The sequence below is a fragment of the Maylandia zebra genome, linkage group LG12 (genome assembly GCF_041146795.1).
Source record: "Maylandia zebra isolate NMK-2024a linkage group LG12, Mzebra_GT3a, whole genome shotgun sequence".
NCBI classification, from domain to species: domain Eukaryota; kingdom Metazoa; phylum Chordata; class Actinopteri; order Cichliformes; family Cichlidae; genus Maylandia; species Maylandia zebra.
The window spans coordinates 6,341,780-6,485,958 of record NC_135178.1 but is presented as its reverse complement, the minus strand read 5'-3'; the positions used below and the strand labels follow the sequence as shown (position 1 = coordinate 6,485,958).

Sequence of the window (144,179 nt, the reverse complement as noted above, 5' to 3'; positions counted from 1 at the left end):
AGTTTAGTTATTTTCCAGTCTAGTTTAGTTCGTGCTCCGTTTGCTGTTTGTCCATATTTATTTCGTGCTCAATAAACCACCTTCACACCCTCACGACTGCCTGCGCTTGGATCCTCCCTCATTTATTATTTTCACACGGCTTATCCCACTCGCCGTGACAGAGAGGGACGTTGCTAGCTGGCAGTTTTTTCAAGCGATGTTAAAATTTCCACATTCTGACACGCAGTGTGCGCAGCATCAGCACAACATAAATACATGGATACATCCGAACACTCGAGTCAGAATTCACAATGTGTTTTCGGGACTTTCAGGTCTATGGACCAATGTTTTCTTTTCTGATCAAACCAGAAAGCTTTAATGAGCAGCTGGATTTGTCTCACATTAACTGGCTGAGTTAATGCAACATCGAAATGCAGTGGATTGAAATAAAAACCTTGACTCTGTGGGGGTCAAAGTTTGCAGAACTACAAACGCAGCTGGAATCCATAGCTGTGCGTGTTCATGGAGCTTGCATTTTTGCCTGCTGGACATCACTACCTGACAAGTTTAACTGCAGAGGCCTTATTGACAGTATTTGGCTCTACATATCTGTGTGAGCAGATTTTCTCTCACATGAGTGTCCTCAGGTAACCGTCTGAATGCTGGACACTTGCCTCTGTCAGTGCGCCACAGGGTGGCTGTGGCTACAATGTAGCTGCCATCACCAGTGTGTGAATGTGTGTGTGAATGGGTGGATGACTGGATATGTAAAGCGCTTTGGGGTCCTTAGGGACTAGTAAAGCGCTATATAAATACAGGCCATTTACAGGCCATGTAAGTGTGTCTCTGAGTGGGAGACCAGAGATCACATTAACATGTATCTCTGTATTAACAAACATGCCATATTGGCCCAGTTCATTTTTCTTATCATTGTTGTGAGGAGAACGTCAATAGCATTTGCATTTTCTGTTGTACAGTTCATTTGCTGTTATGGATAAAAAGTGTTTTTTCTTTTGTTTCAAAATAGCTGATAACTATTCGCTGATAGCTGCCAACATCTGCGAACAAATATAATTCTATAAAGTTGTTCTATATAGTGTGTAACTGTTAATATAGAGTGTTATTAAATTTATTGCTAATGCAGTCATATGGTACACTGACTTCTGAGGAAATTTTAGATTGTACTCATCAACAGAAAGGTTGCCTACCCCTGCTCTATGGGCTCTAAAACTTGCCGTCTCTTTTTTACTTGTGCTCTGTGAGCTGACACCTGACTGCAAGCAAACAAACTGCTCATGTTGCCTTTTGAGCACCTTAAGAAAAAACCTTCAGCACAGGTCTGATGTGTAGTGCTCTTTTCATGCTCCTCTGTGCACAGATGTACATGTCGCCAGTCAATCATGCCTGTTATAAATGTGCTGGTGTCAGTCTGCCTTGCAAATCCCAGACACACAAAGCAGAACAACAAATGGCGTTCTTTGCCATTTGTTGGTGCCATCTTGGTGCCATCTTTACAGCTATACACCCTCATCACAACTGCACTGCTGGTGTTCAGCTTCGGGTGGTAATAGATAAAATAAATAGACAGGCTGCAGTTCATAACTTGTTACCTGAAGTTCAGTTTCTCCTCCCCACGGGAACAGCGGCCATCTCAGGTCTCTCCTCCTGCCTCCCTTCTCCCTCATCCACACGCTGGCCTCCACCACTTGCTAATCTTACTGAATCTGTGGACGCTCCACCATAACCACACATTTAGCAGCCTCTGTCTGAAGGGCTTGTTTCTTTTTGGCCCTAAATTTTTCTGCACCTCCTTTCCGTTATTTGTTTTCCATTTTCTTCTTCATTTTCTTTCAGAGCCATTGCCCAAGCAAAGGGGAGGGTACATCCGACCTCCTCAGCTGTAATTGGTCAAGCCCAGAGTCGATCATGACCAATTGGCCAATCCACCACCTTTCATTGTTTATACCGTTACAAAAAAAAGAGAGGGGAAAAACAACATCAGACCATAAAAACGAAAAATCACTATCAGCCGATGGCCACTCCAGCTGTGGTGTCTGCACAGTATTATACTTTAAGGCTGGCATATTTTGTAATATTAAAGTGGTGGGGCACAAAGTGATTTATTTCTCATGGGGCCCTAAATCCCTGGTAACCTTAACTCTTGTTTTGTGCGATTTCATCCAGGTAGCATTGCGCCTACATTCTGGTTCAGTCTAGTCCTTCAGTCTGCTCAATAAGAATACAGATGTGTCTGACAAAGAGATTGGGATAGCACTTTCCTAGACAGATCACAAGATCTTACAGTCAAACATCTCTACCCCTGCCAAGCACCTCAGGTTCTCTTCTCTGGTCAGTTCAGCTTCATCTGCACTATCTTCTAAAAACATTTAACCTGATGATCTCTTCTGCCAGCATGATTTAGTGTAGTCGCCCTTTCACTCTGACCCCATTTTTCAGCCTTCTTGCACCATAGCAGCGTTTTCTTTGAAGACAGAATCAGGTCAGCAGGAGATTAACCCATTTTTGTGCTGACAGAAAAGCTTTATGTGCTTTGATGTTGGTGAAAGTCCCCAGGACTGTACTGAGGGGTTTAAATATTACTCTTACAAAATATGTTTCTCATTTTTTTAATAATGACTGTAAAGGGTGCTTGCTAATGTGTTAGCCCAGCAGAGTTGCAATATTGTCATTGTACAAGTCATGTTAACATGTTACTGACATGCTTACTGACACCTTGTATCATATGAGTGAAAACATTGTTATATCAGAAGAGACGACTCCCATTATGACAGAAGTCTTTGTTCTAAATTGATGTTATTTTGGGACTTTAAGATAAGATAAGATAAGATAAGATAAGATAAGATAAGATAAGATAGAACTTTATTAATCTCTCGGGTGGATTTCTCTGGGAAATTCGGTTTCCAAATAGCACAGCACCAACAGAAGTTACAGAATGTGAGCAGAATACCATATATACACATATATAAATATAGAGACATATATAAATAAAAAGTATACAAAAGGGATAAATAGAATAAATAGGAATAAGAACACAAGGGAATTGCATATTTCAAGTATTGAAGTCTATTGCACCGTTGGTTATTAACAAAAAGTATTGCACAGTGAAGAGGCACTACAGCTTAGTTGTTCCCCCCTCCTTTGTCCTCCTGTCTCCCCTCCCTCTCCCCTCCAGAGAGGAGTTAAACAGTTTGATGGCGTGTGGGACAAAGGAGTTTTTAAGTCTGTTAGTTCTTGTCTTGGGGAGAAGCAACCTGTCACTGAACAGACTCCTCTGGTTGTTCATGGCCGTGTGCAGAGGAAAGCCCAGCATTGTCCATAATGTCCAGCAGTTTTTTAGTGTCCTTTTCTCTGCCACTGTCACCAGAGTGTCCAGCTTCATGCCGACCACAGAGCTAGCCTTCCTGATCAGTTTTTCCAGCCTGGATGAGTCCTTCTTTGCTGGGGATGTCCTGCTTTTGAGAGAGGGGTTGGAGGAGAGTGGTGTCATGGTGTCAGGAAGGGGGGGAAGCAAGGGAGGTAGGAGAGTGGGAAGAGAGCTCTGTAGTAAAGGTGAGGGTGGGGGGGTTGTGGGCTGGTCAAACCTGTTGAAGAAGTTGAGTTCGTTTGTCTTCTCCACAGTCCCCCCCCCCACTGTGCTGTTCTTGGTGTTGTGGCCTGTGATGCTTTTCACACCATTCCAGACCTCCCTCATATTGTTCCTCTCCAACTTCTGCTCCACCTTCCTCCTGTAGGTGTCCTTTGCTTCCCTCAGGCAGCGTTTCACCTCCCGCTGTGCTGCTTTCATCTCCTCCTTCACTTTGCTCCTGAAAGCCTTCTTCTTCATGTTGAGGACAGCTTTGACTTCCTGTGTTACCCACGGTTTGTTATTAGGATAACACCGTACCGTCTTAGCAGGGGCGACCGTGTCCACACAAAAGTTGAGGTAGTCTGTCAGACAGTGTGTCGCCCCCTCTATGTCCTCACCATGTGGGCTCAGGAGCACATCCCAGTCTGTGGTGTCATAACAGTCCCTCAGAGCATCCTCCTTTTCTCAGGTCCATCTCCTGATGGAGCGTGTTGTGACAGGCTGCCTTTGGACGAGGGCTGTGTATTGTGGCTGTAGGTAAACCAGGTTGTGGTCTGACTTCCCCGGTGGGGGGAGGGGGGTGGCTCTGTATGCATCTCTCACATTAGCATACAGTAGGTCAATTGTCCTGTTGCTCCGTGTGGGACAATTCACAAACTGGTGCAAAGCAGCCAGAATAGAATCCAGTGTGGCATGATTAAAGTCTCCAGATATAATAATGAAAGCCTCGGGGTGTTGTGTCTGCAGTCTTGCTGTAACTGTGTGTATTTCCTCACAGGCAGCTGCTGCGTCAGCCCTCGGAGGGCTGTAAACACACACACAGATCACATGACTGAACTCTCGAGGTAGATAGTATGGCCGCAAGCTAACGGCTAGCAGCTCCAGGTCCGGACATCATACTGATACTTTAACGGAGACGTGTCCAGGGTTACAGTATCTCTTGTTAATGTAGACAGTGAGTCCCCCACATCTGCTTTTTCCGCTGGCCTGTGTGTCCCTATCGGCTTTCATGGATGTGAAACCACATAGGTCTACGTTAGCCTGTGGCGTTAGCTAGGTTAGCCACGTCTCCGTGAAGATAAACAAACTGCATTCACGGTGTAGTTGGTGGTTGTTCAGAGCACACAGTTCATCCATTTTATTCTGTAGCGAGTTCACGTTGCCCATTATCACTGTCGGGATTGATGGTTTGAATCACCTCCGGTGATCCGCTTTCTTCGCTCCAGCCTTGCAGCCTCTTGATCTCGGTCGGGATGTTGTGTCGCATGCCGGTCTGTGCCTTTGTTCTTAGTGCCAGCAGCTCCACTCTCGAATAGATGAAGGAGCTGGTTTCAGAAGTTTTAAAAAGTGCATTATCCAGAATTAGAATACTGCACGATGACCTTTTCCCTGCTTAGAACTGATTGTCCTTTTCAGAACTGATTGTTCTTTATAAAACGTGTTCTGATATTTCTATCTGAATCTTCCCACAGCGATAGTAAGAAGTTGAACAAGCAGTTCTGACCTCGCACACGCACAATCACATACGCACATGCTCACGTATCAACATTCCACTGAACAAATGTTTTCATTTTCCTTCTGTATAAATAAAAGACAAGTGCACAGGGCGCTGATCACAGGGCCCCACTCCCTGATGTGAGCGCTCTGTGAAACGCCCTTGCAAGTTAAAACTGCAGCGTCTGTGTGTGTCTTCACTCTTAGACTCTCAGCTGAAGAAGTGTCATTTAGAATAAATCTCTTGACATTGGGCGATTTGATTTTTTGTGTATGAGTCATCAGATTAATTTATTAATCCCAGAGGAAATTATTCCAGAGGTTAGGTGTTATTAATTCCACTGCATTTGTAAAGTCAGAGCTCTGGAAATTCAAGTCCGGTCTTGTGCTTTATTTCATCTCCATACACTTCAAGCTATGTGGTCGCTGTCCTGAAAATATTTTGTTTTCACCTAAAACCCTGCAGACACATACGAAGCAATGTTGGTGTAACCAAAGAGCTCTCCATAAATGAAATCACAACATTATAGGAAGAGTGTAGGCGTTTGTTGATGTTCATGTTAGATTGTAATTGGAACTTGTAACAGCCACTATGGTGTGGTGTCCCTTTAAGACACCCAGTGGCACAAACTGATGGTGTCATCAGTTTGTGCCACTGCTCTCTCTGGATTTATGAGGACACGTGCCTGCACGCTTGTGCTTAACGAGGGACAGATTTATGTTTTCTTCTCCAGACCTTTTTTTGTTTTGTTTTAATTGTTTGCAACGCTTGGGTTGTATGTACGCTGGGCGTTATGTTGTTGAGCCGCAGCCGTTCAGCCGGGCTTTTATATGGTTGTTGAAGAAGGCGTATTAAAGAACCACCGTGGATTATCGATACCAGCGTGGGTGTGTGTTCTTCCGACTAGCTAGGTGTTTTGCCGCCTCCTCTCAACCACGCAACACAACCCAACGTTACAAAATGGTGCCCGAACATCTTCTTTTGGGCCTCAGTGTGCAGTATCTTCGAGCAGTTGATGATTGGTACATAAAAAGGTACGACGCGGTGAAGTGGCTGTCCGCCATGTTTCGCGGGAACGGACCAGGCTGGCCTGGACGAGGACGTCGGGAGGATCAAAGGGTCGCGGCGGTGCATTTCCATGGCAACGACAGGAGCTGCTCCAGCGTGGTTTGTGGACTGTGGCGCCGTTCTCTGTTTGGCCTCTTCGTCGTGGCTCCATTGGATGTGCATGGACCTGCGTTTCCTGGGCGTGGGTTCGATGCAGCTTTGCCATAGTTACTGAATTTGCATTTTTTTCTTATGTATTTCGTGTTGGTTACTGTTGTAACATGACTGTTGTTTAGGTTTTCTACAGTACTTTCTGGTACTGTTTTCACATATTATGCTGTCTGTTGCAAGTTTGTGAAATAGAAGAAACGCAATGAAAGAAAAAGGGAATTTCATTCTGTAATTGTCCTGGCTATCCTAAGTTTATTTTATTTCTATAACATTAATTTAAATGGACATTCACCATGTGGGACACTGTCATGTATGCCAGTTTGTCGATTTTGCACTGTACATTTCCCTGTTTTGGTTTCAACATCTTATCCTGCTGACCATGTATGGAGGCTGGTTAAGTCTGGACTGTACCAGTGCTGTACGGGTGTGTAACAATTCCTCCGCAACCTGCTTACTACCTAAAGTAGCTACGTGTAGTGAAAGGGGGTAGCGGGAGGAGGGTCACCTGGGTCCGGCTGAGGACAGCCTTTGTTTAACCCGGGGGGAATATGTAACAGCCACTATGGTGTGGTGTCCCTTTAAGACACCCAAGTCGAGGGTTGATGGTGTCATCAGTTTGTGCCACTGCTCTCTCTGGATTTATGAGGACACGTGCCTGCACGCTTGTGCTTAACGAGGGACAGATTTATGTTTTCTTCTCCAGACCTTTTTTTGTTTTGTTTTAATTGTTTGCAACGCTTGGGTTGTATGTACGCTGGGCGTTATGTTGTTGAGCCGCAGCCGTTCAGCCGGGCTTTTATATGGTTGTTGAAGAAGGCGTATTAAAGAACCACCGTGGATTATCGATACCAGCGTGGGTGTGTGTTCTTCCGACTAGCTAGGTGTTTTGCCGCCTCCTCTCAACACAACCCAACGTTACAAAATGGTGCCCGAACATCTTCTTTTGGGCCTCAGTGTGCAGTATCTTCGAGCAGTTGATGATTGGTACATAAAAAGGTACGACGTGGCAAAGTGTGTTTTTTTGTGCCAAAAAAACCCCACAAAAAAGACAAAACCAAAACTTAGCTGAGCTATTACCCTAGAAAAACAAAAACAGGGGGAAAAGACCCTAAACCTCAACTCAAAACAAGCTCAAAATTACATGGGTGGCACCAACTTACCTAGTGTTTCTAACAAAAAGACTACGTGAGTAAGTGTATGGGGTCCCCAAACTTACCTACTCCACTTTACTCCCACCACAACCATCAAACAAAAGAAATACAGCAGAGGCGCTTTACACATGTGCCAAACAATTCGAAGGAGGGAAGAGAGCCATGCCCAGCCACAGGTGAGCCTCCTTATCAAGGGGTGCATTCCTGGTTTGTCCAATCAGAGCCTCCTTCCTCCAATTAGCTGGAGATCCCCAAATTGACACCAGCCTGCAATCTGCGTACCTGAGGGAATGGCAAATAAAGGAGAGGGAAAGAAAACATGCAACCTGCAGACACGTAACAGTTATATATCTATAACCTAGCTATAGTCTAAATTAGGGCTGCCACAAACAATTATTTTGATAGTCGACTAGTCACCGATTATTTTCGCGATTAGTCGACCAATCAGATCATGCATCCATTGGACGTAAAACGTACAGCTTATTGTACCAGCATGCATCTGCTCTTATTTAACTATCATTAGCTTACAGCTTTAAGTGTTTAAGGTATGTGCTAACTAAAAATAAAGACAAGATGATAGTTTATTAAATTTTAATGAAATTTGCAGATTGTTTCGGTGAAGTTTAATAAACTCAGCCGTCTGCTCCTTACTATCTAAAATATAACGGGACACTGGAGTATATTCTCGAGCATCTCACACTTCTGATGATCAGTTGTCTGCTTGACTTTTATTTAGCTGTGTAAAAACTATAACTTTAATCTCAGCCAAACCGATTTACTCAGGAACAAATAAAATACTGAAAAAAGCCAAACAATAACATTTTTAAGTTATCTAAGTGACTTATATATGTTTAACCTAAGTAGCGAAAGACGGCGGTGGGTTTGAAAATGATTTACTGGGAGTCCGCTGTTCTCACCGGCTCTAGTGAGCCTTAAACCCCGGCTAGCTATCAAGCTGGTGGTTAACAGACGTCTCCGAAAACATCGGAGCGCTTTTGAAAATGTGATGTCTTGATAAACTGAGCAGATATTTGAAGTTTACACAGCTACATTCTCGCCTGAAAATGTGTTAACGTTTATTTTGTGACCCAGAAAGAATAATAAGAGTAATATTAAAACTAACTAGCTGCCGCCATTGTTGGAAACTTAGCAGGGCCGCACTATAAATTATGGGATAGGTTGGGCCACGAAGCAACCCATCCTTCAAATCTGGGGAAATGAAGGGCGCATTTGTCGGCCGCATTTGTCGGACAGTCTTCGTCGTGTTGCTATAACGTAAACGGCCTACAAATGCTGGCACAGGAGGATGCGGTTTCTGAATTTGGACACAGCTACGATACCGGACACTGCATCTTCTTCTTCGGGGTTTAACGGCAGCTGGCATCCTTGTACATGCAGTGCTGCCCTCTTCTGTTTCAGTCCGTTGTTACACTCTTAAATCCTACTACTTATTCCTGCGTCTTTTGGGATCTTACAAAGCTTCAAACGACTATTAAATTATTCGTCGACGATTTTGATAGTCAACGTAGTTGTGACTAGTCGACTAATCGTGGCAGTCCTAGTCTGAATAAATGTCATTTTGGGGCACTATAAATTAAAATGCAGTGTTGACAAGAAGCAAATCTCCCTCCCTTTAGTTGCAGGTCTCCCCCTCCCTCATCCGGTGCAATGTCACTGACAGCGGAGGGGGGGTGGGCGTGGTGGAGCGGTGTGGATGCAGTATTGCAGGCCTGATCATTTTCCACTGCTTGCACTCTTTTGTAGTGGACCAGTGTTTTCAGTGTATGATGAGTCTCAAGTTGCCCAAATGCTCTGGTCCTTGCTTTACTGCACCATGATACACTCTCACCACTTCTGCCTTCTGTGCTCAGTGGACTGCTGACTGTATAATAGCTGTAGTTACCTTTTTAGTCATTGCCTCCACATCTTTTGAGTACCCAATAACTCTGAAAAATTTGCTTCACTTACAGTTTAGAACGTATGCTGGTCCATCTACGAGCTATATTTGTAGCAAAACAGTTTGTGCATTTCAATCCGTGTGTCATGTTTACATATCTTTGTGGGGACCAAAAATTGGAAATTTACTCTACTTGTGGGGAGAAAAATGCGTTCGAAGACATTTTTGAGACTCAAAATGTGGTTTTAGTGTCAGGGTTACAATTAGGTTATGGTTAGGCATTCATTCATTTGGTGGTTAGAGTTGGGGTAAGCGGCTAAAGGAAAGTATTATATTGGTTAGATGTCCCCAGAAAGATATGAAAACAACTGTAGGTGTTTGTTGTTTTATTACAGTAATATTCCCACACCGCTCCACTTCGCCTAACTTCCATCATGGTCAATGTGACCGTCAAGTTCTGTTTATTCTAAACCATTACTGTCATGTACTGTGAGACAAGTAGGAATAAAAATGCAGACTCTCAGACAAAAACTAAACTCAAAAGGCAGCTTTATTGCTGGACTTAAGAATTACAACAACCAGACAAGGTTGGACTGGACACTAAGGAAAGAGCAGAACACACAGTCAAGGAACGAGGGAGACGCAGGCACCAAATACACGAGGGAATCAGGGCAAAGAGGAAACACCTGGTGAACACGGCTGGCAACAGACAGATGGGACAGTGGCAAGCAAAACTGAACATGACGCACAAAACACAGGAGACTGTCACAGTAAAACTAGATATGAAGGAACTGAGACGCAGACTGATAGAACCCAGGGAAGACAGCATGGGAGGAGAGAGAGGACGAGAGAGCACACAGGGATATGACTGTTAGGTATCAAAATACTTTATTAATCCCTAAGGAAATATTTGAGTTACAGTTGGATTAAATCATAAAATATTACAATGTTTACAAGTTTAAGAAATAGCACTAATATTTACAAATATCCAGAATATTACAGAGGTGAAATATATATGATTCACATTTAACTTTGTCATTATTGCACTGTGTACCGTGCATTAGATGGAGGAGGTGTACAGGGAAATGGTGGAGTGTAAGCAAACTAAACTAGGAAATATAAGATACACAGAGAACATAACGGACTCCAAAACACTAAAACCATTACAAACTCAGTTCTAAAAAATCAGGGACACTTCAACTAAAAGCAGAATGCAATTATTTTCCAATCTTGTAAAACTTTATTCAATTCACAGTAGAAAATAGAGCACATATGAAATGTTTAAACTGAGAAAATATACAACTGAGATGAGAATTCTCATATTAGACAATAGAACATTAAATAATAGAGCATCGATGTTTTCTGTCCAGTCCATATCAGTATCCAGCATAGATCCAGCATGATTTTCTGATGTGTTTTCCTTTCATTTATTTGAGCTGTATAATCTTTCCACCTGCATGTCTGACTCTCGTTAAACAAGGATAAAACTAAAATGCTCACTGCTGAACAACACAAACAAAACTATTTCATTGACATAGGGCTCACTTTTTTTGAGAAAGTATTTCTTGGCTTCAGTAATAAATTCTTAACTAACACTTTATTATCTGATTTCCCTGTGCCAGCTTATCTACATCGTAATACCCACCATTCTGACTAGTGATGTGTCGGTCGAGAACTTCAGTGAATGACGCGCGCCGGCTCGGTACCAGCGACCAGATTTGGTGTGTGGTAGTAACAGGTAAATGAACTTTTTTTTTTAATTATTTGAATATATATGAGTGCTTGTGTATAAAATACACAAACAATACACATATGCTTTCAATTGTGTAATTTAAGTGATCTAGGTAGCTCTGTTTTGGAAGTTCAGTTAATGCTAGAAATGTGCTTTGGAGTTTGTACGTGTTTTGTCTCTAGGGGCCACCACATATATTTATATATAGGATAGACAATATAAACATATTTAAAATTAAAGGAATTGAAATGTACATTGTGCCTTGGTTTAGAGTGTCTGGAAGAGAGTCCTGTCTCAGTCAATTATAGATGATGTGAGCGGGCGGGTGTGTGTGTTTAGGGCACGGATGGCTTGGGGATAGAAGCTCCTCTTGAGTCTCTCTGTCCTTGCCCGGAAGATGCGGAACCTTCTACCAGATTGCAGAAGTTAGAACAGTTTGTTGCCAGGATGGGACGGGTCCTTCAGTATCTGCGCTGCTCTAGTCCGGCATCTCCTGGTGTAGGTGTCCTGAAGCGGGGGGAGAGCAATCCTGCAGCAGCGTTCTGCTGTACGGATCACTCTCTGGAGAGCTTTTTGGTCCTTCACACAGCTGTTCCCGAACCACGATGTCATGTTCTGTGTGAGGATGCTCTCCACAGCACCTGTATAGAAAATCCTGAGGATCTTTGGAGAGACCCTGAACTTCCTCAGTTGTCGTAGGTGATACAGGCGCTGCCTAGCCTTTTTGGTCTGGACCTGAATGTGGGCAGCCCATGTCAGGTCTGAGGAGATGTGGACACCAAGATACTTGAAGGACTGCACCCTCTCCACTGGCGCTCCATTGATGATGATGGGCTTGTAGTCTCTGTGCTGACCCCTTCTGAAGTCCACCACCAGCTCCTTGGTCTTGCTGACGTTCAGCTGGAGGTGGTTGTCCTGGCACCACAATGCCAGATTCTTCACTTCATCCATGTAGGCCGCCTCATCGTTGTTGGAGATGGCACCCAACACCACTGTGTCGTCAGCAAACTTCACAATGGTGTTGGAGCCATGGGTGGCCACACAGTCTGAAGTGTAGAGGGAGTAGAGCAGTGGCGAGAGGACACATCCCTGAGGTGCTCCTGTGTTGATGGCGATGCTGTTGGAGAAGCACCTGCCCACCCTCACCACCTGAGTTCTGCCAGTGAGGAAGTCCAACACCCATGCACACAGACGGCTGTTAAGTCCCAGATCCCTCAGCTTTGTGAACAGTCTGCAGGGCACTATTGTGTTAAACGCTGAACTGTAATCAACAAACAGCATTCGCACATAGTTACCCTGTTTCTTGTCCACGTGGCTGAGAGTGGTGTGTAGGACGTGGGCGATGGCATCCTCTGTGGATCTGTTGGATCTGTAGGCGAACTGCAGCGGATCTGTGGTGTCTGGGATGGAGGAAGAGATGGTGTTCTTCAGCAGCCTCTCAAACACCTTCATTACTACCGAGGTCAGTGCAACTGGCCGGTAATCGTTCAGGGATGAGGGTTTGCTGTTCTTGGGCACAGGGATGATGCTGGATCTTTTGAAGCATGTGGGGACCACAGACTTCGCCAGGGACTCGTTGAAGATGTAAGTGAACACACCTGCTAGCTGGTCAGCACAGCAGCGCAGCAGACGGCCGGTGATGCCGTCTGGCCCCGCCGCTTTCCTTGTGTTCACTCTCCTCAGTGCCGCTCGGACGTCATGCTCCGCGATGCTGGTCACCGGTCTCTCGCTGATGACGTCACTGTCCTCGGTAGTCAGGCGGTAGATAGCATTAGCCGCCTGGCTAACCTCGAAACGGGCGTAGAACCGATTCAGCTCGTTGGTGAATGCAGAGTCGGCGTTGATCGGCGCAGTGTCCCTGGCTTTGTAGTCCGTAATGGTGCGTAGTCCGTGCCACATACTCCGTGTGTCGCCCTGGTGGAAGCGGGACTCCACACGTTCCCGGTACCTGCGTTTGGCATCTCTCACCGCGCGCCGCACGCCGTATGAGGCCGCTTTGTAGGCGCTCATATCGCCAGTGGCGAGACCCGCGTTGTAGGAGGCGGTCCTGGCGTTTACTGCAGTGCGGATCGATCTGTCCATCCACGGTTTCTGGTTTGGGAATGTGGTGACTCTCGCAAATCTCTCTCAAATCCTGTAAAATAGTCAGATTTCTATTCATATTAATGTACAGAATTCACCTGCTTGCTGCTACTACTGCACATTCACCCAGTGTATATACTGTGTGTGTGTGTGTGTGTATATATATATATATATATATATATATATATATATATATAATGTTCTTCCTCTACACCCCCCCCCCCCCCCCCCCCCAATTTTTGCACATGTCGAGGAGCGTGTCAGGCTACATTTCACTGTGTGTTATACTTGTATAACTATGCATGTGACAAATAAAGAACCTTGAACTTGAACTATATATAGACATATATAAATAAAACCACAGGTTTTTTTTACATTAGTAATTCCTTCTGTGCATAATTTTATATTATTGTTAATAATAAATTATTTAAAGCAACAAAACAACCTGAAGAGCCGGTTGGGGGCCAAAAGAGCCGGCTCTTTTTAGTGAGCTGAGCTGCAAGAGCCGGAAATCCCATCAGTAATTCTGACCCTCGGGACCTTCTGAGATTCATGCACGTACAGACAACAGCTAAATCCTCCTGGCTCGTGTCCAGGAACCAGAAGCATGATGCTGATAAACCAGTAGTTCATGAATAAAATTAGCTCCTGGGACATCATATAGGAGAAGAGAGAAGTCTTCTTGTCTCCAGAACTTTATCTGAATGAAGGAAGTTCAGATTTTGTTGTGGATGTTGGCACTTGTCAAGCACAACTTTGGAGGAATTATTTTACAATTTTGAGAAATGTCTTTATTTTTTACCTTGACTACCTGTTTCTGTTTTTGCTAAGTTATACTAATGCCTCAATATGCTGCCAATATATAGCCAATTGGAAGAAATGTGTATTCTCTGACCAGCTGGGGAGTGGTTCCTGATGGTTTGTGTCTATTGCTTTTGTTGATATCGTAAAGAGGGTTCTGCACCCAAATAAACCTCCTTCTGATCTTATGGTCACTAGCAGATTGCTGCAGTTTGCATGGAAGACGCAGACTTGTCTAGAAACACTTGTTAACTAACCACCGAACGCAAGCTGACATAATTGTCAAAATATGATGTAAATTGGAAATGAAGAATTTTCCTCCTTAGAGTAAAAGTTGTGCCTTACGACTGAAACCAGCGCCGTTCAAAAGGTGAAACTTTTGCACTCCTAATGGATTCAATAATGTTTAGCAAGTAGTTGGCATACCATTTCCTCTCCTGATGTTTTCAAGTGCACATGGATATGATGGTAGAGTTGAGAAGAGAAAGCGCACTGGACCCAGATAATTTTTAAGGTTTTACTTTTTTTAAATCTCGTTGTTTAAATCTAAACTTAAAAGATAATTTAAGTTATCAAAAGTGGGAGTAAAAGAAACACAAATCCCAACACACACATCATACCAAAAGTTAAAGTCTAACAAAATAAGAAGAAAACCTAAATGAAAAGAAAAAAATGCATTGAAAAGAAATTAAAAAACAGAAATAACATTGATTTTTTTAAAGACCTTAAAAAAATCAAAAATGTAATGAATCACATATGTAAGTTTAATTTATTGTGAAAGATTTATTTGGTTTAACTTCTTTTTTTTAACAACAGCATCCCATATTTGTGTGAATGCTTGTAAAGCATTTCTCTTTATTCTTTATCCTTCATTATTCTAGTTGCTTCCGTACGTTATTTGGACTTTAACAACTTCCACAATTTTTGTGCTATTTTCACCATTCAAATGTCACAATATTCTGCTATTTCTGCCTCTCTTTTTTTAAAACTATTCTTCTTTAAACAAGAATTTCACTTTAACATGAAACATTAAGCTCTTATTAATCCATTTTTAGGTTGCTACAAACTTTACCTCAAATGTAATCGGTATAACTGCACGTCCCATATACTCAACATATTTTGAAGTTTTTGTACATATAAAGATCTCACACTGCAGTACAGTCTATCTATGAACATAGGATAAATACATTTACATGTTAATATACTGAGAGCTCAGTCTACTGGTATGTAATTACCATAGCAACCTCAGGTGTAGGTAAACCTAACACCCCTTCAGTCCCATGAATCTTCTGTGCACATTCCAAGAGACCACTGCCTTCTCTTTTTCTTTACTCCAAACTATTGTGGTCTGAATAAGAGTGATTTATAAATGCAGACAGATTGCTGAGGCAGAGCATCTCTTTGCAACAGAGGAATGACTCAGCAGGTTGTATTCTATGAACAGCCTATAAACAGATTGCATGTAAATGCAACAGGCAGCAACAGATTCCTCGCTTTAAAGTGTTTGCATGTCATCCCGGTGCTACACACAATATCTCTGGGAGCTCTGGTTTCTCCTGCCTCTTTTAGAACTATTATGCACAGCTTCTATAACAATAATAGCAAATGGTTGGGAATAATATCAGAAACGCAACGAGCTGAAACAGCATGAATTTGAGTTCCACACAAATTAACTTTTTCTTTTCACAGTTAAACTTAATGAAATCTGTTATAAAAATAGATCTTTATCAAGCTGGTGTTGCATGTAACATGGATCTTTTTTATGAAAGTTTTACACGTTATATATTATTGTGAATAAAATATAGCATAAAACATGGCTGCCAGTAAAAATCTGGAGATCAGGCATTTTTCTTTCCTCATAGTTGTGTGTAATAAAATATATGTAATAACTGTCCTTTCCCATCTCTCTAATATTGTTTGGTATGAAGTGCCAAAAGGTTTTTGGGGCTTTTAAATGATCCTTTTATCAATTTAATGTAAATCTACGCTTCATAACGGTAACATCCAGCATCATTATGCTACCTTGGCCTTTCTGGGTCGAGTTATAGAGTCCTGTTTTTCGCTCTAGTGTTTTGTTTACAGTGTGACTGACGAATAAAAAAAAAGAGGTGAGTTAGAAATTTAAATCTTGAGATAGCATTTGCCTAGCAAGGACACATCTTGTAAAAGCCACATGTTAAAATTTTTGTTTTGTTTTGGAGTTTTTTGTCAGATTGAAAATTTTCTGTTATTATGTTCTGCTTTTAAGTAATGTAATGCTTTTGTTCACTGGTATATTGCATCTTAATGGCGCCCCAGTGTTACAATCTAAAAGTCTGATTTATGAATAAAATGCCATAGAGAAGGATTGCATCTCAATGATTGCTTTTGAAATTCTGTTCTCTCTCTTTTTCATGGTAACTCTTTAACTTGAAAATGATAAAAATATGTTTTGAAACTAAATTCTGAACTGATAAAAAAGGCTGTTAGAAAACTAAGAACCTTGATGGACAAATAAGTTTTTTTTCTGGTACTTGAAAAAGCATGACACAGCTTTTGATATCCTTATGAATCTTACTGTTAATGGAAGAGAACAAAGGACAAAGATTGTGAACTTGCTTCAAGTTTCATCTGTAGTTTGACTTTTACATAACCATTAGTGTGACAATTCTCTAGTTATCAATTATCATGTGAGACTCCTTCATGGTCTTAATCATTTATTTCTCATTATTTAATGTTATTTAATTTAACATACTGAAAATAGATGAGAAAAATGCCATTTATGCTCTGAAAAAAGGTCAAATTCAGTGTGAAGCCACTTTGTGCCTTCTTTTTTTAACTGTGCCAAGAATGTAATACCATTCTTGGTATTACAGAGATTCATCACATCACATCTTCTCAAGCTCTTCTCTGAGCCCTTGGTGCTTCTCCACCTTTGTGTTCCTTCCTCCTGATGTAACCTCCTTATGTTTTTTCTAAAATTATAGCTTATTCTTCTATTGTAAACTGACTTTCAGCTGGCAGTACACCAATCAATGTGATTGGCCAAATGTTGCCAGTGCCAACCCTTTCATGTGTTAATTGGGAAACCCTTCATCCAGATCCCTGTTGATTTAAAGATGGCTAAACTACAAGACTTTACTGATGGTGGAGTAATATATAACTGGAGGTAGATTGTAAGTGGAGACTTAAGTAACATTTCACCAGGTGATGCTTGCTCGGGTTTTGATTTACAGTGGTTGCTGCTGAGCTCATTGCTGACATCACTAGTCTAGTTCAGTTAACTTTCTGCTCACTTTATTCACACTGTAAAATCTAATTAGTTCACAGAACTCAAAAAAAACTATGCAAACTCGTTGCCTCAAAAAAATTGAGTAAAGTTTACTTAAGATGACTAAGTCAAGGCAACTTATTCACGTTGAGTACAGAGTAAAAAAAAAATTTACTTTCCAAAACTCAAAAAAAAAAAAAAAAGCAAACTCGTTGCCTCAAAAACACTAAGTAAAGCTTACTTAAGATGACTGTTAGGACAACTTATTCATTGCAAGTATGCAGTATTACGCTAATGCTAGGTTGGCCATGAAAGAACTTTCTGCAGCCATTAACAAACACCAGAATAAACACCCCGAGGCTGCTTTTATTGTTGCTGGCGACTTCAACCACACCAACTTAAAGACAGTCCTCCCCAGATTCCACCAACATGTCTCCTGCCACACCAGAGGGGACAAGACTTTAGACCATGTTTATTCCAACCTGGCTGGAGCCTACAAACCAACACCCCTCCCCCACATTGGACAATTGGGCCATCTCTCCCTGTTCCTCACACCTTGGTATTCACCACTCATCCAATGTGTGAAACCTGCTGTGAGGACAATTAAAGTGTGAGGAGGAGATGCACACGCCTACAGTACAGCCAGGACTAATCTAAAGAAGGGTATCAAAAAAGCCAAACACCATTACAAAAAGAAGGTAGAAGAACACTTCTCCAACTCCAACCCCCAACGCATATGGCAAGGACTCCAGACCATTACAGACTAGAGGACCACCGACCCCTCCCCCGCATCCTCTGATGTCTCCTTCCTCAACGAGCTTAACAACTTTTATGCTTGTTTTGAGTGAGGGAACCCCACAACCACAACCAAAGCAGACATGACGCCAGACCACCAACCTCTGACTCTCTCCCTGACCGATGTAGGAGCGGTGCTGAGGAGGATCAATGTCCACGAGGCTGCAGGTCCTGATGGCATCCCCGGGCGTGTTCTCAGAGCGTGTTCTGACGAGCTTGCAGGAGTGCTGAAAGACATATTCAACCTGTCCTTGGCCCACGCTGTGGTACCGGCCTGCTTCAAATCCACCTCCATCCTCCCAATACCCAAAAACTCCAACCAATCTAGCCTCAATGGTCCTAGCCAGGGGGTGGATCTAGAGAAATTTTCTTAGGGTGGCATGAGGGTGGCAAAGAAATCAAATGGGGTGGCAAAATCAAAGCCTTTTTTTCAAACACATATGCAGGTGGTTACATATGGTTAAAATGATTCAAATGCAGTAAGTATACAAGTTTTTCATATAAATATAGTCTATAACTTAATTATTGTCTGTAGCCCACATAATTACACACTTTAGTTACCTAAAACATGAGAGTTTTGATCTAATGTACTGTATAGCCTGTATAATAAATAAATATGTAGCCCAATAAGTGTAAAATCCAGAAACCTACATGTAACACTCATGTGCGTGTTTCGAATACTCCCAGATCAAAAACGGCATGTCACCCAAATTTGACACCAAAGAGCTCAATGATTTGGACCAGTAGGTTCGGCTACGTACAGGAGAGGCGAACTGAATGAGACTCAGACAACCGCGAGTTTTGAAAAGTTACCGGAGTTGTATTTTTCTTTTCATTTAGAAACAACAGAACATTATGATAAACATACAAAACATTTACAAATTAAATTATTCCCTTTCGGTATCAGTACTCTATCAATGATACCTTTTGGCAAAATCACAGTAATCACTCGATGAGAGAGAAATCTTACCTGGGTGCACCCTTTCTAGAAGTACAGTTCACATCCAACAATGAACCACAATTTCAATCATCAGCATATAAATGTTAACACTTACTTGCATTTTCACAGATTTCATTACAATTAGCAACAGTTAATCAGCTGGAGGGTTATTTCCAACCGCTCACACTCACTTTTGTTCACATTTATGGAATGTACAGAGTCCGTGAACCCAAGTTCTTATAACAACCCACCCGCGAGTCCAGAGGGATGTATGTGAAGAAGGGGGACTACTAGTACAAAATGGCGTGATGTGTTTCTGTTTTGTTGCATCTGGCCTACCACACTCTGATGTGCAGGACAGAACAAAGTCAATTGGTCCTTCAACGCCATCAATTTCAGGATCCGTTGGAATGCACCAGGAAGATACAAACCAAAGAAACAAAAAAACAAAACCAAACAACAAAAAAAAACCTGACCTGTCAACGACAGTGTCATGGGACATATTAAGTTCCTCATAAAATCACAATTCACACATTCGCTTCAACTACTGGGTTTCAGTAAATTGAACAAAGTTTCCTACAGAACATTCCTAAACAATTATCATTAAACACTGGAAAAATTTTACTTGCAAGGCATTCATGAAACACCGATAAATAATGAACAAGTAAAATACTTTGCTCACCGATCTCAGAATTAGAAAGACGGAGCAGCGCGAGATGGCGCACGACCGATGAAATGGCGTCGTCTCTAACTCCCGACCTTTCTCGACTAAGCAATGTAAAAAGAACCAGCTAATTACTCGTCTTAGCAATATACAAACAATAAAATAGTTTTAGTAAACGGTGAATGCTAACTCTCCGCTTATATTACTCTTTTTCATACCTTGTCTCAATAATTCGCCGTGTCTCGTTTCCTCACTAGCTTGCTCATGGAAGGTTTGCGAGCGAAAAAGAGAGAAGAGAAAAATCTGTGTCCTCCTAGGCAGGGGCGGCAGGCAGAGCCTGTACCACGTTTCAGCAGCTCATTGGCCTAGAGTAACACGTGTCTAAACCAGAACAGTTAACTCCTTAACTGCTGCACCTATGGTTTATTCATTATAAATGAAGTGTGCTGCTTAGATTAATGATTCTTTTCTCATTCTGGCATATTTTATCTAAGCCATACTCAAATGTGGGTTACACCCTCCCCACTTGATGGTATGCACGTCCCTGTGCATCTAAATGGCTAGACTGCATAGAGCTTGAAATGGCTTCGTTTAGGCTATTAAATACTGCATTAACAACATACAGTAAGGGGTTACCTAAGGTAGAATACTGCAACCTTTCTGGTGCTTGACATGACCTTTGAGATCGACGAAGAAAGTCATGTTCTTCCTGAGAGCTGTTCTGTGAACCAAGCGAACTAGGCTGCTCAGTTATGACTCCTTCTTGGTCATTAGGACGCTCTAGCATCATCTCATCCACATTGGGCAGGACTTGCTCGCTAGGTTGCTGGGTTCTCTCCACAGGATCTTCAACTTGAATGTTGGTCTCCAGCAAGCTAGGCTCAGGTAAGTCCACATGTTCGGGTAAGTTTTCACTTGCAGTTTCAGGTAAGTTCACAACTTCCGTTTCGGGTAAGTTCACAACTTCCGTTTCCTCAATTTCCTCTGATTGTCTGTCACGTCCAATGGGATTGTCACATTCGGTGGGGTTGTCACATTCGGTGGGATTGTCACATTCGGCTTCATCATAAGCTGGAAAGTGTCTTTGCACACTTTCAGTGCGGGGCACAACGAGAGTTGGCTTGACAGAGCTGGTAATGGAGATTGGTATCCAGGTAGGTACTGATAAATACTCGGAGTCAAGGTCGTCGTCGTCTTCCTGAACAACAGTTTGCCTTGTGTTCCGCCGAGCTCGGGGCTTTTTGGGACTGTTTTCAGTTGACTCCGTGACCGGTATGAAGCTACAAGGAAGGAGCAGGTCTCTGTGCAATGTTCGGACTGGTCTTTCTTTCGCTTCCGGTTTAACCGTATAGACTGGTAGTTCGCCTGCTCTTCTCAGAACTACGTACACATCATCTTCCCATCTGTCTGCCAACTTATGCTTTCCCCTCAGTTTAACATTACGCACGAGAACCCTGTCACCCACATTGAGAGTTGAGTCAACCACTTGCTTGTCAAAGCGAGTTTTATTGCGCTCAGCATTCTTTTGTGCGTTTGAGGTTGCGATCTTAAAACTCTCCTCCAACCTATGTTTTAGATCACTGACGAACTGGGAGTGTGACTTCTTCTGGGCATTCACAGGCAACCCAAATACTAGATCAATGGGAAGCCTTGGTTGTCTCCCAAACATCAGCACATAAGGCGAATAGCCCGTCACATCATTCTTGGTACAATTATATGCATGTACTAGAGGTTTCACATAGTCTTTCCAATGCAACTTCTCATTGTCATTCAAGATACCAAGCATTTGGAGAAGTGTTCTGTTGAACCTCTCAACTGGATTGGCTCTGGGGTGGTACGGCGTTGTGTGTATCTTTTTCATGCCGATAATTTCGCAGAGTTCATTTATTGTTTTCGATTCGAAATCGGGGCCTTGATCACTTAAAAGTCTCTCTGGGACACCATAATGAACAATGAAGTTCTCCCAGAGGGCCTTTGCAACAGTGCGCGCTCGTTGGTTGGGTGTAGGGACAGCTACTGCGAACTTAGTAAAGTGATCAGTTATAACTAATACATCCTTACTGTTAGACTGATCTGGCTCAATAGATAGATAATCTATACAGACCAGTTCAAGGGGCCTGCTTGTCTTGATGTTCATGAGGGGAGCTGCCCTCTCCGGCCTACACTTCCGGCGAACACACCGTTTACACGTGTTGATCATTTTTTCAACTGACGTCTGCATTTTTGGCCAGTAAAACCGAGTTCTGACCAGGTCAATAGTGCGGTCAGTTCCTAGGTGGCCCATGTTACTGTGGAGGTGTTGGAAGACTACTGGCCTCAACTCCTCGGGTAACACGAGTTGAAAGGAGATGTCTGGACTGGTTTGCCTCTTTTGGTAAAGAACTCCATTCTGCAGTTCAAGACGACTGAGCTCACGCAGTAACAAGGGAAGCTCAGGTAGTTCTGCTCTAAGACTGGGAGGTGGGGTCTGACCAGTTTCTAACAGAGTGACTATAGCATCGAGAGCTGGGTCTAGCCTCTGTTTCTGTCTGAGCTCATCCTCTGCCATAGGCGGGGGAAGAGGAGAACCATTCAACAGCTCTTCTGCAAAGCTATCAGGGACAGCTGTAGCATGTAAGGCTAAGGACTCAACTAAAGCCAAACCTGGGCAAGTGAATGACTCTGAATCCAGGCCTGCAGAATTAACTGAATGCCTTTCACAGATGGCCTGTACAACCTCCCTAGAAACCATTTCTTTGTCATCGCCACTGAGGTGAGTGAGGGCGAATTGCCGGATCCTTTCACTTTCCTTCTGTGAGACAGGATCATCACCTGGGCTACCATGGGGACGACGACACAGTGCATCCGCGTCTACGTTTTGTTTACCAGCCCTGTACTGGAGTTGGAATGAAAAAATAGACAAGGCTGAGAGCCAACGGTAACTCGTTGCATCCAGCTTCGCTGATGTTAGGATGTACGTTAACGGATTACTGTCTGTCACTACTGTGAATTCCGTACCATACAGGTAGTCGGAGAACTTTTCGGTGACAGCCCACTTAAGACCCAAGAACTCCAGCTTGTGGGCTGGATATCTCATCTCACTTCTTGAAAGTCCTCTGCTAGCAAAGGCTATGGCCCTCAACTGTCCATCCTGGAGTTGGTACAGAGCGGCACCAAGGCCAATGGTACTAGCATCCATGTGGAGGATATATGGGAGTCTGGGGTCGGCAAAACCCAACACTGGGGCTGAGGTTAGCCTACCAATGACTTGTTCAAAAGCCTCTTGACACTTTTGAGTCCACCTGTCCCCAAATAGCTCTTTCGGGCTATGGTACATGGAGCTTTGTTGCTTCGTGGGTCTTTTCTTTCCTTTTCTCAATGGTGGGTAACCAGCGGTTAACTCATTCAACGGCCTTACAATATTAGAAAAACCCTGGATGAATCGCCGGTAGTACCCAGCAAAGCCCAAAAATGACCTTAACTCTTTAAGGTTGGTGGGGACGGGCCAACTTGTGAGGGCTTTGATCTTCTCTGCATCAGTCTCGACTCCACGCTCTGACACCACGTGGCCGAGATACTTAACAGAGGTTTGGAAAAATTTACACTTCTCGGGTGCTAATTTTAACCCAAACTCTTTCAACCGCAACAGGACCTTCTTCAGGCGTTGCTCGTGTTCTTCAAGAGATGATGAAAAGATGATGAGATCATCAATAAAGACAAGGACCTCCTTAAGATTCATCGGACCCATACACTGCTCCATGAGCCTTTGAAAAGTGGAGGGTGCGTTGGTGATCCCTTGGGGCATCCTATTGAATTCCCAAAATCCTAAGGGACATACGAAGGCTGTTTTCTGCTTGTCTGACTCTGACATTTCAATCTGATAATATCCCGACTTGAGATCCAGGACCGAGAACCATTTCGACCCTGCTAGAGCGGAAAAAGCTTCTTCCAGATTCGGGAGTGCATATGCGTCTTTGATGGTTTGGAGGTTGTTGAAATCTCCCAATTCTTTTGATCTTTGGGCTGAAGGAAGGACAATACTCGGTGTATAAATGCTCAATCAACAATCATTTATTTCCATACAATTCAACACAAAGAGCATTAAGACGTCCGGACGGGAGAAATGCTGCCAGAGGGTCAGGCACATTTTTCTCAACATGGTGGCGATTTTCACAGACTTTTATAGCTTCTGACAGCCCCCACCTAGTCATAAAAGCTACATCTTCACATGTTTTTCTACTTCTTAGCGAGACTGGCTCCTGACTTTGGCTCCCTGTCTTCCTGCAAAGGTGGGGGTATAGAATGTAGTTTATCTCCTGTGCCCTAGACTCAGAGTCTCCTTTCTCTTCATGATTCAGCAATAAAACATGTCAAGAACACAGTGTGAGACATTCACAGCCGATCAAGGATACAGAGTGATGCACATTTATCTAATAAACTAATATGTGAATATGTTCTGTTAACTCAAGAGTATAATGAGAACTAGACTACATACACAGCACACCATCTAAACTAAAGGATAATATATGTCCTACAGCTGTTAACATAATTCAACTACATTGACTAGGATCATAAAATAACATATGTTTTACTCATAATCTTCACAAGGTTTAACCTCCGGTAGTCAATGCACAAGCGAACTGAACCATCTTTCTTTTTGACTACTACGATTGGGGAAGCGAATGGTGATTCAGATTCCCGTATCATTCCCGCGTCGAGCAGTTCCTGCAGGTGCTTCCTCACGGCCTCCACATCGTGTGGATGTATTGGTCGGGGTCTGGACTTGAATGGGGTTTCATCACTAAGCTTGATGTGATGTTGCACCTTCTCTGTGTGTCCAAAATCCAATGCATGCTGCGAAAACACTTCAGGCATTGAATTTAGCAACTTTGTGACACGATTTCTCCATTCATCAGGTAAGTCATTTCCAAAGTTGAAACTGATTTCTTCAGGTTGAGAAGAATTTCCTGAGTGGTCTGAAGAGTTTGACATCTTCTCTGTCTGTTCTTTACATATGACTCTGGTCACGGCATTAATGTCGGCTAGCACACGGCCTGACAGGACAACAATGTCGTGATCGGTTTCATTTTTCACTACAACCGGCAGTTTACAAGGCCGCTTGGCTGGCAGGTTGACAAGACCAGTTAACACAACGTTAGCTTCATAGCATAAGTGCCTAAGTCATTTTTTGGTCAAATTGAGATTTTTGCCTAACTTTACTCCCCTACCACTGCTGCATCATCCTGTCCGTCTGCCTATGTCATTGGCCAATCACAACACTCATAAGAGTCAAAAAACATACTTGCCTAAGTCATTCATTTGACTTAGGCAGTTTTACCATTGGACTTAGGCAGTTTTGCTACAATCAATTTGACTTAGGCAGTTTTGATGTATGCAAAATGGCTGATAAGAAGAAGAGGTTGACCGCAAGTGAAGCCCTTGCTCTTCTTTTTGATTCATTTACATCTGGTAAAAGTTCATATTTTTTTAGTTTTTTGGTCACTAAATGTATTTTCATTCAATCAAAGAGGTTATGACCATGTTAAAAGATTACTTTTTTGTTGCAAACAAAGTATGATGGCTAGCTAACATTAGCGTTAGTAGTGTAGCATTAGCATAGTAATGTAGTACAAGCTAGCAGCTAGCTAACAGCAGCATGCTACCAGAGTAAATCTTTGGCAATTTCAAAGGCAATTTGAGCATTTTCAGCAAGTTTGCAAATTATATTATGTTTCAAACATTTGCTTTTTATTAGGAGGAGAGTCTAAGGACGGGGGACGCCCTGGGTTCATTGTTAATTGTTAAATTGGACTTTATATTGACTGTGTTCAAATGACTGATACTGGTTGAACTCTATTGCCAGTAATATTCATGTAGCCCTTTGAGGCGACTGTTGTTGTGATTTTGGGCTATACAAAAATAAATTGATTTGATTTGATATTAATAGTACAAATTGATTTTTTTTTTTTTTTTTTTTTTACATAGCAGACATTTTGACTACACAAGTAGATTTAGATGTCATCTTGATTTACCATTTTAAGATACTCCAACAGCATTTTATTTTCTGTTGTATCATCAGGAAAGGAAGTTGATGTGAACTTAGAGGAGTTGGTGGATATAGATGAGGGAGAAGGAGGAAATTATGTTGATATGGGGCAACAGACTGATAAGCAGCCAGAGGAAGGAGAGGAAGATGAAGGAGAGGAAAAGAAAGGGGAAGGAGAGGAAGATGAAGGAGAAGAAAAGGAAGGGGAAGGAGAGGAAAAGGAAGGAGAAGGAGAGGAAGATGAAGGAGAGGAAAAGAAAGGGGAAGGAGACGAAGATGAAGGAGAAGAAAAGGAAGGGGAAGGAGAGGAAAAGGAAGGAGAAGGAGAGGAAGATGAAGGAGAGGAAAAGAAAGGGGAAGGAGACGAAGATGAAGGGGAGGAAGAGGAAGGAGGGGAGGTGGAAGCAGAGGAAGAGGAAGCCAGTCCAACCCCCAGCACTTCTGCTGTTCGTCACAAGCGTCCACTGCCCCATACGTGGAAGAAAAATGTCATCAAAGAAAAGCGTCTGAAGGGAGAGAATTACAAGAATACAATGGGACAGGAGAGACCACCAAAGGCCATGGGCCCACCATGCACATCACAGCACTGCTTCAAGTCAACGAAAAGAAGTTGTGAGCTACTGACTGAAGTTGAGAGAAGAGGAATCTTCAACAATTTCTGGTCCATGCCTTCCTGGGAGACACGCAAGGTGTATATCCAGACTGTTGTTGAAAATGTGCCCATAAAACAGAAGAAAGGTGGTGTTGATTCAAGGAGAACAACATCTCTGCTATACCACCTGCAACTCTCAGATAGATGCAAAATACCTGTGTGCAAAAATCTTTTCTGTTCCACACTTGGTATTGCCCTGAGAACCATTGGATCATGGTTAACTGCAGGCATGAAACCCAACACTCATACCCAGCCCAACCCCAAGATCAACAAGACTGGTCCTCATATGCCAATATCAGATGGAGACCAGGCCTTCCTGAAAGAGTGGCTCTCTGGAATACCTACAGTCCCATCCCATTACTGCCGCCAGGTTCCCTCTTATCAGAACAAGAAGTTCCTGGAGCCAGGAACAGTTTTGAGAGAGCTTCACAAGGAATACCAGAATGCTGCCAATGAGAATGGAAAGCGTGCTGTGAGTGAGACATACTTTCGGAAGGTTTTTGGAGAGCAGGATTACTCTGTGTTCATTCCAAAAAAAGACCAATGTGACATCTGTGTAAGCGCCAAGGTAGGAAATACAGATGAGGATGCTCTTGCTACACACTTGAGATTGAAGAGTCAGGCTCAAGCTGAAAAGGCTGCAGACAAAAATGAATCCAGTGACACACTTTCAGTGTGGACAATGGACCTTCAACGCGTTCTTCTTTGCCCCCAGACAAAAGCAAGTACAATGTACTACAAAACTAAATTACAGATGCACAACTTTACCTGCTTCAACATGAACAACAGAGATGGGTACTGTTATGCTTGGGAAGAACATGAAGGCTCCCTCAGCAGTGAGGTTTTTGCACATCTGCAGTCCAACCACTTTGAGTCTGTCCTACAGGCCAACAGAAACATTGAGAAAGTCATTGTCTGGAGTGATGGCTGCGGGTATCAGAACCGGTGTGCTACCATCAGCAACGCCTACCTTTACCTGGCCATGAAGCATGGTGTCAGCATTGAGCAGAAATTTCTAGTTGCAGGCCACACACAGATGGAGTGTGACTCCATGCACAGTCTAATTGAACGGCGCATTGTGCAAGACGTTTACACTCCACGAGATTACGTTGTCATCTTTGAGGCTGCACGCATTAATCCATCCCCATACAGGGTGACTCAACTATACCACAATGACTTCATGAAGTTATCTGGCACCTATGTCACCAATATTCGACCCGGCAAAAAAGTTGGGGACCCCACAGTCCATGACCTCCGGGCTTTGCAGTACTTGACTGATGGACGGATCAGGTACAAGCTGGATTTTGAATCTGACTGGGAAGACCTGCCTCGGCGCATCAGCATACCCGACAACAAGCCATTCAAGTGGATCCCACTCTTTCCTGCTCAGTTGCCCATCACCCTGAGGAAATACAGTGACTTACAGTCAATGAAAAATGTACTACCAAGAGTGGCCCACAAGTACTATGATGATCTTCCTCATCAGTAGTATACATAGCCTACCAAATAGTACACACACACACACGCACGCACACACACACACACACACACACACACACACACACACACACACGCACACGAAGAGAAAGAGAGAGAAGAGAGAGACAAACACACACAGACAGATACAAACACACATAGACACACGCACACCTCTTTTATGAGCCTACAGGCCTCCTCTGCAAATTAATGGGTGGGTGAGGTGAAGTGAGTAAGTCTCCTTACTCTAGCTGCCATTTTGTGATTAAAATTGAAAAGTTACAGTGTGTTATGGTTACATTATAGTATGTCATGTTCATTTTATAGTTTGAAGAAAAACTGCCTAAGTCATAGGCATAATCTGCCTAAGTCACTTTTATTAGACAAAAGAAATGATGTTGGGTTTTGTTCTTTTTCCATACTTTTCCTCACATATACTTAAATGTTCTGTGAAAATATCAATTAAAAATATGCATGTGATATTTAGAAAATTAGTTTTTTCTTGTTTTCCGAAAACACAAAAAAATGACTTAGGCAATTATGCTATCAAGCTAACGACAAGCAAACCACTGGGTAAGGGAAAATCTGATGATGATTCGACAACTGCACATTTCTCATTAATGGAGTTGGGAATGTACACCGAAGCTTCTAAAACTGCTGTCTGCCCTGCCGCCACCACGGCTTGCTTTTTACCCGTTAACTTTGCACACCCAAGGCTGCAATTGCTAGCGGCTTTTCGACGTACTCCAAGGATTTTGAGGAGCGTTCTGAAACCATGGGGGACGGGCTGAAAGTTCGCACTGGACTCATGGAAGTCAGCATAAAGGGCATCTAAGGTATTTGTACCTATCAAGATCTGCTCTACATAGAACGCGGAAGTGTTAGTGCAAGTAGTCCATTTCAGTAAAACGGAGCGAGTTTAAACAGTTGGCGTTCGAGAAACGGTAAATCTGTTAAATCCGACTGTTTTCTTCCAGTGTCGCTGCTTTCGGACTGACGAAATAAAGAAATGGTGAAAATATCTGTTCTGAAGGTGGAGAACCCATCGTGTCTCTGGGGTGCCATTTGGGGTCTCAGCGGCGATGTGGAGACTTCAGAACATTACAAAAAGCTACATTTTCAGATGAACCTCTTCTACCGCGACACCACGCAGGACGTGTGCACGCTAAAGCCTACGTCGTTGGAGGAAGGACGGGTGTATGTGGTGTACTGGGCGGTAAAGAAGTCGTGGTTTCGGGCCGTGGTGGAGTCGATCTTCGTGGACTCGGTTTCCTGTCAAGCTTGTTGCTTTCTGGTCGACCACGGAGAGAAAGTCGTCGTCCCCTCAGAGCAGATCCGGTTGGCAATGGAAAACTTCCTTCAGCTGCCTTTCTGGGTGCAAAAGTTCCACCTGGCGGGAATCAAACCAACAACCCTGCGAGTGTCTCTGCTTGAGGAGAAGGCAGAGCTCAAACCGTCAGCTCGGTGGGACAGCTCTGCCACGCTCTTCCTGCACAAGCTGCTGCAAGCATCGACTCTAAAGGAGGCCGTGCTGCTTGAACCTGAGTCAGACTCTACCCCTATCAAGCTTTACGTGACTGTTGGTGACATCAAGATCTGTGTGAATGACGACTTGGTGGCGAAGAGGTTTGCCTACTACAGCACAAAATCAGGCGACGGCCTGGAGGAGGGAGACCGACTTCCTGTGATGCTGTCCTACAGCATCTTAACCCAGAGCGTCTCCCCCAAGCCGACAGCACAAACCCAACCGCCTCCCGATCAGCAGAGTCTGGTTGAAGCTGGGGGGGCAGCTGATTGGCTTACAGCTCCTTCCCTGCTTCCTCAGATTGTACAACACAAGCTGGTGAAGGCTGGAGGTGAACATCGGTCAGTGGTCACAAAACAACAGCTGTCTCCAAACAGCCAGTCAGGGAGCGGCTCAGACGCAGCTGAGAGCAGCTCGTCAGACGACGCAGACTCGTCTCTGGCTGCAGCCCTCACAAAAAACCATCAGCTGTTCAGGTTTCTACAGTTTATGAAGCCGGGCAGCAGTTCCGAGCTGGCAGCTCCCCAGGAAGCTGAGGTGTTGCCTCTGATGAGTGAGAAACCAGGAGCTGAGAATCTTCAGAGCTGTCAGGCTGAATCTTTGGTGGATGAAGAGGCAAGCAGCTCCAGCACATCTGTCGCCTCGGCTCCAGCAGAGGAGACCCAGCGCAGTGAGAAGGACTGGGCCTGTGCACGCCTGTTGGAGTTGTTGAATCCACAGGCTCTGAACCCCGATCCTGATGCCCAAGACGCTGTGGTTTCTCCCCTCGACCCCTGCCGGAGTGGGATTCTGGTGCACGCTACCTTCCCAGCAGAGCCGTGGATCAGTGTGAATGACCCCGCCATCGCAGACACCCTCTGCTGGGTAAACAAGAATACGCCCTGAGTTTGTCATCAGGATCTTCAACATGCTAGGAAACGAGAGTTTAGTGACCTGAACATTCAGGTGTAATTGTAAATGTTGTGAAAGTGGTTTCGTTATTAACAACACAGCATCAGATTCAATTTCAAATTTGAAATGTTCTCAGAAATGGTTCAGAAATACAAATAAAGTTGTTGTTAATTTAAAAAAAAAAAAAAAAAAAAGGATCTGCTCTCGCACCTCGGCTCGCAGAGGGGGGATAACTAATGCTAGGGTATTAACACTAATATCCGAACCCACAAAGTTCTTGGGAAAGGTGATTGAGAGTTCCACATAACCTAGATAAGGGACAGATTGGCCGTTTGCACACTCTACGTCTAGGAGATCGCCCAACGGGTTTATAGGCAAGTCTGAGAGATGCTTCTCATAAAAACTCTGAGGCACGGTTGTCACTTGTGACCCTGTATCAAGAAGACAGTTCGTTTCTCTGCCAGCGATGTTGACAGTAGCAGAAGTTTTGGTTCCGACCAAACCCTTTGGGAGGTGTATAGACGGCGCTTTTGACTGAACTTCCTTTGAAAAGGCACGTTGTGGCTTGGGACGAGAATTGTCTCCGGCAGCCCCCACTTGTCCCACACTGGAGGCTGGGATTAGTTTAAAGGCGGCTCCTCACTGGCCCTAGTTGATGCTTCCCAACTAGATTGCCTTTCTTTCAGCTGTTTTCTCTTCGTGGCCACTAAGGATGGATTTGGTTCGTTTTCACATGATGAGGCAATATGACCGTCCTCACCACAGTGAAAGCAGTACCAAGGACGCGGCTTTGCGTTGGCTTTTGCAAAGTTCTGTGTGGTCGAAGCCTTCCTTTTCGTGGGGTAGACTTCGACTTTGGCATTAACTGTGTGGCACTTTGACTTTGAGTGCTTGGGCTGATTTTGCTTTTGGCTTTCTATTTTCCAACTGTTAAGTTGTGCACTCAAATCAGCAATTTGTTTCTTTAACACATCGAGGTCAGACTCACAGCTACTTGCTGTTTGTACATTTGACATGGCCCAGTGCTTTGGATTACTAGGGCCAGGTTTGCTCTGACCAAGATGTTGTCTCATACGACGGACTTTTGAGGCTTGCTTGTCCTCTTCCGTGCGTAGAAGCAAGAGTAGCTCAGAGAACAAAGGTGGGCTCTCTTTTCTTTGTCCTAGCTGGAGGTCACTGATGAGACTGTCCTCCCAACAGCCACGAAGAAATTGCTTTAACAATTGCTTGTCAAAATCCGACACATCGACACCTCCTCGTCGCATTGCTTTGGTCAAACAGACATGTAACCTTTGCAAATAGGCTGATGGTCTTTCTCCTTCATTCTGTAGTGTGTTCATGAATCGCGCATAGAGCTCGTCGCCATCTTCGACGGCTCCAAACGCAGAATCGAGTACTCTCAGGTACTCAGAGGGTCTAGCATTTGGACCTAAATGCTTAGTGGCGTCTGTGGCAGGCGACAGAAGACTGTCAAGTATCCTCTGTGTGCAGTTCAAGTCAGAAACGGCTGGATCACTCATGAGGACTTCAACACTTGTGCGCCAGGCGTCGTAATCAGCTTCACTGTTAGGGCGGGGAATGCGCCCAGAGAAAGCTCTAATCCTACTCGGCATGGGCGAGTGTGAAGAAACTTCACTACTGCGCACCACATGTTCAACTACCACCCGCCGGACATTGGGCGGGTTAAGCTCAAGTGTGGGATGGAACTGGGTCGGTGAGTCAAGATCGATCAGGTTTTGATTTAAGATTGGAATCGAATCCGTAGACTGTGAGAAATCGGCAGCAGGTTGGCTGGGGGAATGGTCACCCTGTGCATGCAACCTTGTCTCGCCTCTGTTAACAGGGGGAGAAACTGTAGGCTGAGAGGATAGAGGGGGCGCGTTTAAGTTAGCTAGCCCCTCTTTGGGCATGTTTTCTAGCGAGTGGCCACTAAGATTGGCCATTTCAGACAGTTGTCTCATGTATGCTCTGGTGACATTCCTTGCATTCGCTGCATACACCTCAGTTAAACTCCTAATCTCAAACGTGACTTCAGGCTGAGCAGAACTTTGGATAGTCTGTGGCAAAAGGGGATTCAAAGTATCCATTGCACTGGCATGATTGAACTCAGCTATCATCTGCCTGTGAAATTCAGAATGCGGATCATCTATACGGATGTGGCGGCTAACTGAACCGTTTTTCCCCAGGTAAATAGCTACTTCTTCATCGAGGTCGCTGTTAGTAAGCCCTTTTATGATTACTGCGTTAGGGATTTTAATTGCCTCTTTAAGTACTACGTCCATTTTGTCAAACTCGGTTTTGATTGTTTCTTATCGTTGTAATACTTAATAAGATGAGTCTCATGCAGTTTCACAATAACTCCTGGCTGGCTCGCCAACTGTAACACTCATGTGCGTGTTTCGAATACTCCCAGATCAAAAACGGCACGTCACCCAAATTTGACACCAAAGAGCTCAATGATTTGGACCAGTAGGTTCGGCTACGTACAGGAGAGGCGAACTGAATGAGACTCAGACAACCGCGAGTTTTGAAAAGTTACCGGAGTTGTATTTTTCTTTTCATTTAGAAACAACAGAACATTATGATAAACATACAAAACATTTACAAATTAAATTATTCCCTTTCGGTACCAGTACTCTCTCAATGATACCTTTTGGCAAAATCACAGTAATCACTCGATGAGAAAAAAATCTTACCTGGGTGCACCCTTTCTAGAAGTACAGTTCACATCCAACAATGAACCACAATTTCAATCATCAGCATATAAATGTTAACACTTACTTGCATTTTCACAGATTTCATTACAATTAGCAACAGTTAATCAGCTGGAGGGTTATTTCCAACCGCTCACACTCACTTTTGTTCACATTTATGGAATGTACAGAGTCCGTGAACCCAAGTCCTTATAACAACCCACCTGCGAGTCCAGAGGGATGTATGTGAAGAAGGGGGACTACTAGTACAAAATGGCGTGATGTGTTTCTGTTTTGTTGCATCTGGCCTACCACACTCTGATGTGCAGGACAGAACAAAGTCAATTGGTCCTTCAACGCCATCAATTTCAGGATCCGTTGGAATGCACCAGGAAGATACAAACCAAAGAAACAAAAAAACAAAACCAAACAACAAAAAAAAACCTGACCTGTCAACGACAGTGTCATGGGACATATTAAGTTCCTCATAAAATCACAATTCACACATTCGCTTCAACTACTGGGTTTCAGTAAATTGAACAAAGTTTCCTACAGAACATTCCTAAACAATTATCATTAAACACTGGAAAAATTTTACTTGCAAGGCATTCATGAAACACCGATAAATAATGAACAAGTAAAATACTTTGCTCACCGATCTCAGAATTAGAAAGACGGAGCAGCGCGAGATGGCGCACGACCGATGAAATGGCGTCGTCTCTAACTCCCGACCTTTCTCGACTAAGCAATGTAAAAAGAACCAGCTAATTACTCGTCTTAGCAATATACAAACAATAAAATAGTTTTAGTAAACGGTGAATGCTAACTCTCCGCTTATATTACTCTTTTTCATACCTTGTCTCAATAATTCGCCGTGTCTCGTTTCCTCACTAGCTTGCTCATGGAAGGTTTGCTAGCGAAAAAGAGAGAAGAGAAAAATCTGTGTCCTCCTAGGCAGGGGCGGCAGGCGGAGCCTGTACCACGTTTCAGCAGCTCATTGGCCTAGAGTAACACGTGTCTAAACCAGAACAGTTAACTCCTTAACTGCTGCACCTATGGTTTATTCATTATAAATGAAGTGTGCTGCTTAGATTAATGATTCTTTTCTCATTCTGGCATATTTTATCTAAGCCATACTCAAATGTGGGTTACATACACAACACGGGGCGGTTCAATTACAAACACAAGTCTAACTTAAGTTTCACACTGTTTTTTGTTAGAAAACAATCACATTGTTACATGCTTAATTTACACAAAATGTCAGAAATCTGCACTGTCGTGAACATAAATTTAATCTATTTTTTCATGATTTGTTGATTTAACCCACTGAGGTCTGAAATACAACCGGTCTTTTTTTTACTCCTTTAGAGTTTACGTTTGTATTTCACCCTCAAATTGTTTCATTTTATTTTTTCCCCCTTGCCTTCTTTGGTATCATTCTTTTCAGCAAGCAACTTAATTTAGTTGTTTTTTCACTGACATACTGCATTAGTATTACTGATCTGAAATCACACAAAGAACTTAAAATCCTGGTAGTATTTTTTTTTTATTGTACAAAAACACACAGACATGTTGAGTAATTTTTTATAACTTGAAATGCAAATATAAATTGTACATTTTGTAATAATATACAACTATTTATCTAAAAATGCAACCAATACATCTGCCGGGGTTTTTTTAATTTTATTTTGTACAACAACTTAAAAATATTACTAAAACTAAAATGAGAGAACAATCAGGTGTCACAAATTATGTGTGCCAGTAAAAAAATGTTTTCCCACCAAAAGACAGAGGAGAACACCACAAAGATAAACCAGCAGGCTTGACAACAGGAGATGTATCACTCCACTGGTTTTCTACTTAGTGAGAGTGTTTACATTGCAAATGTGCCTTTGTGACATTCATTAGTGCCCTCACTGACACACAAAACAAAACGACTACACAACAGAACGACTACACAAGACAACACAACACACCAATTATGTAGCCGCTAAACTGGTGGACCTAAATCTTCACCACCACGTCTGTATACATACAAGCAGAAAGGGGAGTGAGTGGGTCAGCGCTCAGAGCACAGAAATTTAGCTGGCTTCAAACACACCATTTATTTTCAGGATAAAACACGGTCAGAACCCCAAATACAAGCTAAAATCCCCGTATACAATAAAAATAGTGTTTACAACCCGCTAAAAACCCGGCCGGCAGGAATGATTAAACACTAAAAACACAAAGCTAAATGAATGTTTTTCCCTATGCTAAAAACTCCCCCCCCCCCAAATTCTCCTGAGCTGAAAGAGACAGGAGAGGAACTCCTCTTCCGGGATGGGGAATCTCGCCAGCAGAAGACCAGGGAGGAGGCTCCTATCTCCACCTGACTGTGCGCGATCGTGCAGTCCAGCCACTCTCCACACCCGCGCACGGCCTCCCTCGTAGCTCCGCCCTGAAACAACAGACACGGGCCAGCAACGTTGTCGGCGCAGCCGCTGTTACCCTTCCCCGGCAAAGCTACGCCTAGCGCCCAACAGTGGGAAAGCGATACTCACAGATGCAGGCAGAGGCGTACCCCTGCCCTACTGTGGATTTCACGCGTCGCCTCCCACGGTCGCTATTCTGTCCGTCGGGACTGGATCGCCGGGTTATGCTGGCCGATCGCCGAATGTCTCGTGGCGCCCCACAGTCAGGCCGGAGGTCCTTCTTTTCATATGCTGGCTTGCACACGTTTTGTTTCCAGCTCTTCACTTTTTGTGTGTCTCTCTTTCAGTCTTTGCGCTCACTATCTCCCTTAAGTCAGTTTGGCGGCTGATAGGCCACCTCGGGGAACGCCCCCACCTCACAGGTGCCTACAATTGTCCGCTTAATCCACAGTGGAATAAAAAAAAGCATATTGTTCAATCAACACTAAACACACACTATAAATATGGGGATAAAATCATGCAATAGGAATATCAATAAACAAACATGCAATATCACTATTACAATAAAATCATGCAAATAAAATCGACACTATGTACCAACACAGTCTGATCCAAAACAAAATATAAAAACACAATTTTCCACTGTGTGACAAGTATACACGCCACACTAAACGTCACAAATCTCCCACATCTAAAAACTCTCTCTCTCACTCGCTCGCTCTGTCTCGCTGCCATTACTGTCACTCCCAAAACTTTCCCCTCTTCCTAAACAACCAAATACCACATGTTGATTTTTTTTTTTAATTGGTTGACCAATCACCAATCACTTCAAATCCTGTCTCCCCCCCACCCTGGACCCCCACCAATTCGCATACCGCCAGAACAGGAGCACAGAGGATGCAGTCTCCATCGCACTGCACTCTGTCCTCTCACACCTGGACAACAACAACACCTACGCCAGAATGCTGTTTATAGACTTCAGTTCAGCATTCAATACAATCCACCCCTCACAACTCATCAGGAAACTGACAGACCTGGGCATCAGTTCCCTCATCTGCAAATGGTTAATGGACTTCCTGACCAACCGCCCCCAACATGTCCGGCTGGATAACCGATGCTCATCTACAATCACAATGAACACCGGTGTACCACAAGGCTGTGTGATGAGCCCTTTCCTCTACTCCCTCTTCACCCACGACTGCAGACCTGCCGATGGTTCCAACACCATCATTAAGTTTGCAGATGACACCACGGTGATTGGCCTCATCAGTGACAACGATGAGGCCGCCTATAGGGAGGAGGTGGATCGTCTGGCTGAGTGGTGCGACAGGAACAACCTGCTGCTTAACACCGAGAAGACCAAGGAGCTCATCGTGGACTACAGGAGGAATGCTGACCCACATCCACCCATCCACATTAAGGGGACGGCTGTGGAGCGTGTGAGCAGCTTCAAGTTCCTGGGAGTCCACATCTCCGAGGATCTCACCTGGACGAACAACTGCTCCAAGCTGGTCAAGAAGGCTCACCAGCGCCTCTTCTTCTTGTGGACTCTGAGGAAGAACCACCTGTCCTCAGACTTCTATCGCTGCACCATCCTGACCAACTGTATAACAGTTTGGTACAGGAACTGCTCTGCCTCAGACTGGAAGGCGTTGCAGAGGGTTGTGAAAACTGCCGGAGCACCACTTCCTGCCATAAAAGACATCTACAGGAAGCGGTGTCTGAAAAGGGCTGGGAAAATCATCAAAGACCCCAGTCACCCATCACAGGGACTCTTCACCCTCCTGCCCTCTGGGAGGCGCTACAGGAGCCTCCGGACTAAGACCACCAGGTACCGGAACAGCTTCTTCCCCACAGCTGTCAGACTCCTGAACTCTGCCTCCTGACATCTGACCCACGTTAACACATGGACTGGACATACACACACCCACAATGGACAACTGTACCCTCATACACACAATAATAACATGGACTGAACCACCACTCACACAGCTTTTATTTTCAAACACAACAAAGTGTAACAGCCAACATACTGGACACTGTTCTGCTGAACAACAAACAATTATATTGCCATCACTGTTATAATCTTACAATGAAACAAAGTCTCAGATTTAATTATTCTTAATTAGAATATTATTAATTATTATTAATTATTAATTATTATTAATTATTCTGAAAATAAGTTGCAGTATCTCATTTAAACAACACATTTGTTTTTCATTCCAACACAGGAGCTGGAATGTTGTAATATTTTAAGGATGCTTGTTTCCAGTCCAGGCATTACTGCCTGAATGACTATCATGGATCGAGGTGATCCAAATGTAAGTGCAAAAGAAAGTCTTTAACTTCCCTTAAGTACAGTGGCAGTGGATGTGGGTTGGAGATGCAATGAGCTTGAACCTGCAGGCGACCATCTTCACTGACCACACCATCTGTGACGGAGGACTCATCTCTCCTGGTGTCCTGCAAGCAAACAATCATATTTTTTGGAACATGAACTTAATTGCTTTCTTAAAACATTTTTTCTGCATTTGGTATAAAACAGACTCCAATTTAGACAATCTCAGGCCCCCTCCCCAACGGAGAGGTGACATTGAATGTCCCAATTGTCAGTCTGGATAGCCCTGACCACCACCCAACACACAATAATGTCATGAAAGCATCATTTTAAAAAGGGCTATGCAAACATGGCCAATAACTTTTATTCTAATGATGTGTAAAATGATTTGGGCACAAAACAAATTTTGCTGTTAGAAAATTTGCAGACTATATACAGTGTAGACCCTCTAAACTAAGTTTGGGGGATGTGATCTTTCAAAGATTTCAGACCAAACTGTTGTTGTTTGTTTACTTACACAGCATGTCTTGTAGAAATAACTGGAGTCACCAGCAACAGCATAGTGCAGTCTTATCTCAAGTCTAATAACAGAAGACAGGAAAAGATCAGTGAAGAAACAACTTCCCCAAAGCAAAGCACAAATAAAAAAATAAGTAAAACAGGCTGATCTAAAGTATGATTAAAGTTCAGCCTGATTAATATAAATGTTACTGACAGTTGCTAATATATTGGAAAACCAAAATACTTACTGATGTCTTTCTGTCCAACAACAGGAGTGCTGGTCCCGAGCCTAAAAGACAGTAAGAAGCAAGCAGAGGGAGAAAAAACAGAAAATTTTTTAGAAGCTGATTTGATCCTTAATGGCTGTGTAATCACTATAACTTACAACACAGAAGGTCCATGTAGACCCCATACAACCAAATTAGACTAACACATATAGTATTAAAAACACCATCTACTACTGTGTCTGAATGTGTAGTATTGGCACTGTCAGTTTATGCCTGAAGAGATATGTGTTTAAGAAAAGACCACCTAATTTAAATATAATCATTACATGCTTGTTAAAAGTTAACTTCCAATATATAAAGTTTCTAATAAGCAAAATGACCAGATCTAACATATGGCAGGGTTTATATGTAAGTATAATGTTTCTTATGATTCAACTGTGGAATTTAACTTGATTATTTAGAAGGACAACCTATATTACTTTATTCTCAAGTACAAAGCCAACCTAGACTTTAACCATTTAACAGGCCACTAATCTGGATTATAGCTTTCACCACAAAACTTGTTTTTAAACACATTTTTTTAACAAAATAAATACTATTGTTATTGTTATTATTATTTAAAATGTAATTAAACAGAAAAGTCGTTAAATATAAAAGCAGTTTGCTTATGTTGTTAAAGAAAGGCTAGATTTGACATTAATAGATGCCACAGATGTTCAAAAGCTGCCACAAAGCATTAAAAAATTGCAAATATGTAATCTGAAAATAACCTGAAAATATCTTTAGAGTTTATTTTGTGACGCAGAAAAAGTAGCCATTGTCACATTTGAGTTTTGGATTAAATGCATTCTGGGATATTTAGCTGTACCAAGTCCACACAAGTCACCACCGATACATGCTCCATAAAACCGGAGGAGCAAAAACACATCCCGGAATTTTTCTCGTTCTCTGCTTCATGTGTACTTTCAATTGGAACAGTACTTGGTCTCCATATCACAAGTCCACAAGTAGCATACACAGGCTCCAACCCGTTCTGATTCACAAAATAAACTTTTAAGATATTTCAGGCGAGAATGTAGCTGTGCAATGCTCAAATATCTACTTAATTTATCAAAATATCACATATTTGCAAAAGTGCTTCGATGTTTTTAGAGAGCTCTGTTATCCACCAGTGCGATAGCTGATCGGGAGGTCAAGGCTCGATAGAGCCAACGAGCACAGCTAACTCCTGGCATATCGTTTTCAAACCCCTGCTGTGTTTTGCTACTCAGGATAAACATACACACATATATATATATCCGTCATGGTTTGTACACGTGGAGGCTCAGTTCGCCCTTCGCGGCATCTCAGCTGACGACACGAAGTATCACCATGTGGTGGCCTCGCTCGACCCGCTGGCCACCCGTCGCGCGATGGCGCTCCTCTGGGACCCACCCGCCCAAGGGAAATACGCCTCCCTCAAAGAGCTGCTTCTTCGGCGCTATGCCCTCTCCGACGCTGAACGAGCCGAAAAGCTCCTCAACCTGTCAGGCTTGGGTGGCGGTACCGCGCTCGAGCTCATGGAGAACATGCTATAGTTGCTCGGGCAGGATGACGGTGGTTTCCTCTTCGCCCACCATTTCCTCCGCCAACTACCGGCCGCCGTGAGAGCTGTCCTCGCGAACTCTCCGCTTCTGCCTGCGAAGGATTATCGCTCCCCGGTTGAAGAAGCGGATTGCATTCTCCTGGCTAGCCGCACTTTCGACGTTCACGCCCTGGCTACGGACACGCCGGCGGCACCTTCCACGCCTCCACCTGCCTCCCCCGGAGCATCCGCCCCCTTGCTGATAGCAGGGATTGCTACACGCCGGCACCGTGGAAAGAGCATCTGTTTCTACCATCAGCATTTTGGCGACAGTGCGCGTCGCTGCCTGCCGCCTTGCACTTTCACAGCCCAGGGAAACGGACCCGCCAGAGTTTCCATCGCTGTCTGTCCCTAATTTCTCTAGCACGGTAACGAAGCATGGGGTTGAGCATTATATTCCCACGGTCGGGCCCCCGGTGTGCGCGTGTGCGCACCGCCTCGACCCCGCGAAACTGTCTGTTGCTCGGGAAGAGTTTGCAGCCATGGAGCGCCTTGGCATTGTACAGCGTTCGAACAGTGCATGGGCCTCTCCGCTTCACTTGGTGCCCAAATCGGACGGTCGGTGGCAGTCATGCGGAGATTTCCGCCGTTTAAATAATGCCACGGAGAATGACCGTTACCTCATCCCCCACATTCAGGATTTTTCTGCCAATCTCGCCGGAACGTTGATTTTTTCTGAAATTGACTTGGTGCGGGGGTATCACCAGGTTCCCGTGCGCGCCGAAGACGTTCCTAAAACCGCTGTCATTACCCCCTTCGGCTTGTTCGAGTTTTTGTGCATGCCATTTGGCCTGAAAGGTACCGCTCAGACCTTTCAGCGGCTGATGGACTCCGTTTTGCGTGGGCTGCCGTTCGTTTTTGTTTATCTGGACGATATATTGGTGGCCAGCTGCTCAGCGAGCCAGCACGAGTCCCATCTGCGCCAGGTTTTCCAGCGTTTGGCAGTGCACAGCCTGATCATCAACCCTTCCAAGTGCCAGTTTGGGTTGCCTGTTCTGGATTTCCTCGGGCACCGCATTTCCGCTGAAGGTGTGGTTCCGTTGCCCGACAGAGTCCAGGCCGTTTCGGCTTTCCCGCGTCCCACGTCGGTTAAAGCGTTGCAGGAGTTCTTGGGGATGATAAATTTTTACAACCGCTTTCTCCCCAGAGCTGCCCACTTGCTACAGCTACTCTATGCTGCCTTAAAAGGTAAAACAGCCAATGATCCGGTTGACTGGCTGCCGGAACGCGTCCGTGCGTTTTCCACAGCAAAGTCTGCGCTGGCTGACGCCGCCCTGCTGGCCCACCCGCTTCCGTCGGCGGAGATTGCGTTGACCACCGACTCAAATAAATTTAGTTGATCAGCGTTTATACATCAAAAGTACTGGTAACTTACTTAAATTGAGTTCTAATAACAAATTGATTAAAAATTGAGTTCAGCCTACTTAATATTTTTAATTAAACACAATATTAAATACGATATTTTACAGCAGGGATGGGTATCGAAACCCGGTTCTTGCACCATTAAACCTAATGTCTGAGTAAAGGACCAACCAATCACACAACTGGCTCCGCCCTGTCTCTCTTGATTGACAGACAAAGTCATTCTGCTGAAAAGTCGCATTATGAAATAAATAGACAAAACGGGAATTTTGAAGTAAAGACTGACTTTGAAAAAAGGGCATTTTGGAATAAAAACGGCTGGAAATAAATAAAATGCCTCAGCAATAATCTCTGTTATTGGGAAAAATAATGACCATGAAATAATATTTCAAATTAATAAGTAAATTTATATAGCAGAATGCTATATATTTCACAATAATGAGCATTTTTTTCAAAATGTCTTCCATTATTTCACAATTTCATTCTCACATTACATATCTGTGTCTTATTTATTCAATTGTTATTTATTTCATCATGACCTATTTATTTATTTAATTTTGAACACTTTGGAGTTCCATACAGGGCAACTTGCAATACTTGCAAAGTAGATATTTCATTTAAGGGAGGAAAAACTACGAATATGAAAAAGCATTTGCTCACAAAACACGCGACGACCTTAAATGAATGTCATGTTTTTGATTCCGCTCCGGACAAGTGAATCTCAACCCAGCAGCAGCGGTAACATTTGCACGTCCTCTCCCGTTAATGTGGCAGGTAAATAATCAACTAACAGTGCATATTATGTTAGCGCGATCTGCCTTATTACAAAACCTGCCATTACTGTGCATTGAGGTGACCATGATGAGAGAGACAGACAGAGTCTGGCTCAGATGCTGGCAGTTCTCGCTGCAGTCTACCGGTAGCGTCTCCTTTCAGGCCAGGATAGACGAATGTCACAGAGCAGTGACTGAGTTTGTGGTCAAAGGCTTGCACCTATTTGCCACAGCAGATGCCCCCGATTTACGATAAGTGAATGTGTTTAATTGTAGGCAGGGACATTACTGGATATTCTTGTGGAATTGCTACAGAATAATTTATGTTATACTTTGTTATTGCTGCAGAAGAATATTTATTTTATTATTTTACATTTACATTTTTTTTCGTGGGGACCCTGTGACCCATTGATTTCTTAAGATCTCACTGTTGGGTTTGTAAGGCAATGTTACTCCTAAATTTCTATCTTGTTTAAAGAGAAGATATAAAACAAAGTTCTAAGCTAATCGACCTTAGTGTTCTCCTTTTTAAAAAATAAGAATCGATAAGAGAATCAATAAAGTATTATATCGTTAAACAGAATCGAAAATGAAATCGGAATCGTGAAAATCTTTTCAATACCCATCCCTACCAGTCAGCCTCCACTCCGTGTACTTTAAATCTTATCACTCCCATTTTCCCCTGAAGACACTGAATGGATGGGTGGATGGATGGACAGCATGATTGTTTATATGAAATTTGCAGTGTTTTTTGGTATTAGTGTAATATTGCAGCTAGCTTGTCTATCTTGAGATCTGTTCTATAGCAAATGCAAGAAAAAATGTTTTAAGAAAGCAAATAAGTTGGTATTCTAAAGAATATGATTGTTTTCTTGCAGGATGCCAGGAGGTGGTGTGGTCACCTGCAGGTTCAAGGTCATTGTATTCCGAACCCAGATCCACTGGGTTGTGACAAAGGAAAGTTGCAACAATGCTAAAGACTTTCTTCAGGCCATTGCATTTGGATTCGGACAGTAATGCCAGGACTGGAAGCAAACCATCCTTAAAATAAACAACATTTCAAGCTTCTGTGTTTGAATGCAAAACAAATGTGTTGTTTGAGCTAAAGACCCCACTTGTGGCTCAACGATAAATTAATTTGTGGCAGGGAGGTGTGGTCATTGGCTCCACTGCAGAGGAGGGGTGGTGCATCGGGCTTGAGGGGCAGTGTCAGAGAGGCTGAGGTCCAGGTGGAGGGAATTAGCCTGATGAACTCTGTATAATCCAATGGCATTGCATGAGGGTACTGATAAAACTCTGGAGCGAATAATGGCCTGATTTTATTGGTCTTGCATCTGAGCGGATGTGCGCCGACGGTGCGCGTACTGCCTGGATTGTCAGCTGGTTTACCAGCCAGCCATCCCAAAAGTACCTTTTCATGAGAAAATTTGCTCCAGGCACAGGAACATCAACAGTGCCTGCACAACAGAGGGGCTAGGCTCAAGCAATTTTCACTAGGATACAAAGTGCTTCCAGCCAAAAGTGACTCACCAAGTTGCAAGGGCCAAATTCCACAATTCCCGCCTCCTTCCATTGTGATAACCATCTCACACAGGCCCAGAGAGCGGCTGTTGCTGCAGGGTTTTGCAGACGTAATCTCCCCCCTGCCCGGCTGTACGACTCTCATAGGGCACCATTAGAAAAAAATTACAGCCTTGAAAAAAAACATGTAAACCTTTCAATTCATTGGTCTGAAGTTATAGAGGCGTTAATGCACAAAAGGAGACCAGACATACCAATATAAGCTGAAAAAAGCTGCCTTGGACCCCTCAAAAGCAGGACTATTCTCACCCCCACAAAGACATTTTTTGAGAACCTAGCCAATATGTTTTTATTGAATTGAAAGAAAATGGTTACCATTTTCTCTCTTAACCCTTGTCCACTCTATGATGCCCTCACATTTTTTCCCCAGCTGCACTTTCAATGGCTGAAAGACTAGAACACACTGAATATTTACAATTTTCCCTTTTTAGATCCATGATCCATGGAGTGCTTAGATCCATGAGCACTCTGGTCAACTTTGTTGTTTTAAAGTGCTATATAAATAAAGTTGAATTGGATTGGAGTGGATGAGATGAGCCTTCACTGAGCAGGCTGATCAAAACAGAGGCCAGGACTCAGTGATCCTCACTGCACTTGGAAACAGAATCAAATACAACTTGACCAAGAAATGAAGTCACTAAGAAGAACACGTGTTTCACTTCAATTTTATTATTTATCGCGCAACATAAAACAATATTGTGGGTTGGTTTTTTATTCTTTTTTTCTTTTTTAACCACATACACTATGTATTCACATAATACACCATACAGCTACAAAGAGAGAGAGAGACTGAACAAAAACACTTTTTTTTCCTTTTTTTTTTTTTTTTTTACATACTGCATCCTTGACATGAAAAATAAAGAACCAAGAACAATCCTCAAACTTAACGGAATGTAGCTGCCAGTTGTGTTGGTTCACTTTCTTTTTCTTTCTTTTCCTTTTATTTAATTTTATGGGTCAGGGTCCAAGTCTCTATCCCAAATTTCAAGTGTTCGTTAAATTAGGACTGTGGGCCATACACAGTTAGATGCAAATCTATGTGTGTTTATCTATGTGTGTCAAAAACTATACAAAATTTAGAAGAAAGAGAGGGAGTGAGTAAAGGAAGTGCATCACTTGGGAGAGGAACAGGGAGGCAGTACGCAATTTTTTTTTTTTTTGTGTCGTTCAAATATCTTAGCATTCAGTTAACATGAACATGTACAACATACTCAAAAGATCATTTGAATAGCCTCTGGTACTTGCACAGTACCAAATGTAAAACCCAGCTAACAGTCTTCATATAATATGATTCTATATCTCGTCCTATTTTAAATGAATTCAAGTACAGTATGGAATGAAGATTAATAGAGAATGTAATCAACAGTTTGAGTGCACCACCTGCCCTCAAAAAGAGATGTAAATTTGTAGCGTTGTAACAAAAGACTTTTCATAAAGTCAGCACCAGGGCAGCTTCCCTTCCTGTGAAACTGCTTTAATCAAAAGTATAGTTCTCTTGACATTCGAAGAGCTCAGAAAAATATTTGTGGTAATTATTTATCCCTCGCTTTTTTTTCCTTTTTTGTATTTTTTTTAACACAGTGAATTTTTAAGGTATAGCATCATAGCACCAACTGAACCGACTCACCCCCCAGGATCTCAGTACTTGTCCGCTTGGGAGGTGGTGCCTCTCATGAGAACCATCCACCAAAGTTATGAAGCATTTAGAAATGTACAAAGTCACCAAGATATCATATGCACCATATCCTCAGCACCCTTTTGTTGTTTCGGTAATTGTTTGTGTTGTGTGTGTGTGTGTGTGTGTGTGTGTGTGTGTGTGTGTGTGTGTGTGTGACTAATATATGGGCAAGTCTTAAGCTCAATACGTAAAATGGGTCTTGTTACTGCACCATCAAACTACTGTTAGACATGGCGTGGGTCACCTAATTATCATGGCAAATGAAAGATCTGCAGTCTTCCGCGGGGGAGCTGTGATTTTTCTGCCACGTGCATACTTGGCTATTACAAAAGCTGAAGCGAATAATAATGATGACACATCTAAGCAAGCAGGGCGGTGGTAACACAACTGACAAAGACTGCTGGGCAGTAACTCATTAAAGCGTCGCCCAATGTTTCACCTCAGACTGGCTCCGTGGCAGTCAGTATAGTTATAGGGGGGGTGTTTGATAGTAAATAATAGTTCATCATTGAAAAACTTCCCATTCTCTCTCCTGTTGACACTCAGAAGAAAAACTCTGTACTGTTCTAACGTCTGTATGATAAATATGAAGCCGCAGCTATCAGACAGCTGAGATCAGCATAAAGACCGGGCACACAGGAAGCAACATAGGTAACAAAATCTGCCCGCCAGCAGCTTTAAAGCTCACTCTGTTTTCTCTGTTTCCTTTTTGTTATTTTTTTTTCTTTTCAGAGGACTTTGTACCAGACTGTTTCCAGGCTGGAAGCAGTGATTCTTTTTTATTTTTTATGAAATATCTGCTGGTGGTCTTGTTAGCCTGGGATGTAACCCCCTGTAAAACCAATGTGACAATGGTGTTGACAAACCTTACTTAACGTGTGTTAAAGAGGTTTAAAGTGCTGGCAGTTTGATTTTAGTTAGGCTAGCTGTTTCCCCATGTTTTCAGCCAATATGCTAAGCTAAGCTAATCAGCTGCTTAAGTCAAGCTAGTAAACTAGCCAAGAGGTAACTCTTATCACGCTCGTGGGAATGTGGGAATCACATTATTCAGATTTTGGCATTTGTTTGGGGGTTTTTTTAAAATACGATGCTGTCATGAATCTGTCACAGAGTTTGAGAATGTCAACAAAATTGAAAATAACAACAACTGAAAGCTGTCAAGCTAAAACTCTAAATTCATACATTAGCACAACTGCAACACGGGGGATCTCTTATTTTCGCTTTACTGTTGCCAGTGAGTCAGCTGAGTGTGGTTTCATGTTACAGAATTGGGCTGACTAAATCGTTTTCAGAAATTTCTGGGGCTCTGTCAGTCGCATGCCGACAGGGGGTACAGTATTAGGAAAGCAAAAACAGCAGAGTGACTAAGCACAGATTTGCACACAACACATTGGGGCCAAGTGTTGTTTACTGATGTTCAGGGCTGTCAGAGACTTCAAAAATACCCCCATGTCATTCGTGGTTTTGTTACTTTCCTCACAAGTTAAATAATCTTACCTAAATAGTTTGATATTTACATTTTTTATCTCTCTCTTGAGGAAATTTAAAAAAAAAAAAGAAGCTTCAAGTTGTCAATAATCGGCTCTTTCTGTGTCATTAAAATCAAGATTAAAAGTGCTTTTATAAATCTTTTCTTCTTTATGTACAATTTGTATTAGCTATATAAAAAATGATGAAAAAAAACAATAACATCAAAGACAATCATTATCATTATCACCATGTAGTAATAAATAAGAGTAAAAAAAAAAAAAAAGCAGGTTAAAATGAGTGTGGAGATCTAGAGCACACAAAGGGACATGCATGATTCTCTGCCCTCAGTAGCAAGTCGTGATTGTGACCAGTGTCTCTACAGCGTGAGGTAGAGAGCTGGAGAAAATCGGGAGAGGTAACAGGGTCTTTCACAGATGACCAGGGCCTTGGCCCAAACGACCGCCCAGCAGCTGGGAGTCGGCTTGCATCAGCAGTCTCTCATTTTCATTTCTGACACATGTTGCAGGTGAACCATGTGACCACAAAGGAAAATAAAAACGAGCGATTTACAGGACTCTCACCAGGCTATCAAATAGTCTCTCTCTTTGGCTCTTTTCAGACTCACACGCACGCAAAGTGAGAGATTCATCGATCTGTTGCGCTCACGTTCGGCGCCAAACCCTGGAAGCTACAGAAATTTTCTACGGTTTCCCTTTTATCTCTCAGTACTATTTTCTCTGTGAAAAGCACTGCTAAATGGGTTACCAAGAAATGCAGTGAATGACTGTGCTTTCTCTGCCCTGTACAGTGTACTTTTCTTTTTGTTTGAGACAAAAATCACTACATGCCACAACAAACTGCAAAAAATAAAATAAAATAATAACTCCTCTAAAGGAAACCAGTTTTTGAGCCCAATGTGGAGCTGAACCACACGGTGGCCATTTTGATTGGCTGGCTCTGCGGTGACAAGGTGCCTGCAGAAGGACACGCCTCACTCTGCTCAAAGATGACAGCACCATGCAGAGAAAGGAGTGGGCCCTTCACAGTAAATCAAGTGTAATAGGAGAGCACCAGAGTGTGTGTGTGAGCACCAAAAGCACTGCTGTCCCAACACTGTTTCCTGCTGCTCCAACCCACGATGGGTTTCCGGTTCACATCTGTGGCACATTTTTAATGTCAGCTTTGCCTTCAGCTGTTTTATCAAGTCCAATCTATGGTCAGCGAGCAGGGTGGATAGCCCCCTCTAGTGGCCATGGATGGTTAAAGCAACAATGAGACAAGGCTGCCATCTAAATGAATCCCAAGTGCTTATAGGTTTGTTTGTACACACCACTTTGAAACAGCAGTCGACGCTGCCCTCTAGAGTTTACACTGGGAAGTGCTCACTCCTACTTGAATGTTATAGGAAGATAAAAGAGTGCCACCTGTGGGAATAGCAGATCTGGGTTAAATGGCTTACACAAGTAGTATCGCTTGTTTTGGCCTCTGTGGAGCACCGGGTGTGAGAACTTCAGTTCTCCGCACAGAGCACAGGAAAGCTTCTGTGAGATAACTCGTTAGGACCTTTCCCTAGCACGACACAAGTTCTGCACCTTTGTGTTAAAAGCAGTAAATCCCAGTGTTCTGGTATCCCACCTGGGCCGAAACACAAACTTTTTAGTTGCAAATACTACTTGAGCCAAATTTGAGTTAGAGCACCTAAATACAGCATCGAGTGCCATGAAGAGTAGCGGAATGGAAATCGATCAGAGCAGGAAGCTGAGCACCAGTCAGAAGCTAGAAGGGAGAGTAGGAGGAGCGCATCATCTCATCATCACGACAAGGCAAGCTGCAAAGGTTTCTCGCAGTAATGGTTAAGAGTTATTCTGAGCCCGGGGACCATTTTCTTCCTTCAGCATGACACTTGAAACCAATCGCTGCGCTTTTTCTAGGTGCCTGGAGCAAAAGGGCTTTGGTGATTTCCCTCCTTACTCTTATCTTTTGTAATATTTGTGTAGATGGTTGTTTGCTATAATGAAAAAACATACTGTCAGTGGCGTATTTGACAGTGGTGATGCTGGTACTGATTCATTAAAAATCAATACTTTTGATCAGGATCTTCATAATGGTGATTATTGTGATTATTCTTTAAAAAGGCCCAGAAATGGCTTTATAAACTAAAAGAAATGATTGTGGTGACTATATTGTTGATTTTTCTGCCGTATCAGGGAGATAATGGCTCCTCCTTATCTAAGTACAGCTTTAAGATTGATAAGAACAAAGTCAAGTGGGGGGGAAGGGTGCATGTTTTCCAAACATGGAAAAAGCAAGTGTCCAAGTCTGTCAAACTCAGACTGATTGATTTAACAAAAATATAAAAACAAAACAAAACAGGTCACCTTATTAATAATAACATTAATGAAAAGAGCAATAATAAAAAAAAAACAAGTCTTCATCATAATAATACCTGTAATAACAACATTGACAGTAACAATCATAATAATATTGATAATAATAGCAATAATTAGAATCATTAAAATTCTATAAACAAGAAAAAGCAATGGAGTTCCTCTCCGGGGAAAAGAGAGGAAGAGCACCACAGGCAGTGTGTCTGAAGCCCAAACCACTGCCTGACATGAGGTAAAAAACAATAAAAATGTCCCCCTCCTCCAAGTGGACTGTAGAGGGAGGCAGGATGGAGGGATGCCAGACTGCGGGACGGCTGAGAGACATTGATTCTGCTCAGTGCTCTCTCTCCAGCCCTCCACTGCACCACTCTGTAGCTATCAGTCACTCTGTGTCTATGTGTCCTCACACAAAGTGGCTGTAGGGCCCCGTGACGACGGTGGAGGCATAGGGAGACACAGTAACCGTAGAGGTGGTGTAGAACGAGGGGGATAACCGCGTCACCGGCCCCTCCTTCTTGTCTTTAGATTGTCCAGGTCCTGGACTAGCGCCTGCCGCCGTAGCGCCCCACTTGCGTTTCTTCCCGAGTGTCTTGATATCCTCCTGGGAGAGGCCAAGGAGAGCTGCTTCCTGCTGCCTCTGCAGTGCTCGCTCTGCCAGCAGCTTCATTTTGGCCTCCCAAAGAGCCAGGCCATGCATGGGCTGGTTGAGGTTCTTGTGCTGGTAGAAGACCAGGGAGATGCGGGAGGGGTGGGAGCGGTCAGGCTTTTTGAGTGGAGTGGTAGCATGTAGTTCCCGACGAGCACATTCGATTAGGATGGAGCCGTGGGCTGGTGCCACTGCTACCCCACCTATGTAAGGGTCCAGGAAGTTGTGCTCACTATCAGACCAGACCTCATCCTCGTCCTCTTCGCAATTCTTGGTGCTCTCGACGTCGCTCTCTGCTCGGCTGGGCGTGTAGCAGGCCTGATCTGATTGCTGCAGGGCATCGGGGAAGAGGCGACCCTCTGGAGCAGGGGAAGGGGTGTTACTTGCCACAGAACCTCCAAAAGACTTCCAGGCCTTTTCCTGGGGCCCAACCGGAGTGGAACACCGACTTTCTCCAGTCTTGGACCAGATCTTGTCGGGATAGGCCCCTGCAGGATTGCTGTGCTTCATACCAGGACTATAAGGCCCCATGCCCCATGTTTGCGGCTGTGGGCTAGCAACAGGGCTCGCCCAGTGCCTGGGGGTGCCTGGATGTGGGGTACTTGGCCGTGGTGTAAGTGGGCCTGCGTGAGAGACACCGGGCTGTGGGGTTACTGGGTGAGGGGTGCTTGGGCGTGGAGTGCCAGGGCGTGGGGAAGATTGATGTATGTTACCTTGGACCACTGTGCCTAGCTGAGGGGATGGAGATGGAGAGGGAGGTACCTGGAGTGACGGTGATGGGGCAGGGGAAGCCCTCATAGTGTTTAAGCCAAGGAAGGATGACCACTGCTGCGGGTAAGGAGAGGCCTGCCGCTGCTGGAGATGCTGGTGAAACTGCTGCTGTTTCTCCGATGAGGCCTCGGAACTTTGTTTATGCTTCTGATGGGCATCCCAAGTGGTGGGAATAAAACTTCCATTAAGCTTGTGCCCAGGCCAGGTCACAGGTTGCGAGGGGCTTCTTGATGTGTTGGCTCCGACCTGGTTCGGAAGCGTGCCTTCATAGACTGGCACATCCATAGGCTCCTGTTTGATGACCGGCGTGCCTCTGTTGGAGGACTCAGAGGAGGCAGAGGAAGGACGGGATTGGCTATAAACTGGTGCCTGGGTGTAAGTCGTGTGATTTGGTTGGTTGGTTTGCTCTGCTTGGCTGGAGCAGGAAAGAGCCACCCTGGACTGAAAGTTTTGAATGTCAGGCTTCTGATCTACCTGGACAGCTTTACAGCCAGCTCTGGGCGAAGAGCCATTTCGACCCTCATAGGTCCTCAGTACAGGGGGGAAAAGTGTATTGGGTGAGCACCTGTAGTAGGCATAATCCATTGGGGGCAAACTGGTGTGGAAACCATTTACTGTATCAGGTGCAGAGGGCTGGCCAGTTGTGGGGAGGCCTCCCCTTGCATAGAAGACGGGGTTTGTATACATGGGATTTACTGGGTCTACTGCTTGCACAGAATATCCATCTATCGATCCGTTTAAGGGTTCCTTTTTGATGTTGGGCTTCACCTCTTGTTTTATAATTGCTGTTTGTTTGACACAAAAGAAAAGTAAGGAAAATGGGTTACAAACAAGTCAAAATCTTAAAGTATTTCAGCTTTTACAATCCGGTGATAACAGGTAAACACAAAGGACATTTTAAGTTACTTAGATCTAAAACAGAAACTAACCTTTATTGCCTTGGGGTTGAGGGAAACTGCTAATGCAGACCTCGGCTTTGATCCCCGTCTTCTCCGGCGTCTCTCCTGCTTGCTGGATGAGTTTATTTTTCTTCTTCTCTGAGGCAGCCTTCTTTGCCTCTAGTCGGCGCTGTCGGCATGACTTGGCAGGTTCGGGCAACTTGCGCACCTCACGGCGGAAAGCGTTAAGCACCTGGATAGCTCCTGTCTCCATCTTGCGGTTCTGGGCCTCCTCGCTGCCAAACTCATCTGTCGGGGATAACGTGTAAAGAGGCAACACGTGGAGCTGCTCGTCCTCTGGGACTTCTCCCACTGTTCGGTTGTCCTCCTTTGTCAAAGTACACACCTGGTAGAGCGTGGCACAGAGTGTGTGATAAAACAGCCGCACTTTTTATGTAGCATTTTCAGCTCATTAACAATGTAGCCATTATTCAGTGCAAAAAAGAGAAAGGTTTAATGATCTTACCACTGTGCATCCATTGTACAGGTTGTGCTGGTCCTTATGAGCGTGAGCACAAAAGTCCATGCAAGCAGTGATTCCAGAGAATGGACGGCCTTCCTTCAAGCCCAGCCTGCATTCAGGAGCTTTGGACTCTGTCTGGCACTGAAGTAAAGGACAGAGATAGCATTAAACCAGCTATAGGAAGGGACTCATTTCTGCATTCTTAAAATACACAGAAACACAACACTTAAGATTGCTTCCTTTCTCAAAGCCAAGTCCTCACAGGTGTACTAAATCATAAGGTAATAATGCGTGCGAGTTGGTTTTGCGTCTTTAGAAACATCTCCTGCTGAGATCTTCTTTCCTATGTTGGTTTGCTAATAGACATGTGCCTGTACAACACACCTGGTTACTGTAGGCTTGTGGTGCTAGTTGCTTGTACACAGGAGCCACCTCAGTTGCCAGAAGCTGGAAGTTATCCCTGAGTTTTTCCTCCTGATGATGAAAACATGAATCACAGGTCAGACAAAACTATAAAGTGGTATCTTAAAATTTACAGATGCTATTCTGAAAAGAACAAGAAGAGAAAAGAATTTTAAAATAAAAAAAATAATATTAATCTTCTCATTTGCATACATATGTACTCATACAATGCTTGTAAAAAGGCAGTTTTCGCGTGATGAGTACCTCTTCAGGGTGTTCTCCCTGTAACCTGAACTTTCGCGGCATTTTGCTTCGTGCGTACTTGCAGCCGTTAAAGTACATACTCCATGAGCAACCAAAAGAGAAGGAAGCACCACAAGTTTCAGGATCCTTGCCTTGACAGGCACAAGTACGGCTGTAGGGGGAGACAGAGAGCACACTGAGCTTCATTCATAGAAGACGTGCAGTCTGGCATGTTTTACTACCTCGTGTGCACCACTGTAATTGAGAGTGTTAGCGAGACAGTTGGTTTCATTTGAAGCAATCAATGTTGAATGGTGTTACAGCAGATCATCTTAGACTTAAGCCACACATTTTAATAATGTCCGGTTTTATTAAAATTGCTTTATATGTCAAAGTTACTATATGTTACACACATATTGGAGGGAAACACAAAGGCAGCTTCAGTGCCTACACAGAAGATAGAAGCAAGACTTATTTCTCCATCCCAGATGGTGAGTGGTTCACATATCTAAGCCACCAGACACGGGGGTGTGTTAACATTTACTCATGGTTAGCTGAAGGGCTGGGTACTAGGTGAACAGTGTAACAGAGAACAAAATGTACACATTTCATTTTTGTCGTAATTCTTGTCTTAAAATTCACTTTTATGTCATGAATATGAACTTTGGACAAATTTGATCCGGTCAGGATATTTTCCACACTTCTCCACTGCTTCTGACTTATTCCCACTACTGGAAATATAAATACAACAATAGTGTTGTTAAAGTGAGGAAGCATTGTGAACATGCAAAGAGGCTGGACACATGACTGACTAGCAGTGAATGTGATGAACAATAACCTGTGCTTTCACACATGGGTGAAACACCACTCTGCCTTTGTACTAGACAGTCGGCAGGTTTAAGACAGGCTAATGTCTAACCGGACTGAGTCAGACATTACTGTTGTCACACGCACTTCTGTCTAAGGATGTTTATAAATGTTCAGGACAACCATGTGTGGCATGTGTGAAAAAGATACCCAGAGTTTAAACACCATCTGCTTCAAAAATCAATATATTCAAAAGTCCATCCATTTCCTGACAGACATCCAGAATGAAAAACTAGCCATCCCCTACTCACTCCTCATTGAGGCCACAGCGTCGGCTGGTGGGGTTGCCATGTTTGGTGAGCGTGTCTGTGACCTCTCTGTACAGTTGGTCAGCCAGGGCCCTCGGTACACCTTCCCAGGCTATAATGACGACGATGATGACAGCATTGTCACAGCGATGGCCTGCACGTTGCCTCACCATACACAGCAGCTTCTCTTTCTCGTTGCCTCTACGGATCACCTGACAGGAAACAAAGCTTGTGAGCTTTTACTCGCACACAAAAATCCAATGCTAATAAAGCCAAATACAATTTCAGTCAGTTGATAGGATGTTCCAAGAGCTCCTTGTAGTTCCTGCATTTGGCCAGCAGATGTCCAGCACACCCATACATTTTGATATAGTGACAAACCAGACATAGTTGAGGGTTACATTTTATTTAAGAAGGATATTTACTCCTTGAACTAAAGTCTGACCCACTTCTGTGACTGAATACCACTTCTTTAAGTCAGTTCCCCTAGCTTCCTAATCTTTCTGTCTTAAAACACACCCAAACAGTCACCCTCCCTCAGCAGGGTGGTTGTTTTGAATCCATAAAGTCATTAGCAGGATGTGTCAGGGGTGACACAGGAGAGGAGGCCAGGCAGTTGTCACAGAGTGAGACCTCCTACTGATTTGCTCACTGTGGATGGCAACTCGCCTGTGTGTCTCCCCAGGACCCCTCACTATACAAACATGCACACACACTCACATGTCACATAAATTGCTTGTTGACAGGCTGTCAGTGTTGGCAGGTGGGATAAACACTGAAAAAAACTCTCACTCTCACTTTTTTATCTTTCACTTGAACTGACACAAATGTTAGCACCCGGTCAGCCTCTCTTTACTCTTAGGGCCTTGGTTGGTCAAAGCCCATTGGTCGCTTTGTGCACTCCTGGAGATACCATCGGAAAGCGTCACAGGTACCTGCTGCAGTATTCTCCTGAACAATAGGCGTCGCTCCACATCAGCGCTGATACAGGAGAAGACGAAGGCAAAACTGGAAGCAAAGCCTCATCTTTTCAAACTGCTGCAGCATATCCCACGGTATAATCTATGTACCGCTGAGCTTCTGTATTCATCATTAAAACCAAGGTAAAAATGACACGATTGTACATGCGTGTCTTCAACCTGATTGCAGCTGTAGCACCATGTAACAAGAGGTGCACAACAGCAGCTAGGGCGTCAACTCTTTTTGACCGGTGCTGTTCACCACATACCAGTCGGAGGGTATAACAGGCTCTTTAGTGGAACATTCATTTATAAAATGAACATAATTTTTACTGATGCATGAATCAAACGAGCAGTAAACTTCTTATAGACTTCAGCTCAAGATATTACTCCCCTGGCTGTTAGAAAGGCACTTAGCACTGGTTTCACTTTTCAGACCCAAAAGCTATGACATGTCCCTCCTTTATATACAGTGTAGGGACATGTTTCTCAACACTATTGCTCACTGTCTGTTGTAGGCATGTGTGTTGGAAGTTATCCAGCATCTTTCAAAACCGCATTTTGGATGTGCTGTGATGCTACTTACCCACTTAGCAATAGGACATCCGTGGGAACTCTTTCCCTCTTTGCCTGTGTAAACCACCTTCTCAATCCGGATGGCTTCCCCCTTTTCTCCAAACCTGCATACAGAGAGACGCAATTCACTGTTTTACTGCATGTCTGACTTTAGTGTTGTGACACAAAAACCTGACACTCTCAATGTCCTACATATAAAAACACACTGCAGTCATTTCTATGTTTTGTCTCCGTAGAGAAACCAAACCAACCACAAGGAACTGGGGCATTTAAATACTGAACCTTCATGTTTTGCTGCAGGGGACTTGTTATGCTCATTTCCAGCTCCATGTAACTAGAAAAGTTACATGAAGTTTTGCACATTTCAAAATATTCCTTGTTTATCTCAAGTCAGACTTGATGAAGACCCCTAAATTCATTCACTGTGTAGAACAAAGTGTTCAGCTTCCTTTAAGCCAGCTTTATTCTGAATAGCTACCGTCTCACAAACAGAAGGCCTAAATCTCAGGTAGGTGTGGCGTTCATGCAGCCAGTTCTCTGTACCTGTGAGATGGTCATATTCAGGATATCCACTCTCACTGACATCACACAGATCCAAAAGTAGAAAAATGGTGTAAAAAGGAGCATTCACAGAAGCGTGAAAGCCTGAACCTTCAAAAAGAAACTGCATATTCTGACCTTATTCTTTGAATTTTACAGAACTGACTGTAACAGCAACCAAGGAAGGTCACCTTTAAGAGCTATACTCAAACCCTCCAAAAGACTACACACATGTAGTTAGGTGCAGGTACAGTTTCTAAAGGTACTGTGTTTCAAAAAATGTTGTAAAACTGGGAAAACTTTCCAGTTTGTCCATGTGTTCAAAAACCATGGAAAAGTGTGACATTACTGATTAAGAGAGCAGAAAAATATGCTGGCCAAATGCTATTGGTACCAAAACACAATAACTATGGACAATGAACGGCTACTCAGTAGCAGTTCCAGCAGCACCTGATCAGTAACAGGAGATTTCAGATTTCCACTGAGGGATATTAATCAAAGGTTTCTTATTGCCACAAGTGACCTCATCAGCAGTGGTTCTTAGTCTTTATTCCAAATGTTCGTTTTGCCTTTCTCATTTTTCTCCACCTCTAAGTAGTCTGAGGGAGTAGCATTATATGTCAATCCTGACAAAAACAAGTCAACTTGATTAGGAGTGCATGTTCACAGTCCTCTGCTGAGATTCACACAAGCATGGCAGAGTAAATCTGATCCCTTAGCTTCCAAAACAACTCGGGCCAAAAGGACTTCTCTTGGACATATTTCTGTGCTGATAGTAGCTTGAATGCATTAGCAATTGTACACAAACATTTCTGTTTGTTTTTGTGTCCTAATGGTGCGTGGTGTGTATTTCTGCAGGTCTGTTTGTAGTTGCACAGGAGGAGAGGGGGGTCAGAGGTTGCACCGGGGCGCGGGTATGTCACTGGGCCTTGTCAGATGTTTGTTCACAGATCATATCAGGTCTCCTGTCAGCCAGATACCTGCCATTGTGAAAACCTCAGCCTTGAGCAGATTTGGCATGGCAGTGAATACGCCGTGCACCTCCTGAATAGGAATCACCCTGAGGTGGCTGAGAAAGTGGGAGGGGATTAGACTCTGTCACCACAGGGGTGGCTGGCTAGGGTGAGGGGTAGGTCAAAGGTCAGCCAGGGACTATAGGGGCTTAACATCTTGCGTCATCTCTCAAATAGCAAAAAGTGGACTCTGGTTGAACACTCCCTCCCCTCACTTACTCAAGCTGCGCTCTCTGGGAGCTAATGACTCATTGGCCCTACAGAAATCCAGCCTCTCAATGAATAGCAACTACTACAGCATTCAGCATTGTGAAAATGAAGCTTAACACAAGTGAAAGATGTGGTAAAAAAAAAAGGTTAAAGTGTGTTTACATTCTGCAGAGAAAGATATTCATTAATTCAACCTTGAAAAGAGTTGTTTCGTGGCATGCTTCTGCAAGATAACCCAACAGCAATTTCATTACTGAGGCTGCAGCTGCAGTTTGTTTATTAAGGGTTCTATACATGAGATTACAGGAGCAAGCAATTATTTGTGGTGTAAAGATCAAGTGGAGTTATGGTGTTTCTATCAGAAAAGGAAGTCACACTTCCTCCGTGTGTTGCAATTTGAGCTTCTCTTTTCAGTGGTTAGGTAGCCGGTCTGGCTGCACATGATTCCCCCTCCCTCTAATGGGCTCATTATGCGCGTCCACCCAGCCTCTTGCGAATGGTACCAAAGACAAAAAGCGCCATCAAGTCCTCTGGCACAAGCTGCACTTTAGTGTCATTTTGGTTTCAGCTGGTCAAGCACTCGTCACCTTTTGCAATATTCCCCAAGTTGAAGACACGAGTGCACGATCATGTTCGTTTTGACCTCCAATTCACTGATCTATCAGTACAGGAGAGTTACAGAGATTATACAGTCTGACACTTTCTGGAAAAACTTTACATTTGCTTCCAGTTTTCACTTCTTCTACCCATACACCTGACGTAGAGGTTTAGTATGGGTGTCGCTATCGCTCAGGAGAACACTGTAGCGAGTACTCGCACCCTCAGTACTGGTACAAATGGTATGTCTGGATACTTTGCTGTTTGTGTGCAATACTGCCAATACGTGGAGCATAATGGGCCCATAAAGGTGTTCTACCTTCCCATCCTCCCTGCATTTATAAAGGGAATAAGAGTATTTAAAATTACGTTACTTTGCTCTCTAAAATGCCCTTTAAAAATAAAAGCATTTAGAAAAAAAGATCTTTAATAATGTTATTTACCTAATTTATATGCACATCTACACATATACAATCTATTTATATAGATGCACATGTGACAACACATTTTTTTTATCTTTAATTTGTGACATTTCTTGTGAAATTTTAAGTTTCACACAAACCAAACTCATTTTTACATCTACATTATTCATAAATAAGGTTACCCATCTCTCTGTCTCCCCTCACTGCTTCAATGTTCATTTTTTCCTCCATATTTTATTGTATTTTGTCATCAGTTGTTCTTCCTTCTGTGTTCTTCCCATTATCAGCTGTCATCTGCTGCTAATCCTGTGCTTTTTGCTCTGCCTGTGATATGCTGATGATGCTGATATTTCCTGTTCCTCCTACTAGATTCTAGGTCACAGATTCCCTAAGGACAAAATGTGAGGAGGAGGACTCATGAGAAGAGAAGAGAAGAGAAGAGAAGAGAAGAGAAGAGAAGAGAAGAGAAGAGAAGAGAAGAGAAGAGAAGAGAAGAGAAGAGAAGAGAAGAGAAGAGAATATACCTTGTCTCCATCAGGGTTCGTATGGAGGCCACAGTAGGTCCAGATCCCAAGTGATTGTAGTAGGGCCCTTCATCTTTTTCAATTATGTGCTCTGAGGGGGGGGACAGTACAGAGTAAGAACACAACATTTTATCTGAAAAACGAATACAAACTGTAGCAGCAATTGACAATAAACACTGGATTTTTACAGTGTATCAGTGATTCCACTACAGCATGAATTCAACACAGAATCAGAACAAGATTGGGTAATATAGTCACTGCTGTTCAAATCTATAGCTTTGGTGGTAATGTCCCCTAACACCAGCCTATTTAAAACAGTTTCTCTTTTGAATTTGAATCTTTGGTTTTAAAAACATTTTTGCCTTTCACATTGACCAAAAATTTTACATCTAAGCCCCAATTCCTAACAAACCAACTCTTGGATCTGAGTGTCACTTAAATTGCACACAAAGAAGACTTGAAAAGTACAGCTTGGCTTTGCATGTTCTCACATGTTGTAGTGTTTTGTAAAAGGACAAAGGTACAGCGGATGTGCTTTGATGTATTTCTGGCCAAACTCAAAGATATTTTCTTTGTAGGTAAAGCCAGATCTTCTATGAGAAGCATGTGAAAGTAGAGCTCATTGCGACATCCAGTTCAAACACACGTTCACACACATGAACGCACACACACAGGGAGTGGTGTGGGGAGCAAAACATGGTGAAGCAGAAGCTTTTTGAGGTAGTGTGTGACTCAGTATGTAGGGATGTTTAGAGGGAGTGTTAGTGTGTGTGTTTTGTGTACATCTGAGGTGATGTTGTGCATGAGTATGTGTGAGCATTTGACCATTCCCCTGCACAAAACCTATGGTTTTAAACCACACCCTATGACTTCAGTGTTACATTTTCTATGAGATACTGTGCAGATTAATGGTATGATGGCCTCGAGGAATTTCGCATTGCCCAGCTGTATCAGCTAACTGTGTGTTGTTAAACTAACATTGTGTTGTTCTTGCTCTTGTATCATTTCTAAAGTACAACTGTGGATGCCAACATTACCAAAAATGCCCTTAATGCGCTCCACACTATCAGATGATTAAAATGCGGTCTTCCACTCTGTGTGTGTGTTGTGTTTGTATGTGTGTGTGGTTGTGTCCAGAGGCAACATGAGGTCACATTCTGCTGCTGGTGAAAGGAGGCTCCAGGGCGTGGTTCATGGCAGGAAATGGAGTAGTCATAGTCCATTTATGTGCAAAGAAAAAAAATATGTGTGTATATGTATATACTGTATCCTGTCTGTGTTAAAAACAACAAATTCCTATGCAGTGTTATGCTATACTGCTTAGAAAAGGAAATGTGTAACATAATTATGAAGGCTTGTTGTTTGTTGGTCTTTACCCCTAGTAACACCACATGGTTAGCAAGTGTGTGTCATTGACACTGCTCTTCCCACTGCTGTGCACTCCTTTTAGTGCTCAGATGCAACACAATTTTATGGACCAGGCCTTAATCCATCCCAAATCCACACCCAGCAAACTGTCAGTTTACCCGTTTTCTCCACGTCTAGTCTTGGTTGTAAAACAACTCGTCCGACCAGCCAACCTAACCCCTGGATACACTTCTTGGGCTTTCTGAGTCAGTCACACAACAGGCTTAAAAGGCTGTGCAATGCATGGAATACAATGTACATGCAATACAAAAGATTCCATAAATTACACATGCATATGCGTAAATAACATAAACATATTTATATTTGTTTGAAAAATGGGAGTCCTAAAACTAGTCCGTGTACATCGAGTGGCTGTTGTGTGGCTGTTAGATCACAATCGATTTTTAATCAAAGTTGTCAATCAAATGTTGCAGTAAAAAAAGCTTTCTGTATTATACTTATATCACAAAAAGGATTTTTTGCCTTGTCAGAGAGACTGACTGGAAATGCTGTTGTAGGTGGACACAGTGACAACATCTATCTGTTTATGGTATAGTTTTGTCATCATACAGTGACAAGTGTTGACTGGGAGATAAAATCAATGTGGGCAACTGGTACACAGTAACTCCAAGAAACAGGTTGTCATTTCTTAGTAGCCTGCCTGAGAACACAGTCTCTCGTTATTTGGTTTGTGTGTCGAGTTAATAAACTATTATCCACATTAGCTAACGCAGCAATATTCAGATTTACTGAGTTATTAATTAATGACTTACTGAGACACTATGCATTAGAATAACGTGAGTGTAGTCTAACAAATTAAATCTCCAGCATATAATGTCTTTAAATGAAACATTTCAACTGTAGGACCACCTACTTGGTTGTAAATAAATAGGCTTCCCTAAACAGGGTGCTACCCAAACTATGGGACTGAACTCCATTCTGTCTAACAAAGGCTCTGTTCTGCTTGCTTGCAAGACCCAAACCCACACAAAAGAGTCCTTCTGCCACCACTGCTATTGTTCCTGCATGTTGCCTTTATTGGCCCTCACTGTCACAGTCTAGATGGTCACTACCACGCACCCTGGCAACTTGCACATTCTTTCTTAGCTGCAACCAACCAGAAAACCAGAAAGAACTGGGGTGGGAATGGGGTGAAAAAATCTAAAAGTCAATCTGTTTACATCAATAAGCAAAGTGAAATGCTTACAATGGCCACATAATAGGCTGATTATTTTAGTGGAGGAATAAAACATTTCCAAAGATAACGAAATGTGCTCAAATTGACAAAGACTCAAATTGATCTCTAGTCAGAGATTAATAAGTAATGTTTTCAGAAGACTGATTATTGTTAGACTATTTCTAATTTGTGTCTGAAATGCACTTTGTGGATGGAAAGTAAGCTGTGTGACCATAAGCAGAGGCTGAGATGCAAAAACTTACCCACGCAGGTGCAGGTGGGAAACTCTGCCTGAAGATCCTTGGAAGGAGTACTTAGCAAGCTCTTAGTGGGTGTGTCAAGATAGCGTAAAGGAGAGTCCAAGAAGCCTTTGAGAGATGGTGAAGAGGGCACACCTTCCTTAGTTGGTGTGTCCTCCTCAGAAAAGCAGGTGGTGGACAATACTGTTATATCACCCGAGGATTCAATTTTCATTCGTTTTGACAGCGGAGAAGCTGGCATGCTAAAAGTATCCTGCACCACTCTGGACTGCTGCTGCCTCTCCACTATATCTTCCTGTTTCAGAGGAACTTGAACAGACTCCCTGTGCTGCATCTCCATAGGCCGTTCTGTAGATGCCTGGCTCAAGGATGCCTCACTTTGGGTCCTGGACTCATCTTTGCTCATTCCCATCTGATGATCTCGATGAGGTGTGGGGGTGGGTTGACTTGTGGAAATTAAGGGAAGTGGCTGGGAGGTGGATGATGATGCAGGACTGAGGTCCTGAGGACTACTCAGGGATTCATTCCCTGACTTTGGGGCTGTAGCAGTCTCCTCCACGGGCTGACTGGCAGATACGTCTGGAACTGAGTCCCCAAATTCAGCCTCAAACTGGCGGATCAACTCTTCGTACTTCGGGTCCAAGTTAAAGACGCTTGGTACATTTGAGGTGCTGGGTGAGGATGTGGAGGTCATAGGTGTCATGGTGCTGGTATTACTGGAGGCCAGGCTGCCCATCTCTTCTGACTTATTGTGAGCTGCAAGGCCCACAGGTGGGAGTAGAGGGCCCAGCTGGTCTGGAGTGTTTTCTGATGGAACAGAAACAGTGGAAGTGGGTGTCATTGAGGAATTGAAAATGGATACCTGAGATTGGGCTGGGGCAGGGAGGCCTGCAGCAGCAGCAGCCTGAGTGAAGTTACTGTGGAGGGGCAGTTGGTCGAGTGGACCTAGTTGCAGTTTGGCCAGGGGTGCGGATCTGTCCATCATGTGGACTGGTGGTTTCTGTGTGGTGATCTGAGTCTGAGGCAGAAAGGTTGGCATGGAGGCTTTCTGTTTGGGCTTCTTGATGATTATCTGTTTGGGTTTGGGAAGGGGAGGACCCAAAAACGTCTCAGTCATAGCTTTAAGACCAGGAGATCCTTGGCTGATTTTTTTCCTCTTGGGTTCCTGTTTGATGGCCAGATGTGACAGGGCCTCTGCATCCATCTGTGGCCACCATTTTTTCAAATTTTGGCAAGCCAGAGGCCCACGTGGGCCAACGCCTCCAAAGCCAGAGGGGTGGTTTGAGAAAAGATTCCTCTTGTAGTGAAGGTGCTGTTGTAGAGCTGCCTGAGTGGAGTGGCTAATGGCTGCTTGGCCAGGAGAGAGGGGAGTGCCAGGGTAGTGCTGACCCTGGTGCTGACCATTAGCCATACCATAATGTCCCATGGAGGCAGGGTGATGATAGTGGTCAGCAGAGTCTGACTCTTGTTTTATCCTGACCAATGCCGGGTTATCCTGGGCCTGGACAGTCCCATTCTGGTTCAAGCTAAGTTGTTGCGAAGCTGGAAGCTTAAAAGGAATTTTGCTAAACTTGCTACTGGTGTCACCAAGCAGCTGTTTGAGCTCTGACATGGGGTCTGAGCTACTATGAGGTGCAGTGGCAAGGTGAGACTGAGGCTCAGACTTCACACACATCCATGGATTTCTGTGTTCAGATCCTGTGCCTGAGGCTTGCTGCCACTGCAGGGGATTCGGGTTGAAGCCTGGTGGTTTTCCCTGACACGGGAAGGGAGAGGTAGAGGACTGGACAGGGGTAACATGGGGCGGATGGCCCTGGGATTGGGGTCTGTGGTGCTCACATGACTCTAGGGCCTGCTGGCTAGTTTGTAGTCCTGGAGGGACAGACTGAGAGCGTGAAGAAGATGAGTAGGTGCCAGAAGAGGATGGGATCATGCCAATGCCATTAAGAGGCTGAGATGCGGTGTTTTGGTTGTGTTGATGGTGATGGAGGTTATTTGTGTAGGGGGTTTGACCTGGGGAAGAGGCAGTTTGTGGGCTAGTACCAGATAACTGTGTCAGAGCATCTATGGCGATGGCTGTCTGAAGACTGATGTTCTTCTCCTTGGCTATGGAGAGCACCTGTGGCGAGCAAGGAATCGGTGGTTTGGAGCAGGGCACTTGATCTGGGTGAGTGCCTTGGCTTTCCTGTTGCTGCTGGGAGCATGAAATAGACAGATGGTGGCCACCATTTACTTGTTGGTAGGTCTGAGAGTGATGCAGCAAATGGGGTTGCTCTATGTGAGGTTGTAAATGTGAGGGAGTATCAACCAGTTTGTGGGAGCCTTGATCCTCATTGGTTGCTAATTTTATCTTCTTTTCCAGCCATTCAAGGTAGTCTGGACAGTCAGGCCCATCACAGTCGCAATTGGGAGGCTTGTGTCCATGTTTTGCTTGGCTCAGTGCTTTCTGTAAGGTCTCCAGGTCTTCTGAAGGTGGGCAGCTACCCTCAGGAGCCCCTGCAGAGATTCTAGCTTGAGCCTTCCCAGCGCCTGTTTCCTGGGTAAACTTCTCATACAAATAGGCTGTAGTAGCCTGCAAGAGGTGGCAGGAAGAGGAGGAAGAATGAGGCAGTGAGCCAGCAATAGCAGAAAAAGCCACCAGATTGTGAGCATCCTCCATGTCTGCATGGTGTACAGGTTCAGCAGGGGTTGCACCACACGTTTGCTGTTGTTGGGTGTCGCTGACCTTGCCATGTCCAGGCACCCAGCACTGCCTTGGCAGCACGCTTTCTGCACACTGCTGCTCTGTTTCTATAGATGGCTCACCATCATTAGGGTACTGATTCACCCCATTGGCCAGTTCCAGGCTCAGCGCGCCTTCCTGGAGGCGGTCATGTGACCCAATTTCCATCTGGCCTCCACTTCTGGGGCCATCCACTGAAGTAACTTTGTGAACAGTCTAAAAGACAAACACAGAGCACAGGTAATGAGGATGTGAAAAACAATGGATTCAGATGCACATCGTACACATTAGGTATGGCTTTAAAATAGTAATTGTGCTAAACTAGATTATGCTATACTAAATGTACTCATGGCATTCAGTAGTTACTATTACAGCATTCCTTGGATGAGTATCAACCCAGTAATCCAGGACTCCATTCCCTTCTTTCCAGCTCTTATCCAGAGTTTGCCACCCACCTCTCACACATGCATAGCATAAAGTTTCTCCGGGTCACACCAGTAAGGCTGGTGTAAACTCTTCTCATATTCAGTGGGCTTATTTTACAACTGGTAAGTCACAGGTCACGTGACAAAATTCCACAGTTGTTTATAAATGGACGTTCTACTTGAGATCCGCTGGGCTATACAAAGCAGACAGTGGTGTTAGGAGACATTGTGAGCCAGATGTGGGAAGCACAGAGAAAAGAAAATGCAGTACAAATCCACATCCTTGGACTCTGTTTTCATAATTTATTACTGGAAATATTAAAAAAAAAAAAAAACACTGAGGACTTATCAGCATTTTACTCTTATCTCAAGAAACCAATAAGGGAAACAAGTCAAATGCTTAATGTAGCTTTTCAGAAACACAATTACTTGATTAGAACGTGTAAATGTTTATAATTTCTAAATGTAAATTATAAAATAATAAATCAAATCGGATAGTGAAGAAGTGGATTCATTATGGCCTATGCCATTTTACCAAAGTGTATAGAATCAAGAAATGTCTTCAGTTCTTTTATATACTAAGTGTCTGGATGTGAGCAGCACAGCTCTGTTTACTGGGTTTGTAGACTCATTTTTTACAAGACCAAAATTCATTTCCTCTGAAACAAGACCTTAAATGGTAAACCCAAATTGGCCTGAATATCTAAAGATAATCTCCTGTCTAACAGCTACTCATCAGTAGATATAAATCAAGCTGAGCAAAGATCAAACTGCTATGGATGTTGAAAGTACAGTCATGAGATTTATCTGAGAGAACTGCTGACCAAGTGTGGATTTACAAAATACTGGTGTCCTTTGTTCAAGAGTGAAGGGACATTTTAACACAGCCTCATGATTGAACAATACAGTTATTTTGTCATGACACCAACACAGAGGGTTTTAACCCCTGTATGTATGCACTGGTGTTTAGTTTGAATACATACTGGATATAACCCCCCAGCAGATTATGTATCATATGATTAATGCTTATTTAAAGACCCATTCTATTTTTAGGAAGTTGGGGAAGGTCAAATAGTGAAAGCAGAAGCAAACTGAAAACAATCTGCTTCCATGTCACCACTTCTGAACCAGAATTTTCAGTATAAAATAAGACCAAAAACCTTTCTGTTTTTGTGATTTAAGCAACACTGTTATGTGGGACACCAGTGGCTGGTTATATCTTTTGGTGGCAGTCCTATGTCCTACACCTAGAGATGTACAGGAACAGGAATATCAGGAGACCATGTTTTGCATCTTATTTGAATCTTTCATACTGTGTGCTGCTTTGTTGTCCCTTTAATTCGTTTCGTTGCGCTCTCTTTTCATCTTTGCTTCCACTTATTGGATAAGTGTAACAAAAGTCCTTGTTAACATTTAGGAAAAGAATGTGATTTGTGTTAAAAGACACACTTCACAACAGAAACCCTGCACATCAAAAAGTGAAGTCTGCCTGTTGTGTTTAAATGTGATGCAAAGAGGTCTCATGAAAACAGGCTGCAAAAAAACAACTCATACATTGGTGAGTCAGACTTTAAGCCTTCACTTAAAGTAAGAGGTTTTCCATCTGAGTGACCACATGCAACATTAATCATGTGATTATTGATTAGTTCTACGATTCAGATTATAGATTGTTATCATGTGGTCTTTTGGCTTGATCACGCAGCAGATTCAGCAGGCACAATACTTCCCAAGTCAGGTTTCACAGTTGATTTGATGCTGGGCTTGCATGGGAAGTGGTTGAAAAAGCAAATTCACTAGTTTAATTCAATAATTTACAGACACTCCCAAGCATCAAGCACCCCACAGCTATAGGAGGATAGCTTAAGTTATCATTTATACAGTAAAAGCGCATTACTAATGGACACATATTGCACATAACACTGCACAGAAATTGACCGATGATAGCACTTTTTTAATTCAATAACATTAACAGTCCCATGAGTCTTTGCTTTCTCTGACACAAAACTGTCCAGAATCCCAAGTGACTGCCCCTCTCAGCTTGATACAGTACAGAGGGTCGACTCATACAGGACAATTAAAACACTGCTGCAGTTTTAAATCTGTGCTTTATTGTTTCTGCGTCATTAGTTACTATGACATCCATCTCAAGTCAAAGCAAGCCATTTTTAGGGACATTTTGTGTGATGATTACTCATTTTAAGCTTTCAGTGTTTCCACATTGTTGAAACGTGATCACTGAGCATGTATATATATGTAGTGACAGTGGCTTGTGCTATAAACCATGTGCTTTTCAAACATTAGTGTAGCAGTTCAGGAATTTGATTCACTAGTTTTCATTTCTGATTTCTGGTTTCTCCATATCTAAAATGACTGTAGGCTGTGAGGCTTTTCATAGTTTGACTTCCTTTTTTCGGAGATTGCAGCTCTATACTATTATCTCTTTTCCTCCAAGTCAAAATGCCAACCTGGTCATCTTGAAATACATTTTCAAACTTTTTATTTTAGTCTGCTTGAACAATGGAACAAAATGTAAAGTGGTGTCGATCTTTCAAAAGTTATGTTGTTAAATTTGTCTAAATCTCAGTGATCTTAATACATTAAGTCCAGATGTGGTTTGCAAATAAAACCAGTGAGTGTACAAGCCATTCAGTCTTCAGGTTGGTTCCTTGTAGATTATATTATAATGAATCCAGCAGAGAAGAAAAGCAAACAAAGATAATCCAAGGGCAGCTTCAGAAATCATTGACAGAGTTCATGTTGTTGCATTTGAACTTGCTCAGAGGTTCACAGGAGAGTGAAACAGTGGCACTATATGACTACATTAGATGTGCTAGCAACACAGAGGGAAGTCTGCAGGCTGTATTACAGTAAATAGTTGAGATGCTTCAATTCGCACCTGCTGCATGCTTTGTGCAGTTGTGTTCAGTTTAAAGAGCCCAAAAAACTAGAAGATGCTTGAAGATCATGTTGCAGAGGAAGACGTTATTTGTTTTATGCATACACTTTTAAATATATAATGTATGTAGATCTGAATCACTCAGTATTAGATCATCCCCACCAGAAGAAAAGAAAGAAAGAAAAGGGCTTCAGTTTGTAGCTCCATTAGTGTGCGGTAGCAGAAGTGAGCCTGATGTCCAGCTTCCCCATCATTTGAATATTATTGAAATGAGCCTTTGAAGTGGCTAATTACTGGACATTCTGTAAGCCTTCTGAATTCACTTTCTGTACTGGGTGTCTAGCAGGCGGCTCCCAGGGGGGGTTGCTGGTGTTATGGGTGAGAGGTGAAGCTGGTTTGGAAACCGGAGAGTTTTAGAGGAGGGTGCAGCGAACAGCCGGCATGCAATACGTGAGAGGCCCCATGTTTTTACTATCAGTAGCATCAGATGGGAAAGAGGAAGGGGGGGTGGAGGTAGCTGCGTGCAGTTATGAAAACTGCAGTGTGTTGAAACAGAGCGACTGCAAGACTGCATAACCTACGAACCCACAATCACGCACAGTCACACACTGACACTCTCTTTTCCTCCTTTTTTCACAGTTGTGCACACAAAACGCAGCAAAAGAAAGGTCAGAGGGGTTCGAAGCTGAACACCCGGAACAAATGGACTTCGCTGAGCTTTGACGCCAAACAAACCCAAACCCTCCTCCACCGCACACACACACACACACACACACACACACACACACACACATTAAAGGCTCTTTTGACAAAACTTAGTCGATCTAAAACCAGTCCAAATTGTGAAATGTTGCGCTGACACCTGCACCGCTTCACACCTACCCGGCTGCCCAAACTGCACAAACCACGTGCTTTTGCAAATATTTACACTATGACATAGCCTGTTGTATTCTCTCTGTGTCGCACACAAACACACTTGTGCAGACTTGACACACAAAAACGGCACAAAGTGTATCCAAAAACACCAACCAGCCCAACTGGCTTAGACCTTGTAGAACCTGGTAGACCAGACACTTGAGTCTGGGAGCCCTTTAAACGAGACAAGCCTGTGCAGTTTTGTTTGTGAGAGTGCTCTTTAACCCTGACACTGGAGGGAGGAGACAGAATATGTGAGGATAGTAGAGGTGGCGGCGGCGGTGGCGAGAGCCTGTGAGTAGACAGCTGAACCTAAATCCAACACCAACTCATCCTCCCTCTTATCCTCCTCCCTCTTCTCCCACCCCCTCCCCTTCCCCTTTTTGCTGTCGTGCCGAACATTAAGCAGAGACCCTGACAATATGAAGCTGGCTGAGAGCCTCTAGGACACAGCAAACGCGTACTTACGTCGTCCTAGACGTCCAGACGGGGCTGCCGGTCGAAGAGTGGGGAGCAGAAGAGGAAACAGAGAGTAGCATGAGAATTGCTCGCCGGTGCAGCAGCAGTCCACGAGCGATCTGGCCTTGTTGGGGGGTTGTATTCCTCGTTTTTTTTTTTTTTCTATTTCTCCCAGCCCGGGCGGCGCGCAGACAGAGCGAGCGGTGACACACACATAAATGCACTCACACACGGCCAGCCGCACGCACAGCGCACACCTCCCCCCAGCACACCGCACACGTTTCTCATTCTCTTGCCTATTCTTATGACCAGCGCTTTCTGTTCTCTGCTTTTTCCTTTCTCATTATCTCTGTCTGCTCCTCCCTTCCCTTTTTCAATATCCTCTTTCTTTCTCTTCACTACAGATGCAGTCGGCTTCTCCTCGCAGCCCCCACCTTCACCTCCCCTCCTCCTCCTCCCCTCTCTCTTTCCCTCCCTCCATTGCCCTCCCTCTCGCGCAGCCTCTCCCTCCATCTCCTCTCCCCTCTCTCTCTCTCGCGCTTTTCAGTGTGTGTTTAGAGCGAGAGGCCATTATCTAAGCCACAGCGGGCACGTACGAATGGAATGGAGGAGTGCGCAGTGAGCAGAAACACAGAGAGCGGTGGGGGGATAGTTGCTAGCAGCAGCAGCAGCAGCCTTGGAAACAGCACAGTGCAGCAGAGCTCCTTACCAGTGAGAAAACCCCTCTCGGTCTCTATCCACACCCATTCCACATTATGTGCTCTGCTGCATTAGATTATGTTATATATAAGGCTCTATCTCTGTCTGTGTGTGTGTTTTGTTTATCGCCATAAGCCCCATACTGGCAATTCTGAGTGTGACAGAGCTTCTCTGCTTTCGACCGCAGAGGCAAACCAGCGGCTTGCAAACGAAAACGCAATCTCATCGCGCAATGGCATCAACACAGGGAAAAAAAGAAAGAGAGAAAAGGGAGCAGAGAAAAGCATCATTACACTCCTTGTTTATGCCTTTTGTAAACGACATCCGTTTTTTTTCCTCGCGGACATTTTTGCTCCATCTAGATTGGGCTCCACCGCGGGCCGAAGGAGAAACCACCGATGATGGTTGTTCCATCTCCATTTTCATTCCTGTCCGCATTCACATCGCTTCCCTGTTCCTCGTGTGACAGGAAAAGCTTCAGACCTACACCTGTGACTGATAACAGATCCTCTAGGATGCTCTCGCAAGAGAGGGAGAGGATTGCTGGCGCTGTTGCCGGCCCTTTAATCCAAGATCCAAAGGACGCAAACGCAAAGTAGAAGGCTTCCGACTGCAGGAAGCTCAGGGTCACTTGGTTTAAAAGAAATCACCAACACTCTATGATGTCAACTCACTCTTGCAGATGTCGGGAAGCAAACGAAAGAAGACCTATATGCTCAGGAGTAAAGCAGCAAGGCGGCTGAATTGGGCAATGGAGAGTGAGAGGGGCACGACTCTTCAACATCGGTGAGCAAGAGGAACAGAGTGGAGATAGGAAGAGGGAAATCTGTGGAGTACTGTTGAAACGTGCAGAGTTGATCAGCTGTTCGTGTGATACTGATTCTGTAACCAGAGGTACGAGAGTGGCACAAACAGAAAAAAGGTCAGGAGGTTGCTGCCGAATGAAGACCGCGAGGAGCCGACTAATCACAGTTCATCGATGGCTTCTGTCCTACCCGTCCGCCAGCGTGTGACAACGTTCTCCCATTCCTCACCATTGTCGCCTTTCCTTGATGTCACTGGCATTATCATTATGAACGCCGTCATCGCCTCTGGGTGACCGGCTCTGCGGTCCTCTCTTCGCTCCTACATTGCTGGAGTTTTGGAGAAGATTTAACCAGGAAGAGGAGGAGGAGGTTGGGTATTATGGCCGTCTCCCTCATGCAGATCGCTGTCAGCTCCTGCGTAGTGTTTTTCTCTTATATTACTGAGCATGTGTGAGCTACACTGCACTGTGGCTGGATTAACTTCTGTAGCCCTTCCCTGCTTCACTTCCTTTGGCTTTCCCTGTCTCTCCTGGTCTCTCATTTTCTCTGGCATCTTCAATCTGCCTTTGCCTGTCTCTCTCTCTCTTTCTCAATTCGTCTCTACTGTTTTGTTTCCCGAGCTTTTTGCCTCCATCCAGCATAGCTTATTGCATTACCGTTCCAACACTTTTCTCACGCGCTCGCTCTCTGGCGCTATAAAATTGCACACACTGTCTGTCTCGTTGTTGCCGCACAATTTCATATGTACACACACAGATGAGCGTCAATCCCAAAGAGAAACACAGCCCGAGCCGTCTAAAAAGGAAGGGGATGGAGAAGTAGAGCATTAAGGTCACGTGACCAGGGAGGGCCAATGAGTGGGAAGGGAGAGTATAGTGAGCGAGAGAGGTAGGAAACACATGTGGCGGTGACGTAGCTGTACCGTCACCGTCATCGTCATCAGTGTCTCCCACCAGGACGCTTGCCTCCACCACTGGGTGGGCGCGTGTCATCCCGAGCACATGCCCACCATCACCAAAACCACACCAAAAAAACTGAAGCTCAGAAAGCACGCTCTTTTTATTCACCCGGCTGGCTGGTGTTCACTCGCTCACTCCCCCGACTGTAGTGACACAGCGTTTCTCGCTCAGCATTTGGCTTAACCCCTGAATCTGTTCTGTACGCACACTTCCTCATTTTAGACATCTCCTGAACACAACAGGCTCCTTAAACAGTCCCATCTTATGTGAAGTTAGCACTTCCATAGTTTATATCCAAAATTTGGAGAGCGAGGCAAAGAGGATGAAAGAGAACTTAATAAACATGAACTCTGCCTGACTCTGTCACTGTCCACAGCTGAGTAAAACAAAGAAACGCTGTTTGACCAAAACACCAACATGAGGGAAGGGATTCAGCTGTTTCCGACACATGATGTGCCCACACTGTAAATACAGCATGTAAGCTGACACAGTTTGCTCCATGTCAGAAGGCACGAGTAATTTACAGTAAGAGTGCTCTTGATTCAAGCACATGTCTTCTTTGATGACTCATATCAGCTTACATCGGTGTCATTTCACATAAGACATTGCTCAAAATTTCTTCACCACCATCGGACTGGCCATCTCTGACAAAAGGAATAGAAATCTACCGAAGCGAAGCAGCAATGGCAGAAAAGCGCGTTGTCGCTTTAAGATGCTGGCGTGCGTTTCGTGGATTCCAATGCTGCCATTCAGGTTTGTTCAACAGAGCTGGTGTGAAGTCACCTCGTGAGCACAACTGTAGCGCGGTGAAAGAGAACGTTAGAAGTGCAGGGCAGTCGTGCCTTTAGCAAACTTTTGAGTCATCGAGGTTACCTGATATTTGAAATGACAACAACAATCCACGCAGCTTGACATTTAAGTGAAAATGAAATCGCACTTACGGTAAACCTGTAATTCGGCATTGAGGCACACACAGGAGAGGTAACAAAGACTCCTCATCGATCACTTCATTTCACGGTGTAGTCACATTTATCATCCAAGATGAGTTACTGCACGCCCTCATCTCTCTCCCCCTCTCAATTCTCAGGCTCTCGCTCTTTTTCTCAGCAGCACGGAGGAAAGGTCTAGGTTGTAGGAGGGATGACTGACAACAAAAGTCCATCCGCAGCAGTGTGTGTGCTCGCTTATGAGTAAAGCTTGAGTCATCCTCTTCTTTTCAACGAAGTCCTGACACAGAACCCTCAAACAGTGAAACAAGCTTTTCAATTTGCTTTTTTTTTTGCCAGCACCTCGCTAGTGGGAGGTGTACGTGAATGAAGCATACCGACAGAGAACAAAATGTTTGCTTTTCAGGCAGTCCGGGAGTTGAATTCTTGCGATTTCACTGTTAGACGTGCTTTAAAAAAACATTTGTTTCCAGCAGTGACCAAACTCACAGGAGCATGACACAAGGGTCCTTTGCCTCTCCTAACATCACTTCCTGTCAGCTGATTCCATTTCCTCTATCCACCTCTGTGCGCCCCCATCCCCAGCACACATTGTCCCGCATTCTAATGGCATCAAGGTCATCGGATCTGACACACTGTGTGCACCCCCCTCCTTCCCTTTCTCTTTTTTTTTGCTCCACATCTCTTTATCTTTCACTTCCTGCCCCCCCTCCAAACTGCTCACATGCACGCAGACGCTCCAGTGCATGCACATCAACTGTCAACAAATGCAGAGGCATGCTTTAATGAGCTCTCTCCACTCTCTCCACACACACACACACACACACACACAGAGTACACACTAGTATGCACACAGTCCACTGAGGGTCACTGGGTTTATTGGTGGGGAGGGGCCAGAGACCATAGGGCACATTATATTTAGCACCAAGGTCGTAATCATAACATATTTTGGAGGGGAGACTTTTAAATGTGTTCTGTATCCTTTCTATCTAGAGACAGAGAACAGATACAGCAACATATGGAGAATTTATGTGAACTTTTATTTGCATAATAAGTCCTGTATGTATATTCTAATGCTTCTCTTATGATTCAGAACACTACACTATTTTCCGTATAGTTTAGTCATTTTTTACAATACAATCTACAAAATGCGTGTGTGCGTGTGTGTGTGTGTGTGTGCATGTGTGTGCGTGAGCGTGTGGGTTTAGGTTTTTTTTTAGTCATAACTGGTTTTCTGAAAAACACATAAAAACAGTAATGAGAAAACTGCCTGTTTGAGTAAGTGTAACTGCATCTGTAACTGTAACTTGAGCAACAAGACTCTTTACCTATTGTTCATTTTCAGGCATCACCTAATTTCATCTGTGCACCTGTCTGTTTGGCCGTTTTTCTCTCTTTGTTTCAGCTTGGTGTCCAAACACACTCGTGCCAAACCCCCACTCAGCCAGGACGGTGTTAAGTTCAGGGTATGTTTAGGTGTAGATTGCACCACAGCGTAGTGTATATCAAGTCTGAGTCATACCTCCTGACATTTGGCACGTGCAAGTCAGCACAGATTGCCCAGCTGGGGGAAGGCCTACCCGCCTATCCCCCGTCAAACCCCACCCCTCGCTATTCCTCACAAAGAGAAATGGAGGAGTGGCTTGCGAAGGAGGAGAGGAGGAAAAAAATGGGAAAGGTGGTGCCGGGTAAGAGGCTGTTAAGCAGGGTGGAGCCACAAAAAGAAGAGGAAGGGGAAGGGGGGGCTGTTTTTAAGAGACAGCTCTTTGTGCTTCAGGATTTGAACAACAGCAGGATCAATGAGCAGAACAGAATGTGTTATCAGAAAGTTTTTGGACCTGAGACAAACAGGGTGAAGGGAAATGAATGAAAAACAAGTGAGTTCAGAACGGTTTGAACCTGTGAAAGAACACTGCGTGCCGCTACCTGCTCGCCTTCTGTATGCCAAGTGCTGAAAAAGAGCTGAGTGGTCAGATTTGTTTGGACAGTGATGTAATCATTAACGGAACGCAGCAGTAAAGATGGGCAGAGTGTGTTCTGACAGGTGAAACACTGACTGAGAGGCTTGGTAATGACTTTTGGGTTGCAATATTAATTTTTAAGACTCGAGAGCGAGAAAGACATAAAGCAACAGAAACCTGCCTCAGCCCCTGCACGGTGGCTGGTTGCCAGCCTTGTCTCTCTCTCAGGACTCGGGCTAAGATTAGCTTCCCATATGTTCAAGTCAGGCGTAGCCAGACTTAAAGGGCCAGTGCTCGACCGTGGCAAAACAAGAAAGCCTTCACTGTGTTTGCTGATGGTCTACATCAACACACATGTGAAGGTTCAGCGTGCATTTTTAATCATTCCAGTGAAAGCTGGGCTCATAACAGATAACTACTGGAAACTGATAAGATGCGGTGCTTTTCTTGTATGCTTCCAGTTATAGACTTTGTTCTTTAATATCGTCCTTTTTCGTGTGTGTGTTTTGATACTATGGCATGAAAACTCCCACAGCTGTTGGGCTGTATTACATAAAACCTGGCAGCGTCTGGCAGCAGTGGGATTCAGGATTGTTTAAACTGGATGCCCAGTGGGAGCAGCAGAGCAGCCGCCAGAGAGGCGAGAGTTCGAGCTCAAGCAACAGCTGATGACTCCTCCCCTTCTCCCTCCATTCATTTTTTATTAACTGCGGCACGATGCGGCTGACGACCTCGCTCTAACATCAGACACCACCAACGATGCCACCGACCGCAACTCATCGCGCTCGCAGGATACCAAACCAGGCCCCCGCCAGGTTTGGTCACTAGTAACAGAAACCCAAAGCAGCCCAGCGAGGCAGTGCCGAAAGAAATGTCTGCTAATTGTCATTAATTAGAAATGAAACATGACAATAGTTCAGGGTTTTGCAAGTCCTTAATGACTGCATACAAGTGAGGCAATTATTGGTGACTGTATAAATTAAAATGTCACATCAAATTCCACAAGGACCTATGAGATGTGATGTTTTGAAATCCTGGGAGTGCTTTTTCTTTTACAATCTCGGCGAACATTTACTTTTCAACCAGTGCATCTAAAGTAGAGCAGGGCGATATGACCAAAAATATTTATCACGATATACATTTGAAAATTTGCGATAACGATATAACTGACGATATAATTGACACTAGACAAAACACTTTAAAACTCCACAACTTTATTAGTGCAAAAAAAAACAAAACAAAAAAAACCCCATCAATGATTTTCACTTAAACAAGCAGCTGTTTTTTATGTGCATTAGAATTATATAAAATGTAACAGTGCAAATTTCTTGCTGACAGTTTAACCAAAAGGCATTTCCAGCTGAAACTGGCCGACATATATTCAGCATAACCATGTATAATATCCACAAAACTTAAAAAGAGGTTATACACACACAATACGGTAATATTATGTTGAAGCACAGTATGTATCACTCCGCGAGGCTCCTGCCTACGATAGCCGTAATGATCCGACAATCCATCAAGCGGTGCGGCTTCGTAGCTTAGCAAAGTCACACTAAAACATTTGACAGATTTTCGAGCGCCGTGTACATAAAATAGTTTCGAGGTCAGTAAACACAACCAGAATTTGTACATAAGGCACACGGGATTATAAGGGGCACTGTCGATTTTCAGAAAAATCAAAGGATTGATTTTAAGTGTGCCGTATTTTCCAAACAACACGGTAATAACGACGGCCCGCTAGCATGCGCTACCGAAAATAGTGTTTTGTTGTGTATCTGACGGACGAAAGCTAAACCAGTTGCACACCACTGAAGTTGCAGCATTTTTACAAACCAATTCTGGTTCATCTGTTTCATTCAACGGTCCGCTTTCTCCCTTCTCGTTCTCCGTCGCCGTCATGCTTTTTCCACCATGTACATATGAAAACAAAGGCACTGCACATGCACATTTTACCCATATTCTATCACGATATTTCATTTTCTTATCGTTGCCCAACATTATACCGTATTACCGTGAACGGTATGATATGGTCCAGCCCTAATCTAAAGTGACTTCTGAAGCAGGCTGTCCTCAGTGTAAGACCAGAGGTGTGTCAAGTGATTATGCGGGTACACTGGGTAATTATTTATCTGTCTTTTTTTAGACAGTCTATGTGCTGCACAGTGCTATGTGTCCAGCTTGTTTTGATGAAAACTTGCTTCAAGCTCGCTGTCTAATTCAGAACATTCAGAAAGAGGTTTTACTCATGAGGTATCCATCTCAAAAGTTCCCTAAAACTGAGGTTGTTAAAAGCTTAACAGTCAATATTTGGTATGGCCATCTTTATTCTTTCTTGCTTCTAGCTTTCTTATCATTTCTTTAAGTAGTCTTCAGGAATAGTTCTCCAGGTTTCTTGAATGACATTCACATCACTTTTATGGATGTTTCTACTTTTTGTGTTCTACTTCCATTATGTGTCTTTCTATCCAGGTATGCTTTTACTGCATTGGCAGTGTGTTTGGGATCATTGTAATTGTCTGCAGAGAGTATTGCATGGTGGATTAAAAATAAAACGTACTTTTCTGTGTTCATATTATGATCAATTTTGACAAGATCCCTAACACTGCTGACTGAAATGCAGCCTCAAACCATGACAGAGCCTCTAACGTGTTTTACAGATATAGTAGACGCTCACTGCTGTACCTTTCTCCTGACCTCCTGTATCCATATTGACGGTGTGAAAAAGTTGGATTTATTATTTTACAAGATATTTCAGGACTAGATGCATCTCTCAGGTCTTGTATCAGGTCTTTGCTGGATTTTTTTCCTTGCCTTTGGCTGATGGCTCTTGGGAATCTGCTATTGGTACAAAAATACTATTTTTTCCCTGTCAAACTGTGCTATCCTCGACATTTTTTATAGATTCAACTCACAAAATGTGAACAAATTGGGTCATATTGTGACAGGCTGCTTGTAACAAACCGCCTACAAACAATTTAAAATTTGCTCTTTCTAACTAGATATAATACTGGTTCAACCTTTTCTATGCTGAAAAAATAAGTGAAAAAGCAGCCTCTGTCCAAACAAACCCTTTCTGAAATTCTGGAGAACTATTGCATTTTTAAAGACCGCTTTAAAAAAAAAAATACTACAAAGTCTGGCAAAACACAAAGAAAGAAGGAGTGGCTTGTTTTACAATAACGTGCATTTGATTGCAGAAGCTATGTTATTATTAACCCATTTGGTAGTTTTGTTTAAATAGTCTTTAATTCCCATAATACAGTTTGTATTTTCAGGAAGTAAAGATGCATCTTTCATTTCTTGGAAAAAAAAACTAATATTGTTACATAACATAACAAATGCCCAAAATAAAGCATCAACAAGAAAGATCTGTTCAAAGTAGGCCAGTCTACCAACTACGGGAATTCTTCACAGTCACAGTTTACACAAATTTGAATAAACCATTAGCTGCACTTCTTTACTGACTGAGTGGAAACCTCACAGAACAGTAAATACATCGAAAGCTAACACTGAATGGAAGAGGTGATGTCAAACCCTCCACTTCCTGAGTTTGTACTATACACCAAACCACTTACTACACAAACACACACACAATACGCACATGTGGTGCCGGCTAGCTGGTCACGTGACCAACCTTGGACGCCGAACGCCAGCTAAAATTAAAGCAATGATGTCATCAGACATTCAGTGTTGCCACGGAAACTAGGTCAGTATTAACCCTTTGCCGATGAGGCCGGGGATTCCAAAGCTCGACGAGTGATTAATAAACATTCCATGTGCCATCACGTACACAGCAGCGTCAGGGTTTCTACTCTGTCTCTGACTCGTTTCCCACCTGTGTGAAGTTCACCTCGTGCATAAAGAGGAAATCCTGTGCATAGGCGTGGAAAAAAAAAAGAAAAAGAAAAGAAAGAAATCACACGAGCGCAGTCTGTCTGGCTGTAACCCACTGTGGTACACCTCTCAATTCAGCTTTGCTTCCTGAACAGCAGAAAAACAAACTTGCTTTCAAACTCACTTTAAACCATTTTGTTTAATGTTCTTGGGGCTGTACATGCCTAATGATACTCTGTAACTGCTTATTTTAGTTTTCTAAAATGGTGCCCTCGGTCTGTTGGGTGTAGACTGTGTTTGCCTGTGTGCGACCAGGGAAATGTTTGACAAGGAAACAGATCTTGGTCGAGATAAACACTCCACCCAGGATCCGCACGGCAACCATGACCCTCTGCAAACAGGAGCTCAGGACAACTATAAAGGCAGAGAAACTTGTTAAACACAAAAAAGATTATATTCCCCCTTTAAACCAGATGGTCGTATATACCTTGCAGATAAAGAGCTTGCCCACATATGGATTGGGATTAAAGCAGCTTAGAGGTAAGATAAAGTAGACCATAGAACCATGCTAACCCTATTTATGACATTTGAAACTCACTGACATATATCACTGCAGATGTGGAGGTGAATCTATTTCGCTCATCTAGGATTTCAGGTCGCTCTCGGCGCACGTGACAGAAGTCAGATCAAAGCTGTCTTTTTCCCCTTTTGGGAGAGGACTTCACAAGATTCTTAGAACTCAGACAATTGTTTGATGTTCAGTAAATTCCTTTATGAAACTTCGCACGCCGCCCGTCCACATGCCTTTCCACATAAACAGACGAGTGTGCCCCGGACCGGCGAGCTGAGGCAACAGCAGCACTCAGCAGCGACACGCCACAGGTTACTACGCCCGACAATCAACTACGTATACGCATGCGTGACCCACTAACTTTTACTCCCTTTACCTCATTTGACTCCAGAACCTAGGAGAAGCAGGACGGCCTCCCCAGCTCATGAGCCAACGTGCAGAGTTCCTCCTCCTCCTCCTCCTCCCCTCCTCCTTTCCAGGGCCTCTTGTATCTACACATGCCTTGCTCTGGCACCAATCAGCGGGCAGCGTGGGACGCTTTAAACTGAGGATGCCGCCACTTCATCAGTAAGGGCGCTTTAACTTGGCGCGCCTCAGACATAAACTCGGAGCAACTGTATTAAACAGAGTCAGTTCCCAGGCGGCAAAGACCGGGTGTGAAGACGAGACCAGGGATCTGGCACAACTATATTCCACTTAGAGATGATACGAGGGATAACGCGGCATCCACCGGGGAGAGGAGCGTATGACATACCAGCGACAGAGCGAGGACAGTCACAGCTGTGTAACAGTTACACTGGTTAAAGCAATTCTTACACACATGCGTAATCAAGTTTTTTGTTGTTGTTGTTTTTTAAAGAACAGGCAAACAGATACAGACCGACTGAGAAGAGGAAGTGATCACTGGGCTGACTAACCATGACATTAACACCTCATCCAACAGCAGCAAACGGGCAGAGATTATGCATAGACGCAGACGACAGACATGGGCACAAACACTATTTCAAACCCACCCATCAAGTGTCATCTCTTACCTCAGCTGCCAGTTCTGGGCTTCCCAAGCAGCCTTGACCGTTGTCGTCCAAATATTCCACCTTTACAGTCATTCAACAGAACAGGGATTGGGGGGGCAGAGAGAGAGAGAGAGAGAGAGAGAGAGAGAGAGGGAGGGAGGGAGGGAGGGAGGGGAAGAATAAGAATCAATAGAATAATGCGACAAGGGCCTGTTCAAAAAGACTCATCATTGAGCATTAATGTGCCACCTTTACAGCTTTGCACAACGGCACACGGGCTCTGCCATCCGCAGTCTCTTCATCCCATTCCTGTCAACCTCAGCGACCATCAAAAAGCGCAAATCTGTTTTCTTTGATTTCTGCTCAAACAGTGAGCCGGCACTTCCCTCTGCTGCCGGGACAGCGAATGAGAGACGCAAAATAGATTCGATTTCAGTTATAGAATTATGTAATGTCTGTATCCCGACTTGGTGCAACCTTTCTAATATATATATGTCTGATCATCTGATGTCAGCATACCCCCCCCCCCCCCCCCCCCCCTTTAATGTTAGGGGGAAAGAATCCAAAGTGGACGGGTTAAGTGAGAGAGGCATGGAATAGATGGAAATGGTAGATCAAAGCAGGGCTGATCTTTATTATTATTGGAAAACAATAGCAACCCCCCCCCCCCCCCCCCCTCAAAGAAAAAACCTTGTCTACGCGACCCCAATGTTAAATTGTGTGTTGTGTCTCGAGTTGAGTCCCGCCAACCTCCGATACCCCCCCACCCCACCCCCACCCCCACCCCAAATCCCCACCACCCCCACCACACCACTCCACGCCCCCACCCACCCACCTATCAATCCTAAAATAGTCTGGAGTGATGAATATTTACCCTCCAAGCCTCTGAGCTGCCTCGGTTTGTACTCCTCCGTCCGCTGGCCGAATCCCCATCAGAAGACTCCGGCTCCCTCTCTCTCTCTCTCTCCTTCAGCCCTATCTCTCTCTCTCGCTCTCTTTCTTCTCTCTCTCTTTCTCTCGTTCTCTATCGCTCCACTCCTCTTTCTCGGTCTCTCGGTCTCTCTCTCTCCCGTCTGTGTTGCAGCAGCCCATTCAGGAAGCCATCTTGTGTTTTTATTCTGGCTTTACATGAGCCCTCGTACGCACGTTCTCTCTCACTTATTCTCTTGCTCTACCCCCGTCCTCCCTCCCTCCCTCTCTCTCTCGCTCCTGCTCGTATGCCAATAGGTCTACCGCACACACACACGTTCATATGCATACACACATACACACACATACAAGAGGGATTTTTTTTCTAAACGATCGCTATCGCTCTTTCCTTCCTGCTGATATTTCTCTCTCTCTCTTCTCTTTCTGTGAATGTCCCCTCGACCACCCCCTCCCCCCTCTCTATTTCTATACAAAATATACACTCGTGATAAATGCACACACACACATATACACAGCTCGCCGGAGAGACGTCACACTAGAGACAGCACACAAAGGCAGCACGTCCACCAATCAGAGGCCCGGCTGGGCTGCTGCTAGGGTGAAACCGAAGGAGAGCATGTGAGGGTGGTGAGAGAGGGAGAGAGGGGAGAGATCGGAGTGAGAGAGAAAAAATAAGAGCAGGTCAAAAAAAAAAGAAAGGGTCTCCATTTTCATGTGTGTGTTTGTGTGTGTGCAGCACCATATAAGAATGGCCGACATAAAGAAACAAAGTGAAGGTGGGTGGGAGGTGTGTGTGTGTGTGTGTGATGTGGGGGGGATGGGTCCTCTCTATGCCTGTCAATTATCTCCTGAAACTGGCCTTCCCTAAACAATGCCTCTGGTATGTGGTATTGCCGAGCACCATCTGTGTCAGGGCTGCCTGCAATAAGTGGACTGGACTGCACAGTGCACGCATGCATGCACCCACACACACTCTCACACACACAAACACTCTCGGAGACAGCAGACACCCCCGCTCTGATGGGCAAAATTACACAGCAAAGCCCAGTGTGCTGACTCAAAGCAAGAGAAGTGCTGTTGTTAAAAGCGATGCTGTTGTGCGCTCCTGTAACAGCATCGCAAATCATCACCTGCAACTGTGTTCGCATGCAAACATGAGCTTAAAGGGCTGCCAGGAACTTGCGTTTCCTTTTTACGGTCTCTGTGTAAAAGACACGCCGAGCATATTTCGAAGGCCTGCGCTCATAATGTTTATATTCTGAGTATGAAAGATCATCTCTGGATTGGATCTTTTTAAACTCGACATCAGCACGAGTCCTGAACATCATCTCCGAAAACCAACAGGATCGGAGAGTGCGTGTGTGGGAACTGTTCGGTCTAAATCAGCGATCGGATACCGCAACCAGAATGCACTTTCACCAATCAACTTTATATGAAACGGGAAGTTAAGCAACGATTAAAAAGAAGAAGAGGGCAGCGATGTATTTCTGCAAATAGGCAATGATATGAGAAAGTGAGGGGGAAAGAAAAAAGGCAGCTGATGGATTAGAAAACTCTGCAAAGACGCGACAAAGCGAGCGAATGTTCAGGCAGCCTGGTGAAAATGGACAGACAGCGAGAGGTGGGCAGAGATGGAGGGAGAGTCGAGAGAAAAAGGCAGAGAGGGAGCTGAAGGGCGGCGCGGCGCGGTGAGGCGAAGCGAGGCGAGGCAGCCACACGGTGACACAGCATTTTGTAGTGTTTGCGCACTCGTATGGCACGGGAAATCCCCTCTGCTTACGTCAGATGGGGGGCCACGTGTGTGGATGAATGTGTGTGTTTATGTCAGAGCAGAGTGGTGTTGGTCGCAAGCTGGACAGCGCGAGTGGCTGCTTGGCTTTAATTTGCTTCGTTACAGGTAGGCCAGCATAGGAGACGCACTTTAGCCAGCAGTAGGTAGCACAAGGTGTATTAGTAAAGGCAGGAATACGAGTAAGCGTGGTGAGACAGATAGTAGATGATGGAATCTGTTTCTGTGGGTTGGAATAAAGAAAACGCCTATAGAGAACAAAGCAAAAGCATTGATTATAGTAAAAGTAGAAATATTAGCAGAGCTGTAAAGAAGTTCATCCTCTGCTATATGGTGCCAAGCTTTGACTGAATTGGATGGATGTTTCCTTAAACAATGAAGAGGAAGAAGATAATCCACCACATCTCTCCAAACACCAAACCTTCCTCCCCCCTTTAGTCTTTTTTACCATCCTCCAGCAGACACCTGGTAGTCGCTGACAGAGCATAATCACAGCCCCAGACAGTGCCATAATCCCAAACTATACATGCCTTCATTTAACTTTGCTTCATTCACACAGGTCCTGCCTCTCGCTGCCACCTGCAATTAGAGTCTTCCCAGACTTGGACCAACTCACACAAACACACTTATTTCACAGACAGACCACAGAGAGGCTCATTAAAGCTCCTCTGGTTGTGTGTTGTCTAAATTTCACGAGGTTGCAGGTGGAGGGCAGAGCTGGCCTGCAATTAGACAAAGTCTAATTAATAGCATTGATTGGGCTAGCCACCCCAGCTCTGTATGCTCCACATCCTTCTATGAACCCTAATCCTCTACTTCATTCACATGAACAATAACAGTCACCTGTCTCGAGGGGTTTAAAAGGGAAAGAAAGCCTTTAAAGCACATTATCCACATGCAACAGTGAGCTGCAGTTTCGCGGGAGAGAATGAAGGATGCGGTTTGCAGCCAGTCAGGAACTCAGCTGCTGCATCCATACAGAGGATAGAGGGCAGAGATAGAGGGACTGCGGGGGAGGGATACTGACGAATGAATGATGAATGGATGGCCACATCTTTTGCACATCTTCTGAGCCTCCAGAAGAGATCATTTTTGAATGAATCTGTGGAAAACACTGCATATCCTTATAGCTTTGAAGGCTACATGGAATCTTGGCCCTTGCCGTGTTGCTGTCTTGGCGAAAAATGAAGAAATATAAACCATATAACTGTGGCTCTTCTATGTAGCAGTCAACACATTATCCTTACACACAGGGTCACAAGCTAGTGTATCTTTAGTGTCAAGGGGTCACCACCAGTGTTGGTCAAGTTACTTGAAAGAAGTAATCAGTAACTAATTACTGATTACTTCCCCCAAAAAGTAATCCCATTACTTTACTGATTATTTATTTTCAAAAGTAATTAATTACTTAGTTACTTAGTTACTTTTTAAAAACACGATTTACAACCTGAAGAGGTGATAAAGCGATAGATCTTTCAGCCCAATTCTACTTTTTCTACATAATCCATCATATAAAATGTAATCAAATGGAAAAGTCTCTTTTTTTTAACTTGTTTTATCAGTTTGAATCTTTTAACTTTATGCATCAAGCAAAAATGTAATTATATGCAACATTCTCTGACTTGAATAAATTAGTTTAACATTTAAACCTATTTTCTACACATTCCAGCACATAAAATAAAATATTTTTTGTGTTTACACTCACTCTTTCAAATAGATGCAAGTAAAACACAGCAGAAAATAAATCACATCAAAGACTCAGCGGTCCTGTTGCTCTATTTTCACCTGTAAAGCAGGACTGCAGTAGGCGGAGGTTTACCCTGATGCAGGTGTGCCGCGGTCAGTTGAAGAATCCGCGAGTTTCTCTGTGAATTTCCCATTACGTCGTTGCGCACTCGGTGCTTGCTTGGAAGTTTAGGGGGGGTTTTTTCGCTGTAAAAAGAAGTTTTCTTCCCACGCACGATGGACGCTAATGTTTTTGTCACTTTTTATGGAATCAAACTCAAAGTAAGGTCAGTACTTCCACGCTTTAAACGCTGCACGCTCATACTCTCTCCCACAATCGATATGTGATCCATTGTTGATCTGCACACAGCTGTTGTCACTAACGGCGCACTCGCTTACGTCACTGTCGTGAGTAGGGATGGGTATCGTTTAGGTTTTATCCGATACCGGTGCCAAATCTGTACTTTTGAAACGGTGCCGGTGCTCAAACCGGTGCTTAAAGAATGGAGAACACAAAATTGGTCCAAAAACCTCTCATGTTCAGCTGTTTCCCTCTTTTTCTTTGGTCATTTTAGCCTTTTTGGCCAGGGTGAAGGGAGTATCTGCCATCAAACAAGAAGACAGCCGCATGTAGCTATGATGATGTTTGCTAGTTCACCTTATATGCATTAATGTAATAACGTGGTTAGCCTTCTCAACGTAAATTACACACGAACAACATTAAGCTACTCACGCAGAGAAGAACGGCTGCTGCTGCATCATCATCCGTCATCATTTCTGCTACGCTGGCAGAGCTAGGGGCCAGGACTCTATTCTTCGGGTTTTTGGGGGATGTTGCTCCAGGTCCGATACTGGCACCACACCCGCAATAGATGCGCTCGGTGTGAGGTCTCGCAGCAAGCTATCAAATACGGCGCATTTCTCGGCTTTTAAAAAAACGCTATGCGTCGCCAGGTGTTTCATCGGATTTGAGGAGTTACCTCCTTTGACAGTATCACAGTATCAGCTTAAAGCACTTGTTGCAGGCTGCTGAGTTTGCATATTTTGCTGTGAAGTACAGCCAGACTTTTGACCGCTTTGCCTTGGGCATTTTTAATCTGTAGCTCTGCTCTAAAAGAACGTACGTACCTGGGCCCGCCTACTATCCTCGGAAACGTAAAATGATTGGTTAGAAGTGTATCACAGCTCAGGAAAAAAAAGCACCGAAATAAAGCACCGAAATGTGCGCTGCTTTTCGGTCTGGTTACTACCGTTTATGTCAGAACCGGTGCCATCATGGCACCGGACACCGGTACCCATCCCTAGTCGTGAGACATTCTCGCAAAAAAATCACGGTTTTAGTAACGCAGTAACGCAGCGTTACTACGGGAAAGTAACGGTAATCTAATTACCGTTTTTGCAATAGTAATCCCTTACTTTACTCGTTACTTGAAAAAAGTAATCAGATTACAGTAACGCGTTACTGCCCATCTCTGGTCTTCTCCAGCCTGATCTCTGGTCACCACCTAGTGTAACCCTTGTACTGGTCCCAATCCTGGATTATGGGAGGATTATGCCAGGAATGGCATCTGGTAGAAAATCTGTGCCAACATGCAGAAATAAAGGAGTAGCTAAAAGTACTGAAAAATGTAAACATAAACTGGTAGTACCTCCTAATTCATGCTACATATACACTTTGTTTACTCGCTGACATTTGACACTTTCAATAATGCATACCCCCACGATCAATAAGATCTGGTTCCAGTTTTACACACATGCATTTTTTAACGAGTCTAGTCCTTCTAGCAGCTCTGTTAGGCTGAGCTTTGAGTTTCAATGCTAATGCCGACACGCTGATCTTTAGAGGGAAAGTCACAGTTTTACAATGCAGTGACTAGGAAAGAAATATGCAAATGATTACACCACAACATCAAGATTTTTGTGGCTTTTAATGATTTCTAAACTGTTCATTTTCCAGGGTGGAAAATGTCCAGCATACATTTTTAATGATTTAAAGAAAGACAAGAATTTATTGATTTTATTTATTTACTCTATCTTGAATTTTGTGGGTGCACAAAAGTATTTTTTGAACTACACTACTGGCTAAAGACATGGATCAGTGAACCTGTCACTTTGCCAAGGTCTGAAAGAAGACCCAAACTGTCATTCTGACAGGAAACTAGTAAGGATGTTTATCAACAACCCAGGAAACATTAATCAAGGCACAACCTGCCATTAACTCAAGACTGTTCATAGTGAAGCGAGTTTTACATTCATCATGGACTGAGAGGAAGCTGACCAAGAAAGAAGGCAATGCTCCAAAATCTACATCTTCAAGGCTTAACTAAAATTTGCAGGTGTCCACATTGCCCATGTGGACACCTGCAAATTTGCCAAACGCCAAACGCCTTCTGGAGAAAGGTTTTAGGGTCAGATGAGGCAAAGATCATAATGACAACACTAATGTTTAGAGGAGTAAAAGTAAAGCTTTCAAAACTAAGAACACCGTACCAACGTCAGGTATGGTGGTGGTAGCATCATGCTCAGCCGCTATTTTGCTGCCAGTGGTACTGCACAAAGTGGTTGGAATAATAAAGAAGGAGGACTATCTCCAAATACTTTGCCTCAAATGCACAGCTGGATGGTTGAAAGTTGAACATACTTGAACGTCATGGGACAATCATCCCAAACACACATTAAAACATGCTAAAATTAAGCTTGTGGAACCCCTTCCTAAAGCCCCAACCTCAACACAACTGAAAAATTTGTGTTTTGTTCTAAAAAGTTAAGTCTGTGCAAGGAAACCAAACAATTTAAAGGAACCCTAGCAGTTCTTCAAGGAAAAGAGGTCAAATATACAGCCAGAATTATGCCAGAAACATTAAATTTATATATTTACCCATATGGAAAAGATATATATAAATCTTATAAAGTTTTTATCTGTCTTGTATGAAACTTGTATGAAAAGCATACAAGAGTGAAAACAGATATAAGATCCCTTGAAAAATTTTATAATGAAACTTGTATGTTTTCTATACTTACTAAAAAAATATATGAAAGTAATGAGAAAGTGGCCACTTTCATGAGTAAATCATATATGTTTTTACTATTTCTTTTCCATATGGGTAAGCTTGTATGTCCTGTGTGGATTAGAAAAAATCCCAAATAAATCCAAACTTGTGTGCCCAATTTTTATTATTTAAGGTCAGTAAAGATGTGTGCTGTATAATGATTCCACCCTGGAGAAAGAACAGTTGAAAGAAATCATTAAAAAAAAATACCAAGACATTAGTTACCATGATGAGTGCATGCAAAGTGTATGTATGCAAAATCATGACCACAACTGTATGTGCAACTGTAGTGGAGCAGCATGGAGGTGGTGCTCCAGTAAGCAGAAAAAATGTCTGAAACAGTGTTTAGAGCTGTCTGAAGTCTGAGCTTTTAGCTGCCAGGGATTACGTTTACACAGACTGATCTCACTACTTGAACTTGTATTAACAGGTTTCAAATAGTGATGTTTAATTCAACATTGAAACAGTACTTATATGACCTAATAAGTGCGCACTAAAAACTTAACAATCCATCCACTGGCTGCTGAAATCCATCAGTCTGGACCAAAATGGACTGACCAAAGCACAGATCAATATATGCATGTTTTCAGTCACTAGTGTGGCTCAGAAAATACAGGCAGAGTAAATTAGTGAACAATAAGTGTGAGAGAATTTAGAGAAATGGCACATATAGACTTCTATTGCCCTAAAAGACAAATAGATAAACTTCTCAACCAAAGTTAATTCTCTGTCAGTTTAACATACATGGTAAAGTTCATTGTTAGCAAGGATGTGGATGGTATGAGACACTTTTGTAGTATGACTTTTCCACAGTGCACAGTAACAGGAGGTCAGCTAAATTAAATTGTGCACCCTATGTAATATTTTCTAGTAGAATGCATAAGGATCTCAGCTAAGCTTTAGCTCAGCTGTTCTGCTGGAATTGTGGGATGATCATGACTTTGTTGTCTGCCTGTAGTAAGATCGTATCTGACCATGATGCTATGCTCAGATATAAAGTTTAAAAAGTTTCCCGTCATATCTTTGTCTCAAAGGCATGCACTTTTTTCTCCAAACAGTGGCATCATAAAACACTGAGTCATTTGTCTGTTTTCATGCTCAGCTGCTGTGTTGCATGGTTTTTGTTCATGGGTTGTTGCTGCTACTTCAGAAGCCATTTAACAGACAAGACAGGACAGGCCAGAAGAGTGCTGATAGTAACCATTATTTTGTGTTTGTGGCTAAGCAAACATCATACCTTTTCCTCTAGATTTTGATTGTCAGTTTAAACTCCTAGACAAACTGTCTGCGGTGTGTTATTTACATTACTTTTATATTGACACATATAAGAGACTGATAGAATAGTATGAGCCAAAACAACAGCAAAAATCCCATCACAGAGAGTTTTGTATGCGCAAATGGAAGCATGTCAAGCAGATTACAGTCTATAGGAACCTGGTTATTATCAGTGGGGTGCTATCATTCCAAAACTGTTGCTTGTGCAATATATGATAATTTTTAATTCTATTATTTTAGTGTGCAAATCCTTCTCTCTCATAATGATCTTAAAGCATATGAAAACAAATCCAATTGTCTTTCTAGGCATATTTGTTGGGAAAAATTCCAAAAATTCAAGGTGCTTGTTTTGACGCAGTGTGTTTTCCTTCCTTGGTCATGCTTTTGCAGCCTGCTTCTCCCCCTCCAATACTGCTGACCATTTACTGCATCTTCCCGTCCTCCTCTTACTTGACTTTACGGCCCATCCCCCTGGGTTAAGATGCTGGTGCATGTAAAAACACACATAGTCCCACGCGCGCACTTCCATTAACACACACAAGTGAGCACTTTTAAAACCCTGCACTCTGTCTCTCTCTTTCTTTACACACACATGCACCCCCACGCACACACAAATAGAAAAAACGGCCCAAGGTTAACCCCCACCCTCATTTGAAAACCTCAAGAGGTCAAAGGACAAAGCACAGGCAACTGCCGGAATCTTGGGTAACCGTCACAGTTAGTCCACTCGGTCTGCTCAACTGTCTTGTTGACTTTTTCACTGCCTTATCTTACTGAGAATATTCATGTAAACTGCAACACTTGCAAAACCTTGATGGTTTCAACATTACCCATCAGTATCACACACAACATATATACACTCCCACTGTGGAACTACATTTAAAGTAGATAAAGATCTATCTACTTTTCTGACTACTCAAAACAGAGTGAACAATTTAGTTCCAATAGAATAGTTTCCAGTGGGGCTGTTGTCCAGGAGTTGTTCTTTTTACTTCTAAAATTAACAATATATATATAATTTGTCCAAATTTTTGCAAATAAATGCTTTGGAATTTTTTCTACCAAGCAGTTTGTTTTGTTTGTTACAATACAGAGCATTGCATCACTTTATAAAATGTAGTACATCGAGATATCTGGGCCATTTGAGGTTGATTTGCACATTGTGACTCACATTGTGAGGAATTTTTCCTCTAAAGTAACTAATTTAACATGAACTCTCCATATATGACGCATGCAACTGTCCGTCCCTTTATAGTCCAGCAAAAGTTCCTTCTATCCATCTGAACGAACATCACTAAGAAGACATTTGTGATCATGTAATGATCTGTAATAAATGCTCGCTCTTTCGTGCTTCTCTGGCTAAAAAGCAGAACAAGTTTGCAATCTAATGATGTTGGTGTATTTTAGGCAGACAATCAGCAAACACTCTCAGGCAAACAAAAGAAAAACAGTTTTTGTGCTTTACTTGATGTCCTATGAACGAACGTTCCCATGAAATGCACTGAAATGGATGGATGTTAATCGATATGATAATATTTGTATGATAATTTGCCCATAATTTTACTGTTGTGGTCAGGTTTTTTCAGCCTGCCTTTAGGAAGAAAAAAAAAACATTTTACACAAAGCACGTTGATACTTCTGGTATTCTAAATCTACAGTATAAGCAGTATTACGATAACTCAAGTTAAGAGACAAGATGTTTTCACTCCCAACTTGTCATATACTGATGCTTGATTAGGAATCCTTTTTCCTTACTATTTACTCCTGTAAAATCTTTTATTTACATGCTGGGTAAGGCTTCAGAATGCAGTTTTGAAAGATGATGGTGAATAACAACGGTCATTCATCTAATTGCATCATCAAATGACTTCCAACCAGAAGGCAGGAAGTCAAATTCTGCCCTGACTTGGCTCTTTCTGTCAGTTAGGTTAAGTTAGGTTAAGAAAAAAACTCTTGGTTTGGGTTTAAACATTCCTTCCCATCAACACATTTACCATCCTTCCATTTCTTTAGTTACCTACAACAGTAATGACACTGGCTTTCAGCTACCTTTTCAGACAGTCCTTGCACACTAAGCTAATCCTATAGGTCCTGACCAAGCATCAGAATTTGATGCGTTGGAAGTGCTAACGGTTTGTATGAGATTGCAAGCGTTTCAGTACCTCAACCACTTCCCACTCGTCCCGCCTCTTCTTCAGCTGTTCACATTTGCGCAGCTTGCAAATCTGTTTGCCCGTCTTACGGTTCAAACAGTTTGCGCAGGTACCGCAATTCTCTTTGCGGAGACAAGGAGTGCAGGCTCCACATTTCTTTCTTCTTTTCTTCTGGAGGTCAAGCGTGGCTTCCAGCGAGGCGTCCAATGGAGACAGAGAGAAGAGCCCTGCTTCCTGGTGCTCAGCTTCGATATATTTGCTCAATGGGGATGTTGTTTCTATGCATTTCCTTTGCAACTGAAGAGACTGAGCCTCCCCCATGTCCGCGGGGAACTCGTAAACATTCTCAGGTGCCAGACTCGTTCCTCCCTTCGGCCTGGGCATAATGAATGTCCTGCTTTATTTGTTCAGTTCTATTATTTAAAAAGACTGAAAACAGTCGACATACATGCAGTTAAGTTTAAAAAGTAGAGTTTAAAAGCAACATCTGCTAAAATCTCAATATGGCATAATCATCTGGCTGCTCTTAAAAACAGATTGGGAGATGGATAACTTGTCTTGGATTAGTCTTTGAAGATAACTTAACTTGGATGTTAAACCAGCTGCTGCTACACAAGTTAGATTGATGCTCATTTTGTCTACAGGTAAGATGGCATTATCAATGTAATGCTTGTGCTGCTGGTCACAGGAATGGCCCTGGAGAATCTGTGTGGTAACTTCCAGTCTGGAGTCCATCTATCCCAGCTTCCCTGTGGTATGGCCGGCAGCCCGCTCATGGCTTTGTGTACGGAAGCCAGGCTCTGTCTAAGTGTGCAGAGACAACAAAGGCAAAGAGGGAGAGGACAAAACATTTAAAATCAACATCAAAACACAAAAAGAAGTTATTTGTCATTGCGAGGTTTAAAGCGTGGGGCCCAAAAGTCTCAATGTGTTATTGCCTACTCTTACACATTTATTTATATACAACTGGCGGCTTCACATTAAATGCCCAACATTAGAGTTCAGCCTGACTGCTGTCTGGATATCGTCTGGTTTCTGAACACAGCTGTCGGTGCTGTGCATCCAGTTGGCTCATAGCCATACAAGCCTACGTGAGCAGTTTGAGAAGATACTGTGTTATAATGGCAGGCCCCACATGGACAGGGGGGCTTATGTCTCCCTGAATGAAAGGAGGGGGGTGATAAGTTGAAGCCAGGGACAGTCTTCTTTGTCTTGTAGTCGCATGCTCCAGTCAACCATCAGTAAAGTGAATTGTGCTGAGAAAACCCACGGTTTCTTTGCTACTGCCTGGTTTCACAGCCTGCTCACAAGGTGCTTTTAGCACATATCAAAGGCAACCTAAACCACTTTACCTCCAATGAACATGCTGTTTATTGTAACTTTTAGATGATCTCTAATATATACAAGTGCCTTCAAGGGTGGGGAAATTTAAAAAGAGGTCACAATGATTTTCTGGGGAGATATAAAGTGACAACCTCTGAGACTGAGAAGTAAAGTGGAGATGCTAAAAAACTGCAGTTCATCTAATGGCCACTTGAGACCATTAGATGAACTGCCTCAAAAGCAAGTCATTCCCCATAGACTCCATGCTAAAAAGCAACCTTCGGAGCTTTAAAAAGGAGCTTTTATACAACCTGATACAACAAACATTTGTTTGCCTCTTATGGACAGTTCCCCCTTTAATAAATAATCTATAGTAACGCTGTTATTTTATAACTGGACAATCGTCCATCTGGATACTTGGATTAGGGGCATGACCTCCTCTAATTGGAGGTTCACTGAACTGTGGCATTCCAGGATCCTGTGCTGTTTGTGCCTTTTGGAACATTTTAATCCACTTATTTGAGAAATAATATTACTGGCTGTGTAGCAGTCCTACAAACGGTTCACAAAGGTGGTGTTTCCCTTGTGGTAAGTGAAATTCTGTTATTTTATTAGTCTGTTACTAAGCACCTATAAGTAAACATGTGAGTCTGTCCATTGCACCAGTACAGTTAATGAGCAGAGCTTGCTAACCGAACTAGCTAGCATTAGCTGATGACTAAATACTGCCCCTCATCCAAGTATGGCCAAAAACTAACATCAATTTGCAAAATGTGGAGTTTATGGAAGACAAACAAACTACTTACAACCTGTAAATCTAGGTCTATGAGGCATTTATAGTACCCTTATATTTGAAGTTTTGCTAGTTGGCAGCTTTGTTTCCTAGCTAACCTTAACTAGATAGCACCCTTAAGCTACCAAACAGATTTATTCCAGTAAAAATTTTAGCAATTACTTATATAACATTTGGTGTAAAGACAAACCTATAGATGTCCTCTGCAGCAAGGCAGCGTAGAGTTAACATTAAAGTAAGCTGGAATGACAGCTAATGTCATTACAGTGGCACTACTTTTTAAGGACACAATAGCAGTCGCTCACGTAGCTGTCAGTTAGCTGATAAGCAACAGCTGGAAGTTGATAAGCGGTGACAATGTTGCAGAAGAGTTTTATTGAAGTGCCATTATCTGTGTAAACATGCAACAGTGTAAATAAACTCTGACTCATAGCTAGGATATTAAACTACAAACACTGCGCTGCACAGCCGCAGCACGCGCTCCGGCAACTACTCAAGAAGCACGTGGTTAATCAGCAGTTGTGTCGTCTCTTTAATGTGCTGCGGCCAGTGTCAAGTCTGCATGAGCACCCCTCCCCACCCAGACTGCTGTTATTACTGTTACTGTCCACGTGCTTACCGACAGGGACCACTGCAGGGCGCCCGGCCGCCCAACACCGATCAAAGCAATCAGATAAACACTTAACAGCCATCCTTAGATTTACATTACGATAATGCCCATTATCTGGCCTTCAATACACAAAGAGCAGATTGGGCTGTAAGCGAGGGCACGCGGTTAATTGCCCCGGGTGCCAAAAACGGCACGTTAGCCGAGCTTCAATACACATTTTTGATTTATATTCATGTTTAAAACTTACCTGCTGTGGGGAATTAATGCGAAGCTGCACATTTATTTTTAATTTTTTTTTTTTTTTTTTTTTTGGAAAGCGTTATATTGGTATATAACATATAACGTGTGCTGCTCAGAATTTTTCGTTTCTCGGTTGTTAAAACAAACAAACAAAATCGCTGCTGTGAGGGAAAAAAACATCCACATTATTATAATGGCGAGCGATAACTTACCACTAAGTGCCGCGATATTCCTCTGTCGCGACAGCCTTTAAAGTGTTTGAAAATGGACATAAAGTTAAGCGAACGAAAAAAATAAAAATGTGAATATTCGAAATGATAAAAAAAGAAAAGGAAAAAAAAGGTTTAGAAAGAAGTTTAGAAATGTGCTAAAAAAAGCGATGCACGAAGGAGAAGAGTGAGGACAAAGTTGGACCCAAATGACATAACTGACTTTAAACGGCTCAGTCTGGTCGATGGGGGGGGGGGGGGGGGGGGGGAGGAGGAGGAGGGAGGGAGGGAGGAAAAGGTAGTAGATTGTCTTTTGGAGGGGTTAAAGTAAATTATGGACTGGAGTCCAGCCAGATGGAGCAAAGACACAGGGCTGATGTCACACATCTGGAAGTGGAAGTTACCATAAGATAATCCAATGAGTCTTACCTTTAAAAATGATGTTTTATATAAGATCTTGAGAAGCAGTTAGTGTGTTTCAAACCAGATGTTTTGACATCATGAAAAAACCCAACAACACTTTAATCCCATTTAGAAAAAAAAACAGGACTTATTATTACTTATCAGTAATTTCTGATCAACAAAACATTGCCATCTTATCTAACAAATTGGCACTCCTATCTTTGCTTAAATGGAAATGTGTTTTTAAATATTTACATATTTTAGAAACCTACATCCACAACTCACCTACAGCGGAGCACGTCTGATAGTTACGCTGGGTGTATTGTGCAACATTTAATGTTGGTTAACTTCAAAACTGGACGCATTTTCTGTATATGCAGTCAAGAGAATCTTTCATTTATTTTTTTAATTTCACTTTGTCATAAAAAAACTGCACTCCAAGACTGCAATCCTTCACCAAAAAACTTGATATTCTCTACAAACAATGGATTTTATTTAATCCATTGTTTGTAGGGATCCAGAAGGATGTGTGAATCTGTATTAGCTTGTGACATTAAGCCAGTGTCTTCTAATTTCTCTTAATTTACTTTGAAGATATGATGCCAAATGTTATTTTCTTGTTCTATACAAGTGAAGCCACTGAATACAGAAACTGGCATCTGTTTTTGGCTGCCAATCATCCTGGGCTAAGCCCCTCCTCTGTGAACAATTTCATATAGGGTTGCTCATAATAGCTCCAGTAATCGCACACGTACAAGCAAAGAGACAACCTTAAACCAATTGCTTCATTGATGGATGTAATCATAACTTCAAAGGACAGTTTGACTCTTGTAACACAATATCATATGTGGAAAACACCACATTATACACATTGAGTAATCAGTGTTATTGCTCGGTTATAACACATCAAATTCTTTATTTTTTTTTCACTGTTTTTACACTCCATTGGAGGCTGTGTAAGAAACACAAACATTTTGCTGTAATCACAAAGCATTTCTTCTGAGGTACCGCGCTGTTATATCTTAACACACTTTTATTTTCGTTCTACTCTTAGCTGATAACACCAAACTGTATCTGTAGCAACCATGACTCTCCAAGCCAGCTTTATGAGACCACAATGTGATGGTGGGCTGATTCCAGCCGAGACCCTGAGGCACAGATGCATCACTTTATTACACTCTTATTGATTCATCCAGCTCACCAGTTTCCATGGCGACAATCATAATCTTATGTTTATACAATGTATGCAAAGACAAACTTAAAACAAAAATGCACATCATACTATAAAGGCTGAGATAACCTTTATGGAGCATTTGGACCATAGGGTTAAGCACCAAACTGTCAGGATCAACCTTATTTTCCAAGAAATTTAATGACAACATTCTGTAATTAATCACAATTACAGCTGAATAAAAAGAGGTGAAGATGCGTGGCTTTCTGGTAATAAATAGCTAAAAAAAAAAAAAAAAAGTCACTGTATCATTCTTATTTGCAAACAAACAAACAAACAAAAAACTTCAAAGATTGAGGACCGTTTCAGAGACACGTCTAATACATCAGCATGCTGACTCCAGTGTTGCAGACAATATCATCAAACTGCAGCAAAGAAGAAACAAAGAACAGAATAAACAGAAAAAAGAAGGCCCAGGGTGCTAGGAAAAAAAAGAAAACCTGGACAGCAGGATAAGAAGTATAGTGTGGATTTTCACTGGCAGTAACAACTCTTTGGAGCTCAAACAGTTATTGTAGGTCCGTGCCATTTCATTTGAATTTAACTGCTTAAATGTGCTACAGCACTGTCAAACAATACTTTTTACCTTGCAGTGTCATCTGAACCTAGAATCGTAGATTCCTGGCATAATGTACAGGTCACTACTTCATAATTAATTCTAATTTCTTTGTGTAGAAGCTCTCTTTTAATATACTCTAGGGTCCATTTATCCAGTAATCCAGCCTTATCTAAATACATGGATTTGGTTTGTTAACACCGTCAGTGAAAATCCTGTAAACGGTGTATTATATGGACAAATCTTTATTGGGTTAGTGTGGTTTGTCTGAGTTCAGCAAGGACAGTGTTGGAAATTTTTTCGGACACTTGCTTCAAACTTGCCGGATTTAGGCAAAGTTCTACAACAGAGGTTTCATGTCTATGTGTAATAGTCCACTCCGAACTGCTACAAGGAGCCTCCAGTTTGTATTGGTAAGCCTTCATGGGTAAATGCATAAGCACAAGGAATGTACCAACTCCTCTTTCCCATCACATCACCCCTTAGTCTCATGGTGGCTCAGTCCGGTTGTCACAGAGAAGCAGTCTTTAAGTCCGGACCTGGAACTTACCAGCCTTGGTCATGTACTTGATGCCTTTGAAAGGTTTATACTTCTCACCATACATGTCCAGCCGATTCACTTTCAGTCCTGATGAAGGAGAGAAAAACATCAAGAATTTATTAGACTTATGTGTTACTGGAACAGAACAAATACCAGGGTTAACTATCTGGCTTGATGGTGGAGGGCTCTTCTAGAGATGTTTCAACTAAAACCTCTACAGAGATTTCAACAAGAGATTCCTAAAGCTCCAAAGGCTTTGTTTGCTCTGAGTTTAGTATTACCGTTACATTCTGTGTCACACTGTAAAACATATTTTCATAAATGTGTCAACCCTTGGTGAAACTTGAAAAACTAAGATGGTTGTTTTATACTTCACTGAAAATAAAATCTATTTCCTGGTGTCATGCAAGGTTTATTTATGGGTGTAGCGCCATCTAGTGGTCACCATCTCACTGTTCCCCTACAATGGGACTGTCAGGTGGTTGTCAGCTGACCAGACTGAGCCTAACTGTGTGGGGGTTGAATTAACTTTTCTGTGGTTTAAAAGGCAAAGTGGAGCTCATTTTCACTATTACAGTGAAATTGTCAATCTCATTCAATGTTCAGCTTGGTCACTAAGTACAAGAAGAGAGAGGATCACAAATAAGAAATGAAGGAATTCTTGAAAGGCAACAGTCACATGTACATGAACATGAGGTTCAGATGGTGTGTGTGTACCTGAGATGGCCATCTGTTGGATCTTGAACTGAATATTGATGGTGGGGTTCTCATCAGGTTTGGATGCTCCAGCCTGCAGGCTCATGGTGCCCTTCAGACTGGGAAGCTTCTGTGGGTTGATCTTGCCAACATCCCATGTCAACAACTGGTTTAAAAAGAAAAAAAATGCACCAAGATGACAGAATTAAATATTTTGTCTCTTAAACATATTCAGATAATTCGGGTTTATATATTTATTCATTCTATTATTTACACTTCCCTTCATCTGTGTTTTTGTGATATAAAGATTGCTGCACAGTTACCTTTGTGACTGGGTCAAAGGTGTATGTTCCCTGGGAGGGGTTCAGGTTGGCATTGAGGACGCCCCGAGGAAGCTGGCTGCTGACTAGGACCGACTCCACGGCCTTGCCCATTGTCTGTTTGGGGCCCAGGGTCAAATCAAAACGCCCCTGGGAACTTCCCTCCCGGAAGGTGATGTTGTGTTTCACGTACACTGGGATGGCTACCAAACTGAAGGTGATAAAACAACATCAGCTATTAGACAGTGGAATCCTACTTTATGGATTAGCATTTCTGTTTATATCCTGATTAGATACATGTAATGAGTCAACTATGTGATTAAATGTTGCTACTAGCCAGTTAAACTAATTATTCATATTTTAGGACACTGACTATAGTTAATAGTTTTGTCCATCTATCACTGGCTGGGGCTGCAACACTCCTCTCTGGTGAACAGGAAAGTAAGACAGATTCCACAAACTAAAGCAGGATTCTGAACTAGAAAATGAACGGTTGTATGTTGCCTGTGTCACAGCAAAGTACTAACTTCTGAGAGCTGACGTGGTAGGAGAGCAACCGGAAGTTTCCATCGGGTGGGATGAAGGAGAGGATCCGCTCGGCTTCCCAGCGCTTGAACCGAACACATGGGTGGAAACTGACATCATCCAGCAGCCGTGGATTCTGCGAAAGAAATGCAGTGGGTCAGGAAGATTAGTGGTGAAGTTTCAAAAACATTAAAATACTTTTAATATCTTTCCATTTCTTTTTGGTATTTACCCAGTGTACCCTGTAAGAACACACAGCACTTATTCCAGCAACACTTTACACAGTTGTGATGTTACTGCATGAAACGTGGGATTTTCATCAGCAAGTTTCACTGTAAATTTTTGTGGACGTTCAGATTAGACACACTTCAAAGGAATTTGCACTGAATATTTCAAACTGTTGGACACCATAACTGTTGGATGCAACAATTAAACCTTGTAAATAAAGTAGGCAGGAGAGTAATCTGAAACAAAAACTCAGTTAGTCTGACTTACACTGATCTTTCCTCTAGTCAAAACTGGCTGTTATAGCAGAGCTACACTATAAACAGACAGGTTGACTGTTGTTTTAAAGTCCAATAGAGGTCCAGTCATAATATCGATCAGATTGTTGCAATGAAATAATCAAATGTGCACGTCGTTGTTTTTATTAAATCCATAATGGAATGATCCTCCACATAGCAAAGCCTATTTCTTTCAACATATTTCTACCATATAATCTACCTATGAAATCAGTCTTATCTGCTGCACAGTGAACTACCACATCTGGATGGTTGCCTCTCTGAGAAGCAGACGTCAAAGTCTCAGAGAGCGTTTCAGTTGCCCTTATGGGGCATGTTTTTTCTTGACCTCCTTAGTTTCATTTTTTTCCTGTTCTAAAGGATAACAAAAACCACATCATGATCACAAACTCTTGCTAGAGACTTCAACAAGGACCTCCAGGCAAGAGTCAGAAAGAACAAAGAGACAGGAAGAAAGAGGCAATGCAGGGGGAGAGAGAGAGAGAGAGAGAGAGAAGCTGATCACTTGAGCTGAAGTTTGATTACTGAAGTGTGTTTCTGTCTTGCATTGGAGAACTGCACGATTAAATTTTTGACTTTGTACTAAAAAAGGTTTTGCCCAAAATAGAGTATAACTAAAGAAATAAATATGCCATCAGAGAATGAGAAAAAAAATAAGTGCATGGTAACGATGTCAGCTTTTAGCACAAGCAATTTGCTCTTGTTAACATCACTGTAACATACATTTACTTGTCCAGACTAGTCGAGGAAACGTCACATGGCGTGGTGCAGGAAATAGCTATGACGGGCTCATGTAGGCAAATCGTCAGGCAGTGATTTTTGGAGAGCTTGATTTGCTTTGGCTTTGTGTTCTTTTGGCAGAGCACACATTTTCAGTGTTGGACAGCTGTGTTTTTACTCCCAATTGTGGGAAGCCAAAATTGTAATCAAGATTAAAATGTGATTACTTGTGCTGCCCTACTTGCATATTACAGGAAGCTTTTATCAGGAAGTTTTATCATCAAAACTGTGAAGCAAAGTGCAGATACTCTGGAAAATCAGCTCCCTGCATGCTGCGGTATAAGAGAAAATAAATACATTCTCTGGCAGCTGAGCTCCTCTCAGTACTCTGGTCCAAAATGTGCACAGTGTGGGTGTGACATATTTCGAAGTAAATGTTACTGTATGTTTGACTTTTACTGTGAATATTAATTGTAATGTACAGCACACTGATTTAAATGTTTCCAAGCTGCACCTTGGAGAACCCCCTGCTTGCTACACAGTTATGACCATTTGTAATCATCTGTTATTTGTCTGGAGAGTTCACAGGCTTAAAATATAACAATATAGAGTTTGTGAAAAAAAAGAAACTCACCATGAATGAGAGGGTGAGATCAGGCATGCCCGTCAATTTAACGCAGGCATCGATGACTCCCTGTATTTCTGCTGTGATGGTGGAGCCTATGGGGGTGGAGTTGATTAGAAACAACAATAGAAAGCAAAAAAACATGTTAGAAGAGAAGGCAAGTACAAATAATTGTGTTGTAAAGCTGACATTTTATGTATTGTATTGGCCATTTTCTTTATTTTTTGACTGATTGACTAGAAACTCCTTTCAGGTTCTTCCTGATTCACAAGGGGTCACCACAGCAGGTAGCTCTGCGTGTGTGATTTGGCAGAGATTTTACACCCATCCTGATGCAGCCCCAAAAGGAATGAACCAGAGATCTTTCACTTGTTAAGCAAATGTGCAAACTACTACACTATGGAGCTACTGCCTTTCCGATTAAATGCGGATTAATAATTACTATGTCTCCCATGCATTATAATGCAAGCAAACAGTGACATGTTTCACAACAAACAGTTGAAAAGAAATACCAGATTTATCGATGATCGCATCGATCTCCTCCACCACGTCGAAATAAGCTTCATTGTTTGTGTACTTGACCCCAGTGCGCCGCCAGGGGACTACAGACAGCTGGCCTGTAGGGAGCTGTTCACCCACATTGGTGCTGCCTGGAAGCAGAAATTAACAACAGTATAGGATCATGCACACAGAGTCAAACAGCTGCTGTAATATCCATGGCTCACACTGTCAATTGAATTCATTCAATGCTATTTAGATGAACTGTAATTGTTACTGAAAGAAGTTTCAGCTGTGTATGAACAAAGCATTAATGTTGCCTGCAATCAGGAAGTAAAAGCAGCACAAATAAAAGACTGAAAGACCTGTGATGGTGTTGACCATGGTGCGGAGGATGGTAGGAGGCTTAATGAGCTCTTTAAGAATGTTGGACTCTGTGGCCAGAGGAAACCCGTTATCCAGCATCTCCTCCAGTAGTTCATAGACCACTACCACATTGTCCTTGATGGCCGCCTCTGTACACACTCCAAAATAGTCCTGAGAACAAAGCACACAAGCAGGATATGCACTTTTAGTTAACTACAAATAATGATAAAAGTAGACAGAAACAGACATGAGAGGGGAGGAACAACCTGAAAGGTGTCTACGACTCTGTGCAGGAACTCGATGACAAAGAGCGGCGGGACCTCACTCTGGATGACCGCCACAAAGTAGATGTGATGCCTGAGCACACTGATAAGGTAGTGATGAGGCGTGGGGATAACTGGTGGGACATTCTCTGGCTCAGTAGCTCGCTCCTGGGCCTCAAAGAAGTAGTCGCACACGGAGCGGCTGACCACACTTTTCCAGTGCTTCTCCAGGAAAATATCCCCTGAAGCGTTAATTAGGAACAAGCTGTGGATCATTGTGGCTAAAGGCTGTTGGGAGGGAAAAACAAGGGACCACCAGAGGTTTTTAAATGAGAAAATGCTAAGACCAAAACACCATGCCTTCTGTTAACATAAAGAACAGAATAAGAAGGTTGTTTAAGTGTCGCATTAAACCATCAAGTGTGACAGTGAGGTAGCAGGCGCAATGGAGAATTTTACCCGAAGACAGACCCTATTCTCACATGACACTGGGAGTACCATGCTCTGCTCTCCGGATAATACTGTCTATACACTGTGCTTAGTTTATATATGAGAACGGCTCAAGTAACAGAGTAGGTCTACTGAGCTGAGACTGAAGTTCAGGGTTTCAGAAATTAAGAAACTAACTTACGATGGCTGAGAAATGTGACTCCAGAATATAAATTATACATGCGGCAAAGCTATCAAGTTTTAACCGGATATAACTTTACAACTAAAATAATTGCAACTGCTAAACTATCAAGTTTAAGAAAAACAGGCGTGTAACTAGCTAGCTAGCTAGCTGTTTCTATTAGATTGTAGATGAAGGCCTCCATCTCTCTGTACGAGATGCTACCTCCGTCCCTCCTCCTGCTTCAGTCTTATGACAGAAAGCTCCGTCACTGGGTCCAGGGGGTTAAAATACGTTAAAATAACGATGCTTTTGTTTGACGAATAAAATTGTAAGTTGCCGCTGGAACCATTTCTAAAATTGCAAGTGACTCACCGAAGACAATTTTCTGACGTTTTCGTCTCGCCTTTCACCTTTTTTTCCTCTCAATGAAAGATTAAGCCGACGTTGCTTCCCGTTAGGTGGAGCAGCAGATCCTGAGTGAGGAAGGATGGCAGAGCAGAGCGAACCAATCAGAAGAAAGACCAAGCGTAAAATCCCACCTTCTTAATAGAGGCATAGGCCAACAGTGCGGAAACTGGTGGCTCGTGACTTGGCTGTGATTGGTTTATAGCGGGAGAACGACGGTAAACACCAGTAAAAATCACCCGCTGATTGGTTTTAAGATGTACCTGGTCTGACATTTTGTTTGCGGGATCAGATTTCATCTTGTGGAGCTCTTTTTCGATTCAAACAAATATAGGAATATTTACATAGTCTGCCTCTTATTATTCATTTTTACGTGTATTAAAAAAAACCCACCGTGAAATTGCAAAGGCAAAGACAAAATGCACATAATAGCCCACAATCTGATATCCATTAGGGGGGGTTAGGCATACTTTATCCATAATAAAGTGAGACTTAGCGATGCCTTATACTAACGTTCACCGTAAAGATTATCAAATGTGATTTAGACAAACAAAGAACCCATGCACAAGAGCAACTTTGGGCTCGTGCTCATTCTTAATAACATGTCAATTACAAGTTGTGTACACAGTGCAGTGAATACACAGATTTAAAAAACTAACACTCATCTTTGCCACAGCAAAGACATATAACTGTATAACTGTAACACATAACTGTCCTAACTCTTTATCATGTTTCAGATGAGTCAATATTGAGTCAATATTCCAAATTTCAGTAAAGTTTTTGAGCTGCTTTTGTACAGCTCTACACGAAGGCATTAAAACAACCAAACAGAAGAAAGGAGATTAACAACTTAAGCAAAGGGATCAAGAGTGTTAAAAGGAGGTACAAAATAAGCAGCCCCGGGGAAAGGGAAGGCATAAATAAACTCAGAAGCAGCCTTCAGGAATGCCTCAACCGACTAAGAAGAAAGAAATTGAACAAGGAAAAGAAGACGAGTAAAGCCCATTTCATTAAAGATCCCTACAACTTCCCTTCAATTCAAGGACACATACTGAGCCTGATAAAACCTACCCCTTGGCAACCACCCAGAAACGGGCATGGCAGAACCCCCCCCCCCCCCCCTTCCATTCTCAACACCAACAAACCAACATGGAAAGAAGTACATGAAGTGACAAAAATGCTTGAGCTGTTTTAGCCCCAAGACCCAGCAATATACCCTAAAAGTCTCCCCCATCTTGAACATGAACTTTATCATTACAGCAACTGAAAAGGTACCCAGAGGCCCAGCAATGGATACAGGGGTGCAACAATAGGTCAAAAGGGGCTTCATGGATGACGTCACAATCACAACATCTTCCCAGACATTGTGCAGACAAGACTGGTTCTAGCCAGACTTGATAAGGTGGTAACATTGCCTAAGATTACATACATCCCAAAGAAATAAGGGAGGATGATCATTATGAAACTCAACATTACTGACAAGTGCCATCTGCTTATGCACGGCAAAATCATCCAAGTATCAAGGACAATCTCGTAAATTATCTGGGAAAGTGGTATGACAAGGTGCTAAGGGACAACCATGTCCACAGCACTGAGGGGGAAGCAAAGCTGAAGAGTACTCAAAAATCTGGATACCTGGGGAAGTGTAAGACATGGCTGTACCAACAGGGCCTGCTTGTAGCGACGTAGCGGACGAAAGTGTATAAAGTCCCACTTACAGTGGTGGAGGGAAAATTAAAAAGTACCTAAGAAGGTGGCTGGAAGGAGGCATTTGAGAGGAAGCACTACAAAGAGCTGGTGCAGGACTGTAGGGATAAAGATGGGCAGACAAGTACAGAGGTCACCCTGTCCAATGAGTGTGGAAGCTGTTGACTAACGGAGAGAAAATAAGGAGGAAATTGGGAAGACTGGGGGAGAGAGCAGAAAGAGCCTCCTATTGGATATGAAGTAGGAAGGAAAGGTTGAGCTGGCAGGCAGACCAAGTGAGTAGTGGCTGGCCACTGCTGCTGACTGCCAGCAGGAGGATGTTATGGTGCAGATAGTTGGTACCCATCTGACGGGAGGATTTGTGACGTTGAAAGATCCAAAATGAATGACCGCAGGAGCATCACTGATGACGTGTCCAGACTTTTCAGAATACAAAAACGATGAGTTGAGTCTATTAAATTCCAGCTGAATGCTTAAATTATTGATCAGACTAATTTTAAAGTTCTCCAGAAGAGAGTATTTCTTTGTCCCTTTAAAGAAAAAGCCACAAGATGGGGTCATAACATATTGCAAGTGTCATTTCAAGCATAAACTACTCATGTGCTTATAGTGCCATCAGAACAGGAAAACTAGCATGAAGAATTTGAAGCCATTTACAAGAGATATAGCATTGAGTATTGTGACACCTGAACAGAGAATCCGTAGACAGAACATCACTAGTAAAAGTTCTGTATTAAAAGTTGTATCTCAAACTTTAAGTATATGAAAAGTACAGTGCTTGGTAAATGTTATCAGCTACATCTGCTGACGAGAGGTTCACCAACTGTATTCATGTCAGACAGTAAGCTTTGCCCCCATTGGGCAGTTTGGGCAATGAGAAAACATTAATTCTACATTGACATCTAGTGGCCATACATGTTCAAAGCACTTCCATTTGTAATTTGTAGCTGAAGCATTAGATCAATGCTTCCCAATTATGGGGTAAAATTAATTATTCAGAGAGCATTTAATTATCATCAGAGTAGTATTTCAATCAGACGAGAACTGCCAGGTCGTCCAATTTCCACTTGAGCCAAAAACTGGTCACTAACAACACCCACTCACCTTCACGATCAGATTTTGACTTCCAAACTAACTAAAGATGCTTTCAGGCAATTACTTTTCTTCATTAAAATGAGTTTTAGGTTTAAGATTAGGTTTGACATAACATGGATAATTTAACCATTTTTAAATGAAATGTGACCTTTAGTTTATAATCTAATCTAGATTTTGACAAAGGGTCTTTCAAGAAAAAAAAAAAAAATAGAAGTTATTGAGAACATTTTTTTCTTTGGACAAATTTAGTAAACCTAGAAGTTATAAAAATGTGGAAAGTAGCAGTGACTAACATCTAGTTGATAGTTCAGCTCATGTTGTGTGTGATTTTTTATATATTATTTTTTAAATTCAGACTTGTTTTGCTCAAAGTTGATTGTCAAAAGTTGCTCTGTACACAACCTGCACAAGGCCGTCATACTTAATTTAAAAAAAAAAGAAAAGCTGAATGTGTAACTTTTCCCTGCACTTTTTGGGAAAACGTGAGGGGGTTGAGGTGACGTAGCACTGAATCAGGCTAAACTCAAAGGATACATGAATGGCTCAACATAATTTATTTTCATTTTATGTTAAAATGTACAGAGTTCTTTGAAAGTACTTGCTAAGAAAGAAAAACAAAATGGAAAAAAATGGAAATACATACAGGGACAGAGTCGAGAGTTGAGGCAGCTGAGCTCAAATCAACCTTCACTGTGTGCCCAGCTGTCCCGTCCCCCCACCCTCTTTTTATTTTGCGCTCTCTCTTAGCATACAACGCAACATGTACAATTACAAAGGATACAAAAAGGGAAGCAATATAAACAGACAGAAATATACTGAGCTCATTTTTACATGCCTCTTAAATGTAAGGAAGTCATCCTATGCACACACAGAAGTAAAAAAAATTAAAACAAAAAGAAAACAAAAAGAATGCCGAGTAACCTTTAGATATTTGTAGTCCTTTTGTTTAAAATAGCATTAATATACTACACAAAGATAGAAAAACTCTAGAGATGAGATGGAATGGAGAGGTTAAAGGCATCTTAAAGTCACTAAAAGTGAGTGGTAATTTTTTTAAATTTTGAGTTTCTTAGTAATTATTACCCAAGAGGCGAGCTAAAAAATATGTTTTTTTTTGTCGTTTCCTGAAACAGAAGTGAAAAAAATGACAGTACCAATATCAATGTCAGAATTTCCTTTTATATTATAGAAAAAACATTTTCTCTACAATAGGTTTCTAAAGTCAAAAAGAGTCAGCTTGTGTCATAAAAGAAAGCTGCCCAGTCTGACAAAATTCAGAAAAGAAATGAAACAAAAAAAAGTAAATACAGAACAGAATACACACAAAGAAAGTTTGTATGCCAGGTCTGTGTGACAAATGAAAACTCCTCTTTTGACTAAGAATACCGATACGCGGCCCAACAAAGTCAACCACGACCCTACGGGACCTCCGATCCTTGCCTCCGACCCTGCTTCTATAATCGAGCTACAATCCCAGGGCCAAACCTCGCGCTAGATCGAGCATTCAGGCACACCTTCACAAAGGCTAACCGTCCGCTGCCACATTTTTAGCCAATGGGAGCACAGAAACAACAATAACAAAAACAAGATTAAAAAAAAAAACCAAAAGAAAAAACAAATTTTACAAAAAACACACCATTCAGAAGCAGACTCCTCGACCTCTTTGGGTCACTAACACTTAAGGATGCGAGGTCACCTATAGTTAACCGACTTTCCTTAAAGTAGTTACATGGAAATCCCACCGTTTGTTCTGCATTCCCTAAGCTGCTAAAAAAAAAAGAAAAAAAAAGAAAAAAGGCTGACATTGTATACCATCTGTCAGTGGAGTGTGGACAAAAACAGTTGAATGTTTCCTGAGCTAGCCATCAACTGGAGACAGCTAGTCAGTGTGTGTTTGTATTTATATATATATGTATATATATATATATGTGTGTGTGCGTGTGTGTGTGTGTGTGTGTGTGTGTTTGTATGTGTGCGTGTGCTGAATATTGGGAAGTACCAGAATATTTACATCGAAATGTTTCAGAGTCGCGGCAAACTGGAAAATAATGCTACTTGTTTCATTTATGGATATATAATATGACAGTAACACGCTAGTCTCTTCTGTGTCTTTGCTGTGTTTTTGGTACAACACTGTCCATCCAGGAAGACAGAGACTCTGGAAAACAGTCAAACACCTCAAACACCCGAGGCCCTGCTCCACTGTGCTCTTCTGGAACTCACGAAAAGCCGTGGGGCCGAGCGGCACCGGAGATGTTTGGGCATTTCTGAGAGAGCAAGAGGGTGTAATCACCATTTCAGAATGCCACGCGTATAAAGATCAAAGCATGTAAGGAGGTCGGACTGCACACACGTATTTAAAAAAACAAACAAACAAACAAACAAACAAACAAAAACAACAACAAAAATAAGGTCAACGGTATGTTTAACATAAAACAACAGTCCGCCTGCAATGTTTCATCGTCTCTTTTTTCAAGGTAAGGCTTCCTATATTAAAAGATTGTGTGCATGGTTGAATATACTCAGTAACCACCGTTCACAGTCTGACCAGGCCAGGTACTCCTGTACCCTGTGGACTTTTCTGTGGACTTTTCCTCGTCATACTTCGTCGTTCCTTACTGTCCTCCTCAGTGTCGAGAGGAGGAGTGGACTCCTGGGCCTGTGTGCTGGCCTGGCCTGAAGCTCCACGGCACGGCCGAGGTCCACGTACACACCAAATCCTGCCCAAATACTCCCATACACAGCCAGCTGGGAGGGGAGGGGGAGACGAGCCCAAATAAAAAAAGGGACAAAATGACAACACAGAAAAAACAAAAAACAGGAAACCCAAAGACCCTCTCTGTCCCCATCACCTTCACTCCACTGGTGCCTCTGAGGCACTGGAGAGGGTGAACAGGACTAATGGACATTTAGAGTACAGCGAGCATACGCTCTGGCCCCTTTCTGTCTCCTTTTTTCACTTCTTGGCTGCTCATCTGCTCATGTAATGTGGCTGTTTTGGATAGCTGTGATGGGAGGGGCCAGTGTACATCATGTTCCCATGGTGATTGGGCTGCATAGGCTGCTGTGGGTAGCCCTGCCCTCCCATCATGCCCACCTGCATCTGCATGGGGTACTGAGCTGGCTGATTCATGTATGCGGGGTTGCTGTGATAGCCACTGTTCATCATAGGCTGAGCCATTCGGTAGCTGGCTGACATGGGGTTCAGAGTCGTCATGTTCATAGAATTATACGGTGCCGTGGGCATGAGGTTTGGCATCATGCCGCGCTGCACGGCCAAGGTGCGCGGCGTACCCTGCATGGCCACAGTCCCCGAGCTGCGGCTATAGAGCTGCTGCTGGTGCGGGGCCGGGGCCAGCTGCTGAGTGGCTTTGGACCGAATGGAAATGTGGCCTTTGACGGTAGTCATCTGGCCCTGCAGCCGCTGTGTGTGCGGTGGAGGTCCTAGGCCAATGTTGGTCGTGGGCATGTTGCATTGCAGCTGCAGAGAGCCCAGGTTCATGGAGCCAGAGCTAAGGTTAGGAGGTGGGGTCATAGTGGGCTGCCCCTGTGGAAGGGCAGTGTGGGGTGAAGGGGCCAGCCCAGGATTGGAGAGAGAAACACTAGTGGCATAGGAGGTAACAGCGGCGGAGTGAGAGTAGGGCATGCCGTGGGGCTCCATGATGGTGTTGGTGAGCTGCTGGAGTTTGGCCAGGCTGAATGTTGCCGAGGGCTGGGGGTAGCCCCCTGTACCAAAGTCCTGACCCATGCGCTCATACAGGGTGCGGCCCCCTCCTCCACCTCCACTCTCTGGAATCTCCATGATCATGGGCGTGGAGGCAAAGCCATTGCCCATGCTGCACTGGGACAAGGCCTGCTGTGGTGGCGGTGGCGGGGCCGAGGGTGGAGGCTGAGGGTTGGGCGCTTGTTGCTGCTGTTGAGGAACCTTTTTTGTTGATTGCTGCTGCTGGTTGGTGCTGGGAGGCCTCTCAATCACACCACAGCTCTGAGGAGACTTAATGCCACAGCTGGGGGTGTTGGATGGCGGTGGGGGAGGCGGGGGCTGGGGCACAGCACTGCCCACGTTGCTGGCACCTGGTCCACTGTTGGGCCCTGGTCCTGTTTGCTGAATGAGGCTACAGCTGCCCATCGCTAGCTGGGATGCGGCATTTCCTGTGGAAGATGTGAGGCTGGGGGCTGGCACGAAGGAGCAGCTGTTGGACTGAGAGGAGGAAGAAGGGGTGGCAGAGCTGGAAGAAGAGGACGCCGAGGACGCTGAAGCCGTTGAAGCCCCAGCGACCACGGCAGCAGACATTCCTCCTCCATTGCCCCCGTTTCCTGTTCCATTGCCCCCTCCACCCATGGTGGAGTCGTAGCTGCTGGGGTTGTCATAATTCTCTGTAGTGCTTTCAATGCTGCCCAGGTCACTGAAGCCACTGTCCACCACCTGCTGCGAGTGGTCCGACACAGACGGCACATCCATCATCGGCGATGTCTCCATGTTCTGCTGAGAGGGGGCAGAAAGCGAACTGGGATGCTCTGGAGTGATCTGTGTGTAGCCACCTCCAGCGCCACCGCCACTGCTCCCTGCTCCGGTGGGGCCAGGAGTTCCACCCCTTTGCCCTGCTGGTGTCGTATCCACGATGCCCGATTGCAGCCCCGGGCTGTTCACAGAGCGCACAGACTGACTGGGCAGCGGGGGCACTGGTGGATTAGGGAGGGGGCTGCTGTGCTGGGAGGCTCCACATTCCTCTACTAAGGCTAGGGTCTCCTCTTCAGGCTCGCCCGTGTGACTGTAGCTCTGCAGGGTCCGGCAGGCGGCTAGGGTCTCTTCACAGTCCTGGTAAGCGCCGTGGTGTGGCTGGGGCTCAGTTTCCTCGTCCTGGGCTTCCCCCTGCGTCAGGGACTGAACAGCCTGCATAGTCTCCAGGTCCAGCTCATTGGAGTGGTGATGTGAGTGGTGCGAGTGATGGTGGCCAAGCTCCTCCTTGAAGTCAGGGTGCTGGTGAGGGTGGGAGTGCGGATGCTGGGGTTCCATCAAGAGTGTGACGTCTTTATCATCCGGGTGCAGGGGCTGCAGCTCCATTGGCTCAGAAGGAACAGACATGGCCGTGACCGTTTCCACCGCCGCCGCCGCTGCAGCAGACTCCTCCTGCTCTCTGCGCCTCCTCTCCTCCTGCTGAGGGTCTGCAGAGGGGGGCCGGCACTTGGTCTCCTGCACCCTTTCCTCAGCCTCCTCCTCCTCCTCTTCCTCCTCCTGTTTGCTGACGTACTCCTGGGCCACGCTGTTCTCCATGCCTAAAAAAGGCTCTACACCTGGGGGTTCTTCTTTGACTGGAGGCGAGTTTGCGTGTGAGGCAGACTCCTCCTCCTCGTCTTCATCGTCGTCTTCGTCTTCAGGGTCCGGACTTTTTCTCTTTTTACTGCTGCTGCTCTTGTCTTCTAAGTGTCCGTCACCCTCATCGTCTGCATCGTGGTCGTCACTTCGCCGGCTTCCTGAACCCGGCGTGACCGCCGCTCGCCTGTTCACGCTACCACCACCACTGCCCATGCTGCCACACTCCTCTTCCTCCCTTTCCTCATCATCATCGTCTTCCTCTCTGTCACCCATATCTGTGTCCTGAGGCCGGGACTGCGGGGCCCGGGGCCCTGAGGTGGAAGAAGAGGAAGAAGGGGAAAGCAGTGGACGGGATGGTGGCCGGCTAGGTTTGTCTTCTTCCCAGGCTCGCTCGATGTCCTCCTCATCATCTTCATCCTCTTCTTCCGGGTCAGAGGTGGGAGGTGGTTTGGGGGTAGGCTGTGGTGGCTGGCGGTTCTTGGGCGGTCTCCCCCGCTTTCTGGGCATCTTTTGTTCAACGGGCTTAGGGAGATAGTCATCTTCTTCGTCAGAGTCTTTTTGTTTGACGTCTCTGTCCGTGTTAGTTCTGCAGACTTGCTTGCTGTTCCGGTCATCCGTCTGCAGCAGCTGAGGAACTTTGTCCATCTGCTGCTGCTCTAGCAACCTTTGTCTTTCCTGCTCCTGCCTGTCCGCCTCCTCCTGGGCCCGCTGCAAGTACCAGCTCCGTGGCTTGCGACCAGGCTTCATCTTGATTTTGGGTTGCTGAGGATTCCCACTTTGGGCCTGGCCGTCTGCAGCTGCTCTCTGGTTGGGTCCTGTGCCAGGTGGCTTGCCTCTTTTCTTCCAGTGCTGTGGTTTGCGGCTCTTTCCTTTGGGCCAGCCTTTCTTCTTTTTGACTGGGACTTCAGGGTTGGCTCCAAGGGTCTCTGATGGGGTTGCTGTCAAAGCAGCTACAGACTTCGGCATAGTTGTTAGCTCTGCAAAGCAAAGAAAATGAAGTGGTTAGATACAGCTACTGCACAAAGTTCTGGCCAGACTGTGAAAATAAATGTGATGGCTTTCCAACTATTCCTCTGAACAGACTAAATAACTAAACCCCATCTTAACCAGTGAATGTCAGTAGGTGCCCGTAACTCACCCAAAATCATCAGTTCAAACAACTGTACATCAGAGTAGAAGTTACTTGGAGATGTCACCACTATCATAAGGCCAGGAAGAAGACCCAAGCTTTCACCCTCCCCATGCAGACATTGTTAGGATTGTCATCTCTCATAAATGGGAAGTTACTGGAATATTTTTATCATTGTCCAACATTAGGTGAGTTTTACATTGACATGGACTGAGAGGCTGCAATCCAAGACAGAAGCCTCTGTTAAAACTCAACTAAAATTTGCAGTTTATTTCAGAGCACTGGCACGCTTAACAGAGCGGCTGGAATAACGGAGGAAGCAGACTACCTCAGTAATCTCCAGGACAACCTTAAACTTGGACACAACTATGCCAGCATCAAAGCAATAACCAGAAACACACATTAAAACTGGTTGTGGAATGGAAAAAAAAGCAGGCTAACACAAAGGTTTTGGAATTGCCATGCCAAAGTCCTACCCATGTATGTACGATTAGTCCATACATGGGTAGTCCTGCACATTTCATCACTGCTCACCATCTTCCTCCGAATCTGTGAGGTTGGAGAGTCGGCCCCTCTTTGGCGCAGGGTCAGACAACCTCAGAGCAGACTGCGGTTGGGGGTAGCGGCGCAGCGGGTGACCCAGTGGAGTCTCCTCCTCCAGCCTGGGCATAGGCCTCTCTGAGTCAGAGTCTACAAAAGGCTCATCCAACACCTCCGTGGTCTCCGAAATGGTCTCAGTCACCACGCTGCTGTGAGGGTGGCTGCGCGGGCGAAAGCGGCGCTTCCTCATGGGCTTCTGGGTAGAAACGGGACAAGGGATTAAGATGTGCTAAGGAGCTTTAGAGCAAACTGACAACTTCACAAGCAGGAAGCTACTTTTGCGATTATCATTATCATCATTATGATAGCTGAAAATAGAAAACTGTTCATGTCTAACCTTGCATTTGAGCCCTGATTTGGTGAGCATAGGAGGGGAGCATCCCCTCTCGTCGTCATCTTCATCATCATCATCCTCCTCTTCTTCGCTGCTGTCACTGAAGCGGCTCTTCCTGACTGGAGAAGACTCGCTCAGCCTGGGAATCACAGGAAGCTGTGGGTGACCCTCTCCGGGACCTTCTATCAGTCTGGGCTTCGGGCCTCTCTTTTTCCTCGGTGGCCGGCCTCGTCTCGTGGGGGTTATGGAAGGGTGCCTGCTCATGTCGAGTGTGTGAAAGGCTGTCGTGTCTGCTTGTCTGTCCAAGGAGAAAAGGGAGGGCGGGCTGTTGACAGTGCCTGTGGTTTTTACCCCCTCTGACCTGTCCTCGTCCTCATCATCTTCATCCTCTACTGGACGGATTTTGGGTGGCCGTCCCACCCGCGCGCTGTCCTTCACCTTACCCCAAGGCCAGTTTTTGGGCGGGCGCCCTCGTGGCCTGCGTTCGCCGTTTGTTGGCGGAGGGGGTCGTGGTGGTTCTGGTACAGGCGGTGGGCATCGGACTGGAGGGGGAATTGGAGAGCTTTGGCCAATCGGAAATCCTAGAAAGGTCTTCCTTTCCTCCTCCTCTTCTTCATCCTTCTTCCCTTGCCGTACATGCCAGGACATCTGTGGGACCTTGTGACTCGGCTTAATCTGTTTAGAAAATTTACAATTAAATTAATTACACCAGAAAGCAAGTCTGACTAAATTTATTATCTTCACAAATGCAATGGCAATCTTTACCTCCTTGCGAGTCCCTTCCTTTGGTTCCTCATCCTCCTCCTCCTCCTCATCATCGTCGTCGTCATCTCCATCAGCATCAGAGACCACGGTGTTGGTTACTATGACAGGAGTCCAGCGGAGACACTCGGGGTCGACCTCCAGCTGTCGTGGCCGGGCCTTTAGACGAGCCATGTGGTTGGCCACCAGCTTCTCCCTTCGCATCAGGATGAGTCTAACAAAGTCAAAGCAAAACCAGACGGGAGCATGAGCCCTCCGGACGCACATTTTTCTACATTGAAGCATCGATACATTACAGACAAATATGGCTGTGCAGGTAAATGTGCAGATACGTGCAGCTATGCCAACTGTTCAGGGATTTTTTGTTTTTTCCTTGGATAGAAACATTTTGCTTTCCCCATAGAGGTATTAGCACGGGCCAAAGGAAAATAACGAGCACTGCAGTTAAACTATTTTTTAACCAATTACGTCAACTGGGCTTCTATTTACTCAGCCACAACAGACATGTTTGTCTATAAAACCGACAAAGCTGTAACAGAGCACCTCCAGTGCAGCAGATAAATCATTCACAGGTGGATACAAGGACCAAAATTGGTACATAACTCTTATGTTTAAAATAACGAGTAAGGATAAAGTAGAAGGACAAAGTCTTGCATTTTCGAATGATCTAAATGTCAAAACGTACACATTTGACTGATTGTTTCTTTTGTTTACACAAAACAAAGTGAAGACAAGTTGTGTCAGCCAAATTTTAGAATAAAAGAAAAGTCTTCACGCATGGAATACATTACTTAGCTGCATGCATCATGGTGCTTTCAAAGAGGTAAAAAACCTTGACCTGCACAGCATTGCCATTGGAGCAACATCTCATTGAGCTTACTTTGCTTTTCATGAGACCAAGAAGTTTTTAAGTTACAAATTTGACTTACTTTTATACTCACAAGCCCAAATCAAGAGTAAAACCTTCTAAAATAAACAATGGACAAATGGCAAAACTTTTAACTGGCTGCAGAGGGACAGACAGACTTAGTGCATATATGCACTTCTGAAAGATCATTTCACTTATCTACTGCACTATAATCTTTACACCGTGCAGAGCACTGATGCTTACATGCGCAGCCCCCAAAGATCTATTCTCAGTCAGGAAAAACCCTGCACGCATGTGTTTTTTGTGGTGCACCTAAAAATAACTGACAGTAAGTGCAGTAAGCCCACATACAGTAAAGACACAGAGTCTTCGCTGCATTATTTGAGACACATCTGTGATACAGTCATCCAAATATTCAGGATAAATAAAATAGATCTTTTTTGACAACACAGTTAAAAGTTTAGAGTACCAAGAAGCTGCTTTTTTAACATCTGGCACAATACACATGTGCTTGGTAAGCTGCCAGGACACCTCAGTTTACAAACTGTGACATTTCTGCACATAGTGTACTTTGCAGTTAGATGCAAGTCAACTTTTATGTTGTTGTTTTGTAGGTCTATGAGGCCTAATAACATAAGAAAAAACAAATCTTTGTTTTGCTGAAAATTTATTTTGGGAACAGTGAAGGTGAACGATGCCACTGATCCACTAGCTAACATCCTAACAGCTGCACAGCCTGACTCTGGTGGTACCACTACAAACACCAGGAGAGTGCAGTGCAACCTGGCTCTGGACGATTAACTGATTAAAATCACAAGTGGCTGTCCGTGTGACTCCGGACAGCATGTGAGATCCCATTACCACTAGCATCATAGCTGCGTGTCTGGGGAGCAGCCAAAGTAATGGAGCTTAACCAGCTTATGCAATGCATGTGAAAATATAGGTTTATGTACTGTTTGTTCAAACATCGTTTGAATGTTAAGTTTCAGTGTCACGAAATTTGTATGGCTGTTTTTGAAATCTCAATTCTAATCTTTTAAAACTTCACACTGACATGTCTGTGTACCTCCATAAGAAGGCTTTTCTGTTTTGCTTTCTTGGTGCTGCCACTGAAATACTTGTTCCACATCAAAAATCTGAATCTACTGTAACCGCATTTACTGCATATTTTCGCTTGGTCTTTCTCAAATTACACTGGGTCACCTTAGTAAAACGTTTTGGCTGCTTAGACCGAAAACCAACAAATTCAGCATTTCAATAAAAATAAAAAAAAGGCAATAGTAGCACAAGCAGAACGACTTTGTTTATATTTGGGCCATATAAAAGAAAACATGGAGTATATTTCTGACCGGTCTCCCCGCTGCTCCAGCATGTTGAGGCTATGCAGGGTGGTGGTGATGTCCTGGGGGCAGATCCCCGTCAGTTTGCTGAGCTGTCGTATGGTGATCTGCCGGTCGCGGAGCTCGTGGAGACACTCCAGCACCACGCTACGCCAGTAGGCCATGTAAGACAGCCGACCTAAGTCCGACAGAGGCTTCTCCGGAGATCCTGGCTGTCCCTCTCGCTTTGACAGCAAGTAGCCTGCAGGGAAGGAGGAACCGGAGACAAGGGCATCATGAGCCAAATGTTTGAATTTAGTCATTATGTCTATGAAAAGAGGAACCATCAGTGTTTAGTTAAAGTGATCCCAATATTCTCATTTCAAACTGTGATCATTCTATTCGTTTTTAGAAAATAAGCAGCACTTACTGAAGTCGATGAGAAAACGCCCATAGCCCTTGCGCTGGTACTGTGGAAGAATCATGATGCATGATACGTTGTATTTCTGTTGACAGTGCTTCTCCTGAAAAGAAAAAAGACAGACACATTTAACCATTAGAGGAAAAAAGAAAAATAATAATGGAACCACATTATAAAGCAAGTCTGTGTGTGTGTGAGCTGGGTGTTAATGGTGCTGTGTCTGCTCCCTAACTGCTGTGCTTTGGCAGTGAGGTTGCATGTTAATGGGAGCACCTGCAGAGGCAAACTCCACAGAGGGACAATGGTGCTCACAGCAGCCACTATTTATCTGGGACACCATATGAGCATTTGTATGTTTTAGGAAGTTATTTCAGCTTCATTTAATCTAAATAAATAAAAAAATAAATTTATATATCTATAGATATATATATATATATATATATATCTATATATCTATAGATATATATATCTATATATCTATATAGATATATATATATATATCGATATATATATATATATATATATATATATATATATATATATATATATATATATATATATATATATATATAGATATATATATAGATATATAGATATATATAGGAGTAAGTGTTTATATAATCCCACAACAGAGCTGTATTTTGCTTAAAAATTGTGGGAGAGTCAAGAAAACACAAAATCCAGACAAAATAGATCTTTGCAGAGAAGTTGAGTGGGGGAAGATGAACTGAAAGCCATACTACCTTAGAGAAGTAGCCAACAAGGTGACAGCCTTTACTGTCATTCTGGGTGAGGACATAGAAAAGGAAGGGCTCCACATCGTAGTAGAGGGTCTTGTGGTCCAGGAACAGTTTAGCGAGTAGACACAGGTTCTGACAGTAGATTGTGCTAACATTCCCATCAACCTGTTGAAAGACGTTGGTAAGAAAACACAAATCAGTGCAAAGCACAGGACTTCCTAAATAGCTACTTTCTCATCCCTGAAACACTAAAGTGCTGAGTTAAATCTCCAGGCTGCTGTTAGGGAGCTGTGGAGCAGAGTGAAGGTGAATGGATTAGAAGTTAGTGTTAGGCTATGATCTCCCCTGTGTCCCTGTAGACTCCGAAATACACAGAGGCTGGAGAGAAACGACGAGTGGTAAAGAGACGGAGGGAGGCTCAGGTTGGCAGACGGCCAGTTATCTGTGCTCTCCTCGGAGAGAGGAAAGGACTGCAGAGTGGAGGAAAACAGAAGCTTCGACGGCCGTGTCCTGCAGACAACAATCCACTCAATTCAGTGGCCGCTGTGCTTAACTGCAAATTCGTCTCATTATAACTTTGATACAAAGAACAGGATATTCCACTAAGGTGGGTGAGGATGTCACAATCACTTTAAGGGTTTTTGACTAAGATATATTTATATAGTTGGTGGGAAAGCATTATGCTATGCAGAAACTTTCTCCAATAAAGGGTAAAATTGGACAGGCAGCGTGGGAAACATTTGAAAGGACTTGTGGGTTTGTACTGTGCAACTGTGTGCAGGTCTGAGGTGGCAAGAAGACTAGATAAAAGTTCATCTAGTGGCAAGTAAGCCATCATTAATTGCCTTTTTAATTTTCTTTTTTAATTTACAATGAGATACATCTAACAGCAGGCAATTTTTCAAGCCCAACACACAGAGCAAAGTGTTTATTTTATGAGGACGTGAACAGGCAAGATGATCATCAAGTTAAAAACACACTAAGCTGATGATTTTATTTGCTTTTCTTCTGCTGGCACAGCCAAGACACTAAAACAATGCAGCCAAACAGGAAAATATAAACTAAACTCAAAACACCGTTAGGAGATCACGGCAAGTGATCGTTATTTTATTTTGCACCGATATCTATCTATATCCAGTACTAACACTTAACACATTCACCTTATATGTAAGAAACCTCAAACTGGGAGTCTACACAAACCCGGCCTGAGGTCGTCACAGTGCTGGTCCTAAGCGAGGGTTGTATCAGTTAGGGCACCGAGCATAAAGACTGTGCCGAGTCAAACGTGGATCCATCCGCTGCGGTGATGAAGGGAGCAACCAAAAGTACCTTTATTCATTTATTTATTTTTTTCAGTTAGCGAATCACTTCTCACTTCTCTCAGGGAAGTCAGAATGCACTGGAATGCACTTCTACAGCAGGGAGCAGCTGCATTCCTCTGTAGGGCCACGAGGTCTTGGAGTGCGGTCACACAGACACAATCCAATACCTCGAGGGAGGATTGGCCAGCGTAATGCTTTATGTCATGTGTAGAAAACAAAAGCCCTTTAGAGCAACTATTTATGTTGCAGTAAATCGCTCTCATTTCCCAAACTGTCAAAATGACGTCAGATTTTCCGTCATCAGCGACAGAAAATGAACAGAAGTCGTCTCTCTTTGTTACAGCGCTGGCCACCGTTACTTAGCTGTTACACCTTCTGCACTTTGAATTTATCAAAGATCACTGACACCCAGGCAGTCTTTCAGTCAATCCATCACCTCCCTGATGTCTGAGATAAACCAAAAACAGCAGAAAAACACTCAAATGAGCTTCTCCAGATCCTGATTTGTAACTACACCTATTCATAACTCAGAGTTTCTGTATTCAACCATCATTTGACCAATTCTGCACAACAGCCTTGGGAGTAACACACAGTACTCTCATTATACACAACTAAACCTAACAATAGCATCACAGTGCAGCAATATTTGATGAATGTGCCTCAAATGGTGAAATTGTTAAAACAGTCACTCAGTTCAATTCCAGACGGAAACACAAATCTCCTTTGGGGCTGCTCGGGAAATACATCCAGTGTAAACACTGCCAGGTTAAACTCGTTGAGCTGCCCGCTGTGGTGACCGCTTGTGACGAGGAAGCAGCCAAAAGTGTTTTCAGGTGACACTCACCCATCACTACATCTGCTTAACCGAAGAGGAAAAGGACCAAAAAGGAAAAAGGAATTCACTGAGCTGTGGTCTTAGTTTCCCCCCACTGTCCTCAGCTGACTGAGGTTGTAAAATATAAGACGAAGCTATACGACGTACTGCGTATTACGTAGAAGCCTTTTTACAATATCACAATAATGGCTACTGTACTGTTTCACTGGATACATGAATGCATTTGCAGGTCTGTTAACTGTGCCTGCTTTAGTGTGTTTCAAAGACATGTTAGAGAGGATCCTCCTGTAAGAAGCACAGCGTGAATTAAAATAATTCTTAAGCGCCTGGATGCAGAAAATACTTTGTGTGACTTTTCCTTTTTTATTGTGCCATCTGGAAGTTGCGGGTGTTTTTAGAAGCTCTTTAGTGGTTTTTGAAAGACTTCATTCCCAGCGAGTTATCTCCAGTTTAAAAAAACAACAACAAAATTTAAAAACAAAACAACACAAAGCCACATCTGCAACTTCCTCACCTCGAATACAGAGATGTCGTCCTTCCTGTAGATCTCATTGGCAGGAGGGTGGAACCAGTTGCACTTCTTCATGTGCTGGTAGAGGATGCTGCGACTTTTCATGTAGCGCAGGCAGAACTCACACAGGTAGAGTTTAGGTAGTCTGGAAACGGGAGCACAAAGACAAAAGGACAAAAGGAATGGTTTTAACGGTTTTGCTACACAAACAAACAAATCCCAACATTTTTCTTCTTCAGCTGGAATATTTACTGGTCTTTTATAACAATCGGCTATTTTTCTGGTGATGCAACAAAGGCAAATGTCAAACTGGGTTTATTTTTCCTCCAAATGACATTTGCTGAACAATTAAATGTGAAGGCTTTAAGAACTTCTGATTAATTTTTTAGAATAAACACTGATATCTTTGCTCTCACGCCTTTTTTCTCTGCGCACTTTTCCAGTTTGCATCCATCAGGTATTTTAAATTGCTGAGACAGAAACATACACAGTGGGATGAATTTTAGTGAACAGCAACAAACTGCAGAAATGCACATTTAAAAACACCTCCGACTACGGATCCCTGTCACAGAGGGTGGCAGTGTAAACGGCTTATGACGAGCTCCATTATTCGGGTGGTAATTTCTACACCTACGAGCAGGATTGTGAGCTAAGTACCTCATGCTGTTGCGTTACATTATGGTGCGTTAGCTTACCTGCTGTACTCCTGCGGGTATGGAGACGAATACCACGTCTGGATTTCATACTTGCCAAATTCAATGACTGACGGGCAACGCATTTGAGGGTCTGGCGGACCCGTCACGCCAACTTTCTGTTGGGAGAAGGGAAAAGGCAGAGATGTTTATGGTTAGCTACAGGTTTACAACTGGCGGGGGATTAGCAGGCCATGAGCCAAGCAGAGACACCAGAAATCATCAGCAGAGTATCTCAGACTGTTACAGCAGGAGAGGGCACCAGGTTTACATTACTCTTACGTGGATCTTCCTGGTTTGCCCTTCCCAGCCATTTACATCATGTACTCACCGTACACGATATTCACTGTCACCCAGCCTGGAACAGTTCTGCTCATTAACTCACACACTTACACACCACTGTGGCTATTCCACATCCACAACAGCGTTTTAATACGACTCCCATGGTGTTAACCCCACACCCACTCTCTGGTCAGTTTACTGCTGCACTATTCCCTTAAAACAAGCCATTAATGTGGCTAATTTACACTTCCTCTCTGACTAACGTATCAGAACACTGTCGTTAAAGATGCCCCGCTCAGTCATCGCACCATCAAACACAAGACTCGTTTTACGTGCTTTATCGCGACCCAGTCTTAAACATTCATGGGTAGTTTTACTCTAGCGGGGCTGTTTATGGAGCACAGTTTGGCATCAATCACAAGCAGAATGTGAAATTCAAGCAAATGTCCAACAACAACAGTAAAGACTAATCAGCTTGTTGTAAAGCTGCTGTCCTAAATTCAATCCATTTTATTTGCATCTTGAGGTCACGGCCTGTGTGTGCTGCATCTATGGTAATGGATCATTTTAATATCCATATTGAATCTGGCAGCTGTTCCTAATTTCTTTCCTGCACTTCTTTGACACACACACAGGGCCTGCAGCCCTCTGTGAGCCAGCAGCTTCATCTCTTACAACCAGCCAGCTGTTGACTTGGCTCTTTCTGACCACATTCTCACCACGATTGAGATTTACGTGTATACCCTCCAGTCTGGCAGCCGCAGTCCCAGACTCACAGCTCTCAGATTCCCATGCTGATGCAATCTCATTGTCCAATTTGGCCAGTGTTCAGCGTCTCCCTTCCCCACTGTTGTCTCGTAATAATCACACGTACCTGTAGCGCCAGCTCCTGGATGTGTCTGAACAGCTCGATGTCTTTTTCCGTCAGGTTCTCGTGGCCGGGCAGTTTGTCATCTTCGTCACGCCAGTCGCTGCCTTCCTGATTGTCTGGGGATTGAAAGACAATCAGAAGTTATTTCGAATCCCAAGATGTCTGCAGACTTTCAGGGCGCTTCACAACAAACAGCTGTGAGGCTCTTATAACAGGTCACTTTCTTATATTAAAGCCTGCAATCACAGGATGTTAGAAAGAGTAACATTTAGGTGAGCAGCATCCCTAAATGCAATCAAAATTACCCCAAGAGAAGTAGCTGAATTCATGTGAATCACATGATTAGTTGTGCGTATGTTGGCGTGGATACAAAGCCTGTTACTTCAACTCAAGGCTGAAGCCACAACTCACAAATCTCTTCATCCATAATCAGTCCCATTTTATTCTGAAAGTTCTGACAGGAAGCGGACGTTCGTATCTCCACCACTTTTAGGACGTTGCTCTCGTCGCTGCCATTCTTCATCTGGCCACGCTTTCCTCCGTCTCCAAAATAAGTCACATCGCCGACATGCACGCTGCTCCCAGTGATCGCTGCTCTAATTGCTTCACAACAAATCATGCTCCCTCAGCTTGTGTGGAGAACGAACGTACGGGCCGCGCCGTTTCTGATTTAATGACGCAGCGAAGCGCAAATTATACGTCCAATTTGGCATATGATCTGTTTTTAAGGCGTTTTTTCACAATACATCGGTTGAATGAACGGGAACAAAACCGCTGCTTGTTCTTTGCCGCAGTTTGGCGTCATTTGTGCTCGAGCTACGGTCTGTAATCTCAGCGTGACACACAGCAAAGCCTGGTTAAAGCGAAAGACACCGTTTTTCTACACTTGACAACAACCTCACTTCTGACTTTAAGAGCGATCAAAAACATCACACCAGCTGTTCAACAAGTTTGCAGTTTTCCACAAAAGCAGCACTTTACTCACGCTAAACCCCGTGACGTGAAATATTATCAGCTAAATTAAAGCTGCCAGGTTACTTTCCACATATTTATTAAGTTAGCTGATAGCTAAGACAGTCTTATTTGTTTTGCTTGCTGCAGGCAGTAAACACACATTAGCAACACAGGCAAGAGTGGAAGAGACTTGTGATAATGGATGATGAGGGTGTTCTTCATTCTTTCTAAAACACACATGGGTGCCGCAGAAACCTGAAGGAAGCGCTGCTGCTCTGTCACATTTATTCTTTACTTATAACTCTCTGCTTTTACTCTAAGAGATTTCAATGGAAACAGACCTGCAGGCGGACACTTCAAATTACAAAAGCAATTTCTTTAAATGCATAAGCAATCATTTTCTCCGGCTGAGGAAAAAAAATAAAGCAATTCCACACGATTTTTAGCCTTGACCTACAATTTCAAAATAAGTAACATCACGGCTGAATCGTCTATAAAAGAGGGACAAAGAACACAAAAGCAATGTGAATGCTTCACAGTAACAGCTGATACCTACAGAGTCTGTAAGCAAAGCACCTGCAAAGGACTCATGAAAATAGAGCACGTTTTTTTGAAAAGGTCAATTTATGTAATTGATTCAGATATTAACTTTTTTTTTTTACCGTTTGTGTTTCATTTCTGTGCTGTTGCTCTCTCATTAAACATAACAGATCATTAACATGTCTTTATGTGCGTTACTTTATCTCAAAGTTTTGTTTTCATGGCAAATGTGAATCTAAACTGTCTGATGGTATGAGCAAAAAACAAAAAAACAAGCTGATCTTTCCCACCTCTGTCATCTCCTTCGCCTTTGCGACTGGCTTTCTTTCGGATGCGGCACTGCTGTGAGTAGTCCACCACTTCCTGCCGTGCCTTGCGGCCCTCGGGAGATGGCGTGAAGAACTTTGTGAGGGCATCGATGAGGCCCTTGGTCTTGTTGTTGAAGCGCAGGCTGCTGTGTGACAGGTCGCCGTCCTCCCGCATGGAAAAAAGCAGCCTGTCGTCTCCGGGGTAACCTTCGCAGGAGGAGCTGGAGGAAGAGTTTGCTGAGGCCGAGCGCTTCCGCCGACCGCGCCCTCCCAGCTTCTTAAAGGGCCGCCCCGGCCTGCAGAAGACAAAAGTGTTAGGGTCAAAGTCACAATCGGTCACACATTGTAATCACTCTGCAGTGCAAAAACCACCTAAACATGCATTTATCTGTGTATGCCACAGTGTGCACACAGTGGTTGGTGTGCAGTACAATCTCCAACATACTTGGAACCACCTTACTGCATTATTATATATACCAAAAAAAAAAAAAAAAAAACCTTTGGCATTACTCTTTAAGGGTAAGATCTCATTACTGTCAGTGTCTCAAATTTCTGCATGGCATTCGTTAGTATGGCGGACCAAAACAGTCAATATTAAACATAAGAAAATAATGATAATAATAATAAAAGTGTCGTGAATGGCACCTTAAGGTGATTAATCACTATTAATCCCATTAAATGCATTTTATTTCATTTTAAATAAAATACAGCACTAGTAGGTTTACTACTGCTGTGAATCTGTCTTTGTGTTGATTCTAGTATTCATTTGCTTTTAGTCATTTCACCATTAATTTAACCATTTATCTGATTATTTGATCTCATTCTATACATGTTTTTTATGTTAATTATGACAGACACCATTATATACCCCTTAGAAAACATCTGATTACTAAGTGGTTTCTAAGTCCTCCATACTCTCAAACACCTTGGGTCTGTGATGAAGCAGACACAGGTGCTCTCCATCGCAGTGACACCGCCTCAGACAGAATTAGTTGAAGACGTTTGTGTACCTGTTCTTGGGCCGTCCCAGCGGTGCGTTGTAGCGCCGTTTGATTTGCGCAGCCTTTTCGTGTAAAAGCTTCTTTCCCTTTTTCCTTGGTTGGCAGATTTGACAAATCCACATGCCTAGGAGACGAAGAGGAAAAATGGAAGTGTTCACACACTGAGACAGTACCGGCTTCGGTGCACATACAAACAGGCTCTGGGAAGCTTGTAATGCATTAGTGCTTAACAGTGATGCATTAGAGTGAGAGCCATCAGCTCAGGAGATGGTTTAATCATTAACTGCCATCATAACGGCGATGCAGAAGAGCAATGTAGGAGCGCTGTGTGGTCAATCGGAGGAATAACAGGTACGAGTTTGGCTCGGAGCAGATAATGGAGACGGGATACGAGTCTTGTTTAATTACCTTTTGGCATCCGCGTGAGAGGAGGATCGCAGCACTCCATGTGGAAGCCCCGGTCACAGGAGTCGCAGAACAACATGTTGTCCTGCAGAGAGACACAAAATAATGACAATCGTCTTCAGGTCACACGAGTAGTAGAACAACATATAATCCACTAAGTAAATACAGGTGACACCGCTGATCAAAGCTGCTGAGCTCATTTTAATTCCATATTGTGATGAGAGTTTTGCATACTTTGCCTTCCCTCCGTCCTCATAGCCTGTTTCATCATTGTGCAACTGGCAGCATGTTGTGAATTTTCCTCTTAACCTCTCCGCAAACATTTGAATAACAATCATACCTCGCCTGACAAGTAAGAGAAAAGAGTGAAATCATGCCGATGCTGACTAAAATAGCTCATTCCCAGGATCAATCCCTGGATAGAGACGCTGATGTCTATCAGCGTCTCTATCTGGCACTTAAGCTGAAGATCGAGCGTTCACAGCGACTGTCAGGCTGCCAGGACGCCATATTCCTTCATCCACTCACCGCATTCTTTCCTTGATCCTGACAGCTGCTGCAAGTCTTGCATTCGATGCACTGCCACCACAGAGCCTTGACTCGCACTGTGAGCTCCGGGGAGAATTTGAGACAGGACGGGTGGCCTGCAGGTAGACAGACACACATACACAAACAAGCACGTCAACATCACACACACTTTTCTCTCACACTCTCACTCTATTTTTTTTAATGTTTGCTGCTGACTGACAGTTGTGACCCACTTGCATCATTGAAGGAAAAAAGAAAAGAAAGAAAGTCCTTTTGGAACTGGAAGCCCTCACTGAATCAAACCTGGCTGCAAAGAGTGTGTTAAAACATAAATGACAATCTGTCAGAGCCGTGCTTTTGCAATGTTTGAAGAGCGGCAAACAAGACGGCCTTGTCTGGGACGAAACCCCTCTGAGGGAAGAAGAGGAACACGCTTGTCTGCTTCCGATAAGAGATGTCGGGCCTTAGCAGGAGTACTACAACTTGCATGCCAATAAAACCAAAAATTGAACCAGGAATATCAACTGGGTTCAAGTTTAAGAACCACACCCGTTCATAATTAAACAATGTTATGTTCAGATACTAAATGAAGTTGAAGTGTAAAGTATTACTGAGAAGAGTGAAGAACATGACTGGACAGTTTAATAGACTGATGAGCTGCTGAGTGTCAGTAGCCACTTAGACCGAATCAACTGGAGGTCTGGGCGGTTAATTAAGTATCAATTTCAGTTACGAAATTGGCTCCAAACAACTGTGAAAACAAAATAATCTGAATACATAAATAACTTTTGCATTAATTTTCACTATAAATAAATCACCTGCAGGCCTTTTGTTAATACCAATGTGTACTCGTAGGTATGTTTTTGTCCCCAACAGCTCCAACTCATTCTTAGTTTACTACATATCAGCCAAGATAATCAAAAGAGGGCCTCTGTCTCCACACTGCTTAGGGTCTATCACGTGTTTGTTTGTTGGATGTGGGAGTCAGCTGAAGTGTGCAGGGTCCTGCCACTGCAAGATGGTCAACACCTGCTAGTCTGGGTCCATATATCACGAGCCTGTTTGCCACCTTGTGTGATAATCTGTTTTTTTTTTTTCCATTTGAATTCATGTTCAAGGAAATCCCTTATTTGAAAAGAAGACGTGTGTTTAGGTCCAAACTGTACGATATCTGTCGACTTAATGAATAACAGTGTTAAATGATCAAGATTACTATGCTGACCAAAATCCTTATGATTATTATGGACTTATTGAACTGCCATCAAAGGGTGAAAGCAGTGAAGTGTAAGCTGCCTTTAAATGTCTGACAGCAGCTGCGTTTGTACATAAATGCAGTTGAAGTATCAATTAAGTAGCAACATAAAAGATGAAGCACCAGAGACAGCTGCGCATGTGTGCATGCACACACTGTGAAGTTTACATCTTCCTAAGATCCCATCATATTTTAAAGCCACAGTCTATGAGTCTGAATGCATGCTTTTTTAAAATAACTTCTTTAATGTGTCACCACCAGTTACATGGATGTTTTTTTGCAGACAGCTGATTGGCTCCTCTTGTGCTGTATCTGTTCTCTCTACAAAACCTGAATAGTGCAGAGTCTTGTAGGCGGCACTCACCGCTGTTGCCACAGTCGGCGCAGGAGATGAGCTCCTCTGGCTTCTTGTCGCGATTCTGCTCCTTGGTCCCCAAACAGAAGCTGCAGATGGGGATGGGCTCCGCCACCGGCTGGCAGAGGGACAGAGCAGACGGGAAGAGGGGGGGACGCGGGAGAGAAGAAAGGGGAAGGGGGAAAGAAAAAAAAAAAAAAAGAGTCGAGACTGTCAGTCAACTTAACAGCTTCATTGTACAAATGAAAACAAACAAAGTGGCCTTGTGTGTCCCGCCACAGCGGATGACTGCTGCTGTGTGTATTAAGACGCTAACAGTGAACTGAATGAACGCTACAACAACACCTCTGGAGCACATGTGGATTTCTGAACAAAGAGTTTTAAGATGATGAAGAACACGAGAGCCACTATGATTAGCGGCTTTGTATAATTTATGTGGCGTGTCACGTTAGAGACTGCCATCATGTGTCACCGTCTCTGCTGACTCCTCTGCTGTTTGATCAAAAGCTGGGACTGGGCTCCTTAGCTCGTACTGGCTCAGGCGCGTAGTTCCACTGCAGCGTGTCCCATTTTGACACGTTTTTCTCCCTGAAACATACCATTAGATATTCAGTTCTGCGACTGCATGAATCTTTTAGCGGGTCCCCTGAAAGCACAATCCGTGGCAGCAGCAGGTGTGTGCTCAGGCACAAAACAAGCCCGATATCTCATATGCGCGCACGCACAAACCTAAGCCAGGTTTGTGTCCATGAAAACAAAAGGCTGGATAACGTTTTGTTAGACATCAAATAAGACTTGTGTGTCCAATAAAGCTGAAAAATCACATCCCTTAAGCACTGCAGGTGCACTTCACAGAAACAAGCACAACAGGGGGTGGGGAGGAGGAAGGACATGAGGTGACTCTCCTTCAAAGTTTCTGGATCCTGGAAGCCCCGAGGGGAAGTGACAGTTTACTCGTACGCAACCAGTAATTTTCTTTTATCTGTTAAGCAGCTTCAAACAGAATGACTAAGCCTAACGTTAAAATGCAGCCATAATAATTTATACTTTGGTTTTCTTACTTACAGCCTGCATAAATGTTACTGTATGCAAACAGATACAAATAAATGCCAGGAGAACTTGTGCTATGACTTTAAAATTGTTAGTCTTGCATGGTGACCTGTCATCCTGCTAAAATCAACTTTGATGCTAGCCTGCTTTAAAAAAAAAAGAAGAAGAAGAAGAAAATGCTGAATAATGAACAGCTTAGCCCACATGATTGCTAGCTGTAAAGGTGTGCCAAGCAATTCTGAGTTAAAAATAACTTCCACATGTTCTGAGGTTCAGCCAATGCCTGTTTAGAACTTCATTAGGACAAGAAACATAAACACAAAAAAAGGCCTGAAAACGCACCAAACAAGAAGAGAACTAGAGGCTTCTCCAAGGCACGAAAATCAAAGCTCAACTACAGCGTGTTTATTAGAAGAAAATAAGATGCAACTGTGGCACAGCCACTGACTGTGAGAAAAACACTTGTGATGAACACTCTGGAGGAGCTACAGAGCTCTGTGGCTGAGATGGGAAACACTGTCCTAACGACATCTGTTGCCTGACTGCTTCCATGTTCTCAGCTCTGTGGCAGAAGAGTAAAGGAAAACCCACTGGTGAAAACGATTCTGCATGATATCTGGTCCAGTGCGTGCCAGCAGTCACAGAGGAAAAAGACTCTTCTGCAAGCTGAGACAATGTGGAGCATTTGTAAACCACCCTGAGCTCTTACATTCAGTCTGAATCCTGCACTGAATATCAGCCCAAACATCCGATGCAGCAGAGACGCTTCTCTGCGTCTCCGCTACTGAAAACAGGACCCAAGTCTTGGACCTGTGATAACTTTTCAAGAGCACATGCTTTGATTGCTGGGCTCTCAAAGACCAAACCGTCTTGAACAATCCTCTCTCAGCTGTACCCTCTGTTCTACTCACAGTGGGTCGCAACAGCAGACAGCACCACATATTTGATTTGGAAGATTTTTACTCTAGATGCCCTTCCTGACACAGAGTGTCCTCTGCTGGTCTCAAACTGGGGACCTTTTAGACATTAAGCAAATGTGCAACCCACTACACTTTGGTGCTACCCAGACCAGTTATCGTTTGTATCAGATATCACACAGATGCATTATAACGACTAATGTCACGGGTACGCAAATGTGATATCAACACAAACACATTAGCATTCATACTGCAGCTCACTGAAGTCTTCTTCAAACAAAAGGTGTCATTGCTCAGGAAGGGGAACAAAGAAAAAATGGAAAAGGCACAACAGTAGCAAGCATCAACTGCTTCTAGCATGGAGACAGTAATAAATAAATAAATTAAAAAAAAAAAAAAAAAATATATATATATATATATATATATATATATATATATATTAGGGGTGCAACGATATTCGTATCGATATTGAACCGTTCGATACAGTGCTTTCGGTTCGGTACGCATAAGTATCAACAATACAACATTTGTAATTTATTTTATCAATTTTCCTTCTGACTATGCTGTCTGTGTTGAGCGCTCAGTGAATCTGCGTTCGACTACTCCGCCTAGGCTGCACTGTCGAGCGCAGATCCACTGAGCGCTCAACACAGACAGCATAGTCAGAAGGAAGAGCGCAGGGCACCTCCCCCACCCTCATTCAGTTCTGGCGTTTGGAATTATTTTGGTTTTCATGTGACGTATGACCCTGAAGGTAAGCGAGTCATGGACTAAAGTAAAACAGTATGTTGGATGTGCCATGCAATGCTCAATTACATGGGTGGGAACTAGTGTGTTAGCGCAGTTAGCTCGTTAACGTGTTGGCTGTCTAGCCCCATGCACGGGGCGATCGGCGGTAGCTCGTTAACGGAGATTTGCCGTGTTGTGGCGTTAAGGTCATTTCAACGAGATTAACCTGAAAGCACTAGTGGGAACACAACGAATATGACTGCACATTTACGCCGACATCATCCTAGTGCAAAGACCAAAACAACAAGCATGCTACTAACTTTAGCCGAGTCATTTAGACAGCTGTTAGCACATGATTCTCCTTATGCTGCTGAGAATATAGCCCAGAAGAAGCGGATAGTATAGCTTTTATTTTGGAAAGAGACATTTCTCTGTAATAAACTCTCTTTTCCAAAGATGAGTGATTCCTCAATCAGATACAGGGCTCGCAATATCGCTAGCCTGACGTCCTGGAGCTAGCGATTTTTTCAGTCGGGCTACCAAAATTATCTCTTCCCTGCCCGTCGGGCTATTGTAGGAAAAATATATGTCAATGCTTTTGCATTCTTTCAGAAATGTAGCTGGGTAATTATGTCATTGGCATCGGTGAGCCACTGTCAATATGTGACATATTGAAGTCGCGTTTGAATTTGCGCTTGTTTTTTTGCTTTCACTTTGCAATCGTGCGAACTGTGTATAGAGAGCGACAGCACTGATCTGTGAGTGATGATAATTTGCGCACCAATTCCTCTGACATCGTCTTATTAATCGTTAGCTTACTATGCAAACATGACAAGTGAAATCTCCCGCAGCAAGCTTAAACATGTGAGAGGTTGATCGCGCAGAGAATCGCTGAGCTTATGTGAGTGCGTGTGTAAAAGCATTTCAGTTCTGCTGAGCCAAATAAGACAGGTCAGGGTGAAGAAGTGACAGCCAAAGAAAAGCTTACCACAAAACGGAGAAGTTATGACAAATCAGACTATAAGGCAAAAAGAAAGTGCAGCTTTATGGTTTCATGGACAAAAGAATTTCTGTGGCTGCAATATGACGAGCTAAATAACCAGGGCTGCACATAAGTGGTCCGCAGGTGCGCATTCGCTGTCAAAATAAAAAACACGCACAAGGGTTAGGGTTAAATTTAAAAACTGTACTTTTGAGTTAAAATATATATTTATAATTTTAATAAATGACAAATTAAAAAGGCATGAACATTTTTTTTGTATCGAAAAAATATCGAACCGTGACACCAAAGTATCGAACCGAACCGTGAATTTTGTGTATCGTTGCACCCCTAATATATATATATATATATATATATATATATATATATATACATACACACACACACACACACACACACATATATATACCGTAATTGTCGGGCTATAAGCCGCTACTTTTTGCACAAGCTTTGAACCCTGCGGCTTTTAGTCAGGTGCGGCTTTTCTATGGATTGTCCATGATTTTTGTGATATCGTAAGACGATTTGTTTTGTTTGTTCTGGTGTTGTACGGCACTACATTGCCTGGCGGAAGGGCATGTGATCAGACACACAGTATCGGGTTCAAGAGTGGTATGTTGGTCACATGTCCATCCGCCAGGCAACATAGTGCCGTAAAAGTAGCGCGAAAAACAAACTTCAAAGTAGTGCTATGCGTTCAGCGGGAGTCGTGGATGATGTGCGGCGATAAACGTGCGAAAAGCAAGTTATGCCCAACTCCACCGGTGGAATCTGACAGCGTGGAAAAGTGTAAAAACATCCATGATCACCAACGGATTTCGAAGGGCTGGACTGCTGCATGATGGAGAGGAGGACACCGCCACGGCCCTTCAGAGGGTGTTCGACTCTGACACTGACAACAAAGGAAAGAAGCTGACAGTGGATGACGTAGCCATCCTGAGCCTGTTCGTATCCGACACTGGAGAAGAGGACTTTGGTGGTTTTAGTGCGCAGGAAGAAGAGAAAGATGGTGGTGAATGACTGACTTTTCTTCTTGTTAAAGCCGTGTCACTGCACCTGAGCCTAAAAGGTAGTCCAATCTATTTTTCTGGTGTGCCCTAGGTTATTGTTATGTACTACATTTGTTACTCATTTATGAAGCACAGTACATGTTTCCTACTTGTAATTACCGCTACTTGTACATATACCTAAAAAGTTATGCAAATATGTACCCATAACTTGTTTTTCAAAATATTAATAAAAGGGGTGTGTCTCCAAACAGCCATCTCTTTCCTGACAATTCGCTTTGTGCATATTCTCTTACATATGATAAGTCAACATGGAAACACCTGCGGCTTTTAGTCAGGTGCGGCTAATGTATGTACAAAACAGGATTTTCCCCTGATTTTAGCTTGTGCGGCTAATATTCAGGTGTGCTTTGTAGTCCGGGAAATACGGTATATATAAAAAAATAAAAGGATTTTACTTCCTGGTCTGCAAAGTAAAGCAACACTGAAGTGCCTTAAACCCACATTTAATGGCAACCGGGGGCGATAAACAGTAGTTTCTGGGAAAACTGCACTTAAAGACCTGTGTAATCACTTCTCTGTTGGGTTTCAGGGCTCAGTCACTTATTTTGAGTCATAGTGAATGCCACATTCAGACCATTTTATAAATGTTAGGTCGTTTTAAGTGTCAGAAAGCAAAACTATCCAGTGGGTGCTTATTGGCATGTGCTTTCAGTCACATCAGCAGGTCTACTTTCATCGCGGTATCTTTTACACTGCCTACAGAAACCAAGAGTACGTGATGTGTGCATCTTTCTTCCTGTGCCGCCCTCGATCACCCTGAAACTGGCACTCTGTCATCATGACTTTGAAACCTTCATCTTTAATCAGATGGGGCCTCTTAACACACTAAACATACTGTGAATCCACAAAGTGACAACCTGAGCTGGCTCTCTGTCGATCTCTTAGATGGATAAATGCTTGTTGTCACCTGCCATGTGCTTGTGCAGTTTCACCGACACATGCACGGCTTAACAGAAAGCAGAGGGGTACAAAAAGAAGATAAAAAAAACCCCTTAATGTCTCCCAGAAGGCACAGTTATGTTAGTTTGTAATTTAAAACCAAACCGAGACAGACACAGAAAAACAGGACAAATTTGACCTTTATTGGAAACTCTAAACATCATCTGTCTCAAGGACACTTTTTAATCAACACAACCCTAACAATAAAGGTGCTCTCCTTTATTAACGACACAAGAAGTACAAAGGAAACACCAACATGGCAGTGAGTGAAGCTGGTGTTAAGGTTTTTACAGCACAGCAGGGTAAATGCACGTAGCTGCGCCGAGCTAGGTAGGCCGCTTGCTCTGGCAGGGAGGAGACGAGGACAAGAGCTTGATTTATTGGGTTCATTTCCTTCTAACTCAGGCTGCTTCAGCACCCCCCACCCTAAACAGTGCAGGGACTGAGAGAGAAAAGGGGATACAATAAGAAAGTTAAGGGAAGTGAGAGGTAAATGGAGAGAGGAATGGAGCAGGCAAAGAAGAGGCAGATAAGCAGAGACATGCAGAGAGCACAGGAGGAGGACAGAGGCTTAGCTGTGGAGAAACATATACGCGCCGGCTCTATCTGTGAAAAGGTTTTACAACTTTACAGGCAAAACTTCTATAAATGGTGATCGTGCACTAGTTTATACTGCGAAAATGAAAAACAAGTCATTACCAATCTCCATCAGTATTATGAAAATAACTGAGCTACAAAACAAGTCGACAATTTCACTAAAAAGAAATGGAAGTCAGCAACAACAAGGAGAAAAAAAAAAAAAAAAAAAAAGGAGGAGCGCTGTGTGGAAAAAAAAAAAAAAAAGACAGCGAGGACAAAAATAACAATCCAGAGGGCAGGAGAGGGAAGGGAAAGCAATGAGCGAGGGAGAAAGAAAGAATGTGCACCAGTCCTCGGAGCAGCCTGCGTGCTACCAACACCTCAATCATTCCTGGCGCTTTAACCCCTTCCATGCCGGAGGAGGTCAACTGCTCCCACTCGGCCTCTGAGCGCTCGAGTAAACAAGAGCTGAGAAAGAGTGAGAGGGCGTGCTGCCTTTCACGCAGACACCTTGTTTAGAGACGCGCGCTACAGCGAGGCTTCAGTTACTGACTGCCACTACAAATGAAAAGGAAAAGCCAATCCTCTTGGAAGTGTGAATCTCAAATTCTTCCCAGGAACAGCCGTCTTCCCAGTTTCAACCTTTCCTTTTAAAGCGCTAGTTGCCAGAGCCCTTGTTGCGCCACGGCGATATTCCAGAAACCTCTCAGACTTCTTCGACATTTAACTTGAGGCGTGCGTGTTTGTGCGGATCTACGTTGAGCTGGCGTTTACACATTTTGGCTCCGAGGATTATTTGGAAGCCACAAAAAAAGACACACCTTACTGTAACTGTTATTAGCTACCTGCTTTTACAAGACGGCATTAAAAAGAAAACCCCATAAAAACCTGTCATACAAGTAAAAGGTTTCCCCTTAAAAAAAAAAAAGTCACCTAGAACAACAGTTGTACAACAGTTGAAGACAGCCTAGTCTGATCCAGCTGACACACCCACTGATGTTTTATGGATCCATTAACCACAGAACAGTCAACTCTCCTCCTGTGTGTTAACATGAATGCCGTGTTCAGAGGGATAATAGGTTATTAACAAAAATACATTTTTAAAAAAAATGGTGGTGACCTGGTTTCCCCTCCATATGCACAGCTCTCTCAAAGACAGAGGACAGGGGAGGGAGACAGGAAGGGGAGCACAATGGAGGGAAGGACGAAAGGAGAAATAAAGGAGGTGGTGGTGGGGGGTGTTGGAATAAAAGGCAATGGGAGAAAAAGAGAGAAAAGCGTTGCTGTTGTCCTTGTCTCAAGTCAAGGATCTCATTAACATGGGAGCCTGATCTCAGCTGGCCCCCCAACACTACCACCACACTTCCCTTATGTTCACCCCCCCCAACCTCCAACACAAACTCATTGATCACTGTTACAGGGCACGCTGCGCAGCCAGACAACACACAAACACTCACTCCGAGAATCATTAGATGGTCTGAACACTGGTAGTCATGAGACACACCTTGACGTGCTGTCGGTTGGCTTACACGCACGGATGCTCTTGTGACAATAGCTGGCATGTAAAAGTAAATAAAGCATCTGAAATCTCAAATCCCTGTAGCTCCATTGGCCGGGTAGTGACGTGAAAATAACCGGGCTGCGTTATCCAGCGACAGCTTGCGGAAGACCCTGCGATGTGCAGTGCGTCCCCTCCCTTCAGCCGAGCCATCGCCCTCCATTTAAAAAAGGAAGAAAAAAAATCATCGAGGTTAGCCAGGGTGCACGGAGCTAAATCACGGCATCAAACGAAGCGGGACTGGCCATGCTCCAGCCGTCACTTCCACAGCTGCTCAACACATTGGCTCCATTTGTGGGGATGGTGAGGTTAGCCGTACGCGAGGCCTCACACAGCTAAGGTTCCCGTGCCAAATGCCATTCACATCACTCACTGGTGAGCTCGAGGTTACTGCTCCCCTTTGGGCACTGCCACTACTGCTAATGTAGCTTCTATAGACTCTTGGCCAGTTGCATCTGTTCGTAGCAGTTAATATGTGGCTCGCAGAGTCTCACTGCAAGACGGCAAGTGAAACCTGGCTGGTGCCAAAGCTGAACACTGCTAAAAACATTTTAGGTGTATGAACACCAACTGCAAGTGATCAAAACTTGAAAAATGAAAACTAAATTTCAACATAATGACCAGCCAGATTCAGATATTTTAGCATGACTTTCAGACATTTAAATATCTGTCCATCTTAGTCAAGCTCTTACAGGACATACAATAATACAACAAGGTGTCAGTTTGAGTAAACTCATCTTCACCACTTGTCACTCCACTCTGCGTCTACAGACAGGTAAAACAGAGAGCAGAGAAGGGAAAGCTCATGTCTCTGCATGACACGGTTACACTAAGTGACAATTCCAATTCACACTGACAGAGGTAGCCATCATCTGACGTGTCTTTGGGATGGATCAATGCAGCTGCGCCCCATATGCACGCTTATTTCAAACGTGCAAAAGTTCAAGCATGTACAGTCTGTGTGCTTCAGGGAAGGCTATAGCATGAAACCACATAGGAAAACAACTTTTGTTACCTCTGTATAGGGCTGTGCGATATGACCAAAATCTCATATCCTGATATAAGAATTCTATCGTCCAATAACGATATAAATCACAAAAATGTAACATTTTCTGTAAATTCTGTGAATCTCAGGCAGCTCGACTTGCGGGAAGTGTTTCCGGCTGCGCGTCATGTAGCTGGAGTCGAGTGTTTTAACCGATGCATGAAACTATACATTTTTAGACATAAGTTGTAACAGCCGCCGTTTTCTTTGTGAGTATTTATTACACGGCGTGCTGCGGGGAAAAGCCTGTTCTAACGCTTGAGTATAAGGTTTATTTTTTAGCACCTGGCGGCTCTTTTTGACTTCTCATCTGTAAATAATCTGCTCTTTCACGTGATTCAGTTTATTTTGAAAAGTCTCAACAGGATCTTGAGCTTTATTGTGAAAGGTTTATGTGCAACATAAACAAGCGGACACTTGATGGTGTTACCGTCATTGTTGCTAACGACAATGCATAAAAACAGGCGCTTGTCTGTCTGTAGTGTGGTTATATAAAATATAAGAGAAAGAGAGAACTTTAAGAAATTAATATAGCCACTACAGTGACCATCAAAACGATGAAAAAAAATATTGCCGTAAACAGTTTATTTTGCGACACCACGAAACAAACGACAGCGTAAAATGAAACGATAGACGTTTTTATATCGTCATCCGATATATATCGTTATATCGAACAGCCCTAGCTCTGTATACCACTATAGCTCAGCTGCTTGAGCAGGTGACCCATGACCCAAAGGCTAGAGTCCTTACTTCAGTGTCCCGGGTTCAAGTCCACCCAAGCCATATTAGTTAGGAACTGTTGCCAAACCAAGACAGTGTAGTGTTGTGCTTTAGGGCTGTAACTGATCATAGTCAATGCTGGCTCATTTTCCCCCAATTAACTAATTAATTGTTTGATCCAAATAAGTAGAAAATGGTGTCAAATACCAACCAGTTATCCTCCGGTGGCTGCTTTAATTTGACAAAACACAATAAATAGAACAGAGAAGAGCAGCAAATCCTCATATTATCCCATTACCAAAATAGCGTGCAATTAATTTTCAATCCATCAAGAGCCTCCATTGTGTTTTGAGTAAAGTGGCCCTTTAAATAAGTGAACGCTAAAAACAGTTTTCCCATCTCTCTGCTGGCGGGTACCACCAAGTGTCAAACAAGAATTGTGCTTGTGGTTACAGCGAAGCGTGAGCTTAAAGCTGTACAGAATGAGACTTTTTTTTTCTTTTTTTTTAAACTTTGGACACTAATGGGGGGGTCAACCGAGGCCGGGTTTCTGTCAAAATGGAAACAATTGGTGCTTGTCAAAGGGAAAGCGGGGCAAATTATTTCACTTGTTGAAATTTTTTTTTGGATCAGTCAAAAATCTGTAATTCAAGACGAGCTAACACCAGACTGGGGGTTTGGGGTGGAAACCACTTCATTGCACCCAACTTAGTCATTTTCCCAGCATTTTTGTGGTGCTGCGCTAACTCTGGAAAATGCTTCCATGCATCCAGGGAAAAAGCACAAAAGTTCTCTCCTGTAACAGCAAGACATGAAGCAGCACAACGAAGCATGTGAAGGTTAACCATATCAGGCAAGTTTTATGAAACTGTGCACCAATTTTAAGGTTCTGGGCCAATATTATTGTTTAAATATCCATGTGGTTCATAGCTGATGCCTATGTATATATTTATGTATTGCTGGTGCTGCGCAGTGACAATGATACATAAATGTCATTTTATTTGCTAATTTGTTATCAGTAAAATATCAGCTGATAGCGACACATTAGGGCATCTTTAATAATAACATGCAGTGCCCAACGTTAGGAGTATATTGGACCATGCAAAACAGTTCACTTGCTTGACGCTAACATCAGCCAAATCTGTTAAAGGTCAGTGGGACATTTTGGAGGGAAATCACTGCAATAAGGGGTACAAGTGTAAAAACATAGCTCTGCAACTGTGTTGCTGTTCACAAGTCGCTTTTTTCACACGTCCTCGCCGTGACACTGCACGACGACATTGAGAACTCTGGTTAACCCCGCTCCAGCTGTTGAGCGGAGGGCAAATGCAGGGCAAGAAGATTGCTCTTTCCTATTATAACTGGAAGAACATCACACACTGACACACACAAGTATACCCACACAGATACAGATACAGATATATATATATACACACACACACACACACACACACACACACACGCACACAAAGGCCCAGCATCAAGCCCATCCCACCTAATGGCCATAGCCTCATACTGCTAACGGGTGCTCAGGGAGGCAATGAGGTTTGCCATCTATATATCCATGACCCCTGGTTGACTTTTCTCCCCCATTTACCTCCCCCTGCATGACCTGGCAATGGCACCCTATTAGGGTGAGAGAGGGGGGAGACAGAGAGACAGAAATAGGGTCTGGGATCCGTTTGAATGGAGCACCCCGATGCAAACATCAGCGAGTTAAGTACACAAATCTCCCTGCAAATGGGGTCAATGCTAGTGCTTAGCCATTTGTTTTGATTTTCCTCCCCCCTCCGCTGCCTTTACTCACACTCTCCCTCCTCCTTTCCTTGGGAAATCATAACTGTTAGCAATGATGCGGGGCAATATGGCAATGATGCGCGGGTAGAAAAGTAGCGAGTGGAGCAGAGCGATCGTGCACCATCGCCGTCTCTCGGTCTTCCGTGCGCACAGTTTTATCTCTTTGACGCATGTGCCACTCACACAGACACAAACTAACAAATACATCAAGAACACGGCAACGTGGGGCGCACAAAACACACATGATTGAGCGGCAGAGTGGTTCCTTCTCCTGGAGAGATTCATCAAGGCACAGCACAAGAAGAAGCGCTGAGAAGAGGGAGGGGGGAAAAAAAAAAACCAGGCAAAAAAGGAAAAACAGAATATTGTGTGACTACCAGACACAAATGTCAATTTCCTCACTGCTGCCGCAGCTTCTCCATGCACCATTTAGCTCAAAGCTTCAAAAAGAAACTGCAGTAATCTCCCTATCCATGCCCACTGAATTCATATTCTTAGGCTGATTATGAAATTTCACTGATGCAACAGGGTGGCATTTTCAGTGAAATCATTTGTGTTACAATTGACTCTTCTGCCAATATTTACTGTGAACTAACAAATCTAATAAAAGAACCATGGCAGATCATACGGTAAGAAAGCAAAAACCAATGCATTCATCTATGTAGAACCAATGCATTCAAACTGAGGCATGCTTTATTCTGTTTGTATTTTGCCTCTGAGGCAGCAAAGCAGGCTGATCACTCACTGAGTCAGAGAGGAGGTGGTTGATTTCTGTTTGTCTTAAGAGGTGGATCATCTGCAGCCAAGCAGGTCACTGTGTTAGGCAGAGCCCATGTGATTGCAGCCAGCTCTCTAGGCTAATCCTATTCTGTGTGTGTGCACATGCACGACTATGGGCATCCTTAAGCAGGAGCCCCTGTGGCTGCAGACATGTACACACAGAGGCCAGACAAAGCCAGAAGACAGCCAAAACAGTGCTTATGATCAGTCTAGTCTTCTCCAAATCTGATGGCTGTCGAGTTAAAAGAAAAACCTGAATGCCTGACCCCTACAGTGAGTCCCGTTATGCCATGGAGGGTGACTTTCGGATATTGTTTTGGTTTATTTGGAAGGACGTGTCACTGCAATTCAAACCAAAGTTGATCTGAGTGATCGCCTCCATCCTGTGATGAACCCTTTCCATCCTGCTGGGAGTGGTTTCTTTTCCAGGATGGCATCACTCTCAGTCTGCTTGCTTTTTTTTTGTCTTAACATGCAATAGAATGGGTTCAAGTCTGTGTGTATGTGTACAAATCTCTGGCCCTTAGAACTAGAGGTTAGCAGCCGGCTGCTCTCCCTGATCAGGTTACAAAAGTGGGTGTGTTCCCTCTCTCCTCTGTCGCCTGCATGTCTGCCTCTCCCTCGCCCTCTCTCCAACTCATTCTGTCTCCCTCAGTTTCTCCTCCCGCTACGTCTCTCCCTTTCTGGTTACAGGAGCCTGAAAGTTTGCGTCATCCAAGCCTCTCCGTCTGGCAACGCTACAGACCACCTCTCTCCTGCTCTCTTATTCTCTCACTTGTCTATGTTCCTTCCCTTGCCTTGCTTCCTTTCTTTCTTTGTCCCATCTCCCGACAGCACCTGACAGGCAACAGCCCCACAGCTGGTCCACAGTCCCTGCAGGAGGCTGGATGCCATGTGACTCCCCCTTAACTTCTCATCCTGTGTTGCTAGCCCACCAGCCACTCACCTAGCATCACTCTGGCAGACTAGCTGACTTGCTCCAGCTTTCTAAGATGCATCTATTCTTTTTCTCCTCTGATGATAACACAAAGTCATACTTCAGTTTGAGGCAGAACGTTGGATCGTGCTTGCTCTCATACCTGTTGCACTGCCACTCTGATACTTTTCAAATAACTCTGATACTATAACATTAAGCCACTCCTTTAGATGCCATTTGAAAACTTAAAAAGTGACACAAAGTGAAAGCTTACTACTCTGTCGCAAAGTACAGGGTTGCAGGGGATGACAAATTTGGAGCAGCAGGGAAAATGCAGCACCAGAGTCTTAGGTAAAAGATCAGCAACAAGAATGTGTTGCTTTCACTTTCACAAATCATGCTCACTTGCCCTCTGTTGGTCCAAAAAGTTCACTGATAAACACATCAGACTTTTAGATTTCTTCCCACAACAATCTCAAATACGATCTTAAGCATATCTGCGATTTTAATCAGGACCTTCAGATGCCAACAGGCAACAGCGCTTCACAATCACTTTTTCACTAGAGATCAGTTCTATCTTGATCTCAAACAGGTCTGTAATCATTGACACTCATTTACAGGCCATATAACAAAAAAAATCGAAATCATCCAAACACTGCGCAACAAATCCATGTGACAAACCAACGCAGACATACAAAGCATAATAAACGTGGCTGTATTTTTACTTTAAGTGTATTTTATTTTGTATGTCCATGTCTGAGAATGCATGCATGCGGTTTTACATGTGTGCAGAGACTTTACCTTGTCTTTCTCGTGTGGCAGCAACCGGACCGGGGGCAGCGATTCCAGAGACACCGTGCCAGTCCCATCATCCTGGTTGCTGCTACGGCTGAGGAGCTGGAACAGTGGACCCTGTTTGGCCACGCGCCCGTGGGCCACGGCTCTCTTGAGGGCTACCCTCAGCTGCTGGTGGAAGAGGCCCGGGCCCATGGAGCCGCTACCCGACAGGTACGCCGCCACATCAGCCTGACACTTGAGGAAGCGTTCGATGTTCTTTAAGGTGGAGCCACCCGGCTCGTGGAGCCCCTCCAGTGCCCGCTTAATTAATTTGTTCCAGTCGAGACCCGGTTTCTTCCCCGAATGCGAGTGAGAGCTGCTCCCTCCACTGCTGCTGCCACCACCTGCTCCTCCACCGGAGCTGCCGCCTCCGCTGCCACTGGAGCTGCCAACACCTTTGGGCTTGGGCAGGGCCAAGCGCCCAGGGTTATCTGGGTCCTTGTAGGAGTTGAGACCTTTGTTGGTAACCTTGAGTATGGTACCATCCTTGACACTAAGCTCTAACTGCTCCAGAACTGTTTTGCGGTCCAGGCCATGGGACATAGAGACCGCATTGCAAATGCGCTCCTCTGATGGTCGCTGCTTCTGCTTCTTTACCTTCTTGATGGCCTCTAGAATCCATTGGGTGTACAATGGGTTTGCCAGTTTCACCATGGCTGCTGTCTGGGTGGGTGCAGCAGCACTGGGGCCTTACTGCGAGGACCACACACACAAAAAAGTAGAGACTGTAAGCCAAGTAAACACTTGGCTTGCGCCGTAGCGCCGCCGCCTCCTCCTCCCTTTTGCCCTCTACCAGCTTACTATCCCTTGTCCTGGGGTCGCACAGAGAGTCCCTCAGAAGCTGAGTATAAGCAGCACGAAAAGGAGCAGCTGATCATAGCACAACCCAACTGAGCCAACCCTGCACCTGGTGAAAATCTGGTCCACCCACCACCCACTTCCAGCCAGGTGAAGATCCCTGGCAAGAGGCAGGGGGAGCAGAAGAAGCTTCAGATCTATTACCAACTTATACTCCCACAGTACCCAAGGTTGGGCAGGGCAGATTTTGGTTTGGCTTTTCACAAAATGTAGGCGTTTCCTGTTTAGACGGCCCCCGGAAAAAAAAAAAGAAAAAACAAAAACAAGGACTGCCAATAACAGCAGTCTCCTCTGCTCAGACTCTCGGGGGCATGAAAATTGTATTTCAGTGATAAACGCGAGGACAATTGCACAAAGGTTTCTGATAATTATATCACTCCAGAAGATTGTGAGTTTTCCTCTCCATCCACATCTCCTTATTTTCGCTTGTTCTCATTTGCTCCCTTTTTCTCTTCCAGCAGTCTGAGCTTCTCAGCTCTGGGACGGAACAGATATCTCACCACAGGGAGCAGCCAGGACCGATCACCTTCATGCCTATTGCACTTCAGTAGCTGATGAAAACTGTAGGAGGGGGAAAAATAAAAAACACAGACACAAAGAAAGAGGTTATAGCACATGGCTGCAAAGATGGGGCACCTAATTTTACAATTTTAGAGAACAAGAAGGTTCATCTTTTCAAAACAACCCAGGCACATCATCTGGTGGCATTCATATAAACAAAGCCATACCTTCCTTCTGAATCACTATATTACTCCGTATACTAGACACGAAATTGGTAAAAAAAAAAGGGGGGAAAAGTAATAATATTTATTATCCCTAGCCAACTTCCCAGATTTCTGTTTTTAAATAAACCACCATGCGATTGTACCACTAAACAACTATCACTAAGAAACGCACAGCCAGTGACAAGACCAGAACTTCTAAAAATGAAAAAACATTAAGAACCGTACTCATACCTCACGCAACTGTTTAAAAACTGTGTGTTACAAACATTGTAAACAACCCCATCCTCAAAAGTGCACTACAGAGTTGACAGCTTGGCTAGCTGGGTTGCTAACGTAAACATGTTACAGTCAAAGCTGTTAGCAAACATTAGCCGCGAGGCTAGCTAATAATCAAAGCCAGATTAACAGTCGCATGGCCAAACCGTTTCCTGTCGTTCTGTTTACTCACATATTATGTCAGGCTGCAAAGTATCTGACAACAAGCCTTCCCGCTTACTGCTGTTGTGTAGCAAGCTAACGTGAGAAGCTAGCCAACAAGCTAGCGTTACGATCTCTGTTACTAATGTTACTCGCTAACCTGAAACGTAAACAGCGTGAAACTGGGGGGGGTAGCCAGCGCTCCACCACAGAAGAGCGAGAGAAAAACCAAACATTTCCGCATGGACCTGGGATTTCTGACAATACAAAGCATCACACCACAGCAAACACTGCGAATATTCTCCCCATGAATGTCACTCAGATACTAACGTGAGATCGCGGCCTTGTATGAGGCACAATGCAACTTGCAGACGGCCATCTCGGCTAGCGGGCAAGTGCAATATTTAAGATGGTCTTAGCGGGTGGTTCTGCAGCAGTGCTGGTTCCGCGGCCTAGCTCTCAATCTTCGGCATGGGCGAGCAGGCTCTGCCCGCGTAGACGCATCCCTACCAGTGGTCCGCACCTCGCTGACTTCCTCCCTCCGCTAACCGCCCTCCCACGTAACGCTACAGCCTGCGGTGCCGTGAAGACAAGGCCGCTAAAACGGAGTAAAGCTAGGCCTCTGTTCGCCCCCCTCCCTCCCCTCTATACCCCCCACCCACATCCGCGATCACCATCCCCTCCGTACCCCTCTCCCCTTCTACCTCTCGCGGTTCCCCAGAAAGCCAGAGATGGTCCGGTTCTGGTTTCGGAGGGAAGCTCGGGCAAAGCGGACCGCGGAGAAAATCTCGTATCCTCCCATCCGGCTTCCGCTGCTACTCACCGGAATTTGGTATCGAGCCGCCGAGGAGAAGGTGCCAAAACCGTGCGAAACGAAGACAACAACAAGCCCAAAAAATGCAGCCAGAGACCAGGGGCTCTAGAGCCGACGCCATCTTTGAGTGAAACAGGAGCACGGCTGGTGGGGGAGGGGGGAAGACTGAACAGGCAGGCAGGGCCCAGGGACCGTCTGCATGGTGCGAGGCGAAGATCCAGGGGACGGAGCAAAAAGAAAAAAAGAAAAATTCACTGCAAGGCGCGGGGGCGGCGGCGGCGTGCTGTTGCTATGAGAGGGGTGTGGATATTGCTTGAGCACATGAAATGGAAGAAAGGGACAGATGGTGGTGGTTGTGTTGGAGGAGGGAAAAAAATAAAAAGAGGATAGGTGTTCACGCATTCTCTGCTGTACTACAGCTACACAGGAGGAGATTCAAGGGAGCGTCTGTATTTTGCCTGGCAGTTGTAAAAAAAAAAAAAAAAAAAATCAAAGCCAATGAGCGTGTCTTAACGTTAGAGGGTATTTAAAGATCAAAGTGAGACACTCCTCCACATTGCAGTCTATTGTGGAAGCCGTGTGTGTTTTAAACTGAAGATGGAAATTGAGCCAGATTTTTTTTCTCCCCCCAGAGGTGATCAGATGTTGCCGTGTGGAGCTATCTGGAGTATTACAGTACATGATAAAGCATGTTATTATCTGCCTGTGCAGTGTAGTCTTAGTGATGCATCGCTCATCAGACTGTGAAACACAGAATTATCTCTCCAGCAAAGGAAGCGGTTAATGTAAAGTCTCTGCGGCCATCCCACTTTGTTACGTTTGATTAAATGACACACCGAGTCTAACACCTTTATTTTATATCCACGTTTGGCCAAAGCAGGGCTTGTGCAGCTCTCAGAGTCACATCAACTATGGCATCTGGTGACAGGTGGAAGCAACTTTGTCTAAAGGTATCGCTCTCTGTGTGCTCGAATCCACACTGTGCTTAATTTTAAAGCGAATGTGTGCGAGTCATGGGTGTTTAAACTTATAGTATGTTGCAGAAAATGACAGGAGAGAGAGACTACTAATCATGTAATAATAATTTCTAAATGCGCCACGGGGAAGTTTGAACAATCTAAGCAGAACCCTTTCCTTATTCATAAGAAAATCAGTCAGTAGATGAAATCGGATTTTTGCTGCTTCAATTTCACAACCATCATGACACGGGAGGTTACTTGT

The 144,179-nt window shown here is 43.7% G+C and overlaps 4 protein-coding genes and 1 long non-coding RNA gene across 12 annotated transcripts; 2 read left to right on the top strand and 3 right to left on the bottom strand.

Annotated features, from left to right (window-relative positions):
• Window positions 1–28,667: 28,667 nt before the first annotated feature.
• On the top strand, window positions 28,668–30,297 carry LOC112433198 (uncharacterized). Its single transcript, XM_024801477.2, has one exon. It carries the CDS (start codon window positions 28,753–28,755, stop codon window positions 30,151–30,153), a length of 1,401 nt encoding a protein of 466 aa, XP_024657245.1. The 5' UTR covers window positions 28,668–28,752; the 3' UTR covers window positions 30,154–30,297.
• Window positions 30,298–44,320: 14,023 nt separating this feature from the next.
• Window positions 44,321–94,001, bottom strand: tet3 (tet methylcytosine dioxygenase 3). Of its 5 annotated transcripts, XM_004567275.6 has the most exons (12): window positions 93,781–94,001; window positions 90,612–91,406; window positions 79,702–79,761; window positions 61,474–64,408; window positions 58,627–58,717; window positions 55,331–55,424; window positions 53,789–53,997; window positions 52,692–52,842; window positions 52,410–52,499; window positions 52,029–52,166; window positions 51,554–51,908; window positions 44,321–51,409 (listed from the first exon to the last, which is right to left on the bottom strand). In XM_004567275.6, exons 2-12 carry the CDS (start codon window positions 90,984–90,986, stop codon window positions 49,611–49,613), a joined length of 6,297 nt encoding a protein of 2,098 aa, XP_004567332.3. In that variant the 5' UTR covers window positions 90,987–91,406; window positions 93,781–94,001; the 3' UTR covers window positions 44,321–49,610. The 5 variants fall into 5 exon arrangements, with proteins under 5 accessions (XP_004567332.3, XP_076746729.1, XP_024660111.2 ...); XM_076890614.1 differs by lacking the exon at window positions 79,702–79,761; XM_024804343.2 differs by lacking the exons at window positions 90,612–91,406; window positions 93,781–94,001 and adding an exon at window positions 80,555–81,061.
• LOC143421438 (uncharacterized) lies at window positions 92,362–98,176 on the top strand. Its single transcript, XR_013101083.1, has 3 exons — window positions 92,362–92,513; window positions 97,511–97,740; window positions 98,039–98,176. It is a non-coding gene; the product is annotated as an uncharacterized LOC143421438 (long non-coding RNA).
• ap3m2 (adaptor related protein complex 3 subunit mu 2) lies at window positions 94,964–102,174 on the bottom strand. The gene is made up of 9 exons (XM_004567278.4): window positions 102,027–102,174; window positions 101,045–101,329; window positions 100,778–100,949; window positions 100,427–100,564; window positions 99,924–100,009; window positions 98,051–98,184; window positions 97,527–97,734; window positions 97,225–97,369; window positions 94,964–96,594 (listed from the first exon to the last, which is right to left on the bottom strand). The coding sequence occupies exons 2-9, from the start codon at window positions 101,315–101,317 to the stop codon at window positions 96,494–96,496; spliced, it is 1,257 nt and encodes a 418-aa protein (XP_004567335.1). The 5' UTR covers window positions 101,318–101,329; window positions 102,027–102,174; the 3' UTR covers window positions 94,964–96,493.
• A 3,218-nt stretch (window positions 102,175–105,392) lies between these two features.
• kat6a (K(lysine) acetyltransferase 6A) lies at window positions 105,393–143,150 on the bottom strand. 4 transcript variants are annotated; one of them, XM_004567273.6, is made up of 17 exons: window positions 142,968–143,150; window positions 140,109–141,563; window positions 126,217–126,325; window positions 124,601–124,716; window positions 124,076–124,157; window positions 123,677–123,791; window positions 122,649–122,962; window positions 120,868–120,980; window positions 119,715–119,830; window positions 119,023–119,164; window positions 116,355–116,516; window positions 115,621–115,714; window positions 115,221–115,452; window positions 113,007–113,217; window positions 112,245–112,916; window positions 111,842–112,103; window positions 105,393–111,155 (listed from the first exon to the last, which is right to left on the bottom strand). In XM_004567273.6, exons 2-17 carry the CDS (start codon window positions 140,796–140,798, stop codon window positions 107,833–107,835), a joined length of 6,753 nt encoding a protein of 2,250 aa, XP_004567330.3. In that variant the 5' UTR covers window positions 140,799–141,563; window positions 142,968–143,150; the 3' UTR covers window positions 105,393–107,832. The 4 variants fall into 4 exon arrangements, with proteins under 4 accessions (XP_004567330.3, XP_076746728.1, XP_076746727.1 ...); XM_076890613.1 differs by having other exon boundaries at window positions 111,842–112,100; XM_076890612.1 differs by lacking the exon at window positions 142,968–143,150 and adding an exon at window positions 142,849–142,867.
• Between the last annotated feature and the right edge of the window lie 1,029 nt (window positions 143,151–144,179).

Excerpts from the sequence above, each read along its gene's own strand:
- LOC112433198 (XM_024801477.2), top strand. The coding sequence starts at position 28,753 with ATGGTGAAAATATCTGTTCTGAAGGTGGAGAACCCATCGTGTCTCTGG.
- tet3 (XM_004567275.6), bottom strand. The coding sequence starts at position 90,986 with ATGCCCAGGCCGAAGGGAGGAACGAGTCTGGCACCTGAGAATGTTTAC. Across the intron at positions 79,762-90,611 it reads ACGAGTGGGAAGTGGTTGAG|GTGGAATATTTGGACGACAA; the intron begins GTACTGAAACGC and ends ATGACTGTAAAG. Across the intron at positions 52,167-52,409 it reads CACAAGCCTACAGTAACCAG|TGCCAGACAGAGTCCAAAGC; the intron begins GTGTGTTGTACA and ends CCTTTACTTCAG.
- ap3m2 (XM_004567278.4), bottom strand. The coding sequence starts at position 101,317 with ATGATCCACAGCTTGTTCCTAATTAACGCTTCAGGGGATATTTTCCTG. Across the intron at positions 100,950-101,044 it reads GAGTCGTAGACACCTTTCAG|GACTATTTTGGAGTGTGTAC; the intron begins GTTGTTCCTCCC and ends CTTTGTTCTCAG. Across the intron at positions 98,185-99,923 it reads ATCTCACCCTCTCATTCATG|AATCCACGGCTGCTGGATGA; the intron begins GTGAGTTTCTTT and ends TTTCTTTCGCAG.
- kat6a (XM_004567273.6), bottom strand. The coding sequence starts at position 140,798 with ATGGTGAAACTGGCAAACCCATTGTACACCCAATGGATTCTAGAGGCC. Across the intron at positions 116,517-119,022 it reads ACGACATCTCTGTATTCGAG|GTTGATGGGAATGTTAGCAC; the intron begins GTGAGGAAGTTG and ends GTCTTTCAACAG. Across the intron at positions 115,453-115,620 it reads GCGTTTTCTCATCGACTTCA|GCTACTTGCTGTCAAAGCGA; the intron begins GTAAGTGCTGCT and ends CCTTCCCTGCAG.